General features: G+C 40.9%; 2 protein-coding genes across 13 annotated transcripts; one reads left to right on the forward strand and one right to left on the reverse strand.

Moving 5' to 3' along the window:
• Positions 1 to 3,546: 3,546 nt before the first annotated feature.
• Positions 3,547 to 53,708, forward strand: UBE3A (ubiquitin protein ligase E3A). Of its 8 annotated transcripts, XM_080570502.1 has the most exons (15): positions 3,551 to 3,942; positions 7,388 to 7,477; positions 11,614 to 11,681; positions 18,290 to 18,436; positions 19,029 to 19,148; positions 22,445 to 22,489; positions 31,551 to 31,861; positions 35,473 to 36,728; positions 44,278 to 44,422; positions 47,451 to 47,656; positions 49,767 to 49,931; positions 50,347 to 50,502; positions 50,594 to 50,667; positions 51,690 to 51,833; positions 52,044 to 53,708. In XM_080570502.1, exons 5-15 carry the CDS (start codon positions 19,129 to 19,131, stop codon positions 52,162 to 52,164), a joined length of 2,643 nt encoding a protein of 880 aa, XP_080426628.1. In that variant the 5' UTR covers positions 3,551 to 3,942; positions 7,388 to 7,477; positions 11,614 to 11,681; positions 18,290 to 18,436; positions 19,029 to 19,128; the 3' UTR covers positions 52,165 to 53,708. The 8 variants fall into 8 exon arrangements, with proteins under 8 accessions (XP_080426627.1, XP_080426628.1, XP_080426626.1 ...); XM_080570501.1 differs by lacking the exon at positions 7,388 to 7,477 and having other exon boundaries at positions 3,547 to 3,942; XM_080570500.1 differs by lacking the exon at positions 18,290 to 18,436.
• On the reverse strand, positions 53,398 to 96,619 carry CNGA3 (cyclic nucleotide gated channel subunit alpha 3). Of its 5 annotated transcripts, none has more exons than XM_080570569.1 (10): positions 95,714 to 96,619; positions 91,841 to 91,911; positions 87,673 to 87,804; positions 79,012 to 79,128; positions 76,584 to 76,763; positions 74,907 to 74,960; positions 71,397 to 71,528; positions 69,096 to 69,203; positions 68,140 to 68,246; positions 53,398 to 64,650 (listed from the first exon to the last, which is right to left on the reverse strand). In XM_080570569.1, exons 3-10 carry the CDS (start codon positions 87,771 to 87,773, stop codon positions 63,347 to 63,349), a joined length of 2,103 nt encoding a protein of 700 aa, XP_080426695.1. In that variant the 5' UTR covers positions 87,774 to 87,804; positions 91,841 to 91,911; positions 95,714 to 96,619; the 3' UTR covers positions 53,398 to 63,346. The 5 variants fall into 5 exon arrangements, with proteins under 5 accessions (XP_080426695.1, XP_080426692.1, XP_080426693.1 ...); XM_080570566.1 differs by having other exon boundaries at positions 53,398 to 64,755; positions 95,714 to 96,617; XM_080570567.1 differs by lacking the exon at positions 91,841 to 91,911 and having other exon boundaries at positions 53,398 to 64,755; positions 95,714 to 96,617.
• Between the last annotated feature and the right edge of the window lie 10,443 nt (positions 96,620 to 107,062).

Below are 107,062 nucleotides of genomic sequence, written 5' to 3' on the forward strand. Positions count from 1 at the left end.
CTGAGTCGAGTGTCGTCCCCATCTCCAAATTTCCTCAAGGGAAAAAGAGAGGAACAGATGGGATGACAGACCATCACTTCTTACCTCAGCAACAACCTGTGTTTTCACCACTATCACCCAGTCACTACAGAGATTTTTTTATCTCGCTTTTACCCAGACTAGGCTCTAAGTCACTATTTCTTTATGTTACTGACGATCTTTTCCCCTTCCTTACCTTTAAACTGCAAAGGGAGGCATAAAGTCTTCAGCTATCAGCAAGCTGAAGCATTTGGCTTGGCTCCCAAAGGCTCGTAACACTTCAGTGTATTTTTTCTGTCTAAAGAGGATTAACTAAGTTAGACGGCTCACAAAAGATGCCTATCATCTAAGGTGTTACACTTACAGGGCTTCAAAATCTCATTTTCACTCTGATAATTCTTTGAAATCAACACAAAAAAGAGTATTATTGAGTCCTTTGTACTGGGGTTTTCACATGAAATGAAAAAAGGATACATGCAGCATTCTGCCTATGTTCACTAAGCCATCTCTCAAGGAAACTATTTTCTTCTACAAAGCTCCAAAGTGAGACATCAACCTCACCGAAATTAATATGCAGCAGACCTGGTTCACGATGGCATTTCTCCAGCATCAGACATGAATGGTGAACTGGGCTTGGAATTCTATTTTTAATGAAAATTTTTCCTTTTCCTCCCACTGAAAACCACTGCCTATTCCATACAACCTGTGGACAAGGCAGGTTGTTTCTGTTCTTCTCCAGCAGTTAAGAAAAGACACTTATTTCCAATTGTTCAGATGCTAAAATTAGGTTTTCTAGAGGGCTTCTACATAGCCATCAGGTTATTAGCTGTAATTGTTTTTACATTTTAACCCAGCACTACTTGCATCAGATAACTGAAGCACCTCGCTGCAGCCTGGCTGTGGAGGGGATCACTGGAAGCCAAACCACTTGTTCCCCACAGCTGCACCCCACACCCATGCTGAAAGCTGCAGCCCAGCTTAGTGAGGAGCAGGCAGCAGTGGCTTCTCCACTGGGAATTCCACTCACATTTCTCCAGGTTCAGGCTTTGCTCAGCTGGGAAGATACAGTTGCTTTCCACCAGCTGGCTATACCAGCACTGAAAGCACTCAAGGCAGCAAAAGCATGTCTATGCCCCAATATCCGAGCCCTTTGGAATATTTAAAATACTTAAATGAGGCAGGAAAGTACAATTATCCCCTTCCTAACAGAAATACCTTGGGGACACCAATGGCCATAGTTATCTATGGCAAGTCAAGCTACTTCAGTGTAAAGAAAGTTGCAAATACGTGATATAAAACCTAAACATGATTTAGTACTTCCCCCAAAGTAGCAATTTATCCCTAGCAGAACTGAAGTGAAATCCATCACACAGCTTGGTCATCCGTGCACTACTGCTACAGAGCAATTTGCTCAAAGTATATTCTGTGATGTATTGTCCTTTGCATGTCCACAGCCAACATGATTTGTCCCACATCTCCTCGAACAAGAAACAAGGCTGAGACTTTTTGCATCCATGGTCTGTTCAGAGAAGCTTTTCCCATAACTCTGGATCCAGTCAGTGCAGTACACAAGCACCTCCACCCCCACCATCCACATCAATTGGCTCTATACTGCATGTTTCCTCTGCCTGCTGTCATCTGCCTCTTTCTCACAATTGCATTTGTGGACTAAGATATCTCGCTCTTGTTTCTTCAGAGGAAAACCTGACACTTCTAAGCACTACCTCAGAGCAGTGATGGGCCATGAGATGACCACTGCTAACTTGGGACAAGATCTCAGGACTGCAGTCAATAGTTCCACAGAAAAAAAAAATACACTTGATGATATGAAAGAGGAAAAAAAAAAAAAAAAAGGAAAAAAAAAGTGGCAGAAACTATTTGGAAAGAAAGAGGAATAAAATTATCATTTCATTGTATAAATCCATGGTATCTCTATCCTAGATATTTTGAGCAGTCCTGCTCCTTCCTGCTACAAGGTTGCAAGAAACTACAAAGATGACCAAAGGTCTCCAAAAAGTTACGGAGAAGCATCCATGCAGTGACTGAGTAGGACAGATCCCAGCAAGGACTTTAGGAGCACCACCTAAATGTGCAACAACATTGTGAAGGCCAAAGCCAGGCTGGAATCGAAACTGTTGAAGGTTGTAAAGGACAATAAAGGCATCTACAGGCCCGTCAGCAGCAAAAGGAAATTGTGGCTTTTCTACCTGATGTGGCAGAGCACCTAGAAAAGACTACATCGGCACTGTCGTTACTGGCAAGGTGTGCTATTGGGGCTCCCAGATCTCTCTGGGTAGCAGCGAAGCCTGGGGGAGATAAGGGGCTGCTCACAGCAGAGGAGGATGGAGTTATTCAGGACTTGAAGTGTGAGTATAAAAGCTCAGGGGATCAGATGGGAAGCAACCAAGCAAACTGAGAGGTGGCCAACATCACTGCAAAGGCCAATTTCTACCACCTCTGAACGATTGTGATGCTCACGAGAGACTACCAGGGACCAAAGGCAAGGAGGATCTGGGGGTCTGAGGGCTGACAGGCTTCACCCAAAACTCTGGGAGGTTATTTCCAGGCTGAGCAAGAGCAAGGTGGCTGGGAACAGCTAGCATGGAGTTGCTGAAAATGAATAATGCCTGAGCAGGCTGAGTAGGCCTGTGATGAGAGGACTGGCTCTGTGGGCAAGGGGAGAGCAGACGATGGTGTTTGCTTGGACTTTAGCCCGTGACTTGGCTCCCCGTAGCACTCGTAGAGCCAAGCAGGAGGTAAGGACTGGACACGGGGGCTCTGCAACAGAGCTAAGGGAAAGCAGGAAGAGATTGCATCTCACAGACAATTTTCTCCATATTACTATTTTTGGGGTGATAAGGGAGCTCGTGGCACAATAAACATTATCCTAAATCTGCTATTTTACTAATTAAAATTGGCAGGTTTGGCACAACTGTGTGGGAGAGGGCTTCCAGACACAAAACTCCGTGTTTTAGTGAGCCCTTTTAGATGAGCACTGAGGCACAACACTGGCCTGAGCCCAGCGATGCACCCCGCTTTGGAACCACGCTGAAGTCCAAGGGCATTTCGCTCAGGCTTCATACCCCAGTTACATGTCTGGGGATGTGCAAGGGCCAGGTGTGCTAGTCCAAGCCCCCTGCTCTTGCCCAGAGCCATGTGTGAGGCTTTTAAAATTTGAGTTAAATACGGGAATATTGAGTTAAATACGGCAACATAGCTGTGTTTTATTAAAGCTCTTAAACACACACAGAGAATAAAGATTTGGCTTCGGTTTCACACATTTGAGAAAGCACTTTTATTGCTTCAACAGTTTATTTTAACATTTTAAGAGTTTGTGGCCCCAAATTAGTCTGTTCGTTTTCTTTTTTAACCACCCCGTCTACCGGGGTGTCAGCAAGGAGCTCCACGACCTGCGCATGCGCACGATCGTCTCCGCCCCTTCCCCCCACCCTTCTTGCCCTCTTCCAACATGGCGTCGGCAGCCTCCCTCCCGCGGAGCACGCACGCGCCGCGCCGCCTCCCTGCCTCCTCCCCCCGCGAGCGACACAAGGCAGGGGGGAAAGCGGGGCGGCGACTCTATGGTACCGCCGCGCGGCTAGCGCGGCCCCCTCCTCCCCTCTCCCCCCCTCCTCTCCGCGCGCTGCACGCCGGGACGCGCCGGGTCCTCCTCCCCGCCCGCCGCCGGTCCTCCGAGCGTGCGCCGCGCCGACATCGGCGCTCTCCCAAGATGGCGGCGCGGGGCTCGGGCTGAGAGCGAGGAGCCCGTCGGCGACAGGAGGCGCACCCGCGGCCCGGCACGGCCCGGCACGGCCCGCCTCGGCCTTCCTTCCCGTCACGTCCCGCCAGGCCTCGGCTTCGTCTCCTCGTCGTCGTCGCCCGCAGCCCCCGCATGAGCCCGGCCGGCGGCGGCAGCAGCAGGCCCAGGTCGGTAGCGCCGGGCAGGGCCGCGACGGGGAGGGGAAGGAGCCCGGCCCGGCCCGGCCCTGAGCAGCGGGAGGGCGGCCGGGAGGCCTCGCCGCTGCCCGGCCTCGCTGCTGGGGCCGGCCGGGAGCCGCGGGGGTGAAGGCGGCCGAGGGGAAGCGCAGGTTGTCCCCGTGCCGTTTCCTAAAATCCGGCTGTGAGGGGGCTGCCGGGCGTGGGTTTGGGGCGCCGAGCGCCTCTGGCTGCTGTCCCGCTGAGGGGACGCTGCGGGTCGCCAGGGTTTGTGCGCGGTGCGGGGAGGTGGCGGGCGGTCGGAAGTTGTGCTGCTTAGGGCGCAAAACACGCTCCACAACTCTCCCGTAAGCAACCCATAACCTGTGATCTACAGGCTCGTCCTGCCTTTTTTCTCTCTCTACCTAATGGATTATTTTTTTTATGTGTTCCTCTTTGTGAGAGGTGTTGTTGCAGTGTGGGGACAAAGCTTGTCCCTCGCACGTCACTTCTGAGCTGGTCCCTCCGTCTGTGTTCATACGGAAACTTTCCTACTTCAGTAGGAGGCTGTGCAAACCTGAGGCTTCGTGACAGTCAGCTCGTCAGATTAGTGCTTCCTGCATATCTGCCAAAAAGTTCTTCGATGTGAAACTGTACCTGATTTTTAGCTTTGATTCCCAAGGAAGTAAAACCCTTGTGATCGTGTTGTCAGTGCATCTAATAAATTTTTTTAACTAGTTTGAAAAGGAGATGTCTAAAAGATCAAGTTCCTGAAAGATTCGTGCAAGCAGCATCCACTTAGAGAGGGATTCCCCGTCAAGGAAAAAGCTATAGTGCAAGTCTACCTGTACTGTTAGACTGGGTGGGAGCAGGGTGGAGGTGGCAAGAAAGAAAGAAAGCAAGCAGCTGGAAAATGTACTTTACAGGTCTCCCAAACTACTTGCTTTGGGTGGTGTCAGAGTATTTGAATATTGCAGCAGTAAGCACTCCGTGCACTTTCAGCGTGGAAACAGTTAAAGGCACTTTTTTCCTGTCTGAAAGTGCTGTGAAACTCGGTGTTCAGTGATTGTGTTGAAGTGAAAACGAGAGACGTGCATCACCAAGCTGCTATGGATATTCAATAGTTTTCCTCACATGTGTTTGCCTTTTAAAACAGATGCAGTTTGCAGTGCTTATGACTGTTGTCTTCGTAACAGGGATGTTCTGTCAATTCAGTACAGACAAATCTCAGCAGAAAAAACTGAACTGCTGTTTAGATTTACAGGGCAGAAAAACACTTTTAATTGAAATAATTTTAGTGCGAAATTACAGATGCTGTGTTTCTTGTGACTGTCCCATTTCGCTCTGTTCACTATTTAATGTGGTATCCTTCATAGTGGAATTAATAAGTTCTCTTTCTCTTTACTAGAGCTGTTTGATATTTCTCTTCACTGCAGTAACCCAAGTTTCTCCCAAGTATTTAGAAATAAAAGCACACCAAGCTAGATGGCAAAATAAATGATTTCACTTTTTTTTCACTTTTGTTTGCATCTGTATTAAAAAAAAAAAAAAGCTTGAAATAGTGGAGGTGTTTGTCTTTTTCATAGCAGTGAGTTTCAAAGCCTAATCTCCCAATCCAGGGCTTGTTCAAAACTAATGTGTGGGTTTTGATTGTTTTTTAATAGCAAACAATTTTCAGTCTTTTTTTTAATTACTGCTGCTTCTTAAAGACATGTGAATGATGATCTTGTGTGAATGGAAGTTAAAACTTTGCATGTTAAATATATCTAGGGACTTGCCAGAGTCTTAGAGCACCTTGAGACTGTATCTGCTCTAATCAATTTATGAAAACACAACAGGTTCACTTTGTTTTCATTCAGCTTCACTTTTTGTAAGAGAGAACATGCTTCAGAAATGTGAAATATGTACCTGTACCATGAAATCATGCTTATTTCACTTTAACTGTGTGCTTTGTTGACGTGTTCATTAGTTTTTCCATGAATTCACAGGTTCTGCTTAACTGAATGTATAATTTGGAGGAGGGGCAGGAATATCTTTGAGTCAGGTTTTAATAGTCATAAACATATAAACATGTTTAAGCGTATAACATCTTGTATAAGCAGTACTTAGTGTAGTACATGATATGACACTTTTAATGGAACAAATTAAGTGTTTATATTTTTTAAATATGCATCTTAGTTTTGGCTGTGTAGGAAAGATCTATTTTTTTTTTTGCTTCTACTACTTTTGGTTTCAGTTTACTTAGGGAATGTCCAGAGAGTATTCATTTTTTATAAAAGCAGGAAATGTCTTTTTCCCCTCCCGCCTGCACCAGTGTATTCATCTTCTGGAAGGCAAAACCCACTATTTCTTAAAAATAGAACACGAAATTGAGGGACAAAGGGAGGGAATTCCTAAAGTATGTAGGCGTATATCTCATTTTAAGTGTCAGTCTTCGTTTCTGGTCACTGTAGTCCAGATCTTTGCTTAACTTCAGTTAATGATTGATATTGATTTTATTTATTTTCCTTAAGCTAAATGTTTTTTTCTGAAGTCTCCAGTATATCTGAGGTAGCTACGAGTTTCATAGAGAGCCAGTGTTAAAGGGCTTTCTTTCAGTCATCGAATTCTGACTTGTATGTGGAAGGAGAGGGGCAAGAAGTTTGCTGTCAGGGTCTGTACCAAATAATTCAGAATTTGGTATTTACTTTCATTAACCTCCTACTTTGCCTAACCAGCCGCCCCAAGAGCACTGTACGCACGGCTTAAATATTTGCGTCCCAGAGACGACAGCAATGAGCACATCGCGTGTTTGAAGTGACTTTTGTTCTTGCCACCTTAAACACCTTGACCTTAACTAACATTTACTGCATTAACTTCCTGTATATGTAGCCAGCACCTGACTGCCTCATGAAGCGACGTATGGCGCGTGAACCAAAGCTGGGAGGCTGCTGGCTTGTCTGAGCAGCAGTGTGCATAATATACCTAGCTGGTTAGCTGGAAGTCAGCAAATGCGCTGTGAAGGTAATAGTTTGTAACGAAGCCACGCTTCAGCAGCTGTACCAACTGGTGAGATGCTTTTTCAGGAAAATAACCTCAGAGTAGAAAGATTTGAAAATAACAAAGTAAAATCAAATGGTGTTTAGATCCAGGATTCCTGCCTGGCAATGTAACATACGAACAAGTCAGACTTCAAATCACTAAATTTGAATAGTTCCACCTTTCTGTGGCAGAACACATTGACAAAGTAACTTGTTGTTTGCACAATTACATTGTAAATTAAATATCATCTTCCAAAGACTCCGCTTATGAATGAATCTCTTAAAGGAAGCATTAGCTGCTTTTTACTTTGAATAGGTTGAACCTGCTTCACTGTGTTATGCAGACTGCTGACTGGAGGAAGGGGGGTGGAAATCAGTCTTTACCGATACTCGTTCTGTTACCGCCTCGCATGGAATTTTGTACCCGTGTTTTACAGGGTGGTGAAGAATTAGGAGAAGCTGCAGTTGTTCAGATGAGTGGATCTAAATGGGTGGCTTCCTTTTGGACCCTCACTCCTCTGTCTTAGGTAAGAGGGGTGACCTGCTGCTTTTGAAGCAACCTGCGTTTCCCTAGAGCAGGCGTGCGTGTGTTTTAAGAGGAACTTCTAGTTAGTGCAGGAGAGGCTTGGACTTCTTTGCAATCTCGTGGTTTGAAAAGGATATTCATATTATGTGGCTTTCCAAGGCTTTTCATCAAAGAGCATTACTGCTTGCATCCATCCAAACGTGCTCTTGTGCTTATGTACTGGAAGAATCACGCTCATCTTGTGCAGGATGCCAAGGGTGGGTTGTACCAGAGGTGAATTAGTGGTAACGTTTCACCACAAACTAAAGTGAGGTACCAGTTGGCTGCTTGACATGCAGGATACTCATTTTTTTCATGTTATATTCATTAGTGTATCAAAGAACATACTTAAGATGTCATTTTGCAGGTCGTGGCCTAAGGAATGAAATAAGACAAGTTAAGTGTGTTAAAAAAACTATAAGGTACAGCGTCTCTGTTTCAGACCTGCTGGATACTTTGGTCGTGGTGGCTCTTAACGTTAACCAGTGGGCTCACAAGCAGGAAATCATGAAGCCGGTGTTTAGGTTTGGTGGTGGCGTACGTTGGGCTGGTGCTGATGAGTCCACGTGGTTTTCTCCTCGTTCTGGTAGTAGCGTGGCAGGACTGCCACTGTCCTGACTGAGCTCGAACTGTAGGGGCGAGGCCAGGTGTTCACATCTCCCGCACAGAGATGACCACGTTCTTCCTCCCTTTGGAAGACAGACCCCTGTTGGGACTTCTTGGTCCTTCCGCGATGCCAGGGAAATGGGTAACTGAGTGATGGGGGTGGAAAGCAGACGCCCCTCTTCCATACCTTCTGGAGCTGAGCGTGGGGGAGGCCCAAGAGCTACCTGTAACGAGGTGCTGGGCCTGCCTGGGCAGTCGGGCCCCAGCATCACTTGTGTCCCCCTGCTCCGGTGTGCTCTGTGGGGCCAGGCGGGAGCAGCTGCAGGGCGGTGGAGTGGCTCTTCAAGGAGCTGAGCTCCTGGAACAGGCTGCAGCTCAAAGTGCTTCAGGAAATGCTGCCATGCTTGTGGGCAGATTTTTCTTCGGCTTTGGTCAGAGACTGTGGTTCGTTGTGTGTTTGAGCTGATGACTTCGATGTTTGTAACATTTCAGTTTTACAGCGTGGTATTTTTCACTTTTGTAAAAGGTATCAAAAACTTCTACCGAGCTAGATAATACTTACGATGTCTATCACTACTTCAGAATTTCCATTTCCAATATGATGCTTTCATCTTCATCTGAATATGGCTATACAAATGACGATTACTTTCTAAATCATAGTGAAATCTAATGCCCAGAGTCTTGCTGACCACTGTCATGGTTTAACACGCACATGCACCCTATTCTTTGCTTAGAAAGTCCAAGGTACACCAGTGTACGCTGGCAGCTGTAGCAGCACCTAGATGCTCGCTCAAACTGTTGTAGCAAAATTTGCCTATTGTGGGTCGTGGAAGTACATTCTTGCTGTCCACACAAACTGTAAATTCTTCCAGTTCAAAGGTCAGGGGAGTTGTTAGGGGGGCGTAGTGCTTCACTTGAAATAGCCAATGGTTCTCGATTGCAAAGGTCGAGCCCTTTCCTTTGTAAGATGGTGATTAAATACTCCGTTTGCATGGTTCTTCTGACCTGAGTATCTGCCCCCAAACATCCTCCTTTCAATAATGTTTTATTTCACTAACATGCTAAGAATGTCTCTGGTGGAAGAAGAAATTCTTATTTCAACTTACGTATTTGAAATTGTGTGAGAGAATCTATACTACTAGGCACAACACCTACCATTTTCTTTAGGATAGCGTGCTTAAATTCTTTTCTTCTGTTCCTGTCTTGTGACAGCTGATGTGTGCGGTGTGTTTTAAAAGGTAGAAATGATCATTCAAGCTCCTGATAGATGTGACACCGTTACATCTTTCATCAGGCAAGAAACAAGAGTTGTAAAGTGTTTTTCGTAACTTATAATTAGTTTCTTAAATATTTTTGCAGTTCTGTACACTACAGTTGGTGAATTCAGTAGCTTGCCATCTCTGCTAATGTGCAGTGCGACTCGAAGTCTTTTCTTACTGAAAATGTATGACGACAGTCACAAAAAAGCAGCACTCTTGGCTCTGGTCATGAGACAGATCGAGGGTTCCTTATGTGGAGTGGAAGCAGCAGCGTTAGCCTTGCTTTTAGCCACACGTGCCCATTTGCATCTTTTTTAAGCAGCTGTGGCTTAGTGCTACTTAGTAAATAGACTGGAGGTAAATGTTGAAGTGCATCTGGTTTTATGAAGTTACTTTCATTCCCGTTAGAGAAGCGTTGCAGATCCCACGTTCCCTTTTGTTGGTGTTCATGGAGCCTTTCCGCAGGCTGCTGACTTCCTCAGGGGCTGGCGCTTGCCTTGGTGGTAAGCTGGTGGTGGGAGGGCTGAGGAAGGAGAGCTGGGAGTCCAGGCGCTTCGCTTTCGTGCTCTTGGAGTTACTCTTTGCTGCTGCCAGCCACATGTGCAAGTCTTCTGTCTCCATCTCCTCTGCTCTGGTCTTGCTCCTGCCATAACCTGTACCGTCTTCAACTACGTGGCTTCAGTTACGTTGGGACCCTTTGCTTCCCGGTCTCCTTTTGTGGGCGGTAATGGTAAGATCCCAGGTAAATGTATTTGTGCTTGTTCTCCAAGCTGTTCTTTGCTTGTACGCGGTGCACGCTGTAAGTTGGTGCCTTTGTACCTTAGGGGATGCTGAGTAAATTGCGTGTAGATGGCGTTGCTCTGGGTGGGTACAAGAACGCGTGCGTGAACAAATACACATACATTACAGTGAAGTCCTGTGGTATGAGATGTGAAAATACTGTTCGTGTTTGTAAGAAACCTTCTAGCTGAGCTTGCCTAATGGCTTCGCTGTGAAAGAAGAATTCTTCTTGGTGCTGGTGCTGAAATACAGTATAAAACAGCTGGATTTCTGCTCATGGTATGGAGCGTCAGCACCACCTCCAAACAGGAAAATCGTGTTACTGTCTGTCACTGTTCAGATAAATTTATAGTTCTGAATATTAGTAATGTTTTTTTGACACACTGATGAACATGATATTATTAACCCTAATTATATATAAATCCACATAATTCTCATAATTGTGTGTTGAAATAGGAATCTTGTTTCGTTGAACGCTTAGGCTGCCCTGTTTTATTATTTTCTTTAAATATAGAAGTTGTGTACTAACTGTTAGCACTGTAGAGCTGAACTGGCACAAGCGTGCCTCTCCGGGGTCGTTCCTTTTCGTATCCCTGGCATGGAATTGGGCCTTCCGTACTGCATGGGTCCTCTGTTGTTTGACATCTGCAAGACAAAGTTGACTGTTCTCTTAAGGTAACCAGATCAGGTTTTCTTTCCTGGGGACGCTCCGATCTGTGTCAGAAATCAGACTGAATCAGCTACATTGAATTTGTTGTTCTTAAGAGTTTTAGAGCCAAGAAATTTAGTATTACATTTCGTGGCACTGAAAATGTGATACCTTGCACCAAATAAGTAACTTTCCAAACAGTAATCAGTAGGGTTCTTTAATTATATGCCTATTTCTATGTTACTTAGGTTCTACTGTGCTCATTAGTTGCTTGTTTAAAAAAAAAAAAGTTTGGAGTTTAGGCATAAGTCCCTTGTTTATTTTAGCTTTTCTAAAAATGAACTTTTTATAGAAATGCTTATCAAACTTAAGCAGTAAAGACAAAGATGTGGTTCTCTCCATGAATTGTTTTGATTTTTTTTTCATGGTGTAATTACTGATGTCTTTAATACAAAAATTTAAAAATAAAAGGGGGAGGGCAGAGGAGAAAACTTGCCAGAATCTTCGAGAAGGAAATGGATATTTGTAATGAACTGGATAAACAGAATTATAAAACTGGATTGCATCACTGGAGAGGAAAGAATAAGGAACGCTCTGTGTATGGGCTTTCTGCTTTTGCAGTTTTCCTGACATACTGAGTATTTTATCTGTTGTACTTTATATTGAAAGTATGTGTTTCCTTTAGTTGTGAACTTGTGAGCAATGGGATGGCTGTTCTTGAATATGGTGTCTTGAAGCAACAATGAGTTTTGTGTTAGTATGGAGCATACTGCAAAAACTGAAATATAATTTTTTGCATTATAGGTACAAGAACTGTAGAAGTCCATTGTAGAATTTGGAAGAACAAGTTTCTGCAGCTCTGGAAAGATATGGTATGTTGTTTTAACTTATATTGTGTGCATGCTAGTAATTAGAGCAACTGATGATTATACTTTTTCCCTGATTTAAAAAACAGTTGAAAATAAATTCAGGTAAACATGTTCATTTTTCCCATATTCTTATTTTTTTGACAGACTGTGATGTCTGTTACTTGTAGGCGTAGTTTTTTGGAAAGCTGAGTTATTTGATATTCCTGGAGAAAATAAATACTGATGCTGCAACATTGATGAATTACCTTTTAGTCTGTTTTACAAGCTCAACGTTATGCTACTATCATTTGTCTATTTCTCCATGGATTGGATAAGAAGTGGTGCTGTTCCTCTGAAGGCTTTTTCCTTGCTGTTGTACGTAGTTATAGTCAAGCTTGCACAGTTTTTAGGTATAACTTGCAAAATAAGCTCAGAACTACAAAACAATTTAACCAAACGTCACTGTAAGCAAAATTTGCAAACAGGACTGTTAGGAAACACAGAAATGTAACCTCCATCAACAGTGTTAATGTCAGGCTGTGGTACCTTGTATCTCTTTTTGTCTACACTCTTAAGTGTCCAACAAGCTCAAAAATATTACATGCGTTATAGCAAAACTGGAATGTTAACTTGTAGCTATTCTCATTCCCATTTTCTAACTTTTTACTGGCACATTCCAATGGAGATACCTGGTAGTACAGAATAACTGCTCCACTCTGTAGTGGCTCAAGTTCTGTAGAATTCTGCAACTTGAGACAGTGATTTTTTTGGAAACTTTCTGAATTCAGAAAAAAATATTATAAAGTTCAGACTTTCCTAGGTTATTGAACAGGTCTGTTAATGCATGTAAAATCGTATGGGGCTACTTCAGCAGCTATGTCTAAGATATGCAGGTACCTTATTTTTTTAAGCAGTTTAAATGTGGGGAAGAACTCCGTAACTGCTGATACAATTTTTATACCTGTGTGTTTGTCTGGACCCTTCTTCTGAAAACACCTAACATAAAAACACATTTGAAGTTCTGAAACCTCAACGTTACAGAAGGGTTGTTGAGTGTCTCTTTTTTTTTATAAAGTTCTACTTCATAGGAAGCTACAGACAAGAGCTAAAAACAATTCTAAACTGAAAATTTAACTATAGCATGTGCTAATTAAAACCAGTAAGTTTTTTTTAAAACAAAAAAATGTTGCGTTATCACAATCCAGATGTTCCTGAGAGAATGCTATAGATTGGTCCTTTACTCCAGCAGTCATCTGTCAGGTAGTCTGTATTCATTTTTGCACCCACAGCACCACTGGGACCACCCACCTGCTTCTTGCTCTCCAGTTTCAATACCAGTTGTGTGTATGACAGCTCTTCAAACCTAGCCATTATTGCTTTACTGCCATTACTTCTGCTGGCTGCTTTTTTTTCTGGATGCTTAACTACTTGGAACTGTGTGTATGCACATAGTCTTTGTAATGGTATGCACTTCATAAACTGATGAACAAGAATCCCCTTCTAATCTGCTACAATGTGCAAGTAATGAATACTAACAATACCAGAAAAACTAAAGGTTGTGCTACAGAACTGCATGATTGTTTGTTTTAATACGAACGAAACATAAACAAACATGCTGGTGATACTAAAGAACGTGGTGAACAGGAAGGTACTTTCCGTGGAGGAGGGAGGATGGAAAAAGAAAGCAAAATAACCAAGCTTGAGCAAAAGGATAGGTGGAATAGAAGTTTAAATATTAAAGCTGGAATGTAGCTGTAAAAATTGTTTGGAAGAGAACTTAGGCTGATACCAGCCCAGTAAACAGAGGTCTGCTAAAACAAATTTAAGTAGACAATTGTATTTCACCTTTTGAGGTAGGAGGGCCTTTCCTTTCAAAACTACGTATAATTTTGGAGGGAGCCTGAAGTAGCATACATCAGTGAGATAGAAACAAATAGTTCTTCCAGGAAAAAAAAAAGAAAGGGTTTGTGTGGTGGAAGAAGCATCAGCTATGGCCTAAGCAAAAAAAAATGTAGGAGCTAAAGATAATTGTAGTTCTTTCCCTCTTTTACAAAGGTGAATAAAGTGTATCTGTTATCTTACAAAAATATAAAATGAAGAACAAATGCTGGCTGTAAATTGTGTAAAATTTTTTGTGTAAACAAAGTGTAAATTCCAAAATGGCACCAGCCTTAATTTGAAGATAATAGCAAATTCAGATCCCCATTCCAAATAACTTATTCCTCACTATCCTGCATGCTTGTGTTGCTACACTAATTTGAATTTTTCAACCTGCAGTTTCTAGTCGTGTGTTTTTAATAAGCTTTCTTTTAATTGGAGGATTTTCTGTGCTGTGAGAGACTTAGTTTCTTCCAATAGTCTCATTGATTAGCTTGGTTAACTTTATAAACTCTTTCCGTTACTTCATCACAAGGAACTTTCTCCTGTTTTCATGCTTGCTTTGTGGCTCTTTTCTGCTGCTTCTGGAATGCTTTGGAAGAATACTGAGCAATTGGAGAATAGGCTCAAGCTTTTAATGTGTCTAAAGTACTTTGGGCAGATGAACAAACACCTTTCCAGGAACTGTTCATGAATTGTATGTCTTTGGCTGTTAATACTGGGAGCATATGTGTGTTTGATTATCAGCTGTCACTTTTGGTTGGCATTTTCCATGATAGAATCCCATTCTTTTGGGCTTCTAACCACATGGTTTTCTATTTGTTTGTCGTTATTACAATTGAATGGGTTTAGCTTATGAAGTAGTGAAGAAAACTTCATACAAATGCCCTACTGCTCGTTTTTGCAGCTCCACTGGGTTTTATATAATCAGATTTTATTACTGGTTGTTTTATTTTACTTTAAGGTAGCTGTTAATTTGACCTACTAGAAGTTTCATGAAGAAAATGTCTGGAATCTTATGTCTGTCCATGCTTTCTGTGTCGGTAGCAGTACACAAGCAATTCTTTCCAACCTTATTGAGAAGTTACAAGTCTCATGCACACCTATTTAATTCTTTTCTGCAAGCTACAGTTAAGATTGAACTTAGATACGGAGAATATTCTGCAATTTTATCCAAGCCACTTGATGAATCAATCTCAAGTCCTAAATGGCCAGCATTCCCATTAGCTGTCAGCTCCCTTTCTGAAGGACTATTAAGGTAGCTATGGCAGTTAGGAGGACACCTTTTGGTTGATGACTGTCCATTTCATCATGCTACTCAGAATCCTTCTGGAAATATCAGATTGGAGAAGGGGATTCAGAGGGATCCTTCAGTAAATGTATGAAAGCTGTCTTTCATGGTATCTTCCTGAGAGAGAACCAGAGAGCTGGATATTTTTAAATAAACAAGTCAAATTCCAGCACTGGGAGTTAAGAAAGGTCATGACACATTTTGTATTGGTGGATCAACCCCTTTCTCATTAGATCATCCGTCAAAAAGATGGTCTTAAAAATTGGATAGAAGCTTACTCGGGTGGAAACTTAAATTATTTTCTAAAGGAAACTTATGTTCTTAACAATGCCACCTCTCAGGGCATCCATCCTCCTAGCTGTCAATCAGAATTGTTCCTCTGCTCAAGGGTTTTCCTAGACCTCTGATACTGTGTCAGCTACCACGCAGCTGTACTGTCACAGCTAATGGACACCTGGAAGTCAAATAACACAGGGAAACAGTAGGTGTAGGAAATCCATGCAGGTGACAACTCTTTGATTACTGATGAATGGGTGCTTGTGTTCTCCGTGGTGGGGCTTTGGATTATGTTTGTTGAAGCTGCGTGCCTCTTCTTGACCCATGTTTGTGATTACAGACTCTTAAGATTCAGGGAAATGTGTAAGGAGAAGGTCTCATCATGCTATGCAACAAAGTTGCTTTTAGCTGCTTTTGAAGTATCTGAACATGGCTTGACTGCTTGCTTTCACCGATTTATTATTTATTTCCTCCCTCTTCTTCGGCTGACAGGAGCATTCTTTTCAGAAAACCTGCACCTTAGAGAAAGGAGTGTCATCTCCAAGTACTGCATAAATGTTACTTATCCTGCTCACTCTTGATGAGTGCCACTCTGTGCCATACAAGGCTCTTCAGATATGTGGTTTGAGGGCATAGTTCTTGTGTATTGTCTTGCTAATTGTAATATCGGTCGCTACAGTCCTGCTTCAGTCTTCGTCTTTGAAATAGTCACTCAGCAGATATAGATGTGCCTGTCCTGGAGCATGCCCAGTCCCGAAGAGCCTCTAGCAGCCATCTCAGGTTTCTCGGATATATTCCACAGGCGTAAACTATGCTCGATACCTTCAGCTGCCCTGTGTGTTTGTAAAAGGCTAAACTGTAACCGTGCTCATTATGACAGTGAAGACTGGAGAAATCTTTTTGAGTAACTCAGCTCTGAGAATAAATATTTGCTCTGGAGCTGCTTTAGGATGAGAAGGTAAGCTACATCCAGAGTTTTTTTTGTAAAGGAATACCTGTGACAGAAAAGCAGGTGTCCTAGGTCAAGTTCCTAGTCATTCTTAACAATGCATTTTTCCAATACGCTAGTCTGTTTTTCAGTGTGGTTTCCCTTTCCTAGTCAAGTTGTCCTCTGACTCTTTTAACATTTTTTTCTGCCTTGTTTGGTTCCAGCAGTCAGGATGTGCTGTGTTTGAACAGATACTCAGCATAAGGGATCTCTGGTAGTCTCTTTCACGCCCACCCCATGTTTCAACATGCCGGTCTCTTAACGCCAGCAGACAGTACTCTGCTGATGGGCGAAAGAGAAAGGTTTTAGTAAAATGAATTTTCATCCATGCTGTCATGTGGCCAGTCATATTCTGTCCCACAGGACTGAATAATAGCGAGTATAAGTGGGGAAGGGAGGATGAGAAGGAGATAGGAGGGAAAATGATTCACTAAGGTTTCTTGCTGCTGGCATCTGGATTGTTGAAAGGGAGCATGAGGTTTTTAGACCTCAGTACAGTAAATCCAGTCTTAAGGTACCATATAGCAGCTTTGAAATGCTGCAGCTCCATGATTCAGAGTCCTGATCATGATAAGATCAATTTGTAGATACAAATTTCATTACAAAGCTTGGATGAGTTAACGTCAACTTGGTGAGGTTCATGCCGGTTCAGATACTGTCTGTTTTAACGTGGGTGCTGTAAATTTGGTTTGGTGCTTTGGTAAGGCTGACTAACAGAGCTGGGTCTGTGTCAGGCATGGGCACAAACTCGCCTTGGCCATGACTGTGCAGCCATCACCTCAGACTATGCTCTTTAATGTTCCAAACTCGGATGGTTTTGAATCCAGCACCAGCACTTGATGTGTTCCTTCACTGTTGACGATTGAGTTCATGACTTCTTCCATATGAAATGGCCTCAGGAAAATCCAGTTTGCTAAGGCTCCTGTCGGCCTGTTACCCTGATGTGCTTTTACTCGAATGGAAGACAGCTGCAGTTAACTTCTGCTGGTGGCCAGGGTGATGCAGGACACTGGTCTTGACAGGGAGTGATTGACTGAGCCCTCCTCAGAACAGAACCTGGTGCTTAGAGCAGACAGACAAAATGCAGGTTTCCCAACTGATGAGGCATTAGAGCTTACACCACTGTCCTCTTTCACCAGAGTACAAAAAGTTACTTGGGCAAAGAGCTTAGTTTTTCATTTCTAAGTGCATCTTTACAGAGCCATTTCACATCGGTTCTTAAGAAAGCAGCAAGAAATAAGATTTGACTACAGAAGAAAACACTGCCTTACAAATAGGCTTCGGTTTCTTTAGGGCTTTCCTAAAAGCAGATGTTGTCAACCTGCTAGAATGCCATAAAGCAGTGCTTTCGGGCTTCTCAATTTTGCATCAGTTTCTTGTTTTTTTTGTTTTGTTTTGGTTTTTGGTATTGGTCAACAACTGTTAATTTGAAAATCTTTACACTGTCTGTCATTTGATGTTGACAGATGAGGAACCGATCCCATTGACTTTCTCCCTTTGCACTGTGCTCCTAGCATTGACTCAGTCCAACTTCCACCATTTACACCTGTAAATTTTAGGTACTAGAGAACCTCCCTTTTGTTTAGGAGGTTTTCAGTTCCTTGCTTCTTTGCTTTCCTTAAACCAACTGCACTTGTGAAGACTCCAGTATTACTGACTTGAAAATTAAATGGCACTTTACCTGTGTCAAGAAATGTACCTGACAAAACTAAAAAGCATTATTTCCAAACTAATATAAATTTCACTCCCTTTTAAGGATGCGGTTTGTAGCGGAGTGGCAAATCATAGTATAATGGCAAAAGTCAGCAGCTCTGACAGACTTCAGAAAATTGTAGGACTTGGTCAGCAATTTCATATCTCAGATGAGTCAACAGGTACAAATTAGTGTTGAGAGTTCTTGATTGCTCATCAAACCTAAGACCTTACTGAAAGATTCTCATGGTATTTTGGACTGAAGCACAAAAGCGTTGTTTGATGAAACCTTTAATGCTGTGGGATGTACTCCTGGTGTTTGCACCAGATGGTGATGACTGCAGGTGTTGCCAAGCTGTGTGTTGGTCCTCAGTAGCTCCTTAGCTTGGGTGGGAGAGAGAATGGGGTGATATTGAGTGTTGAGGGTTATGTTTGGAGATATTTTATCAGTTAATCTTGGTTTAGAGTAGATAACAGTAGGTAAGAGACTAATTGGTTCCTTTTCAGCCATGGAAGTAATCAGCTGGGGTGGTCCCAGGGCGCCCTGGGCACGTGTATTGCTGAGTGATCATTGGCTGCCACCTGCGTGACAAAGTAAAGGACCAACCCTTCAATTTAAGCCGGTGGAGCCAGATCACGGGAAACAATTGACAGGTAAAAGACCCTTCTGAAAACGTAAGGGAGAGGAGAGGGTCCGAGCGGCATAAACAGAGCAACTAACCTGAAAGACTGGCCACCAGCAGCAAAACTTGCTCCTCTGAAACTTTCACGCAGCTTTAGCTCGCTTCATTTTGGGGAGAGGCATACAGCAGAGTGTAGGTTACGTGTTCTTCCCTTTGAAACGCAGAGCCTTTTTAAGGAACTAGTATTAATTGAGTTGTAGCAGGGAAACAATTTATCAAATTTTATTGTAGTTAGAACCTAAAGTTCATGTTTACACACATCCTTCCAAATCTTTAAATGCTTCTTTATATCAAGTGCTTTCTGCTGATCCAAGAGATGTTTTTTATTGTTTTTTTTAAGAGACTAAAAATAAGTTGATGAATTTTCAAGTTCACCAGTTGTGTGTACTGTAGTAAAGCATTCTAGCAGTCATAGAATGCTATCCAAAAATGAACAAGTTTTTGCGCAGTAAGTCTTAATTTTGTGAGTAAACTAATTCTTAACATCTTTTGCATTTTTATGTGGCAGATTGGCTGAAAATAGATTATAAGGACGTTTAACTAAATTATTTTTACTTATTTAGAGTTGTTAAGCTTATGCTTAGCCCACCGTGACACAGGACTGGTGTGACAACTTGGTTTTTAATCAGTGACTCAAAATTGTGATCACCCTGATGTCACCGAATGGCCACAGCTTGTAAAAGGTAAGAATGAAGAATATTGTGTTTTTTCTAAGGGTCATTATTAGAATAATATTTATTTTGTATGTTTAATTTTGTATGACTTGAAGTTAATTCTATAAATAATACTCAAGTATATTGTTTATTTAAGATAAGTCAGCTGGCAAAGTTGACCTACACTTTTTTACTTAGAGTAATTTCAAAGCTCACTTGGTTTCTTCCTCCCTGCTTTTTAAATTGCAAGCGTGGTGGTGCTCCATCGTGCTCCTCTTAAGAGCAAAACCATCACTTAAAAGTCTCTAGTGACTTTTACCATCACATTAAAATTCTGTATAAATTGTTTAACGTATTTACCTAAGCAATTTGTTCTGTTGTTTTTAAGTCGTCCAGGAGGATTGATGAAAAATTTGTAGACTTGCATACCTTTACTTTTCTCTCCTAGGGAGTTACAGTGGAGGTAAAAGGAGGGGCTTGCAGAATGGAGAAGTTGCTCCCTGTGTTGTTGGAAGTGAGCCACCATTTGAATTCGCTAGCTCATACTGCAGTATTCAGATTAGATGGTGTCTCGTGATCGGTTTCTACCATCTAAGTCAAAGCTGAAATTTGTAAGAGCATTTGCTCTGAGATTTTTCTCTGGAGAGAACTTTTTTCAGATTTTAAGCGTGATGAAAGGACATCTTGTACTATATAGTTGTTTTACAGTACTGTTGCCTGCTTAGAGGAATAACAAGGTATCTTGTTTGTAAATAATTACTACAAAACAGCTTCTCAACAGATGAGTACAATTCCTGTAATTAGATTGATCTTCCATGTTGTTTTAATGAATATTGAAAGATCATCTTATTTGGTGCTTACATTGTCATTTGAAACCTCTTAAAATCCAGTTACTGCGTGGATTAATATTTCTGCAACTCATTTTTACAGTAATCTGCTCGTGTTAAAGAAAATGAGAATCTGAAGGAATTTGAGCCTTTTTTTTTTGTAGAACCACTTATTTCAGAGGACAAAACCTTTTTTTTTTTTTTAAGTCAACTATGTTTTGTTTTTTTTTTTTCCTGAACTTCCCTGGAACTTTTTCTCATAGATTATACATAAATCATAAGGGTAGGAAAGGATCTTAAATATACTGATAGCTGTGTTTACATGTCTGTACTGCAGACTACCAGCTACTTTTTTGTATATTTAGATGTCAAATTGATCTTTATCTGTAATTTTTCATATTGCTATGTTTTTTAAAGTCAGAGTGACTAATACTCGACTTCGTTAACACCACTATTTCACTTGTACTTTCATAGCAATTTAAAGCATTGCTCTTATCCAAAGCTTTACTGCGTTGCATTCCGTGTGAGTAAAACAAAGGTAGCAGCTGCCTCAAACTTCCAAGGTGTTTCTGTGCCAAGATTTCTGACGCCATGGATGTCAATAGAGGAGTTAGCCAGTATGAATATAAAGACTTTCTGTCAATCCTCAGGTTGTATGGCTTCAAGCACTTACATGTATAGGTGAATAATTAGGAAAAAAACCTGAGGTTCTTTCCTCTCTGTTAAGTATTTGGGGACCTGATTTGTTCACTGGAGTCAAAGGGGAAACGCAACTTCCATTTGTTTTCCCGTTGAGCATTATTTTTTCCAGCAGCTGTTTTGTCAGTCCTGAACTTCAATGAGTAAGGTAAAGATCACTTGGAGGCAATAAGCAGATCATGTTTTGAGACTGGGTAGCTTTTGTTATTTTTTTTGAGCTAGAAGGTATTTGCATTTTAAGCACGAACGTAAACCTAGTTGGATAGTAAGTTCGGAGTTCCATCCCTAGGGTCAGTTGAATTTTATAACTTAGTGAAATGTAAACAAATAACTTCCTGTGTTCTGCATCATCTGTCACTGCACAGTATCCAGTCAGCCTAGGAATTTTAATTCGTTTACCAGGAATGCTTTCTAGGCACCCAGTCTGTTAGTATAGTACAGTTTGGTAAAATCTAGGAAGTTACTGAGATCTGGTAAAGGAGCTACAGTTTCAGTAGAAAACTGCGAGAACGTTCCAGGCTTTGATAGCATGTCATGAGGTAATGCAATGAAATTTAGGATCAGCAGAAGTGCTTCAAGCTATGGCAGAATAGCATTTAAAATAGCATGGGTGGCCATGTAGTAAATCTAGCAAAACTAAATTGCTGTGAACAAAGGCTATTCTAGTAAAACTATGGGAAAGCCTGCTTAGCTGTGCTAACCAGAGTCCCCTAACAAACTTGGTCAAAACCTCCAAAGTGAGCTCTATTTGCAGATGTTAGCTCATTTCTGTTTAGAGAAAGCTCTGTAGTGGAAGACACTTTAGTTCATGTAAGCTTCAGAGTTTTGCTGTGATGGCTGTGCTGTGTTTCTGCTCTCACACAATATGTTCAATTTAACAGTTCTGGTCAACTGTACCAAAGTCTGTATCACAGTGAAAGTTGGGTACGGTTCACGATACAACTTCAAGGCAGCTTAAGGTGATTGAAGTTAAAAACTGCTGCTTTTGTACTGCCTTATTTCTTGGCTAAGAAGTCTCATCTGGCTTCAAACTCGCTGGGTAGGGGGAAGCCCAGAAGACAGGAAAAAATTAATGTCTAAAAAATAAATTAACTTCCTGAATCAGTGCTGGCATAATGAAGAAGATGGGAATAAGAAGGAGCCAAGCAGCTGTAATTTAGCCGACTTAAGTTAATATAGAACTGTACCCTTTAAATAACTCTCTAAATTAAGTTAAAGCGATAGGCAAGCTGCACAGAACTGCTGCTTGTGTTCAAAAACGTCAGGCAATAACACCTAATTCTCAGTATTACCGGTGGATCCATTGGTTGGAATAAATAGAAAACTGGCTGTAGCTCTTCTGCTCTGTGAAATTATGTGCATAAATCTGAGTAATGAGACATGAAATTTGTTTAGAGATTGTTGAGACCTACTTCTGACCTGCTGTAGCTGTATCCTAGAATCCAACTGTTGGTCACTGATAAACTTTGAGTATACACTTGGCTTACAGAAATGGTTATGAAGAATTACCCCAGCACTGGTGCACCATGCAGCCTGAATAGAGAGATACTGCCGGCAGAAGTCTCCTCTTGCTGCTGTTGCATAAGCTGTGGGGAAAAACACTGTCCTTTGGCTTAATTGTGTTCTCAGATTTATGTTAAAAACTGTCTTCTAGAGTTTGGTCACGAGTTAAATGTACAAGTGCACAAAAGCTGATGCTTTTTAATTACAAAATAATTATCACTTTGCATTTCTAACTCTTTGTACTGTAACGATTTAAAGTAACAAAGGGTGCTTAAGACTTTGTATCTGTATTTGCAGATCACCAGGAGAACCTCACTCTGAAAACATTGAAACTAGCCGAATGTAAGTACATGAGTAGATGAGTTTGGTGTATCTCGTGTGAAAATGTTTTGAACATGTAGCAGTTACTCTTGCACCTGCATAAAAAAAAAGGCAGAAGCTAAGTAGAACTATGGAATCACCTTAGAAAATTTCAAACTAATATTTTGCTATAAAAAAAAAACTCAAGTCTCTGTAGAAACTGATTGTTTTTTTTGAGTGAATAGGTTGAAGGGAAAGTGCGGAGGTTTAATTTAATGTGAACCAGTAGATGGTAGCATAATACAGTGTCAATAATCTTCAGGCCTATATTCAGATTTGACAGTAGGGGTGTGATTTCTACCTGCTACTTGCTAACATCATGCATGGGTTTGAAGACAGCTCAGTACTAAAAGCATAATACCTGCTAGTATCTATTTTGGCAGATGGATTGCTGAACTAAGAAAAAAAAAGTCTGATGTGATTTGGCAAATTTATAAAATAGGTATTCCTAGAAACAGCAAACTAACTTCCTTTCACTAAGCGGTATTCATATAGCATCATGCTAGCAGTTTGGAACCTTGTTTTGATCTGTCTTCATTAGTCCAAAGGCCAAGATTAACTAGAAGGAAGATTATATTAGGCTGAAATGTTCATTTCTATTTCAAATTAAAAAGAGTTGTGGGAATGAGGAGACCATTTTTTAAAAAAAAAGTTACTTGAGGCTTTATTCTTATGTAAGTTAGCAAATGAAGATTCTTTTCTAGCTATTCAAACCATCCTGTCCTAGAATTCAAATAGAAAAACCGCAAGCTTTGCTCTTGTGGCTTAGAACAGAAGTTCCAAAATAATAGAGGGAGTGTATCCCAGTTGCTAGGGTACTGTCCTAGACTTCAAAAGATCTGGGTTCGTTTGTCTTCTGTGACCATAAACAAATTGACTGTTTCCTTCCCTCCCTCACCTCAGGAGGTCTAGTATTTTACACACCACGGGCTGGATGCCAGTTTCAGGAGTTGTCTTGCAGGCTAGGGATGTGGTCTGAATGGCTCAAGGACTCCCCTGCTGCAGCTGCCCAACTTGTGGAGGGGCAAAGCTGAGGTGAGCAGCTCCACGTTGGACTGCATGCCTAACAGCTGAAGAGGAAGCAAGGAACACTTCCCCGTGGGTTTTTAGGGATTCACTGGAGCAAAGTATCTTCTTGTGTTAGGAGTATTTCTCCTGGGATGGCGAGTTTGCTCACTCACTCATGCCATCAGCACCAGAAGTGCTCTCAGGTGATTTCTTAAGGGTACAGGTTGCAGAGATTCTGTCCTGAGAGGTGCCTGGCTACCACTACATGGCACATGTTAGAGGTTGCAGGGTAAAAACCCTGCCATGCTCTCTCCTGCGTAGCAGCCTATTTTACTCTTCCTGGAGCAAGCTCAGTTATGTTTCTCTGTAGTCAATTGTGTGGAATCAGGCTGTACTCTGGCTGTAATCTGCTCTGGATATTGTAAATTGGACTGCTGCTTTTCACCCTTTGTAAGGACAGATACATCAGGTAACAAGGACCTTGACAGGTGTGAAGTGAAGACTGCTTAAAGACCTATGATAAATCAGAAGGAAAAGCCAATACAACTGTTTTCCCTTCTAGCAGTTTGACAATTTATGCGTGTTCTCCTTAAAACTGAAGCTGAAAAATTAGCATCTGCAGTAGCAGGCTTTTCTGTGAAAGCTGATTTGTTTTTTGATGCTGACTGATGATAGGAGTTGCTCTACATAGGTTTTATGTATCTCTCTAAAATATATGCTAGCCAGTCAAACTGTAGGGATCGTGTGTTTTGACTGGTAGTTACATGGTATTAATACATGGTATGCTTGCAAAAGGAAATTTTGTAAAACTGTAGGACAATGTGATGTGTACATCACCAATGAAGAATTTCTGCAATCCCGCTGCATAGTTGCTCTCACCACATAAGGTGAAATAGCATGCTGGGTAACAGAGTTTGACCTGCAAGCCTCCTGTGCAGCTAAAATACTGGCTATGTTATTAACGTTCATATAATTCATTAGTAAACTCGGGGACTTACGCAAGTGTTTTGTTATTTGCACAATGAATGTTTAAGTTGTTTTGCTCTGGTTGGCTGATATAATTGCTTTATTTGTTCCTGTCTTGCATTGCAAAGCTCCATACCAAGAGCATAGTCACATGTTTCACATGTTAATTAAAGGACAATAAAATTTGACTCTTTTGGACTCCGCAACATTCTTCCATGGATAAGAGTCTTAGTTATCCCAAGCTTTTCAAGTTCTGCCTCTATTCCTGATGAACAAAAATCATAGTGCAAGCTCAGTTAGGAGTGTTTTTTTTCCTTAAGCATTCATTCAAGTCCTTGAATTTTCAAGATGAGCACCTTCTCCTGTCTGCTCCTGCCACAGGACTGCAATAATTTCTGGCATTGATTGGTGCAGCTTTCTAAAAACCCGTTTAGAACTAATTTACAGAATTTGCCATCAAAAACTTGAAGACCCTTATAAGTTCATGTACTTTCCCTCTGCTTATTGTGTTTTGTCACATATCATATTGTTTAACCCCACCCATCCCCATTTAGAGTGTTGCTACAGTTCCATTTGGTGCGTAGCTATCTCACTTTGGAGTAGATTTCATAGCTGGTTTGTTTCCCTTCAAAGAATGGCAACAGGAAAATTCTGCAGCAGCCTTCAAAAATATGCCAGAAAAATAATTTACAGCCATTGCAAATATATACAGTGACTATGTAAGTATTAGTGATTCATCATACCTAGTGCCTAATGTCTGAAATTATTTTCCTCGTAGCTGAAACCACAGGTGGATTTGCATAAACTGGAGCTTTCTAATCCAGAGATGCTGGACTGTTCTTAAACTGGAAGTTAGGGTCTTTAGGTCTTCTGATCCCGTGTTATTTGCAGCCAGTGTCTGCGTGACCACAGGCACTGTTTTAGGACAGTGTGGGATGGAATGAACACACAGTAAAAGAATGCTACCATGGGAACCGAACTCACTGCAAACTCTAGAACTTTTTTTTTTTTTAACTTGAAAACAGAGTTGTGGGATTGTCCCTTTCCTGTACTAGGCCTCTTTCCTTCAAGCTGTACAAGGGGAGTCCATGGTGATCACAGTTTAGGTCCCTTCTCTGCTGGTTGGTCTTAGATGTCAGTCAGTCCTCTTCTTATATCAATACTTCCGTCTAAAATTGTTTGTCTCGTGTATCAGGCAGGCTTGCTACGGGAACGCAGCAGTGGCCCAGAAGGAGACAATGAGAACCAGTGTCACCAAGTTACTGTCTTTATATGTTTTATTAGCAGCACTGCAATGAGATCCAACCTCTTTTGTTTGTTAGGGCTGAAGAATACAGTGTGTAAACTCCATAACTGACAAATTTCAGTACAATTCAACATGAAGTTTAATCTGTTTAGCTTGAGTGTCGGGACTTCTTTAATCAAGGGAGATCAACACAAAACATAGTAAATATGTGTCTTGCTTAATATTTAATAAAATATTACTTGTTGGTTTTTGTCCTGAACATTACACAGACTGAAGGGTTCTTGCAAGTATGTGAAGTTACTGTTGTCTCAGTTCTTTCCAATAAAGACAAAGCTGGCCTTTTTGTGACCTCACAGCCAGTGCAGAGTATTAGTGCTTGGGACTCCTTAACTTAAAATAGAATTTGGAGAACTGCAGAAATGTTCTGTGCAGTTAGACGTGATTAGTCCTTAGGAGTTTAACAGCTGATAACAAGTCTGTACTTTTAGCTTCAATAACAAATCTGTTCAAAGAGAGTAAAACGTTGTAAGCTTATAGTTAGTCATAAACTTAACTATAAAAAAAAAAAGTAACTTGAATTACTGCTGGAATATAGTTGAGTATGTTTATGGGCTTTTATATGAAAGCTGCATTCCTCCCTGCCTTTTCAAAAGACATTAATTCTGTAAACCTGAGCATAGCATTTTAAACACAGTAAAGTGTCGTGATATGCCTGTAGTTGTTACTTACATATGTTGATTGATTACAATAATCGTTTAATAACTGATTTGGAGGGAAAGGATTATTACCTTCTGGTCTGAAATGTTTAGCAAAAAATAAATAAAAATCAGGCACTTCTCCTGATATTGCTTGGGTTGAAAAGCCAGGATGCAACTGATACATTACTCATCTCTAAATTTATTGACTAATTGAATGTTGGAATGCTTTTTTAAGAAGGACAGATAGGAACCAGGATATGAAACCAGTTAGTCTGTGGCATGATGTTATCTCTGTAGAGTCCTAGAGCTAATACTCAGCAGAGGAAAGGGCAGTAATGAAGGGTGCTTTCCTAATAGGACTGCAACAGGGTAATTTGTCTGTGAGACAAGATTAAGAGATACATGCTGACCACATTCTTGACTCCATCTCTCTAGCTGTCTTTCTGCATTGCTCCATGAAGCCAGGATGACTTCTGTTCTCAGGCTCGCCCTTCTTGAGGGAGTGCTGTATCAGACTGCCAGCATACAACGTTTATGGAGGCACAGTGGAACCAGAAGGCGTGGTGGGGAGGGAGGACCCTTGGTTGACCAGTATGGTCCCAGGGGAGTCATTGTCTGCACCTAGTCACTGGGGTTTGCTGCCTGAGGCACGCCACACTGGAATGATCAAGGTTTGGAAACGTGAGCTCCGTGTGTGTGTTTGCAGGCCTACATTAGCTGGGATGGCAGTGGCTGAGGCAGACAAAAGGTGTTATAACATCGGTGGAGCCAAGGGGCATTGCGCTGCTCCAGCTCTGGGTAGAACATCAGGCACTTCAGTGTGCACGGCCCCATCAAAGGGGGCTTTGTGGGCAGTGCTCTTACTAGAAACTTCCCTCCAAGCGTCGCCATTATTATGCTTATGAAACAGAGGAAGGAAAACAGCATTCAAAGTTTAAAACAAAATCTCAAAAAGCAATATTTAAATTCGCATGTAGGTGAGTTTGTTGTGTTGTTTTTTTGACTGCTTTTCATCTGATGGTGATCTTATTTCCAAAGTGTAGTATAATTGTTGCAGCTAAGTAAGTTTGCTTATGCTTCTGTCTGTTTAAGCATACACTGAAAGTTGTTTTGCTATTAGTATCAAAAAGAATTGTTTGTCTTCCAGGTAGAAAAATGTCTTAACAAATTTGTCTCTGGTTTTCGTGCGTTAGTTTATTTTTCTTTTTTTCTTTCCCATCAAGGAAGACAACAGTTTATGAATACTTTGGTACTTCTGAATTCTTAATTGTTTTGTTAAGACAAGCTGTTGTAGATTCCCATTTATTAATATTGGACATATTAGAGCAATTTGAGGCTTTGGTGTATTAATAAACTTAAAATTGTGTTCCAGGCAATAGCTGTTTGGAAACAACATTCCATGGTGATATTTCCAGAGAAATATAAAACCTTCATAGCTGTTTATTAAATGTAGGTAAGCTTGAAGCGAAGATTATTTTATGCAGATATCTTTAACGTCAGGCAAGTTTTAAAACTTGGGTGGAAATTCTTTGCTTTGTAGGCAGACTTTAAAATAAGTTCTTCACATTTTTGTAAAATTCCTTAAATGTTTAAACTCCTGACTTTCTCTGTTGCAAGTGTTTTTTTTTTAATGTAATATTTTTCTTTATTATTTTGATAGTTGAAAAAGGCAAATCAGGTTCTGTGGTGTTGAAGCTTTTGAAGCAGCACATTCGATTCCTTGTTTTGTATATGCTTTAGGCATCCGAAAGAAGGGACTAGAAAATGAGACTTAAGGGGGGTGTCTGAGGGAATTGGGGTTGTTTAGTCTGGAGAAAAGGAGGCTGAGGGGAGGGGAGAGCTCCTTGCTGAAAGGAGCTACCTGAAAGGAGGTTGCCCCAAGGAGGGTGTCAGTCTCTTTTCTCAGGTGACAGGTGATAGCACACAAGGAAATGGTCTCAAGTTGCTCCAGGGGAGGTTTAGACTGGACATTAGGAAGAAATTCTTCACGGAAAGGGTGGTTAGGTATTGGAACAGGCAGGGAAGTTGTGCAGTCTCCATCTGTGGGGACATTTAAGAGACGTGTGGATATGGCACTAAGGGACACTAGTTAGTTACAGGACTCAGTAGGTCAGATTAATGGCTGGATTTGGTGATCTTTTTCAGCCTAAATGATTCTGTAATTCATAGTGTGCTTTCGCCTATGTATCCAGAAAGTCCAGTGGTGCAAGTCTCTAGTGCTAGCTACTCCACAGATTCTGCAGCATTCCAATTACAAATGCAAAGTAACTTATCTGGCTGTTTATTAAAGAACAATTAAAAAGCCTAGGGCATTCTTCTTTTTTTTTTTTTTGAGTACTGTAAAGGTAAGTCAGGGAACACTAATTTTTAAAATGGGAAATGAGCTTGTGGAAATGTCGGGCTTTGGGGAAGGAAGAAGAGAGAGAATAGTGGGCTCCTCTTGCCCTCGCTTAAGTCGTGTCTTGCTTAAGAAGGCCCGCTGTTCAGGAAGTTATCCTTAAGTCAATTTATGAAATCCTTTTTTGTCACGATGTATGTGGAAACAAAAAATTGAATCCATTAGGAGTTAGCTGTTAGAGACAACTCTAAGCTTAGCTTTGTCTCTTAACATCTTGGATATGACCTGATTAAAGTGCAGTGTTTAATATTATTGCTATTAATGTAATCAGTGTTTATACACTGAAAATAACTTCATTCAAACTGGATGTTACATGACTAGAAGGGTGTGCATGCTGCTTTAACAACTTGTCCAGCTTGAAAATGTAAGTTCTCTCTTTTTAGGGAATTAGTCAGCTTTTCACAATGTATTTAACCTGAATAACAACTCCAGCTGCATTAGGTAAAAAACATATATGCACACACGTATTATTTCTCATAAGCCTCTCTGTGGCATTCATAGCTGTATTACTCAGGTCAGAAAACAAATTATGGCAAAGAACTTGTAATCTACGTGTAGACTGCAATGGAGAAATAAGACGGAAGGAAACTGTGATGAGGAAGGATAAAGCTTGAAAAGAGGATGTGTGTATGAAATGACTGCCATTCTATATGTGCTGTGGAAAATATGCTCAGTGAGAGAGGAAAATTAGAGCAGTGAGCTTCAACTCGAGTTGGAAGGAATTTTCATGAAGGTGTCATGGTAATGCATAGGAGGGACTGCAAGAGGAGTAAAGAGCATGTTGGTGAGTCAGGTGGCCATATCTCAGGTGTAAGAATTCAATATTAATTAAGAAAGCCTCTCGTGTGTTAACATTCATATGCTTACAAATTATATTTTACCCTTTAAATTTGAAGGTCTGGAATGATTCAAAGTCAAGAATGATCAAAGCATGAAATCTCAGCATTCAATAATAAATGTCTAAAGTTGCATACTGGTCTAAGCTGTATGGAAGACTATTTTTAAAAACTTCTAAAAGCTAAAGTATTAAAGGGAAGATTTTAAAAAAAAAAATCACTTCTCTGTGTGTATGTGTATACCTACATGTACACACACAAGAGGCTGCTGTTCTGAAGACCATGTATATAAAAACTGGAAAAGGCTAGAACTCTTTTCCTTGGATCAAAATACAGCTATTCCCTGTTTGTACAGAAGTGGTTTTGACGGTATTGATGGTGCTGCTTTACTTGTTATGGTCTTCCAACTCTGTCTTGGGGTGTCAGGGAAACCTTTCTGCTTTTTTTGCCTTGGAACTCACTAGGGCATTCAGAAAGTTCTGTAGACGTTAGGGTAATAATTTTCTTTGTAAGAAATATTTTCTTTCTTCTCTTTCACCTTTATGGATCACGTGATTGTAGAGAAGGTACAAGGGTGCTATTGCTGAATAATTTACACCTCAATAGTCTCTTTCAGAACTTGAGGACACTTTTCTTTCTGAAGCCGCTGCATTGAAACTCTGATACTTGACCAGCCCATACTATCAGCTAAGTGCAGCAAATGCTGAGTAGTACCAGTAGGTCTGGTGCTTCAGTTCTGAAGTATATGTTTTATGGAGAATCTGTGTGCATCAACTTGTGGAAGAAAAGCAACTTCAAGTTAATTATCACAATTTCTGATTAATATCTTGCTTCCCATTTTTATAGCACTGTATCGTTAAAGCTGGATAAAAAGCCTATGTATTAGACCTATGTAAAATGTTTGAAATGTTTTTTCATAGCTGAATAACTAGCTTTCTTAAGTGAATTGAAAATTCTGGAGGTTTATTTCAAAAATATGGGGAAACATGTTGTTCTTGGTGCTGCATGCAGCTTTTTCTGTCCTAATTGCCAGCAGCTTTCAGGTGGTTTATTTACCATTTGTATGTTTTTATAGAAGTCTGACTTCAGTAACTGACCAGTTAGATTTTTGTGTGTCTGTGTAGTACTAAGCATATTGAGTGGTATACAGATACAGTTGTAATTTTTCAAAATACGAAGTTGCTGTATGTTACTGTGGGAGAAAGGGGAGGATTTGGCAAATAGCTCTTTGAGAACTGTATACCTTATTAGGCTGAGGTTATTCAGCCCTGAGCTCATCTTTAATAATTGTTTTGTCAGCAGTTTAATTAACCAAGCAACACTTTTCCTACTGATTTAAATAGACTAAATATCAGATAACCCAGTCATCTGGAATCTTGTTTTTAAAAAAAGTCCTAGGTTTTTTTTTTTTTTTAGAGTTTACATCCTATTGGTGTAGTATTAATAAATGCCTGGATCGTTTGTTTGTTGTGCAGCTTCCCTCTCAGTGGCAACTGTACCTCAGTACTATGCATCAAAGACGTGATCACCTGTAGATCTGGTTCTGTTTTACGTGCAGCCTCGCTTTGCATCTACACTGCTCTATTTTTGTTGTCAATTGAGATTGTGTCCACTGTAACACTAGAGTGTAAAGCTGAAAAGTATGCATAAAGAGGATTTACCTTTCGTTTGCATAGGACCTATAAATCAAGTTGTGTGTTAAATATACTTGCGTTTGTCAAGATAAGTCCTACATTTAAAAAACAAAAAAAATCTACTGATGTTCCCTCTGATTCAGAAATCTTGTGTTTCAGTGCCTGACTAATCTCTGCCTTGCTGATGCTTTTTGAATGAGCTTCGTATGTGAAAGCTCTACTAATCCTTGTACTTACTGTTTGAATGTTTGCTACAGGAAGCGAGCAGCTGCAAAGCATCTAATAGAGCGCTACTACCACCAGTTAACTGAGGGCTGTGGAAATGAAGCCTGCACGAATGAATTTTGTGCTTCCTGTCCAACTTTTCTCCGTATGGATAACAATGCAGCAGCCATTAAGGCCCTCGAGCTTTATAAGATTAATGCAAAACTCTGTGATCCTCATCCCTCCAAGAAAGGAACGAGCTCAGCTTACCTAGAAAACAATTCCAAAGGTGCCCATAACAATTCCTGCACTGACAGAAAAATGAACAAGAAGGAAATGCAAGGCCCAAGAGATGACTTTAAAGGTAAGATGTCGTTTTAGATTCTTCCTAAAATAGAACACATTTAATATGTGCAAGTATAAGTCTTCAGATGTCAGCATGGTGGTGTTCTTTTGATTCCTTAAATAAAATATAGTGTTTGGCTTTCAAATATTTTACTATAGATTCTATAAAGTGGCTGGGTTACTGCTGAACACTGATTCCAAATCTGGATCTTCACTACATCTCTCTTAAAATTCATATGTATTCTGAGATTACTGTTTCTACAAACATGGAGGTTTTTAAGTGCTGTTGTATGCCTATTTTAGCTCAGTTAATTTGCCTAGTTTTGTAACTGCCCTGGAGTTAATGGGTTGTAAAATTTGTTTTTTGACGAATTCCAGTTTCTGTGTTAAGAAACATAAGATGAACAAAATGATACAATGGATAATAAATAGGCTTGAACAGTGGATTTATTTGGAAGAGGAAATAGAACTAATAAAACCTTGTGACTGTCCACTGGAGGTTTGTTTTGGACTATCAGTGGCTTTAACACGTACCCTTCTCATGATCTAAACTTAACCCTTATTGCAAAGCTCTGTCTTTGCCAAATGTCAAACCTTCCAATTATGATGACCAGACATATTTGCAAAGGAAGTTGTTGAAGGAAGCACTAGAGAAAGAGACCACTGCATAAGATGACGTCTTGATTGTTACCCAAAAACAGACATTTAAAAAAAAATGCATCTACCAAGTGAAAAAAGTTAAAATATTTAAGCCAGAGTGGGGAAGAGAAATACAATTCTGTACATCTTTTCAGACTTATTTTTAGGTTTTTTTAAACTCTGCTAGCAGGAGTCTGCAAAAATCAGTTTAATTGTGACTGAAATCTGTGATGCAAAAAGAAATCCCAAGCTAACTGAAATTAGAGCTATTAACTGCTGTGCAGACTTTAAATGTTGTAGTAAATGGTTTGAGCACAGAAGTTTAGATTCATTCATTTTTGCTAAAGAAAGTAAAACCATTTACAGCAAAGAATTAAAAAGGCCTGCAGAATCAGCAGTGAAATGTAGCTCTGTTATAGGAGACCTGAGATGCTCCAGTCAATACTAGCATTAGTTTGTTCTTCAGCTGATGTAAGCATGTGTCCCCAAATTATTTATGATCTGAGTAAGCAAAGAAGCAAACAGTAGGGAGGGGAAAAGGGAGCCAGTGTGGTGTTAGACTGGCCTGAGAGGCATTAGGTCTGTTCTCTGACTTTTAGTTTTGTGTGTTTCTGATGGAGATGTACGCAGGATTTTTGTTCATCTACCCCACCCTGCCATCCTCTCTCCAGATGCAGATATGTAAGAGTCTTTGCGCTCTATTTCCAGAGGCGCTATGTTGTCTAAAGCAATGACTCAGATCTCATGTATTGTAGAGTCACAAGTGTTGACCTGTCTTTGTAGCTGTATGGTCAGAGCATGAATGCGTTGTTAAATACCATATGGGACTCTTATTTACCTGGGGAAAGGAATCACATCTAAGGAATCGAGCACTCTAGATTCCTATTCTAAATTACTGGAATCACTGCTAAAGCTTGATTTCACGTGTGAGGATGTCATGGGGTAGCATTAGAGCAAGGTTGGAGAGGAACCGTTTACTTACTGGATCACTTAGTGTAGTAGAAAGATCAAGAGAAGGTGTGTAAAAGCTCACAGTCAAATGTCAGTTAAAACTGACTTCAGTAGAAAGGAACCTTCAGTTATGTGTGGCTTACTCTGCAGATGATCAGTGTTGGATACAGACATATAAGATGTTGATCACTGCTACAAAGTAAAATGGGACAGGCCCTTAGAGCAGCTCAGTTGGAGTGTGGTCACAGGATATGACTTAAAGCTGTTACAAAACTGCTTATGGTAATACTAAATATTTTAGCAGGAAATAGCAGGTGGTTTCCTATTTAAATATTACGTATCTGTTTAAAAAATTAAAAAAAAAATGGAAAATTGTATTGAAAGCATGGGAATTTAAAATGTGTTATTAAACTGTCAACTTTATTGATAATTTCTGTGCTATAAGTAACTTCCACGCAGTGGAGTCAGTGAACTTGAGAGTGTAGTCCTTGTTTTGAGGAGCTATGGCACAGAACAATCTGTATCAGCAGTTAAATTTATTTTAGGCAGGTTTGCTGCTTGCATACGCATGGCAACAGATAAAAATAGGAGATGTACTAGGACTGAATCCCTTCATAATATTTTCAGTGCTGTTGTTTAGCAGGACAGATTTCAGTTTTGAAGCTTTTCCCACTGTCTTCATATTTGTTGGAAGTCAATCTCAGTAGCATGACATAAGCTTAATCTTTCCCATGTTACATGTGCTCTAAGAATGATTTTGGGTCTCTGCAAAAATCAATAAATTGTCTCTCTGCCTGATTTAGTTTGTATTTTTAACTTAATGATTGCTTGGGATGAATGTTAAGGTAGGTAATCCCATTTCAAAATATTTAAACATATACTGTATATAAGTATATATATTAAGGTGATACAGTTACTACTTTCTTCAGAGGTAGTTATACTGATGGTGTTGATGGATACAGTGATGTGATGCATGTCCTCAGCTCTGCAGAGATGCTATTACACAGATTTGGTTTTCATTTCTATGTGCCAGTTTGGAAGAATCTGAATGTTTAAACTAGATTGGCTTTTCAGTACCTGATCATGTTTGGCGGTTATCCTACTGTAAGTCATCACCTGATGCACATACATTTGTGGGTACTGCTTGAGAAATAGCAGAGAAAACTACATAATGCTTTTTCCTTCTCTTAATAAAGAGGAAGGAAGATTCAGGTTAGCAAACGGATCCCCAAAGGAGCTATTGCACTTGGAGTGGGGGGAACAGGTACTTGGAGCCCATGCTGCTGTTGTGTGTAAACCAGCTTGATCATCTGAATAGCAAGTTGATGAGTGTGCTCCAGTGAAGCCTAGCGTACAGAGAAGTAACTCACCTACCCAACTGTGTGTGTAATTTAGAAGGCAGCATAAATTTCTAAACATGTATTGTGTTTTTTAAATGATTTTCAGGTACGTTTTTTATATATATATATATATACACACGCACATACTGCAGAAAACATTAGAAATAGAAATAAACAAGAAATCATATATACAACAAAACGAATTGGTGAATCTTTTCAAGATTTGTTTTTAAGAAGTGGGGAAGTATGTGGATTAAATAAGTGTTATGAAAAAAAGTTGATAGTTTAGTTCAGATAGTTTAATGACTTGTCTGTTAGCTGTGCAGTATTGTTACTGTCTTAACAGACTTTCAAAGCTTAACATCTTACTGATTGCCCTAGTTGCTCTTGGTTAGACAATATAGCACAATTAAATGTGACCAAATGTAGTCAATCAAAAGACAGCAAAACAATTTTACTGTCATAGTATGTTCTCTGATTCGCATCCACAAATGAAATATTACACAAAAGAATTGTGAAAGAAATCATGATTCTTCATGCTATTGAAATCGAAATATGTTTTGAATTTATCAAGCACTGATGCTGTTTTTTGTAAAGTGTGTTAATAATATGATATACATGTTTCATGAGTAGAGCAAATAAATACCTTATATTTTTAAATTTTATCTTAATACAATTAAAATATTTCATCTCTTTGTAGATGTGACTTTTCTAACAGAAGACAAGATATATGAAATTCTTGAACTATGTCGAGAGAAAGAGGATTATTCCCCTTTAATCCGGGTGATTGGGAGAGTATTTTCTAGTGCTGAAGCATTGGTACAGAGTTTCCGAAAAGCCAAGCAGCACACGAAGGAGGAGCTCAAGTCCCTTCAAGGAAAGGATGAAGACAAAGATGAAGACGAAAAGGAAAAAGCTGCCTGTTCAGCTGCTGCTATGGAAGAAGATTCAGGCGCATCGTCATCTTCATCATCAAGAATAGGTGATAACACACAGGGAGACAATAACCTCCAAAAATTAGGCCCCGATGAAGTGTCTGTAGATATTGAAGCAGTCAGGCGGGTCTATGATAGATTACTTTCTAATGAAAAAATAGAAACTGCCTTTTTAAATGCACTTGTGTACTTGTCACCTAATGTGGAATGTGACTTGACTTACCATAATGTGTACTCTCGGGATCCTAACTATCTGAATTTGTTTATAATCGTTATGGAGAATGGCAATCTTCATAGCCCTGAATACCTGGAAATGGCTCTGCCGTTGTTTTGCAAAGCAATGAGCAAGCTACCCCTTGCAGCTCAAGCAAAACTGGTCAGATTGTGGTCTAAGTATAGAGCAGACCAAATTCGGAGAATGATGGAGACATTTCAGCAGCTTATTACTTACAAAGTCATAAGCAACGAGTTCAATAGTCGTAACCTAGTGAATGACGATGATGCTGTTGTTGCTGCTTCAAAGTGCTTGAAAATGGTTTACTATGCAAATGTAGTAGGAGGGGATGTGGATACAGATCATAATGAAGAGGAAGATGAAGAACCCATCCCAGAATCAAGTGAACTAACTCTTCAAGAGCTGTTGGGTGAGGAAAGAAGAAATAAAAAAGGTCCTCGAGTGGACCCTCTGGAAACTGAACTGGGTGTTAAAACTATAGATTGCAGAAAACCACTTATTCCTTTTGAAGAATTTATTAACGAACCACTGAATGATGTTCTAGAAATGGACAAAGACTACACTTTCTTCAAAGTAGAAACGGAAAACAAATTCTCTTTTATGACTTGTCCCTTCATATTGAATGCTGTTACCAAGAACCTGGGATTGTATTATGACAATAGAATCCGGATGTACAGTGAACGACGCATAACTGTGCTCTACAGCTTAGTTCAAGGACAGCAGCTCAACCCGTACTTGCGACTTAAAGTGAGACGTGATCACATCATCGACGATGCACTTGTCCGGGTAAGTCCTGCGGCAGCAACATGGAGCTTTGGTTGGTTGGGTTTGGCTAGCACAAACTGCGCAGGCTTCGACTAACTGGAAAGGACCGTGTGTGGATCCGGTGTTTTACGTACTAGATTTCCTCTGCAAGAATCTCATATGGCTTTACTATATTAAGTTTGAATTCTGAGCGTGTTGCTGGAGACTTACGTGGTCAGCAGAACCAGTTTTGCTCAGAGCACTTGCATCAAAGAGTTCTTGACCCTCATTAACAGGTTCTGTGCTGTTACACATCTTAACGCAGAGGGTGGCCAAATTCTGTTTCAGTGCCTTATTTTCTGTGTCCTCTGCGCTGGATCATCTTTTGATGATATTTTTTTTTTTCAGATGGAAGTTTGAATTAAAGCCTTTCCTTTCAGTTGTGTACTGTTCTTGTGACTTGTGATCTTCTAGGTGTAAAGCGTGTGGAGTGACTACTTGATAAGTAGAACTTCGCTTCCCTAAGCCTTGTTGGTATTTGGTGCAAATAATGACTGAGAAAGGGGGAAGTAAGACCTCTTAGTACTTGAGAACTGTGAGAGCAGCCTGTTTCTGAATATGCTGGCTTCTTAAGGTAAAACTTAAAAATCCTTGTTCACACCTTTTTTGAAGATGGGAGTTGTGCAGAATACAAACTATGAAGAATATTTCACACAAACTTCTTTTTTCATAAATAGGTCCCTTAATTTCAGGACTTTTCTTCCTTTTTTTTTGCTTAAAGCTGTTATTTTTCAGAAGCTCATTTTTCTGTGTTCTGTTAAAAGCACAACAGTCCTTGCAAACTTTTAAACTTTGATTTTAAAGCATGTCGCTAAAGAGCCAGACAAGGATGTGTATTTGGAGAGAGTCTGGGGACAGTATGATTTCTTGCTTCTCAACCCAATAGCTGCTTCTGTTTAACTGCTATTGAAGGTCAGTTTTGAGAACCCTAAATAAGCTTCCACACTGATTTTTCAGTGTACATCTGCATTTTCTGATGAGTTAGCTGATTCATGCAAATTGCTAATATTATCAGTTAGCATGCAAAACTTCTGTCTCAAGTACCAACAGGTGTGTTAGGGATTTGCAGTGCAGAAGTGGCTTGTCTGTAAGCCCAGTTATTGTATCAGGCAATTGAAAAAATACTGTTGTAAGATTAAGCCTTCCTGTGTACCAGTTTTCTGATTTAAAAATGCTCTTTGTAGTTTCACTCTCTCTGGAGCTTACAGTTGTGCCCTGTTAGGTTTTGTCACCTTGAAGTAATGAGGTTTTTCATTGATGCTCTTCAGCTTTGAGATAGGTAAATATTGGAGAAGAGGGAATACTGTCTCTTCAGGAGAGGATGGACTGAAACAGGATGAGAGCTAGTTTTGGGGAGATGTTCTCTTAAAGTCAGTTTGAGGAGAGAGGAAGCAGACCCTCCTCATGCTGATGATGGGAAAGAAAATCTGTAAACATGTAAAGGTATCCATCTACATACTGCTCCCTGCTTTAGGGAGTTGAAACCTTTGAGGACAAAAGATGCTTAGTGTTGATTAGAAAGCTCGTGGGCAACATCAAGTTGGTGCAGTTGCTACATCTCAGCGGGGCCACAGCAGACATCACTGCACACTCTTGGTCTGCTGGAAACTTAGGTAATTTAAATCACTTGAAACTCAAGCAAATGAATTTAAATTGCAATGCATGTGCAGCAGCCCTGGCACAGCCCAGCAGTCTACAAATACATGCCTGGGCAGTTGCCATGGATCCTCTTACGGATGTTAATTTCAGCTGTCAGAACATGTTAAATTATGGTAATCTGACTCTGTCAAAAACCAAAGGAGAGTAAGAATTTTCGACTGTTTATTCTGAGATGAAGAAATAGAGAAAAATACAGTGGTTCTAAATTCAAGCCATCTGAGCTGTGGTGTTAGTGAAAGCAAGTGGAGCCCAGGCACTTCTCAAAAGCGGAAAATGGATTATCCTCAAGATGAAGGAAGACTCGCCCTCCTAGTTGGAGGAAGGGAGAAATGCATGCCATTCAAACACGTGCATCAAGGTACCCATTGTGAAATGATGTGGACTGAGGAAAAAATGTGTTGATAAAACTACCAATTGATACAGAAGTCACCTTTTATCTATTAATGTGTTTTAGTTGACAATAAGGTATTAGTGCTCAAGGAAGAGATTTAAAATGTTTCTGAGGAAGCATTGAGAAAGGAGGGAATGAAACAATACAATGTCTCTGTTTACCATGTGCTTATATCTCTTCTGCATTTTTTTCCTATTTTAATATCAAAGGATATAATGGAAATTCGGTAATTTGTGGTCTCTTCAGAGAGATGATGAAGTCCTCTTAAAGGAAGAAAGATGACAGGACATAAAAGAATGATGTAAATCTGCTGGTAGCAGGACAAGTGTAGTCAGGGAAATACATCCACACTGCTGTCTTTGCACTTAATTCGGCAGCTGCCTGACTGATCACTTTCAGAATTGCATGCTGCTGTTATAAGCACTTCCTATAATAAATTCAGAACACAAATCTGTTTCCACTTCCGAATTGGCATGAAATGGGTTAGGACAGTCCTCAGTATTACGTCCCAATCATAAGTGACTTCCTCTGCCTCTGATTGCAGTCGCAGTTGGAACTGTAGGTCAAAGACAGGCTTGATGCTGTTAGCGATGGCTGCAGTTTTGGGTATGATGTCGATGATGACCCCCTTCGGAAGGGTCTCACTGAAAAATATTAGAAAAAAATTGTCAAGATAAGTCTTCAATCATAAAAGCATAGTCTTAAACCTGTTCAGTGACAAAACGGTTTCTAATCATGCTTAAATTACAGGTAAGAAATACAATTTCTGGTATTTTACCCTTGCATTGCTTTTTTTGCTTATGGGGTTTTTATTTAGTGAAATTGTTCGTATGAATTCTTATAGACCTGTTTAAATTGTAAGTAATTTTATGCTCATGTCAGTAGACTGGTGTTTTTAGAGAATATTTACTGCAGACTTTGTTTGGCTATATGTGGAATTCCTTGGACAATTTCACGATGAAGGCGTTCTCAGAAATATTGATTAAAGTGAGGTTGAGATGATCTTACTCATGTTTTCTTTATCAGTACTGGATATTTTTAAAGCAAATACATCAGTCAGCTTTCATAATTCATATTAGCAAATGGACTGAGTGCAGGTCTTTGCTAATTAGTCAGGCTGGTTTTGCCTTCATATTTAATATTTAAACTTCTGGAGTTCATTGTGTACATCTTGCTTTTTGGGCTTCATTAAAACAAATACGAACATTGAACGTTTTTAATCATGGTAGGGTTATTTTCCTAGAATTTGAAGTAATGCCTTTTAAGTACTTGTTTAAAGCTGCTTTTTTAATAAGAAAGCTGTAGTTCTCCCTGGAATTAATACATGTAAGCAAAAACTTCATTTATAAATTCAATGTTCAATTTCTTTGCACGTATGAAACTTATTTTTCTGATTTTTTTTATTGAAATGGACTCAATGAAACAGTAAGTATATAATACAAAGAAAGGCTGTATGCTTAGCTGTATGTACGTTATTCTGAAAAGTCCTCAGAGGGGAAATGGTGAAGTGTTAGTCCTCACTTTTATTACAGGGCTCTTACACTTGGGAGTTGGCAGCTCAGTTTGCAGTGCTAGAAAGCAGCTGACATGTCCTCTTGTGTCTAATGGGTTTCTTTCAAGAGGTTTTCTGGACTACAACCGAGCCACATTAGGTGGATGTGGTGGTAATGAAAGGTTTGGTTTATCCTTAAATCCCCTCTTCTGCCTTTTCATCCCCAAGCAGCTCTTTCTTTCATCCCCTTCCTCTGAGTTGACTCTCTTATTTTGCACAGATTACGTGGATTTATCCTCAGGTAGCAGTAATGGAAAGGGTGTGAGTTACGACATGTGAGTTCCCTAAGTGGAAAATGTGATGGGTTCCTCCAGCAGGATCTGGCTGGTACGTGCTTGCAAACTAGAAATTCACTCTGACAAATTTGGTGTTGAATTCAGGCAGCTGGCAGGCAGCCAGCCTCTTCTAGGTGCAAATGACTCTGCTAAATGCATCCATGAGCGAAAGCTCCTATGTGACAACTCAAGCCAGTGTGCAGATTCTCACGGGATGCTAAAACCAAGCACTCCGGGAGCTTTAACATGTTCTTTGAGACTAAGCTGGTTTTTGTATGTGTTCAGCTGAAAGTCTCAGCCCTTAGCGTGCCCTGGTTGCGTGCAGACTGCGTACATCAGTACAGCCAGATGTAAGCTCCGCTGGCAAGCATATGTATGAACCATGAAATGCAGCTTGAGAGGCTGCTCCTTTGTCACTTCTTAAGTATTACTCGCATGCAGTTCTGCACGTGCACAAAGTGTACTGACTGACATATGTCATGATGTGCCTCTGGTGCTTTGAACCTTAGAGTAGTTGTAGTCACTTTTACCATCTAGCATGAAAAGTATTCCTGCCACTGTTTCTGAACTCGTGTGTTACATGCTGGAGCTTCAGGCTTTCTGATTTTTCACTGAACAGATTATTTCAGTTACTGTCAGTTTTAAGATGATGCCCGAACTCTGGCATTACATTAGGGTTTTAAATACTGTCTTCTGTCTTCTGGTGGACTGTTTCCTATCTTTCAGGGAAACACAGTGCTGTTCTGTAAACAACGTAAATCATATGGTCTGCTATGTTGTGGCACACTAACATATATAAGCCAACAAAATACATTTATTTGTATAACATCATGTGTCAACTTTTTAGCCTTTCAGTTTGTAGATACTCGGTTTTTGATGGTTATGCTTCAGACAGTTACACAGATACTTTCTAGGAAATTGCTGGAAAATACAGTGACTTTATCTGCGTGGCCAAACCACCATGACAGAAGACATCAGCTTCTAAAACTTCGGGAATTCCCATGCACGCAGATTGGGTTTATCCAGCTGTATCTGTGTTGGCATGGCCGAGAGAGCTCTGTTTGTTTAAAAAAATATTTTAAGCTGAAGTTCATACTTGCTTGCTATGGAAGCACTGCAGTTCTACTAAATTACAGTGCCTCTACTATTGTGACAGTGTTTTCTAACGAGTTTCATTTATTTTCTTGTTAAGTGTCAGTTGAGAGAGGTGGATATTCAAAGGAGCAGCTAAATCTGTAACTTTCAGTTGAGCAGCTTAGCAACGTTGTCCTCATAAAATCTACTTCAAGGAACATTATTAGGCTTTGACTCAAAATACGGGCCTTTTGGTAATCCTTTATCTGACTTCCTTGCAGATGTTCAGCATGGTGTTCCAACCAGTGTTGCTCAACTCAGCATTTCCTTCCCCCTTTTTTTAATACTGCTTTTCTTTTATGTTGCTCATTACAGCCTAGTTCTGAGCCAAAAACAATTTCTAAATGTTTTTTGATTGCTACATATATGTAAACATGAGCATTCTCTTTAATGTAAACGCATTTTTATGATGTGAAAATTTTTATACCATGACAAGGTTGTTGTCCCCCCAAAAATACATAGGCAATACCTGCCTTCTCAGAACTCATCAACATTTGTAAAACTTTCACAAGAGTAAATTGGTGGTGGTAGGTACTGCAAAGCCAATGAACTCATGACTGGGAAGAAAAAAGTATTAGTGTACTTGTAAGAACAAATTCAAATAGGAGAGCATCTCTCTATCTAATGTATAACTGGTATTTAAGGTCTGTAAATCACTACTACTGTTTTTAAAACAATCTGCTGTATTTACGACGTGGCTTGTGCTCTGTCCTATTCAGGAGCAAAGTTCTTTTTACACGTTTGTAAGATGCTAAATGTAAAGATTTACTTCAAAGGCAAGATGCAAAACTACATTAGTGTGGGAAGAGTATGATGAGAATATCAAGTTGGGGGGAACTGCAACATGGTCTTGCAGCAGAAGCATTGTTGATTTAAAAAATACAGTGAACTTCAGTGAAAAAGTTATTTTGGTCTCCTTTGGGGCTAAAATGGTTCCTTGCAAGTGATATACAATAGAATACCAAATGGATTGACTGCTCGATGTAGTATACAACTGTTTTTCCAGAGACTCTTGTAATTTAACGTGCATCTCAATCTAGTAATCTGACCTCACTTGCTTTCATTTGTGGGGTCTTCATGGCTAACCTCTGTTTCTTTAACTGAGACATATTCGAAGTGGTTACCCTCTGTTTAGCCCATCTAGGTTATAGATACCCTGTATCTGCCCTTCCTGATACTAGTTTTCAATAGCAGTTGGTACCATTCTTTCCCCGCGTGCTGCTTTTGCATGAGGAGCTTCAAAGCCTTCAGCCCCGTTATGCTCCCCACCTTCAGCTCAGTCACTCGCCTGCCCTGCTGTGCCGCTTGTAACGCAGCAGGCCCGCTGCCTTGGCAGATGTCAGCGGGAGAAAATGGCTCAGGAGAAAGTATCTTGCTGGTGGCATCGCTTCCTTCTTTGTCCTCTTTGTTCCTGTTTTCCTTTACACTCCTGTAGTCTGATTCTGGGGCATAAGGGGTGTGTTGGCGTATGTGTGGATAAGGTAGGGTAGTGAAATAAAAAGAGGTTCAGCATGTTAAGAACACGTACCGGTAAGTACAGTTAGCACCATCCTGGATTGTAGGCAGATCTTGCCAGTAATATGGTCTTCGCAGAGGAGTGTACAGGTCCTTCTGTGCTTTACAGTACTGCTGTTGAATTTTCTTCTGCACATGGGTATGTTTAATGTAATAATGCTGCACGGGTTTGACCAACATGTTTGTGCTGCTAAGCAGCGCATTTCTTGGCAGATAAAAAATATTCTTTAATAACTTGTAATTTAATGAAAGGATACATTTCTGTTGGGGGGAAAAGGTGTTACAGACCTGTAATGGCCTGCATATAGGAATGAAACCCTTTCCTATGAAGCATCATAACTTTTGTGTGACTTTACCTGAATTTTCACTTCCAAGGAAACAATGCAGTAGTTCTGTGTGAAGGCACTGAAATTAAAAGGACAAGATATTTCTGAGACTTTTTCAAAAGGGTCAGGAGGAAAGGGAATTCATTTGACTGTAACATTCATGTATTTTTGGTTTTTTCCTAGCTCTGTTAGTGAGATGTGACTACTTTTCAAAGGCACGTCTTCTGTCTTCCACTCTAAGTTATCACACAAAGACTCCAAAAACATATCTGTGTAGTCCCTTTGCAAAACCTTTTGTTGTCAGCTGCATAGATCAAACTGCAGTCTCTTATAGTCAGATGAATTTAGTTAACCCAGCAATGCACCTTGTTTTCATATGGTTTTCTGTGAATTTTGCTCAACACATTGCTAACTTGAAGTAAGTGCTTAGAAGAATGGAAATGGAGAACGCTAACAGGCTTAACTGGCTAACAGATAAGATCTTTGGTAAGTTTCTTGCTGCGTTAATCCCCAAATGCTAATACCTGCTTAAAGTGATTTAGCATTACTGTTGTTTTCTGATGTTTTACAGTTGTGATTTATGCTTGCTTTCTTCTTAGGTTTGGAGGGTAGATTTTAATGTAGTTACTTGATACACCGTTGAGATGTACTAATGAAATTTCATCTGTTCACTCAATAGCTAGAGATGATTGCCATGGAAAATCCTGCAGACTTGAAGAAGCAGTTGTATGTTGAATTTGAAGGAGAGCAAGGGGTAGATGAAGGAGGTGTTTCCAAAGAATTTTTTCAACTGGTTGTGGAAGAAATCTTCAATCCAGATATTGGTATGTTACCTTTGCTTCTGAGTAATTAGTAAGCTCTTTGCAGTGCCTTTCTACATTTGCTGCTGCTTTTCCCTGAAGTTCCCCAGATTCCTTGGTGACTAAGAGTACTTGACCCATTAAGGCTCAGTGTTTTGCCATCAGTCATCCTCCTATGGAGCAATGATGAAAGGCATAACTGTGTGTAGTTAGAGAAAGCTGCCGTTGTTTGCTTAAATATAAGTCAGTAGTGCAGGGTTCCTTTGCAGGGTTCCTTTGTTTGTTCTCTCACTTTTCTCCTCGCTTTGCTTTGTGATTAGCTTCTAGAATTAGTAAGCAAACCAGAGAGGAAGAACTTCTGCAATAAAACCAGAGTAGGACTATGGTGAGTTTTTGAGTTATTTCCTCCCCTTCCCCCAGCTTAAGAAAATACATACATATATATATATTTAAGAGTTTCAGTTCTTCTAATGGTTTAATTTAAAATGTCTCCAGTTTGACAGTAGTGTCAAACCTGATTGACTAAGATGTATCAAACTATTCCTAGTTCTTCTGTACCAACTACAAGGTTTTTATATTTGTTTTAAGTTACATTTCCATTTTATTATTTTTCCCTCGCTCCCTGCACCAGCCTTTTACACTTCTGTTTTTATTCATGCGACTATATGCACATATATGCTTTTAATATGCAGCTTGTCTGCAGTTGTGAAAGAATTTAAATGGTTACAATATTGTGAATACTCTGTCGGGACAGAAATCAGACCTACCAGGATCCTATCCTAATCTCATAATTACGTGGAATGTGATGTCATGTTTTAGTTCCTGTAACCTAACTTCCATTAAAGCTCAACAGCTTGTGGCCATTAGTTAATTGTTCATCAAACTTTTTTTTAAGAGCTGTTGCTCGTAGTTTTGTAGCTTAGAAAATTAACTAGGAAACAGGTATTTGTTTTGACCAGATGAAGGAGGAAGTCCCCAGATGTGGTAACAGAATATGGATCTTGGGACTTGCCCTTTACAATACCCAAGCTGGTTCTTGTAACAAGTGACACAGACTCATAAACGAGTCTTACTCACTCCAAAAACTGCTGTTGGAGAGATTTGGCATCTGAGTAAAAGGCTATTTCGAATATGGTAGATTGTGGCACAATAAGATCTCGGTACTTTGTCAAAGTACTGTTTCCAATGTGGAATATGTTTGTTTGTTTTAACCTGAGTTTATCTAAAGAGAATTTGTGTGGGTTTCTTCGTTGTGCTATATATTGAGTAGTCCTGTGTAATAACTGAAGTCTGGTTCAGCTAAGATTTTGCTAGTGTGTGTACGTTCCCACTAGATAAAGATGGATAACAGATTAGGTGTGTGTGCATGGTTTAATTTTTTGAATTCAAAATACAAACAATTACAAGCATTTTTGTATTTATATCTACTTTGCCAACAAAAAATAGCTTTCTTCTATTTTTGGTATAAATCTGTAAAAGCAGAAAACGTAGCTTGCTTTCACATTTTTTTCTTTTGCACATATATTGATACGCACTGGTATATGCAGTGTATAAGCTGTTGTACTGTGACTTCTGCTGACCCGTGAATGCTTCATTTACCAGCGAATGAAATCCTTTAAATAGAATTTAAAATATTGCCTGATAGGTGTGTGTGGAGTCATGTTTATTGTGATAGTTCCTTGCTAGTACATTTCAAATATTTTCATATTAAACTACCTTAAAGTTTTTGTCAAAAAAAAAAAAAAAACCACAAAATCACAAAGTAGTAGATTTATGACCAACAATTCTCATGGTAAGAGAAGGAATAGCTTCATCTAATATTCTTAGCAGCTTTACAAAATTGTTTTCCCCTTATTGCAGCTTCTCTTTCTTCTGGTGTTATATTGTAATTTCAATGTACAATAGTTTCAATTTGGGTCAGTGAATAAAATATTGCATTTCATTTTAGTCTTTCCAGATGTGAGTATGGGTAAACAGTTAGTCCTTCATTATTATACATCTTCTGGAATTGTTTGTTTTCACTGTTTAACTCTTTCATCATCTTCCAGAAAGTACAAGTCACTGCTTTTATTATGCCAGTAATCCAGAAGCTACCTAAACTTCAGCCAATTCAGAAAATGGAATGCAGGCTTCTGTTTAATGTTTCTCCTTCGTATGCTTGTGTTGCTCATCCATCTCTGATTTCCAGTTTTCTTGCCTCATGTGTTAGTCTGCTGTTTGTGTTCCCATTGGTAGCTGACCCCATCCTAGTACCTTGCTGAGATAAATAATATTCTGTTTTTGGGAATAGCCACCATCTTTCAATGAGTTTGTAGTTCATCCACTTAGGCTCAATTGAATGAGAATTCAGGCTTCTTATCTTGTTTGAAGGTGGCATCTTATTTTCAGTCTAAGGAGGCATTTGGTGACTCTGTGTGTCCTATGCTACGTTTCTTCCATGAGTTAGGATGTATGTGGTAGCTGCACTAACTCAGTTACCAAAATACATCTTTGCGTGTGTGTGTTAGGTATCTAACTTGTTTCAGGTTCATGTGTAATGGTTAATCCCAGCTCATCACCATAGCTTCTAGTTCAGTGAGAGGTCTGCATCTATTCCTGTCCCTTTGCTGGAATTGGCATGCAAAAGCCTTTGAGGAAAGGCTATCCCTCTATAGTAATTAGAGGTTTTCAGGGTGATTTCATCCACATGGCTATTGATTGTTCTTTTCTAGCCCCGTTGTATTTATCAAAGTTAAAATCTATGTAGACAATGTGCTGCTGCTTCCTCAGTAATGGAAGGGGTTGGAAAAGGTTTATATGTATGACTTCAGCGGGCATTTTAGGAGGTTGTATTGCAGGCCTCATGCATGCTTGTAGTCTTAAAGTGACTACTAACATCTTGAGCAGCCTCAGTTACCCTAAAGGTAAGTAGCTCTCTTTTTTTGCCATTACATCCAGTATAACTTCTAGTACACCTCTAAAATGTATTTATACAAATAGGTTTATAAAAGTATGTTTTACATGTCTTTTTTATTGAAATGTAACCATAATTGTTCAAAATCATTTTTTGCAGGTATGTTCACATATGATGAATCTACAAAACTGTTTTGGTTTAATCCGTCCTCTTTTGAAACCGAGGGTCAGTTTACGCTGATCGGCATAGTGCTGGGTCTCGCTATTTACAATAACTGTATACTGGATGTACATTTTCCCATGGTTGTCTACAGGAAGCTGATGGGCAAAAAAGGAACTTTCCGTGATCTGGCAGACTCTCATCCTGTAAGTTCATTATGTTCTTCGAGTTTGTTACTGCGTTTTCTAGGCAATACTTTAATTGAGATTTAACTTAAACACAAGATCACTGTTAGAGGTGGAAGTGAATTAGCCAGTGATTTGTGTGAAGTCTGTATTTGTTAAAACAAATTCATAAGGAATAAAACTTACATATGATTTGGAGGAGGCAATGAACATATAGGACTGGGTATTAATAAAGCTTTGCTCTGTTTTTTGCATGCTGCCAAAGTTGCTTAATGTCGTCATTAACAGTTGCTTAGTGTCTTCCCAAGGAGATTTCTAAAACGAGGCATTTATCTGTATTTGTAGAAATAAATTTCTACACAATACGTAACAATAGCAGTTGACATGCAAAGACACGATGCTTGTTTCATGTTTTCTAAGCAAAGGACAGATGCAGCGGTTCATAAATACTCCTTTAGTTTGCAAGCAGTGATCAATGTCTATTTTACCTCACCTGTTCCCAGCCAATGGCTATGTAAAAGCACCAAGCTGCAAGCACGCGTTACTGAAGCATGCATAGAAGCGTGTCTGTGGGATGTCTTGGCCCTGCACCAGTAGCTTTCTCTTATGCTAATGAGTAGGGCTTGTTGTTATGCTTCATTTCATTTCAAAATGGTGGGACACTTCCCTTTTCAGAAGCAGTTATGCAAAATCTTCAGGTATTCAAAAAAAGAGTAAGATGATAATTTAAAAAGCTTGTCTTTTGTTCTGATATAATCAGGAATTGAGGCATGTGTAATCAAAAAATAGGTTATCCAGTCTGCTTTGGATGACTATACTTACCAGCATGTCAGCTGTGACCAGTTTCTCTGTCAAATGATGTTGAGAAATACAGTGCTCCCAAATTCCCGTAGTTAGAATTATAAACTCAACATTTTTGACTGGAAAAATGTAGATTTACTTCTGTTGAACAAGGCAGTCAGGGTAGTTGTTTTTTCTTGCTACTCTTCTTTCTCTGTTCTGACACCTATGTTGACCTTTAAAATCATCATTTTTTTTTTAATCCTGGTATTCTAATGTGACTGAAACTTGCTTCAGAAGCCAGAGATGAAGTTCAGAGTAGTCAAACAATGCAATCCTCTCTAATGCTATCGTGTGGAGCATGGGGTGCTCCCCAGCCCTCATGACCCAGAGTTCAAGTCCAGTTGTTTTCAGTGCAAGGTATTTTAAGAGATGCTGTAGAAGTACTAAAAAGATAAAGCTAGTGAGAGGGCAAAGCTTACACGTAAACTTTCAGTAATTAAAATATTGAGGCAAAACTTAATTACTCTACTTCACTATAAAAATATAGTTGAATTCAGTTTCTCTACCACCTTCAATTTGTATTCTTGAGTCTTACATCTCTGAGCCAAAGAATTGTTCCTAGACCTAGGTTTCTAGGTAGACCCAAGTTTCCAAGAGTTTTAAGCTTTTCCTAAGGAATAGCAAGGAGGAAGGCTGACTGTCCCTTTGAGCAGAGCAAATTGTCAAAAGTCACTACAGTTTCCACTTGGCAAGTTCTGACTTAAGTTGTGCTTATCATACAAAGTGAGACCTTGAGACTTAGTAACCTCTTTCCTTCTCTTTTTGTGCGTAGACACTTCCTTTTTTTAATGATTGTCCCATCCATGTTGCTTCTACATTACTTCCTAGTTTGTTTTTAAATCAAGGTATAGGAGATACCAGCCTTCTGCCCGAATTTTTTCTCATATAAAAATACAGCAATTACAGATTTTTAACACACATGTTGAACTTGCTGGTGTAACAAGTTCTGGATGCCAGAAGTAAATATGGGTTCAAAAGAACTGAAGATGGGAGAGTTGATCACTGGCTTTTAAGTGACAGGTCAGACCACTGTATTTAGGAAGGCTCCTGGGTACTGGTAAGCTCTCCTAAGAGCATTATCATTGTTGCCTTGTTCCTTTTTCTTCCTTAATATCTGCTGTTGATTAATTTTATAGACACTGAGGTTAATATTTTAATTTGTCTGGACTACATGGGAATTAAGTGACTTCTCACGACTCTGAGACAGATAACTTCATGTCTTCTGCTTTTACTCAGTGAAACGTATTGAAACTTATTGATGACAGATGTTTATTTCTTTCTCCATTAGGTTCTTTACCAGAGTCTGAGAGACTTGCTAGAGTATGAAGGAAGTGTGGAAGATGATATGATGATAACTTTTCAAATATCTCATACGGATCTCTTTGGCAATCCAATGATGCACGATTTAAAGGAAAACGGTGATAAAATTCCTATTACAAATGAAAATAGAAAGGTACGCTTTATCCTCAAATACATATTCTTAACATAATGTGTAATTTTTAGATGCTCTGTGCAGAATTACATAGGACTCTGTAGAGGTTGGTCTCACTTTTATAATGTAAGTTTTAAAAGTTTTAAACCATGGCAGTTCTTTGGTGTCGTTTTTTTTGGGGGGGGTGGGGAGGGTTGCTCTTTTTTGTTAGAGAGCATTGGTATGTACGTGCATAGCTTCTGGGTGTGATGTTTTGGCCTGTTTGAGGAATATTTGTGACTTGTTCTTCACCACTGCTGAAGAGAAGCTGAGCCCAGATTATCGGGGCAGAATCATAGAATTAAATGTATTTTTGGAGTTTTATGTTGTTAGGAGATACTTTGAGTGGAGTATGTCTTGAAGTACTAAGAATTTCTTGGGGGCTGTTTCCTTACAGGAATTTGTCAATCTGTATGCTGACTATATACTCAATAAATCAGTAGAAAAGCAGTTCAAGGCCTTTCGGAGAGGATTCCACATGGTGACCAATGAATCTCCTTTGAAATATTTATTTAGACCAGAGGAAATTGAATTACTAATTTGTGGAAGTAGGGTAAGAATCCTGAATGTACACCAGAAAAAGTGGAGCTTTTTTGATCCTAATATAATTAGTGGTCGTTTTTTAAAATGTCATCTTCTTACAGAATTTAGATTTTCAAGCACTAGAAGAAACTACAGAGTATGATGGTGGCTATACAAGAGACTCTCTTATTATTAGGTAATCTTTTATAATTTCTGAAGGAGTACAAGCACTTTACATGCCTGTTTCTTCATAGTGAATTTAATACTGTCAGATTTAGTATTTTTGTAGTGTCGGAAACAAGACTTATCTATAACTTCACTTTACTCAAGTACTGTCATTAGAGCTGATAGCATAAGCAACATTTTTAGCTTCCAGTGAACTTTTATAAAGCTTAGGTGGTATTTTCGTTGGGATTTTTGTATTTCTCTTAAACCATATAAATAGGACTATAATAAATAGTTTCAGGGCCAGGTTAGATGGAGCTTTGAGCCTCTTGGTCTAGTTGAAGGTGTCCATGCCTATGGCAGAAGGACTGGAACTAGATGATCCTTCGGGGTCCCTTCCAACCCAAACCATTTTGTCATTCCAGAAATAAATTAGCACTGCTCGTGGTTTTGTTGGGAGGGGGGAGGATTGCAAACACTGAATTGTTTGAGTAGGTACAATGTGTGTTGAACTTCGTTTCTAATTAGAAATTAAGTAAACTCAACATTAAAAACAGTTTTCCTCTTAAAAATGTTTTTCCCCTTACTGTCCCCTTTGACTGGAGAACTCTGTGTAGGCAAGAGTCAGAGAAACATACCTTTAGTCTTCTGGATTTTTGCCTTAAAACTATAGTTCATGTTAGGGTTGAAAAACTGTGACAGCAGTTGCGTTTGTTTACTGTGGTGTTTGAGAAAAAAGATAGTTCAGTTGAACTGTAGAGTGGAACCAATGTAACATCATAGGGCACAGGAATAATAAAATAATGTTTGCAGATCATTTATCAGCAGAATTAAGATTTAAAATAGTTAAACTGCAATATTTTGGTAATATTTCTGGTTTCTATTTTAGTGTCTCGGTGACTGGTAAATATGTTGATGCTTTCTTATGAATGCAACTTGTAAATTGATAAGATCAATGAGAGTACTAAAACTTCGAAGTCCAATTACTTTTGAAAGTCTCATTTATACCAAAACAGTTGTCAGTTTACTTATTTTTGTTTTCTTTCTTACTAGGGAATTCTGGGAGATAGTCCATTCATTTACAGATGAACAGAAAAGACTATTCTTGCAGTTTACAACAGGCACAGACAGAGCCCCTGTGGGAGGACTTGGGAAGTTAAAGATGATCATAGCCAAAAATGGCCCAGATACAGAGAGGTAAAATTCTACATTTCACTTGCTTGTTTATAAATGGAAGCAAATTCTCTGCTTTAATTTATTAAGCTTTCACATTTAATTAAGCTAATCTTTGAGCAGAGTAGGTTCTCTTTGAATCCATTGTTATGTATTTAGAATACGGTGATGTATTTGTTAGCATGTAGTACATGTTCCTCAATCTGAATTCTTCTTTTTTGTGTTTTTCCACAGGTTACCTACATCTCACACATGCTTTAATGTACTTTTGCTTCCGGAGTACTCAAGCAAAGAAAAGCTTAAAGAAAGATTATTGAAGGCCATCACATATGCCAAAGGATTTGGCATGCTGTAATAAATATAACAAAAGGGATTAAATAAATGATGGTGGTGATGTCCCTGTCCAAAAAGGCCATAAGATAGTGAGCTACAGTAGTCACCTGTGTTTGTGCCTCCCTTCTTTACTGGGGACATTGGGCTGGAACAGCAGATTTCAGCTGCTTATATGAACAAAATCTTTATTTTTTCTTTTAGCGTGAAAGTGTTACATATTCTTTCACTTGTATGTACAGAGAGGTTTTCCTGAATATTTATTTTAAGGGTTAAATCACTTTTGCTTGTGTTTATTACTGCTTGAAGTTGAGCCTTTTTGAGTATTTACAAGAAAAACTGTACTCTCCCAAGGAAAATATTGCCATCATTTGTAGACCATGTAACCTTCAAGTATGTGCTATATTTTTGTCCCTGTATCTAATCAAATCAAGAACTGTACTTTTTGAAGAGTTTGCTTTTGAAACTTGAAGTCTTGGAAAACAGTGTGATGCAATTACTGCTGTTCTAGCCCCCAAAGAGTTTCTGTGCAAAACCTTAAGAATCAATAAAGATGGAAGGGAGAACTTGGAATGTTAAATTGCAGCCTTGAGAACTTTACTTTAGTCACAGCACAACAATTAAAATTCATTTCACTATATGTTGTCTTCACATGTCTTGTAATAAATTGTGGTTTTAATTAGAAAAACATTTCTTAGCATATGAAAGGGTAGAAATTTTAGTTACTTTTTTTAAAAAAGTTTACTGGGGAAAGTGCATTTTCAACTGAACAGCTTTAGAGTAGGGAGTGAAGTGTTTGAGGAAAAAAGATAGGAAGTTTTTGCTATATTATAAACAAAGCATGTGGAAGTGCACTTAAAATGAAGTTTTATTCTTAATTGCCTATTATGTTGACATTTTAAATAGACAATCCAAAGTCTTCCCTACATGTTATGTCATCACCATTTATTTAATGAATCGTTGTTCCTACTTATCAAGGCACATGATCAGTGTTGCAACATAATCTAAAGGGATGGCTACTGTATTTTAATCTAATCTAACAATAAGCAAAATTGAAAAATATTAAACAAGGCCTACTTCATGTTGTACACTTCCAACCATTAAATAAACTGTTAGAAAGTAAAATACTACAGTTATGCTCATCTACTACATAAAGTATTCAGTAGGTTTTTAATTTAACTTTACAAATCATATCAGAAATAAATCCTTTACCTTTTGTAGTCTGTGTTTAACGTTAATTTCTCCTGTTGCAATATATGATAAAGGGATTATGCATTTTTAAGTGAAGACATAACTGGCATATCTCTTTCGTAATACAAGCTACAGCTGATGTGCAGAGCTGAGCTTGTGCCTTGACAATTGCTATAACTGACTACTACAGATCAAATCAGTGACTGTGTGGAATTGGCATTAAAAGGCGTAGTTTTGAAATCATTGGAGAAAGAAAAGATGTCTTTCAGGATTATTTTAATAAATTCTTTCTAGTAATAGAAACAGACAACTGTTATGTAACTATGATGCTGAATAAAACAGTGACCTTTTTTCACCATGGTTCAGTGAAAAAGAAAACAAGTGATTTCCTTACTTTGATAAACTGCATATTAAATTATTTGTTTAGAAAATGTTGTAGTATAGCATAATTTGAGGGTTACAGATGCGTAAAAACTCTCCAGAAGTGAACTGTAGTGCCGTGGGGTCCAGCGATGGTCTGCTCTTGAATCCAGGCTGACACAAGAAGGCTGCCTTGATGTGAGGACTGAATGATGTGAGGACTGAAACTTGCTGGGGAGAGAAGGGCACTTTCTGTCTTCTGGTCTTTGATCTCTAGGTGGCACTTGAGGTATGCCTTCAGCATTTTCACCTCATAGCATGTCAGATTTAAGAGGAAAATGCAAGGTAATCTAACAATGGTTCTTGCTGACTCATTTGGGTTTGGGGCATCTTTTACTGTAGATAGTGAGAATGGTTTCTGCTGAGCTGTTTTGTTGCAGGTATGAACTACGTGATGATACTACCATCTAGTATGTACTACCATCAGTAGTCTAATACTGTTCAAACGATATTCCTGTAATACTTTCTATTCTGATGTAGCTATGGATCGTTGTTATATCTAACTGATAGGCATGTAAGTCACATTTTTTTATATAGATCCAAAAGCTGGGCAGTCCATGTGATTGAATAGGCATACAAAGTTCTCACAGAAGTGCTATCATCTTAAATATGTTTTTTCTATCTTCCTTTAGCATTAAGATTAAAATAATACATAATTGTATTAGCCTTTTTTAAAACTGTAGGCTTTTTTTTTGAGGAATCATTTTCAGGTAAGATATAAGGACTTTTACGATTGACAAATTTTCCACTTAAAATTTCTACTTAATTTACTCCAAAATGCCACAGTATTGAAACCTTTCCTCTTTAGCAGTGTTACAAATGTGCTAAACCTCCAGCAGGAGCAGCTGATAGTTTCAAATAAACAACTCTTGAAATGTTGTAGCTGCAAGCTGCTTTTCTGCCCTACAGGATTTCCAGTTTTTGTTGCTTGAAAGGCTTGTCAAGGCATGGAAGATGCCATTTCAGTTTTCTTCTTCTGGGCTCTGGGAACAACCTGAATGTCTTTCATCTTCACTCAGCCTTTCAGTGGGGTTTAGCAAATTTTAGGTTTACAGAATTCACCATGGATCTAGTTGTGCTTACCAATCACTTGAGTACCTCTCAAGTGACCCAGAACGCAAGGCAGTGGTGTGATGCCAGGATGCTTGTGTTCTGCCCTCAGCATGTCCTTAATGTGTTAACAAGAAAATATTTTGGGCATCTCAGCATTGTCACATTTGACAAGTGACAAATGTATCTGAGTGTTTCCCTCTGCACCCTAATAAATTGCCAAGATGCTTCCAGCCTTGGTGTGAAGGGGATATCAGGCTTTCATTTATATTTTGTAGTATTGTATGTCTCAAAAATGATAGTAATGCAAGATGCATTGAAAGGAATCATTGTAAATACTGAACAAATATGGGATTCTTTCAGATTTCCTTAGGAGTAAAGGAATAGTTTTGTTTAAACCTAGAGGTATGTTAGGACTTGAATCTGAAAGGAGCATGGAAACTTTAGGTGAAGGCTTTTGTTAGTTGCTGAAAAGATTTCAGGAGCAGCCATCGGAGGTGTGAACATAGTTCAGGTGACGAAGGAATACTGTTTGGTGAATTCCTGACTGGGCTTATCTTCTGTTCAGCAGGCACTAACATGAGCCTGGACTGTGACAGCCAAGGAGGCTGCCTCGCACCCTGTGCTTTGAGGAAAGCTGACAGGAGAATGGGCTGGCGATGAGCCAGGCTCTCCATGCAGCTCTGCTGGGTTAGTCAGTCACACCTCTCGTCTAACAGCTGAAGCAGGAGCTTCAGACCATGTGTTAAACCACACGGGAGTGGCGGAGCTGATATGCTGAGCCTACATGTAGGCTCTCGTATGGGCTCCTGCCTGCCCGTGTGGGTTTGCTCTGTGGAGCACGGGCCTACGCACTGCCAATGTTTGGTGGGAGGACAGCCCCCCCCCCAGTGTCAGTTTTAAAGGGCTTCCCTGGCACTATTGTAGCTGATTACCTCCAGGTAAATTTTTAATATACTTTTTGTCACTGGGGGATTAAAAAACTTCCTGGTTGTTTTGAGTGCCTTCATCCTGAGGTTTTGGTGTGTGCCTTGTACATCGTGCAGAACAACTGCAGTGTTTCTCTCAGTGTTTCTTAGTTGAAAAGATGCAGGAGAAACTTCTTCCAAGTTTAGCTACACAAAATCAAGCCTTTTCTGATGAAAGTTCAGCTTAATGTTATTCACAAGTGTCTATAACAAATTACCTACTGCTCCCATTTGTACTTGTGCACAACTTCATTAATAATGGCTGAGCCTCTTAGAGTTCCTGAAGTGACCGAAGTCGTTGAAGCCTACAGTAAGCCAGCTGGATCCAGGCCGTGTGCAGAAAGACCTACCTGTTTTTTTTTCTTGTTCCTGCACTGCAGTGGTGCCTTGGGTAGTTCTCTGACTGTGCAAGTGTCATGACAGCAGCATTTGTGTTCTGGCCTCTTGACGCAGCTCCAGCAAATGTTGAAGCACCAGTGGAAACAAGTGTTACAGCTGCTAGGTGTAGTCAGCTGAAGAGAAGGCAACCTCTGACCTTCTGATCTTGCACCATTTCAGGTTTGAATGTTTCAGAAGATAAGCTTAAAATTGGATGTTGATGGCTGTTTTATTTAAAAAAAAAAAAAAGTCTGCAATAGCTATCACTTATTTTCACTGTAAATTGTTTTATTAGGTAGTTATAGCCATTGTTGGTTTGTGTCAGTATTAGTGAAGACTGCTCTAAAAAGCAGCATGATTTTCCTGGCCAATGCAAGGATTGACAGCCTGCATTTTTGTCACCAAGTTCATAGTACCACCAGGGGCCTGATAAAAAATTTTATTAAGAAAAACCACTTTTATACTGGCCATTATAGAAGGAATACCGCTTTATAAATAGAGCTGATATTGGCTTTTGCTTTTAGACATGTCAGTTCTTACCCTGATGAGAAGTTGACTTGACAACTCCATGAAAACAGCTCCATGAAATAACGGCATTTATTTTTCTCCAGTACTTAATCTAAAGATGTCTTCTACTGTTGCCTTTTTTCTTCTGACATCATTGAAAAAGGTGTTGTATTGCTAGATTTCTCTAAGTGTTATTTTTTAGAAGTCATTTGGCAGGTGACTTGTGCTGTACGCAGTACAGCTGAGGTCTGCGTCACCGTACCTTTGCCAAGTGAGCTGCTGACCTCCGGGAAGGTTTTCCTGCCACTGCCTGCCATCAGACACACCGCCTTGCTGCTGGATGTGGGGCTGTCCCTCCCATCACTGACCCAGCATTTTTTGGTGCTGCTTTGGTTAAGTTTCTGACAGCAAAGTGTGAAGACCAGGTAATCTAATGATACAATTAAGCTCTTTTTTTTTACTAGTGTAATTGCTTTTAATGTAATACAGGAAATTTGTCAGGGAAACAAACCCTAATGCTGAAAGCATGCTTTCTGAAGAATCTCTATGGTGCTACTGACACTGATTTTCTTTCTTTTTTAAATCAATCTCCATCTGCATGTGAAGAATCCTATGAACTTTGTGGAGTCACCCAAAATAAAGCAGGTGACCTTTTGGCATCACCACCACTGAAGCTTACTCCTCAAACCATAACACAGGCTTCTTTATCTCTTTTGGGACGATCTCTTATTCCTGAACTAAGATCTCCAAAGGGCATAGCCTAACACAGTTCTCGTCTGGCTTCATTTTAATGATGCTCCAGCAGCTGGGCTCTGCCCTTGCCCGGTCTCTCTTTGCTGCATGCCCTGCAGTGAGCCCAGCTGAGAGCATCCTGCTTGTACCTGGCTGCTGGGTGAGCCCTTTGTACCAACTGGTCCTGGCAGCAGAAGGGGGCTCTGCTTTCCTGGGGGCCCAGGTGGTGCTGTGTGGCTCTGCCCTTGCTGCTCTTGCTCCTCTTCACCCTCCTTCAGCTGCTGGTGCTCGTGGCTGCTGCAGTTCGGTGCTGGGAGACCTCAAAGCCTTGAAACCCTGTCCTTGGGAGCAAGCCTGCTGCTTGGATCCCAAGTTGGAAAGGAGGTGAAAACCAAAGCTGGGGAGAAGCTTCCACCCTCATCCCAAAGTGGTTTTGTTTTCCTAGAAAAGCTCCACGGCTTTTTGTTGCTAGACATAAAGCTTTTGTCTGAGCTTTGCATGAGTGCAGTTTGAGACAGCTGTGTTATTGCAAGGAGATGAGGCGTTGCACTTTCAACAGTCAGGATCCATTATAAAAAATAATAATAATGGATTGTTTCCTTCGCTGTGGAGTGCCCCAGGCCCCTGCTGGGAGAGGCTTTGTTGTGCTGGGCGTTGGTCTGGTGCAGAGGAACGAGCAGCCCCGAGGACTTGCTGTAAGTGGCCTCAATCCATGCATAATGTGAAAGTAGTGGGGATCCCACTGAAGCTTGTTGGATAAACTGAACTCTTCTGCAAGTACAGTGTTCGCACTTCAGTGGGGAACTGGCAACTGCTTCTCCTAAAAAGAGTGGATCTCTGCAGCACGGCCTGTTTGATTCAGTTCTGGAGGTGAAGCAGTGCTTAAAAAGAAAAAAAAAATCCTTTAGTGCTTCTCTATCTCCTGTGGACAGTCAGTGACTGGCCACTGGTTCTTCGAGGCACCTGCCCAGCGCCTGTGAGGCTCTGGTGACCTTGGTGGGGCCGCGTCTCCAGAAGGAAGGTGGGGAAACAGCCCTTGCCGATAAGAACAGAAAGCTTTATTTTTCTAGCCTGGAAGATAAAGAAATGATGCATCAAAGGAGGCAAAAAGCTGAGAAATTAGGAACTACAAATAGGTCTCTGTTAGAGCTGGACGGTGGCAACCTCCTCGGCCTCCTGTGAGGACAACAATCGGCACAGCCATGGCGTCGCTTCCTGCCATCGCCCTCCAGGAGCCAGGCAGAAGTGGCAGAGCTGATGAAGAAAGCCTTTGTGAGAGCTGCTGCTGCTCCTGCAGCAAAGTCTGTGCTCGTCCCTGAAGAGGAGGACACCCCACGGCCTTGCCCCTGAGGCTGTGGAGACTGCCCGCTCCTCCTCGGGCGCGGCGGCAACAGCTCCTCAGCAGTGAAGCTGTGAGGGGGGTTTAGCAGCAGCAGGCCCCGGCCTTTGCTTCTGTGAGCCCAGTGAGTAAATTCGAGCTGGAAACGATTGCAAAATCTGAATTTTGGGAACAAAAGGCCAGACCGCTTCTAGACCTGGAGGTTGTTCCTCAGGGCTTGTACGCATTTCCCTCCCCTTCCACCTCCGGCCCAGCCGAGGGAGCGGGGCTTTCCTGGCCCCCCACAGCATCCTCCTTTCTTCTCCTCTCTGCTGTGAAATCAGCCGCAGGGGGAAATGGGGATTCCCGGGTTGATGGCTTCCCTCAGGAAAGCTGCCACAGCTGAAATCCTGCACTTCGGCTGCCTGTACAGTTGCCAGACCCATCTAGTGCATGGTTCACTTTGCTCTCGCAGAAGTACACAAAGGGTTTTTAATGGATGCTGAATTATGTAAACACAGGTTTGATTCTCTTTGTCTGTTCCAGGGTGGAAACATCAATAGAAGAGCCAGGGGACTCCGAAGCCAAGTGTAAGTGCTGTCATGTCACCAGCCGGTGTGTAAGGATGAAGAGCTGCTCTCCTTTACTCGGCCTCCCTGCCCTATCTCCTTGGACAGCCGGGGCTGGCTCTGGCTGACGAAATCCTTACTCATCCTGGCCAGCGGCAGCAGTACGAGAACAAATCTGCTTTGCGGACCAGCAGGCAGCAGTGCTGCTCTTCAGAGGGAAAGGAAAATGAACAGTTTGTTTCTTAATGTGAAGTACAGCCCTCTGTGCTCGTTGGTTAATAAATATTTGGCAGGAACAGAATTGTAAACCAGATGTCTAAGAGGGAGAATTAAGTGCAGGGGTTGCTCCTTCCCTTGGCGCTTCCTGCAGGAAGATCTGCACAGTCGGGCTGCCCGCAAGCAGCGGCTCTAGCTGCGGGCATGTGCACACACCCTGCGCTGTTTCCCTATCACTGCCCTTTCTCTTGTCCCATTCACTGGTGTGAATTTTCCAGAGCAGCTGTTTTTACTGTAGCAACTGTTAAACTAGTAGGGGAGGGATGTGGGCAAAAGGATGGGGTGCTAGTGCATTATTTGCTGCTCTGGAGCCAGACCGTGACTTGGGGCCCTGTCCCTAGGGAAGATCTCTGCAAGCAGGACCTGGCGGATGGTGGTGTTGCTCCATCAGTTTTACCCTCCTGCACCTGCAGCAGATGTTAAAATGGTCTGCATCTCTCGGATGCCTCAGGTTGGAGCAACACTACCACCCCATGGCCACCTGCTTCAGCAGGGTTGTCTACTGCACAAGCGTGGCACCTGGGCACTGTGTCCATTAAAACCCCCTTTGCGGAGGAAACACAGCACTCGGGCACTGGTGCCTGCATCCCACCTGCGAGCGCTGCACCAGCATCAAAGCTGGGCATGGAAAGCAGGCGCTGGGCCAGGTGCCCTGCAGCAAGGGGAAAACGCGGTGATTCCCACCTGGATTTCCCTCACTTCAGATCTCTGCTCCAAGTATTGATTTTCTGGGCCCTGTGCTATCAGTAGTATCAAAGTCTGTGATAAAACACTAAAAACCAGGGGCAGAGGGATAAGAGAAAGCGCAGAGTTGCTCACGTGTTATTCAAAATGTTTTAATGTACATGCTGTATCCACATGAAAGGGGAAAAACATCTTACAGAGATGAAAGACAACAAAGGACGTGATTTTATAATGCCAAAAGCTATACATTTCAAAGTGACTGAAGCCAGTAGCAGTAAAAGATCTTTTTGTGGCATGTGTTAACCGGTCCAAGAGGCAAGGAAAAGGGAAGAGCAGCTATGCTCTACCTGATGGCTCAAGCTGTTGGACTCATCAGGTAGACAAGCACTATTGTTTTTGGGGGGGTGGCTTTAACAGGTATAAATTTGGCCTAAGTAGTACTTGGAGTGGTTCTATTTGTGCATCTCCAGCAGGCTGGAGCAGCTGCAGTATGGTGGGTGAATAGTGAGGTTTCTACAGAGAATTGGCTTATGTAGAATATGACAACAAATACGGAGCCCCTCTGGAGCAGCAGGCAGCAGTAGTTATGGGAGGTGCAGTCCCCACCTCTGTTATGAAGCGGGAGGTGCAGGTTCAGAGCCCGCGTCCCCCCCCTCCTGTGCTGTAAGCGGTGTGTGACCACCCAGCCCCACCTCTGGGCAGGTGGGCATGGGACCCCTGCAAAAGCAGCCTCTCCTGGCCCCCACGCTTGTCGCAAGCCCTGGGAGAAACTGAGGACAAGGCTCTGATCAAGGACCAAGGCTCCGGCTGCTGCTGTCCACACACAGCTCTCAGTTGTAGTCAGTGGAAATCTGGATCCAGGGGTTAAGCCCAGCTGTACTGAGGTCTGTCCGGCTTCTGGACTGACAACAACACTTCACCATCACCGCCCCTGGGGGTATTCAAGAAAAGGTTGGATGTGGTGCTGAGGGACGTGGTTTAGTGGGTGACATTGGTGGTAGGGGGATGGTTGGACCCCCCCATCTTGGAGGTTTTTTTTCCAACCTTAGTGATTCTGTGATTATTACTATTCAGCCAAGCCACGTGTGGCTGTCTGGCCATAACGCTGTAAACCGGGCGGCGCAGCAGCCCTGCACCAGCCGGTCAGCTGCGCTGAGCAGGCTGGAAGGCGCCTGGCCCCGTGCTGCCCAGGTGAAGCCGCTGTGCCTGGTACAGCTCTGCTCGGGCAGGTGAGGCTGGCCCAGGGTGGAGATGGGGACAGAGGATGGCTGGGTTTCTCTGCCTTCAAACTGCATGGGTGAACCTCCTCCTGCTCGAGAAACGGAGCTTGTAACGTTGCAGCCAGCTCTCACCGATGTTAGTTGGCACTGTGTATTTTCCACCGTTTCCAGCCTCAATTAAGTGAGTGAATGGTTAATTTGATGGCAGGAAGATTGGATGTTAACGTATGTGCTCTTGCCAGCAGGCTGCTGGCCTGCAGCTACCCTCTGTGAAGCCTCAGGACAAGGCAGAGAGGCCGAGCTCTGCTCTCCAAAGCACCCCTTGGCTGCCACTGGTTGCGCCACAGCCTGGTTTCACCAGCGGATCCCTGCAAAGCTAGCCCTGTGCTGGGGACAACTTGCAGCCCTTGCTCAAGTCCAGGAGCCTTCGCCTGGTGGCCCCTGTGCCAGTACTGCAAGCCAAGCCCCGCTCCCTACTTGCTGGCAGATTTTTCTCTCACCAGGCTCAAAACTGTTCACAGGAGGGGAAAAGTTGCTTGCCCTGAGACGAGCATTTACTCAGCTAAATCCAGAGGGAGAATATTAGAGAAATCTCTTCAGAAGCCTGGAAAGAAACTGGAAGCAGTGGGGCTAGAAGAGGAGGGTGGAGGAGGTGACCCCTGAGGCCACAGTTTGACAGAGCGAGGAACCATCTCAGTGCTGTGCTGCCCTGGATGTGAGAGCAGGCTGAGCGGGCCCGGCCTGGGCACTCACCTCAGAGCCAGGCCCTGGCAGTCACTAGGAGGTGACCACCCTCCGTCTGGCAGGAAAGCAACCAGTACAGTCAGGCTCCTATCCACAGGACCCAAGTAAAATTTGAGAGCAGACGTGGCCTTCGTTTTCCCTAACCAGTGGAAATGTGGTAGTGTGACAGCTACACAGGAGAAAAGCTGACACTGAACAGCAGAGAAAGGTGGTGTAGGAATCATTAAATGAAATAAAAAGGAAGAAAACACAGGTCTAATAGCTGGAAAGACTGCAACGAAGGACTTGTCCCCCCCGAAGCCTGTGGGGAGAGAAGGCTGGCTGGCAGACAGGGACAGCCCGTCCTGCTGGCCCTCATAGTTTCCTAGTAGAGATCCTCCTGGACTGACCACTCGCCCCCACTAGATCCTACGTACAGGAGCTGCACGCACCAAGACCCTCTTCTCTCTTCCCAGGTTTAGTGAAGCTGTGTTGCCACAGACATCTTCCACCAGCGAGCTTCTGGGGACTCCCTTCCAAGTGCGCAGCGACCCTGCCAGCACGATCCTTCCTGCGGGTCCCAGCTCAGGAGGAAAGACTCAGACACGAGCATCCGGATGCGTGGCCGTGCCATACGCACATGGGGCTTCACTGCACAGGCCAGGTGCCAGCTTCTCCTGAGCTGTAGTCCTACAGTTTGTGCAGACTGCTTCACTGTGAAAGAAGAGATTTTGAGAAGCCCACCTGTGCATCCACGCATTTAATAGGCTAGCAAGGTAGAGCATGTACCCTACAAATATTGTTAAGCCCTTTAAAAAACAATCCCTCTAAGTTTAAGCACAATGCCTTCGTAACACAACATGCACATGAAGAGACGATGTGTCAAGGTGTACACATGCCGTACACAGAAGACGTTCTGAGCATGACCTGTAAGAAACCCACTCCCAGTACCAAAAAGTACCCAAATGACAGACCAGAATCCCCCCCTATGAAGAAGATGACAATATCCTATTTACAAGAAAATACCGCTTCAGTTAAAAATGCTAAAAACCGTTCTCTTGAGTCCATATAAAAATAATCATGGCTATGTATGCACACACGTATTTATGTACATTTATGGCTTTCACAGGTTTCAAACTTCTCCATTAAGTAAGGAAATATGAATACTCCATCAGTTATTTTTCTGCTCCTCAGGCTTTTCAGCCTCTGCTTCTCCAACTGATAAGGTGCCGCTGCCGTATTTTTTCACTCTGGTTTCTACTCTGGCAAGTCTCTGCTTCACTTTTTGTTGAGAAGAGCTGTATTCTGCCAAGAGCCTAGCAAACCTAGTCTGCAGCGTGTCCAGAGCTGTTTCAAGTCTTTCTACTTTTTCTTCCAAGTCTTTTGGGTCAGCTCCTGCTTTTGCTGCTTCCTCATCTATTAAATTGTCTTTCATGAGAATTTGTCGCCCTTTCTCTTCCAAAGCCTTTTTGGCTTCTGGATATTCTGTGAGAGCCTCCATTAAATCATCTTTAGACAAGCAGAACAAATCAGAATAACCAATACTCCTTATGTTGGCTGTCCTCCTGTTGCCAGATTTGCTACCTTTGATGTTCAGGATGCTGATTTCACCAAAGTAGCTGCCATCGCTTAGGACTACGAATTGGGTTATGCCATCATCTGCCACCACAGCCAACTTTCCCTCTTTAATAATGTACATTTCTCTCCCAATATCTCCCTTTTTGCAAATGTAGTCCCCAGGACTGAAGACCGTAGGTTTCAGTTTCAGCACCAGCTCAATGAGAAGTCCAGCTTCACAGTCCTGGAATATGCGCACTTTCTTCAGCGTGTCCAAGTGGACATTGATGGCAATTTCAGCCTTCAACTTGTCGGGCAGATTTTTGAGGACCTCCTTCTCATCCACCGTTTTCTTGTTGGTCCAGAGGTAATCAAACCACTTAATAACCCTGGCTTCCAAGTCCTTAGTCACTTTTCGGAAGTGCATGTACTGCTTAATAGAATCGACTTTGGCCTGGAACTCTGCCCTGGAGGCATTCATGTTGGAAATCATGGAGCCCACGTTACCGACAATGGTAGCGAAGATCAGCACGCCCACCAGGAAGTCGATGACCACAAAGAGATACTCTTCGTCCTTCACCGGGGGCGGTGTTTCTCCAATGGTGGTCAGCGTGAGCGTTGACCAGTACAGGCTGTAAATGTACTTCCTGGACAGGCGCCCGTACTCCGGAATGGACACGTTGGGGTAGACCCACGAGTCGGTTCCAAAGCCGATGAGCTTCGAAATGGCGAAGTATATGCACGCGTTCCAGTGGATGATGATAAGGATGTACAAGACAAGATTTCCAATGCGAAACATGTTTGGATAATTTGTCCGGGTTTCCGTGCGGTCAAAAAACTCAAACAGTCGGGAAATCCTCAGCAAGCGGTTAAATCGCAGCTCGGGGTAGTTCAAACCAAGCTTCAGGTATGCCAGGTCTGTTGGCAGAAGAGACACCACATCCAGTTTGAACTGCACAGTTTTGGTATAATGGTCTCGCAATTTCTTTTCATCTTGAACTAGCAAGCCTTGTTCAAGGAAGCCTTTAAAGAATAAACAAATATATATATTTTACTTGTTAGAATAGAAGGGCAGTTCAGAATTACCACAAACAGTACCGAGTGACCTACATTTCAGATACCTGAAAATATTAAAACTCGTACTGCTACGCATACTGACACGAATAGACTGTGAGATCATTAAATGAAAAACACTTCACTGTAAATTGAAATATTTCAATTGAAATATTGAAAGTTTCTAAACTGGTAAATAACAATGTAGAGCATTGACTCCATTACACCACAGTGCTCCCCGCAGCTTTCTGCTCTGTTCTGGGACAGCTGACTCTTTGTCGTTTAGCTATCTTTGCAAAAAGAACAGGGAAATTTGTATGCCTAATTTTTCACGAATCGTTGGCATGACAAATAACCGAAGCTAAGTATGCATTGAAGCAATTGTGTATAAAATCAGAGTTGAATATTTTTAAATAAATACCAAGAATAAGTAGGTTTAATGGATTACCAGAAACTTTTTCAGAACAATATAAATACCCCTGAGATCATGAAATCCATTTTTTCCCCGGAGCCAGGCTTTTTCTCTTGTACCCACTGTTAAAGCTGACAGGAGTTTCTTTTTCATTCGGAGAAAATGGTTTGCTTTTCTTTGTGAGCTTCCAGAGAGAGAGCTACTAAGCAGAATTCTGTACATTAGTGTTTTTTTCATTCAAAAGATTTTGGAGTGTATTAGATTTTAAGAGTTATGAGAAGACTTAAACCGCATCTGTGTGAGACTACTCAGACAGGCTGCCTGAGCAGTAGAGCTGCAATGCTGGTTTTTACCTCAGAAAGCTCAAGGCATTAAATATATTCCACGGGTGAAGTTATTCACTGCAAAACACTCGCTGCAATGACAAGTGGAGATGCTCAAGTGCCTGTGCAGTAGGCAAGGCAGGAGGGAAAGTGCACTGAGCAAAAAGCAAAACATTCCCTGTTTATCAGGGATTATCACATTTTGCTAATCTTTTGGCAATCTACAAGCAGCGACTTTCGCAGAGAAACATCTGCTGAGGAAGAGCAAGCTGCACAGCAGCTGTACAGCATCGCTGTATTTCTGGAGTGTCTCCAGATCTGTACGTCTGCCTCGTGTATGTGTGGATCAGTCTTCACGTGTCTGTAAATTGATGGTGAGTATAAAGGGAAACAGTTCTTTCGCCATGGATGTGTTACCTCCCAGGAAACTACTGAAAGAGCTGGTCAAATGTGCCCTTATTAACAATACCTAAGCAGAAAATCAGGCCAACTGCGTTTCCGACTCACCATTATAAAAACTACCATTGAAAACACCTTCCTCCTGAAAGGAGATAACAGCTCCTTTGCTCTTTTTTGTCCCCTCACAGACCTGGATTCCTGCAGGAAAACCTTCTGAAAGCATCAAAACACAGTGTATGCTAGTTTTGACCAGCTGCTGAGAGGTGAGTGCTTTCTGCCTCACAGTACACTGTCACCAGGTAGGTGAAATACGGTGAAACTGCTCCTGTAGCCGCCCCACAGAGAGGCTGCCATGGATCACGGTAGCTGTGGCGCTGCCCAAATCCTGGTTTGAAGTCACCCCTACCCTTAGGCAGCCAGGAGCCACACTCTTCCCCAAACCAGCACCTTTGTCCCCAGGGCAGGTGGACCTCACAGAGTTAGCGGAGAAGGCAGCAGGCGCAGGCAGAGCCAGGAGGGGTTGTTAAGTGAGTTGTCGAAGATTTCAGCACCTCGAAGAACTGACTCCTGTATTTGAGTGCCTGAAACTGCAGCACACACCTGCACCAAAGCGTTCAGACCTCTGAGGCATTTCTGCAGCTCCAACCCAGGCCTGCGGAGCCAACCTTCTCACCACGCTTTGGCAGCCATGCAGTCATCATCAGGACAGACCACGGAATTTTTGTAACTTGTATTGCCCAATTTCTGCTCCAGTAATTCCCTTCACAGTAACAGATAAAACTGCAGAAGAGGAACTCGGAGGACAGAGTTGGCTTTTTAACAGACGTTGGCTTATACAAAGTTGAAGCCCACCTACCCCCCAAAATGAGAGTCTCGAGATTTAGGCCGCTATCTGAAACAGACTTTTCTGTTGAATGAGGTATTTGCTAGGTTTAAGAATTTAGCTTGCTGCAATGGGTTGTGTGTCTCCCAAAGTGACAGCATTTTTAGCTTGTCTTGTAATTATGTTTACAGCTTGTCACAAGCCGTAATTACTGTCAAGCTGTCAGCATTATTCAAAAAAAAAAAAAAAAAGTAAAAATCAAAAAGATTTCAGAAGAACTCTCGTTTTTATAATGATCTGTGCAGTTCTGAACCTTTTCAAGGTGCATTTGGGTCTGTGGCTGTACCGGTAAACAGAACGAGCCAGGACATATTTTCTGTCCCTGAGAGCAGCTACCATGACAGCTTCTATTCATACACTGAAATTCTCCCAGCCCCCTCCAGACATAATACCACGAACAACTCCCAGCTCTGCTGTACCCCCAGCTGTGCCCAGATACTGCTTGAGGGAGTGCTAGCTGGAATAGATCAAATTGCATCAAGGACTACTCTAGCAATTTAATGGTATGGATCAGTGCGTGTCATTTGTTAGGCCTATACCATGACCTTGTTTAGTTTAAAACAGATGCTGCCTTTAAGGCTAGAATCAGTATCAGTTGGGCACACTCAATTGTGAGATCTCAGCCTGTCTAGACTACAGAAACAGGCAGAAGAAGCTGAAGAGAAACACATCATTAAAGATATGGCAGGGTCCTCACAAATCCTTTAGCATCACACTTCCTTCAGGACTGCAGAAGAGGTGCCTGGGCTAACCCCACACCACCACCTTGCCGGATCAGCCATATCCTACACACAGCCAGGACCTCTCAGAGCCTACAGCTGCCAGCTGAGCAGTGCTACTGTTGTCTAGCAGAGGGCTGCAGACTGGAGCCCGAGGAAGGTGCCAGGTCTTGCACTTAAACTCAATTGTCACTTCTGAGCAGGCTGCTGCACAGCTTGGCTAAGAAATCAGTACTTGTGGGATGCAGCTGGCTTCTTGCTCAATAATATGCATGAACAATATATCATGCACAGAGTGGTAGCAGCATTGGAAGTGCCTTATTCTTCCCCTCTCCACACAGCCTGTTAGTGTAGCTTTGGAGAACGCTATTCAGTCAGCATGTGGCATGCCTACTAAGCACTGATAGGACTGAATTTGGAGACAAGTGAAATTCAGGTGTTGGTAAGTCCAGCCTGAAAACAATCCATGACACTTCATCTTCCCAAAGCCTCCGTTGCTGGACTCTGCTCAAGACAGGATATTACACTGCTCAGATCTCACAAGGGAATTTGTTTCTAGCTTTTACATCCACATTTCTTCTGAAAACACTGCAAAACCACAACCACAGAAGGACTCACCTGTCCTGAATCTAACAAACATGTCAAAAACGTAGATTACATCAGAGCAATAGTCCAAGAACAGCCATACTTTAATATGGTCAATTTGTAGCTCATCAAAGCAGGCCCTAAAGAAAGAAAGAAAAAAGATGCAAAAAACATTACACCAACTATACAGGCAGAGTGTGTTCTAACAGCATGTTAGTGCACGTTACTGGCACTGAGCAAGTTAAGGGCAGCTTATCTCCATGCCTAGACATCTGTACACTGAAGCTATGTATAAATGGACACTAGGATCTTCCAGAATTCAAAGTCCAGGAGCAGAACTCAATCACATACTTGCCACACATGCAGATATGGAGGGATACACATATCCCTACATATAAACATGCAGCAGATTTCATGTGAGAGATCCCCAGGCATCCCAGTCTCACTTCGATACACATCTTAATTAAGATGACTCCCAAATAAAAGATTTGCTTCTGAGTGGTAAACTATCTCCACCTCTCCCTGCCATTTGGCACAAAGTGAACCACTTCCATAGCACTCCCTTAGTTTGACTCCAGTTGTTTTTTCACATTTTAAAAGGGAAAAATCTCGAATAAAATCCTCCTGCCCTTCAAGCACCTATAGATACCTCATGTTAATTTAAGATGACCCTTCATTGCCCACACCTTCATTACTGTTCCTTACTGGAGGATCAGCACGGGTTACCGTGCCAGTGGCCAAGGCACATCACCGCATCTAGCCAGTAGGTGGCACGCAAAGGCCACAGCCAGCGCTCGTTGCAATTTACATTTTTTTTTTTTTTAAGGCAGATGAAAAGAAACACTGGCCATATACTCACAGTGAACTGTACGTGAACTGTAAATCTCCTACCCCAAAAAACTACAGGGAGGGAGGAGGAGGATGTATACAGGAAATGTAACGAGACTTTAAATTTGAAACCTAAAATTGTTATTGACTTCAATCCGTACCTGCACACTAGCATACACCAGTTATAGAACACAGGTGCTGCAATTATGGTCAGCCAGTTGTAGTACATATTGCTTGAAGGATCTATCACAAAGATCTCTTTTTTCTTCCTGGAAAGTAAAACACGTAGCTTTATAGTGGAAATGTACTGAAGCAGCCTTCTGGAACTCCCTCTTCCGGAGGCTGCTCATCTCATGATTAACTCACAGCTGCCTAAGAAGAGAAGGTATCCACACCAGCATCCCAGATGAGATACCAAGTACTAGCTTCATCCTGTCTGGCACACTCTATTTCTGCTTGACCCAGCTTTGGAAAAAATAAGTGAGAGTGGAAAGAAAAACAGCTATTCAAATTGCTGAAAATAACATCCTTTCTGCATACGACCCCCAGTAAAGACAAAATAAAACATTAAATCTTTCATATCATCATTCCAGCTAGAAGAATATGGCCCACTGCTAGAGGAACAGCCTTCCTGTGCAGATTAATTTTGATGGTTTTGGCAAATCCTTCTATTACAGAAATGACTGCATGAACACGCATTTCAACAAGTAAAACACAAATATACTCAGATACATGTTTACACAAGTAAGGCTCTGTGTGCACACACAACATGCACGCACATACACGTACACCCCCCCCACACACTGCGTGACCAGAACTAAAACATGTATTATGTAGTAAAAGCAAATTTCACACATTTGTAGCCCAGGCTCCCTTGGCCTCACCACAGAGCGATGCTAAATGAAGCACAGAGGCCTGGAACTTAGAGAAGTTTTAAAGAACAGCCTGGTGAAGTGGCACATGTACAGTATGCTCCAAAGTGCCTTTCTCCAGCAAGAAAAAGCTTGATATTCAATAGATAGCAAGTAGGCATACTGTAGATAATAAGAGGAAAAACGTATTAGTGGATTGTGAGGTCCACAGCTGTAGAAGTTATTCCAATAGTGACAGGTGATAGCGTGAACTGTATAATAGTGCAGGCAATGCTTGGATATGTATTAGTGTGACTTTTCCAAATCTCCAAGAATGAAAAAAATATATAAATGTCATGAGAATTTATTTCATATTTGTATATATGTCTGGCATTATACATGCTATCAGCTGAATGTACAGATTATAATGTTAGTAAAGGAAGCAGCTTTAATCTAAAAAGTATTTTCTTTGCCATCTTCTGGCACATTTGACCGATTTCTTCAACAACACTGGTCATCATCTCAAAACTGGTGACCACAAAATCGGGTCTTCGCATGATAGAGTGCACTACCTTTTAGACACTGAAACATTTATTACCTTTGCTGAAATGTTTTTAAATGTTTTAGGGTACCGTGAAGCTCAGGCTGTCATTATACAGTAACTGAAGCTGAGGAGAATTGAAGACAATCCTTAGACCAAAGGCTTTCAAATCAAATAAAGCTTTGATTAAAAAAGTCAAGATCTTGAGATTAATTAAATTCCATTTGGAAGCTATTCCTAACAACATGTCCTGATGCCTACATAGCACAACATGCCACCATATATATATATGTTAGATTCATATATTTCAAGTTTATATATTTATATAAAGTTTTTATATATATATAAACTTGAAATATATGAATCTAACATACTACTTAACTGTGAAGTCCACCGAAATGCATTTTATTCTTATCTGCTACCATTCTTATTTTGTATGACTGGTAATACTAAACAGTGCTGTGTTTGGATATGTTTTCGGGGAACAAAATAAGACTGGCATCCATTTCCATCAAAAGCATTCAAATGACCTCATTTTATTGCAGAAATACAGTGGTACCTCCTAACCAGCAGGAGCAAACTTTAGTAATTCTAGTAAAGACCTGTAATGTGTTTTAAGTAATTGAATATGTTAGTCAGTGTAATAACTATACTTCTTAGTAAAACTGTAATATTCTACATGTAAAATTTTTGCTTTTCATCTGAAATAGACTTCTGGTGTGTCAGCTCTGAATCATTGCAGATATTCTGGAACCACAAAAAGCAGGTTTGCAAAGAAGGCTGCTATCCTAAAACGGCCCGATAGGAATAAAGTGATCTTGAACAGCAAACCAAATTGACCAGAGGCAGTCAAACTCTTTTACTGCTTATGACAGGTGTAAAGACAGGCACTAAAGACAAAAGTTTGTTGAGCACTTGCACCTTTTCAAAGGGGAAAATGCATTTAAGATTTGACAGGATAAAATTCTGCAGCCTACAGAATAATAATTGTAGTGCGAGTATTACAATGAAATGCCATAACATGCTCTGGAGTGCAGGAGGTACGTTACAAGCACATTCTTTATACTTACTCTTCTTTTTTTTTGTCATCTTTTTTGTCATCTTTTTTGTCATCTTTCTTTTCCTCTTTCTTTTCCTCCTTCTTTTCCTCCTTCTTTTCCTCTTTCTTTTCCTCTTTAACCTCTTTCTTTTCTTCCTTTTTGCTGTACAACATATTGTAAGTCTTATCAATAGTTTTCTAGCAGGTAGGGGAGAGGATGGATGTTGAGGTACAGGAAGCTATTGATCTGGACTCTGGACGGAGTAGGACAGGATTTCTCAAAGGAACCATTCATCCAAATGGTATAAATGGTTTACAGGCTGAGGCCTTTCAAACCAACACAACCACATTACACAATCAGGTATCCAGCTGGCTGATTCTGTGCATTAGGCACCCATGCCTTCTTGACCTTTTCACACATTAATGTACCAGGTTGGTTTTAATTAAATGCTTCCAGTTCATTTCTTCCTTTAGAATTCAGGTATTTAGAAAGAAATCTATTTAATGATAATAGACCTTGAAATGGCTTAACAAACTGCCAATTTTCGCTGCATATCCAAAACCTCACAGTGACTTGTCTGAATCTTTAATGATGATTAAATGCACTGAGGCTGAATCTCTACTCACAGTTCTATAAAACCAACATAGCTATAATTAATTGATTACCTCTGGCTTCAACAATTGCCTGGGAGAAGAATCCCAATCAATGTTTGAACAAAAGCAGCAAATGTAGAGAAAAGAGATGCATCTCATTGCACTTAATCTCAGACATCTACAGACGAGGTAGTCACCTAATAAATGTTTTATAGTCAATGCAATTAATTTGACCTATTTTAGCAGTAGGATGAGATGACTTGTGCCTGGAAGAAGACAGCAGTCACCAATTTTAAGATGAATACGATAGGTCTAAGAATAGCTTTCACCTATCAGCAATGAGGTGAAATTCTCGTTCAATTCTCCTGTTCCAATTTTTACCCTTAGACATTTCCATAGTGATGCAGTATCGCAATGTAATTTGGAAAATCTCAGACTCATTTGCTAGAAGAAACCTGAAATCCTGCACTCCTTTACGTTCAGGGAAGTATCCCTCAAATTAATCAACTCCACTGAAACCTTTAAAGTTACACACCTCAATGGAACAAAACTGGAGAAGAAAAGAATTTTTGTGTTGACTGACTTATTTACGCATGTATCTCAAATCAAAGAAACAGTTTTTCATTTACCAAGGCTGACTTCTACACATCAGCAGGAACCACTACTCAAATATTTTTTTCTCTGCCATTGGCCCCTTGGACTTGTATTGCTTCTCCTTCAAATCTGCCCCCCAGACTCCTTCCTATTTAGAAAACATGCCAGGATTTCAGTGTGCATTACTATGCATGGTGCCTGACCTAAAGGCCAATTCACAGTTGCTGTTGTTAGCATTACCATGCAGCTCCTCCGTACTTCAAATGTCTGGCATTCTTACCGGAAAGAAAGAACTATGAGTAAACAATTTTCAAAGGGAAGTGTCTCTGTACATTTGTGGCTGTTGTTATGCAAGGAAAAGTAGATTGAGACAGAGAATCAATCAAAAAGTTTCAGTGGTGGTGAAGTTCAGAGGGAATATTTTGACAAGTCCATCTTTCTCCTACATGTTGTTTTAAAAGAGAGAGAAAAAAAAACATTATTTCACCAAGCAGCTGGTGCCGACACTTTTTCTCTGGCCTGAGAAAGAATACCTGTCAAACACAGATACCTCTCCTAAGCGAGACTCTTTCTTTTCTGTGGCCCCTGTGCGTCTCTCTCTTGAGGTAACTTCTAATTTATCATAATCCCAACAATCCGTAGCCTGGCAGTCAAAGTTGCTCAGAGGAAAAGGCTGGCCATTATCGAAGTGCTGAAAATATCAGCTACGGTTCCCAAAGGGCAGGAACTCTTACGTCTTCTACACAATGATAAAAACTAAGCTTCAAAAAGACCTGCATCTTTTTTCTTCATCAGTGCTACTGAGTAATGTGGAATCCAGTAACTAATATAACAGCTGTTTGTGCTGTCCTCCTGGCCAGCACTACAGTGGCATCTCTTCTGTCTCCAGCATGTCAAAAGGAGGATGCACCTTCAGACTTAAAAAACGTTTTCATCAGCCCCTATAAAAACAATGTTAAAGTCTTTGAATTGGTTGAATATTTGCATTTCTCATCTGTCAAATACTCTGCAAATCAAGTAATTTTCAGACTGTCACACAGGTAGATAGACAGGTGTTGGCTTCATTTAGAAATAATGAAACACTGAAAGGATGAAAGTTTTGCCCGAAGTACATGAGTCATTGTCAGAAACAGGGTAAGAAAGCAGTATTTCCATTCTAATTGGTCCTTTGGGACATGACTCAGGCTCCAGGTTTCTAGTGTCAGGTAGGTCAGGCTCCAGGTTTCTAGTGTTTTTCTTTTGTTTTTTTTATCCCAATCTAAATAAAATGCTATACATCTCTGACACTCTTCTCTGTATTCCCATTTCAGTTTTAATAAAAGCTATGCAAACAAAACAAAACAAAAATGCTTCAGGAGCAGGAAAATATGTTCAGATATGTGCATTGAGTTCAGATATGTGCAGCAACATTTTAAATGACGCTTGCTGCTCAACCATGATATATTTGGAGAAAAAAAAAAAAAAGAATTTCCTGAAAGTGTGTCTGACATAATCAGAAACCATCCTGGTGATTTTTTTTTTTTGTTGTTTCTTTTCATATGGAAAGCAACAAAAGAAATTAACTATTGGCATGCACAAGAGCAGAATTGCTGCTGTATGCTGCAGAGCAGATATGTCCTCAAGTAGTTGTGGTTTAAGACATGTAACAAACATTGGTGTTGGGTGATTTTACATTATAGAAGTTCTTCAACTTTTCAAGAGATTTCTCTTTGGTCCAAAACTGTGAAATATCTTGTCAAATACAAAAATAGAATGGCTTTTGTCAAAACTTGTTGCAATGCAAGCCTTATTATGCTCCCTGTCACTCTCTCTACATTTACACCAACCACACCTGGCAGAACTAAAACACACATTTTAGAAAGAAGGCTAGTTTTCATTTAGACTGCCCACATAACGGTTTTCTTGGTACCCTGCTCCGTATCTACTTCTCATGTGACAGCAAGAAATTTCTGGGGCACTTGGATTTCCAAAAGGGAACTGGTATGTCAAAAGAGACAAAGTACTGTTAGAAAACGAATACATGAATCTCAATTAAAAACTGAAGCATTAATATAGCCATTGGTAATGCAGTAAAATCAGCCAGTTGAACTATAGGAGGTAGGGACTAAATGTCTAATTAATCCAATTCACTCCTTGGAAGGTAAGGGTAACTTCAGACAAAAAGAAGCTGACAGGAGTCATGAAGGATGCTTCTAGTACTAAGAAAACTAGATCTTTCATATAATTAAACTATATTCTTAGAAAGGGCTTAAGGAGACATAAGGAGTTTATACTTCAAATGTTACTAGGCTGGAAAGGGGGAAAAAAGAAGGAGCTAGTTGTAGGAAGGTATATGGAGGTTATCGGTACTTACTCTTCATTGGTGTTGTTGCTATAGTTGACATTAAACCTGGCCAGGGGCCATTGACTGCAGTAAGTTAAATAAAACACATTTAAGAGCGTAAAGACTTCTGGCATTTCATACACGTGTTTACCAACATGACAGACTGACTTACTAGCCTCTCGCATATACACTGATAAGATTAGGAAGGTCAACTTTGACTGCAGCGATAAGCCCCTTTGCATAACTATTTCAAGGCACCAGTTTCTCTTTGTCATGTGTTAGACATACACGTTTGTGACCACATCTGATGTCTGAAGCTTGCTCTCAGGCGTATTAGTGCACGGTAACATGTAACTCACTATTTTTAGCCCTGTACACATTTGGCTGCTATTTTAAACGTTCTTCAATCCTTTCAAGTCTTCTTCAGGGATGCACTGCCAAGGCTTCTGTAACAAGCACACCTACCATTGCTGCAGAATTAAGCTTTCACAATAGAACAACTGAGGGTTACTGTAATGTGGCAACAATATAAAACTGAGAAAGCAAGGATGGATACGTCCAACTTCATTTCTTCTAATAGTCTTTCATAGAGGTTTGTTGGACCAGGATCAATGTTCTCTCTAACAACTTGGAACCTTCAGTTGCTGCTGATCCAGGCATCCAAAAAACCTCTCGCCTGCTGACTTGACTGACATGAGGATAGCAGTCTGGCTAATTCAACAAAATGTGCTTTTGAGTTGAATTTCTAGGAAGCAGATCAAGTGAAGATGATATGGCTGGGCTGACTCACAACAAATCAAGGTCACCTGTACTACTGTGCAGAGCCCTTCAATGCTTGTTGGTTTAATATGAATTACTAGGTGAGAACTTGAAAAAAATCAACTGATTACTTGCTTGCCCACCTAACAAAGTGAAAAAACATGGGAGTCTGTACTTCAAAACATAATGCAAAACAGAAGGTGAACTTTTGCCTTTGAGCTTCATTTTCCCAACTTAGCTGGAGTTAAATTTAAAACACCAAGTCCTATGTTCATAAATAACAATTAACCAAGTCAAAACATTGTAAACAGATAGAGCTTTTTCTTGCAGGCCTCTGTTGTTTTCCTGGAAAAAAATTAAGGTAAGACTGAACCTGCCTCCCATACCAAAGACCGAGTATATTCTAATCAGTTAAGATATCAGCCAAAAGATTTTCTCATTTCTGCATCAGAAGCCTTCTGCAATGTTCACAGCTGAACTTCTGAGTAGGTGTAACTAAGCAATGATACATTCACACAGCTGTTGTTTGGAGTTTCCTAACACTTGCAGCTAATGTGCATAACATGATTGTCCTGAAAAGCCACAACTAGCAGCATCCCAGGTCCTTGAAATAGGAACTGCATCCATCCTCTGTGGAGAGGAGTTCAGCACCAGCAAGTTACACAGGTAGCACACGATAAAATTTCAGTGCTGAGAAGCCATTCTGCCTGAAGCAGCACGATCAGAATCCTTTATTTCAAAATCTTTGCCAAGGTGCGTTTTGTGAAGAAAGTCTGCTGAAAGCCATAACACTTTGCTTATGTGAAGATTCCTGAACAGCATTAGATACTCTTCATCTCTCATACTAACCTCCTTATGCTGTTCTGAAAATAAAACTGATGTCCTTATCACCAAGAAAATACCATACCCTCAGTCTTCTTTCCTTAAAACATAAATACTCCTTCTTACCTGTTCACTCCCCCAGGACGTTCACGGATGCCCAGAAAGGAACGGATGTTACTTTGCCTACTGGACACCTCTATGAGCTCTGGCCCTCGGATTCGCTCCAGGAAAGAATCAGGTCTTTGGTCTTCGTGGTGCAAATGTCTTGTGGCCCATGACCTCAGAGATACGACAAATCGTGACAGCCTGCACAGGACAGACATACAACATTGACCGAACCAGACAAAAATGTCAGATGGCTTAAATCATTCCCACAAAGAGCAGCTCAGGAGGACTTTTCTCTGCTTTGCCACCTGCCACAGAAATTAGACTTGATGGACTGTGTGAAGCTAGACACTTTCCACAATTTCATACGTCACCCTCTGCAGTGGATCAGGAAAGTATCTCACACATCAGTCTCTAGTCCACTGTACCAGCATTGCAGTAGCAACAGAATATTGATTAAGGGTAAGTTTGCTAAATTGTTGTGGTGCAGACAAGAACTTCTGATTTACGTGATAATGAGGGAACCCTGGCCTGACAGAATCAGAGACATAAAATACTCACAAGATCACACATTCAAGGTACAAACAATAGAAACAAAAGCTGAATAGTTGGTGAGGGAGGATGAACTTTGAAATAAGGAACAGTAAGAATTCAGTCACTTTGCCTTTGATTTTAAAGGGTCTGTCTGCAGATGTATTAATTGCATGTAAACCTGCCTGCTGCATAGAAAGCACTATTTCTTCATCCTAAATTTCTAGCAGAGCACTGAAATAAGATGATCCAAACATTATGACAACATAATCCATTTAACACTGTATCACCGTTTCTTTTTATGTACCCACTACTTCACGTTACAAATCCTTATAATGTCTTCTGTCAAAGTTCAGATGGAAAGATGTTTCTGAAAAATTGAAAACAATGGAGACTGAAATCTACAAAGGAGATTTTATTTCTTATTCACACAATATTCTGTATTATTTCCTACAAGCAGTCCACTTGGACATAAGTGGTGTTAATTCAGATTTCCCAAACTTGTCCCTGAAAACACCATAATGAAATCCTGAACAATCTATAACTTCTTACAAAGGCCTTGGGCTACTCAGTGAAAGCTCTTCGTGTTCCCTCTGCATCACCTAGTATTATATATGCTCAGAATCTACAAAGACTCTGATGTGAACAAGTTAAATCTTATGGTAAAATACACCTGCCTTGAACTGCATTGCATTTATCAAGGGCCTAACTCATAGATTTTGCCCAGAAGCTCTTACACAGAAAGAAAAAGGACAAAAAAAGGCAGGAATAATATTAGGTATCAGAAATTAGAAAAAGTTATTTTTAGCTCTTTATCCCTATACCAGCATAGCAGCATATAAACCACCTACAATTTCCAACAATTAAGAGAATTCAAAATCTACCAGGAAGGCAAAAGAAAAGCAAAGGTGCACATAGAAGACTGAGATTAGTAGATTCATCACCCTATTGAAAAAAACACCATATAAAATTAAACAATAAAAACAAATATTAAAAAATGAGGCTTTCAATATTAATTTATACATTTAGATGCTTTCTGTTTTTATAAAACATACACCTATAAACATGTCTTCCACCTAAAATCAACTTCTTGCAGACTTTGCAATCTCCACATAGTGGTGTCACTATCTGACAACCAAACGGGGAAACACAAGTTTGTTCTCTACCATCTAAAAGGCTGAAATGTAAACTATACTCCAAATGACTCTAGTTTTATAGCATTTTTTCTTTGCTCTTTAAAATACATGATGCTTAAACTGAATATGCTCTGTAGCACGTATAACAGTGGTATCAGAAGACAGTTCTGTTGTCTCAGCTGGAAATCTTTAAAGCAGACATAACAAGTTTTTTAAGTTCTATTTCAGGCTTATGTTTTAAGATCAGTAAATGACTTAAACAAATGGTTGACTTGAACTTTGCTGACTCAGCCTCGCAACCCAGTATAAACATAACTGGATTCTAAAAACAGAAACCCTAACTCCTCCCTTGCCACAGCTACCTACCAACACGGGAAACATCATTATGTCTTACTTAATACGAAATTACCATTGTATCAGTTATCAAGCAGAGCCAAACACTTATCCATTTACTTTACAGTCTGGCGTCACTTCATGCATTTCCTCAGTATTCAACATATTCTCAGTTCTGGTTGTGTAAAAACAATTTTTTTTTTTAATCAGACTAATTTGTGTGATCTCATTTAGCATCTCTAGTATTCTATGTTTTTTATTAGAAATGAGTGAGTGATGAGTGCAGAATCAAGATCAAAAGCACCTTCTGTTACTTTTTATAGACTTTCTTCAGCTGCACTCCATCCATTTTCTTTGGAAAGTGATAGTTCTTCTTACTTCACCTTGAAATAGTGATCAGTCTCTTCCCAACCTGTTAATATTGGAAATGGTATTAACCAGCATGTTACCTTGCCATTGCTCCCCTGCCTGTGAATGAGCTCGTCTGGGATCCAGATAAATGTCCTCCCTCGACAGAAATGACTCTCTGCAGTTCTGAAGACGTATCCTCGCACAGCGAATGGGTTCTGCAAAAGCAATTTTTTTTTTAATTATATATAGCCTACTGCAAATCTTCCCCCAACCAGTTCTTAACTCTACTGCATCAGAAAACTGTGCAGCAAATTGTCCTCTTTCTAGTAATATGGCATGCATTTGATGAATATAAAGCTAAGCCTATATTCCCACTTTTCTGGAGCCATCCAATACCAAACGAAGTCAGTGGAGGCTCTGCCACCTGAGCCAGCAAGCTCAGAAGCAGATTCCTGACTGGTCAATATGACTCTGGTGTACAGATACACAACTAGGGGAAGCACATTTGCTACTCTGTCAGCTCATGAAAGCACATGAGCAGCTTTCCTTTAACATGGAGAACATCTCCAGGGGGCTTTGAAGTGACTGCCCACTGCTTTTTTCAGTCTTGTTCTCCCAAACATTGTTTCAGTTTAACAGTCTGAAATTTCTATCACTATTGTTCCTTCACATGGCTCAATGGAAATAGGCACCCCTTTTCATTTCACTGTTGCTTGGATCGAAAGACTGTGATTTTACTGTAGTTTATGCTGAGCAGCATCACTGTTCTTACCAGCCTACTGCCACCAGCTGCATAACTGAAGCCGTAATGCTGCCCGCTTCCTCAGTGAAACTCCACCTATTGTTTAGGAAAAGAGGCTACAGATGTTCAAAGCTACTCTGGTAATGATGAGATGAGGCACCTCAGGACACTGGCATATGCAAAAAATAATACAGCATCACAGTTGCGTGAAACTGCAGACAGTGATTATACTGCTGTGTGCAGTGTCTACCAACTTGCATGAGTTCCTGTAATTGTAAGACTGCTTATTAGCAATGAAATAATTAGAATTTAAAAAAAAAAAAAAAGGATGAAAAAGGATGAAAATTTAGTTTTATCTTTCAGTAATAGAGTTTTGGAACTGTCTTCACTGGAACCAGGACTTCATCAAAACTTCTCTGTGTTTTTCATTCTTTAGGATTCGTTTTAGAAGACTTTAACACATCAAAGATCACATTTTTCCCCTTTCGTAATGCAAACAAGAATTCTCACTGTTAATCTGCATTGCCAGAAAAACACTGAATATGATACTTGCAGGAACTTCATAAGAACTGGCAATAGCATTTTGAGTGCCCACAACAGGATAATTAGCAACTCAGTTTTACATGTACTCACAGCAGAGAAGCTGACAAACAAAGAATTTAAACTTTAAAATTTCTACTCCAACAACCAAGCTACCAGAGATAGGAACTCATGGTATCACAGAATCACAGAGTCATTAAGTCAAAAGCCCTCCAAGACCATCTGGTCCAACCATCCCCCTAAAACCAATGTCACCCACTAAACCATGTCCCTAAGCACCACGTCCAACCTTTCCTTGAACACCCCCAGGGACGGTGACTCCACCACCTCCCTGGGCAACCTGTCCCAATGCCTGACTGCTCTTTCTGAGAAGAAATATCTCCTCATTTCCAGCCTGAACCTCCCCTGGCACAACTTGAGGCCCTTCCCTCTAGTCCTATCACCAGTTACCTGGGAGAAGAGGCTGACCCCCAGCTCCCCACACCTTCCTTTCAGGTAGCTGTAGAGAGCAATGAGGTCTCCCCTGAGCCTCCTCTTCCCCAGACTAAACAACCCCAGCTCCCTCAGCCGCTCCTCACAGGACTTGTGCTCCAGGCCCTTCACCAGCTTCGTAGCCCTTCTCTGGACACGCTCCAGGGCCTCGATGTCCTTCTTGTAGTGAGGGGCCCAAAGCTGAGCACAGTACTCGAGGTGCGGCCTCACCAGAGCAGAGTACAGGGGGACGATCACCTCCCTGGTCCTGCTGGCTGCACTATTCCTGATACAAGCCAGGATGCCGTTGGCCTTCTTGGCCACCTGGGCACACTGCTGGCTCATGTTCAGGAGAGCATCAGTCAGCACCCCCAGATCCTTTTCCTCTGCACAGCTTTCCAGCCACCCTGCCCCAAGCCTGTAGCACTGCATGGGGTTGTTGTGGCCAAAGTGCAGGACCTGGCACTTAGCCATGTTGAATCTCATCCCATTGGCCTCTGCCCATCGATCCAACCTGTCCAGGTCCCTCTGCAGGGCCTTCCTACCCTCCGACAGACCGACACTACCCCCCAACTTGGTGTCGTCTGCAAACTTACTGAGGGTGCACTCAATTCCCCCATCCAAATCATCAATAAAGATATTAAAGAAGATGGGACCCAACACCGACCCCTGGGGAACACCACTGGTGACCCGTCACCAGCTGGATTTCATTCTGTTCACCACCACTCTCTGGGCCTGGCTGTCCAGCCAGGTTTTAACACAGCAAAGAGTGTACTTGTCCAAGCCATGGGCTGCCTGATTCTCCAGCAGAATACTGTGGGAGTCTAGGTAGACCTTGTCTGGTAGACCACATCAACAGCCTTTCCCTCATCCACCAGGCGGTTCACCCAGTCACAGAGGGAGATGAGGTTGGTCAGGCAGGACTTGCCTTTCATGAACCCATGATGACTGGGCCAGATCCCCCACCCAGTAGTCCCGCATCCATTGTGTGATTGCATTCAAGATGACCTGTTCCATCACTTTTCCTGGCACCAAGGTCAGGCTGACAGGCCTGTGGTTCCCTGGGTCCTCCTTATGACCATTCTTATAGATGGGTGTCACATTAGCAAGTCTCCAGTCATCTGGGACTTCTCTGGATGACCATGACTGCTGATAGATGGTAGAAAGCAGCTTGGCAATCACATCTGCCAGTCCCTCAGCACCCTTGGGTGGATCCCATCTGGCCCCATAGACTTGTGACAGTCCAGGTGGAGCAGCAGGTCTCTAACTGTTTCCACCTGAACCCTGAAATTCTTAACCGTTTTATTCTCCTCTTCTAATACAAAGCACCAAAAGATGCTGGTTAGTATTGAAAAAGTTTTATAACCTAGTTTATGTGGTGGGTGCTACGAGTATCATGGATGCCAACGTTAACATGTCTTGCAGGGGAGGATGAGCAAACTCATAGGACAGAAATACATTAAGGACAACAAGATACACTGAGCCCACATTCAGAAAATTCTGCTGAGCTGGATGCTGGGAGAGTATTAAAGGTGAGTATTTTGTAGATACCTGCAATTTGCACACACACACACAAAATTTTTATGTATTTATTTATTTATTTATTTTCCTGGAGCATCTGCCTACATTCCTGTCAAGGAGATGATACTACTCAAGACAGTCTTTTAGATGGCACTGCTATGCCTGTTTTAAAGACTTTATATTCCTCTTTAGAGGAAAATATAATTTTTGTGTGATCTTAGACAGCAATGGATTCTAACATTGCTACTGTTCTTATTTATTTGAGTCCTGAAAATACATTTTTAAAGGAGACAGAAAGAGTTCTTAGAAAATAACTTTTTTTTCTTTTTCTTTTTCTTTTTCTTTTTCTTTTTCTTTTTCTTTTTCTTTTTCTTTTTCTTTTTCTTTTTCTTTTTCTTTTTCTTTTTCTTTTTCTTTTTCCTCAGCCAGTTGAAGAAAACTTGACACAGAAGTCAGGCCCAGGAAATCAGGTCAAACAGATTTTTGCTGAAGTTTCAGAGGAAGATCTATTTCAATTTCATTAGCCTCCATGAGCACAGTGAAACAAATTTAACACCATGCAATGTTCTATTTTGATGTAACTCTGCTGGTTTATTAGTGGGAACAAGAGCCAAGCAGGAGGTGAGAACTGCTATCCAAAAGGCACTGTTAACTAGCCTTATTTCTTTTTTTGTACACTTCTTTATTTACGTTCTCCTTTATTGCTGATATTATTCCATTTGGGCATCTGCTGACAATATGCAAGAGGCTAAGAATGCAGGTACCAAAAGCAATACTGTCCCTCTAGCTCCATTCATCAGCACAGAGTCATGCTTGTTAATTACATCATCTGTTAAGTGCTTCGTGTGCAGGGTCATCAACTCTATATTCCTCAGCAATGTGGAAAGGTGTGCTCCACTGTCCCTACACAGGCTCATCATACTTTGTATTTCTGTAACATGAAGTTTTACCAACTTCCTATCCTCCTGCAAGCAGTAACTACAGAGGATTTACTGACATTCTTAAAAAAATAATAAAAAATTTGCTTTGATTCTGGAAAAAATTCAGGGTATGGCTTTTGGTGTCTAGAGCCAGAGGTATGTTGAATAAATAATGTTTAAATCTAGGTGAAAAAAAAAATCAACATGCTTAACAGACCTTCAAATCTGATTCACAGTCCCATAAAACCAGTTAAAACTTTTCAGTGATTTAATTACTCTCCGGTCAGATTCTTACCAAGGAGTGATCAGACGTACTCTGTGAAAAATTTGTATCTGGTGCTCCAAAAAAGCCTGCTAAATTGTAGGGAAAAAAAAGGCAAAACTCTCAGACACAACTACTGGAATCACATTTGATTATGGACTCAACTAGTGAAAATTTGAATTCCTTATTTTCGTTTGATTGCTTGATTGTATTATTCTATATGTGCATCAAGATTTTCTATAACTAGGTTTATGTTATATTTAAATATAAAAATTGATATGTAAATTCAGGTTTACCTTGCAAAAAAGTTATAACATACAGACAACTCATGAAAATTAAAATAATTTTGTGGGCAACACTAAAGGGCTTGCATTTTACTTTTACAAGTAATACACAAAAGGCTCTGCCAGGTAAACCTTAAGAAAGCACCTGTCCAACATTATAGAGCAATCATAAACACATTCCACTTTCATTCACCCAAATGCAAATTGAAAAGTAAACCTAAAATAATCTCTTTCTTCCATTATTATAAATCCCTCTTATACAACTCATGTGCTCATTTCTGATTTTTCTTAACCATGTGCAGATAACACAAGAGGCCTCATTTGTCAACTGGCTTTACGTTGAGTCACCATCCCTGGAGGTCTTTAAAAGATGCTTAAATGTAGAGCTTAGTGGTATGGTTTAGTGGAGGGCTTGTTAGTGTTAGGTCAGAGGTTGGACTAGCTGATCTTGGAGGTCTCTTCCAACCTAGATGATTCTGTGATTCTGTGAAAGAGACAGTTACAGATTGGGCTTTTGATGCAACATGTTCAACACACATGGCCTAGTTTTTACTTTATTTTTACAAACATAAACTCATTCCTGTCTGGACTCCGTGAGCTTGTCCGGTATCTGCAGCAAAACAGTAACCACTGCCATTACTGTCCAAGTAATCCATTACTGTGTTACACAGCCAGAAATCAACATGAGAAGAGAATACATAGTGTGCCAAGAAACAGAGAGCAGGCTACAAAGTAGAAACACCAGCAGATGACAGTGCCCCTCAACTTATGCTGAAAAATACTTTTTGCTCCATTTCTCACGGAGGGAAACATACACTTTTCTCTTTAGCTTTCTAAGGACCAATTTATTCCCATGCTTTCGAGCTATCTATCAGAGTAAACTCTAGGAAGGATAGTTACATTAGCACCTGCTCTGTACCCTTCCCTTGCCTTAATTTGGGTCTATGTTTGCACAAAGTTCATGAAGTAAACCCTAGAAGACTATTTTCACCGAAAATGCATGGAAATAACCCAGAACTTTCATTTAGTGGAGACTGTTCTGATGTTCTGATCAGTTCAAGAGGAATGGGCAAAGCCCTTTGGGGTAATAACTGGGAGCCAGACTTCAAGAGCAAGATTTAGCTCCAGATGGCAGTCACCTAAATTCAGGTGTCTAATATAAGCTATCTACATTCCCATTATAGTCAATTGAGATCTTAGGATACGATTCACTTGCTTCAATAGAGGAGTCTAGTATAGAGGTCTCACTTTAGTGCCAGCTAGATGTTTCAAATACTCTTATGATATTTCAAATAGCTTTAGATGCCTGTGTTTATGCAACCAAATACCTCTCATAATAAACACAGTCAAAGGAGCCTGAAAAGCCATTCAAATTCAGGGTAAGCTGAACAGCTCCCTAGGCTCCACTGACTATTATTGACTAGGTCTCCACTGACGCTAGTACAAACAGACACCTACTCACATAAAGACACAGAAATCCAGATGTCTACAGGGCACACCTGAATCCCATTTCCAAAATTTAGATAGCAAAACCACATCTGTAAGCTATTGTGCTCTCTCCTATGCGAGCCATTTCTACAGAGAGGCTGGATTTTAAAAATCAAGACCCATTTATTATTTTTTGTTTTGCTGATTTTTGTTTTACAAAATGAACTGGGTTTACAGCACTACACTATAAGAATATGGGCATATGTATCACTATCTCTGGTATAACAGAGAACGACAGTTTAAAGACCACCAGCAGCTTCCTGTTAATTGTTTCAGTAAGTGCTTTTCCTTGATAGTACCACATTCCACAGCAGAAAAGCACTTAAGCACATCCTTAGCATTAAGCATAAATTTAACACTCACTGACTTTAATGGGAACTAAGTAATGTGCTTAATTGCTTTGTTGAACTACAGCCAACAGGAGTCAGAGGAAGATAAGAAGTTTCACTAGTCTAGAAAACCCGTGGTTTGTTTTGTTTTGTTTTCCTATTGTCTATAGTTTTAGAACATGCTAACCTGAATTTGAAAAATGCGTATCAGAATTCTTCCTTGGATGAGGTTAAGGACCAATGTCCCACAACCATCTCCAACATGAAGATCTGAAAGTGGAAGCCTCTGTTTGACAATGACTGAAGCTGTAAGTATGGAACTGGAAACAGAAACCATCTTTGATGTTTGTGACAGATAATAAATGAAACGTGTTTTACTATCTTCAAGCTCCCAGCCTTCCAGATGCATTTACAATCTCTCCCTTGGCTTTAATTCACATTTTCTTTCCATGGAAAAAAGGATTAACTTTTGCCAAATTAAACAGAGTGAAAGAGTTCTGTCTTATAAAAAGCTAAAAATTTGTCTTCTGGCAAATAATAATCATATTCTTATAGATTGAACAGTCTAAAATACATTTGTGTTCTAATGAATACAATCATACGTAGTTTTGCCCATATACATACAATTTTTTTTCAGCAGCATTACAAAGGTATTATATATACTCACTGGCAATCACTTCAGTGAGCCAAAAACCTTAAACCTCCCTTTAAAAAGAAAAAACAAAACACTTAAACCGTGATCTCTTTTACAGAGTGAGATTGTATCTTTTTACTCACCTATGTACTCCTGTAATTAATGCTGACCACAACAAACTTCATTTTAAATAAATGTCTCTTCAAGACCACACTTATCATGATAAAGTGCAATTCATATTTCAGTCCCTTTATCTGTCATAAGTCATTGCCTCTGAAACTGCAGGTGACTGCAGTGATTTAATTCTACATTTAAATCTTTATAACCACACTCACATCCCTGCTAGCAGGACCGTTTTGTGAGTGAGCTGCCAATCACTAATATTCTCTACCCTACTTCCCGCCCCCCCCCCCCCCCCAAAAAAAAATTACATAAGGAAGGAAAGGCTCATTTCAATCTGTGTTTTCCCTGTTTCTGAGGTATGACTGTAAATGGAGACAAAGTGACATGGCCCTTCCAAATCTCCCCAACACCACAAGGTAGTATAACTAAGTCAAGCAAGCCATACTGCACAGAATAAAAGCAGCTCCATTTTTACACCTACATGCCAGAAGGTATCATGTAAGCAAAGCAGGAAGGAAAAAAAAAAAAAAAAAAAAGACTAATCTGAAGAGGACAGGGATCATATCCATACTACATGCTAGGAACATGCAATCCAAAATTATCATAACCCAGGCAGTCCTATTATACCTACAGGCTTTTGAATACTCTGGTCTGGGTACACAGTTGATCAGCAAGAGACCACCTGAAAAGGCCCCCATAGCTGAGGTGGTTAACCACAAGCCAAAAGCAGGCCACTTTTTCAGGCCTGTACAGGTGCTGTGGATCATCAGACACTTTCCAGCAGGCCCAGCAGCATTTGCCCAGACTAAAGAAATGACTGGTGCTGTGTGAAAAATAAGTCCTAAGCACACTGGGCTTTTTAAGCAGTTCTATTTTAAGCAGTTACTTCAAAACTATTGAAACAGAGGAAAGTGGATGTAAAGAAACCATTACAGTTCAACTGTACAGTGAGAGGCTCTGAAAAGACACTACAAAAATGTTGATACCTTAACATGCTATATATGTTCCCTATCACAGGAGCCAGGCAGTTTGAAGAGGTTGCTTTTAAAAACCTTCCTAAGGCTTTTCACCGCATGGCACTGGGAGGATCCTTTTTTCTCCAAATCCCAAGCACACTCCAAACACAGGTTCTTGCAAGCTGCATGGTGACTCAAGAAAGATGTTTCTCCTTATTGAGCTGTTATAATTACCACTAAAGTGAATATGATTTATTCCTGAGGTAATACAGGTTCTAGATCCAAAACTACAAGCCATGATAACCTTCTTATCGCTGTCTCTTCTGTACTTTGGATATACACTGCTAAGTCAGTTAAATACACTGGGTCAACAGTGATGTGGTATAACACTTCCAAAATGCAGAGCCAGAGGACTGTCACAATATATGCAGCAATCTGTCCTCTTGCAAATTATGCAGCAATGTGACTGTGATGAAATGAACGCATTACCTGATAAAGCCATTTTCAATCCTTTCAATATCTTCATCAGTAGTTCTGACAGACAGTCTGTGCATACCAGGGTAGGAGTGCTGGGTGTTGATTTTTGCCATTTTGCTTTACATATTAACATCTAAATGATAGCTGAAAAAGAAGAAAAAACACGTTTTATGAAGGCTGCTAGAGTAATGTGATGAGTTCTTAAAAACAGTGATTTACTAAACCAACACAACAGTAAAAAGCAAATTCAACCATTTAAAGAATAGCCATTGTTATTTACACACACAATATGACAGCCAGACATAATGAAATGAGTCTAGAAATAGTCCCCATTTACCTTATTTAACTCTTGGAAACCTGGTTAGTGTTTCAAATTTCTCATTTTTCTTCAGTAAATACAAAACTGTCTGTTTTTAAATACATATCAGCTAACTTAAGCTTTTCTAGGGAAAAAACAAGCGTTTCTATGACATATTGATATAAAAAAATAAAGAGGTCTTTGAACCCACTCTCAGATTTCAATGTTCACTCCGAAGAACTGATTCCTGAAGCAAAGATAATTTATGCTAAAAATATAACTACATATAAAAATGTTAATTGAAACATTCTTACAAAATGAGTCAATTTTGTATGTTCAAAAAACATTTTTGTAACTGTAATTTGTAACTGTAACTGTATATCCATTATAAATATCAATGAATATGATTTGTTTTCAAACAATTCAGCCTTTGAGAGAGAAATATTTTAATAAATTAACCAGCCAAATGAATCTGTTTCAAAGTAAATATAGTACCAAAAATCTCTTATCTCCAGGAAAAATTTTCATTAATCATTTCTGAGTTATAATTATTGCTCCTATTACATACCTTGTACCACAGAAATAGATAGGTTATGCACAATGGCGATTTGGTGATTTGAATGTTTATTTTGCCCCAGCAGTGAGCTTAAATTTAACTGCCATTTCTCAAATATTAATTTGAACATAATTTGAGATAAGATTAAAATGTGGTTTTCCTTTAGTCATTACTGATTTCTTTCAAGTTCAGCATACCAAAACCTGCAAAAGTAGCCTACCATTTACGCTCTCACTGCCCAGGTCCCAAAACTCGATGTTATAATGGGAGGCTACAATGCAGTGGGCAGGGAGTTATGAGCACTTCATTTAAAAACAGAGCAGCATGCTTCCTGATGGCAAATTATTGTGCGCAGACAAAAGGCACAGCGGCAAATTGCTTCTTCCTACTAATAGTTGCTCTTGCTGCCTGTTGCATTTCCACTGCTTGGAGCTACGCTAAGTCTAACGAAAAGGAGCTTTGGAGTAAGGTGGCATGAGTTGCTTGAATTTTACTGCGCTGTATAGTCACTACTCTCCTTTAAAGCTCAGCCAAATCAATTTTTTCTTAAACTGAAATAGAATTCTCCGTCACACTGCAGGAGAGTTGTCACTCTTCCACTCAACAGCATAATGTATTCCCCAGGTACCTCATTAGACTTCCACTTTATACTACTTCAAAGTTTTAAAAACCTGATGGTGAGAAAAGCAGAACAATTCATAAGTAACAAAGCACTAACTTTGTTCTAAGGATGCATTTCCAACACAACATTAGCACTGAGTTAAGATCTTCACTAGTTCTGCCAGCTAACACAACAATAACCCCGTCATTAGTTGTGACGATTCACAATCAGATTGATGTCTATCTACAGCAGTTCTTAAACTAAAGTCACCTGGCTTATGATATCCAACAAAATGAGTATCTCTGGTAAGACAATAGGAGTATGAGATAATAATAAACTTCTGAAATCCAGGGATGAAGTAAGTAATTTTCTACCAGCAACAGGTAGTCCCTCACTAAAAAGAAACATTGCCTCTGTAAGTATATCTGTAAGCTTGAAACCGGCATGGCTTCTCCAGATGTTACTAATCTCCTGGAATTAGATATTACTAATCTGGAATTAGACACCACTAATAGATGCTGGATATTGCTAATCTCCTGCAATGCTTTGAATACGCCCGTGGAGTAGTGAGTACAGCAAACAGTTGCACGCTTTATTTAGACTTTCAAAAGCTGGACTACTGAAGAAACAAAACAAGCTGCAGGATATAAAACCAACACTACTTTGGATGAAAAGCTAGCTAAGAAGACAGAAAGCAGCAACAGGACTGAACAGTCAACCTTCACCACTGCAGAAGTTTAAGAACAATATTCCTCAGGCTTCCATGTGAATACCTGACATTAATGGTGTGGATGTAAAGAACGAGCAGTGAGACAAGATCTCAGGATGGCAAAAAGTACTGCAGAAACAAGAGGAGTGCAGGGAACTTCGGTGACCCACATCAACTAGATCAATTTCTCGACTTGATGGCAAGTGACATGCAATGTAGGGAAATGCAAATCAATGCATGCCGGTAAAAAGCGTGTAAACTACAACCTTATCGGCTCCCAAACTAACCGTGTGCTCTCACAAAGGGAACCTGAACATTATATACGTACAGCTCGGCGAAATGCCCTGCTCAGTGCCAAGCAGGCCTGCTGACACAATAGCTAACAAGATGAGGGAAGATGTATACATGGGTAGTGTTAATAACACAAAGAATATTAAAACTGCTCCATGAAACAACAGTGCAGACCCATCTGGAATACTCTTAGTCCTGCCCTTAAACAAAATATACCGCAGAACAATACCACGGCAAGAATGACCAAGAAAGGCAATGAATAAGAAGCCTTTTATTGTTAATTATTGTTATATTTTATTGGAGATATTTTATTAAAAATTTTAGATTTTATTATAAAATAAAAATATGTGGGCAAACAGAGCTCACTTCAGAGCCCTTACAGTGATTTCAGCTGTAAAATCTCAATTCAATGTACACTGCAATCTGAACCCCTGTTCTGCACTAGAATGGAAGAAAGGCGGAGGGAAAAAATCACAGAAGCACAAGCCCACCATTAAGCAGTAAAGCACATTGATATATTTTTGGAAGAAGTGCCATGCAAGCCCAGCTGTGGTAGAGGGAGATGTAGCACAGGACTGGCAGAAATAACCAACGCAGGGATTTGGGTACAGGGAAGGTGGTGAGACCCGAATAAACTAGTCGGCCTTGCATGAAGCACATGAAATTCTGACAAATTACAGGCCGATAAAGAAGTATTTGTTCCTTCTAGACCTCCAAGGTTCCTAACAATAAGTGTGTTTTGAAATGCTTCTCTCTTCCAAATTCCATGAAATTGCATCCAAACCCAGCCAGAGTCTGTCTAGGCAGCAGCTCACAGTGAGCTTGGTGCTGCCAGGAGTCAGCCAGCAGGAGAACACTGCAGTGGCGTGAGGCTCCTCACAAACCTTTTGGAGAGCTCTTCAGACAGCGCCAGCTGGGGTCCGCGAGCCTAAACCTTTCACAAAAAGTGGATGCTTACAAGACAGTTTTAAGAACAGCACGGAGCTCATCTTTGTATTTTAAGACAGTTGTTGCAGTGAGTTGCCCTTGGTTGGCTGCCAGCTGCTTTCTCACTCCGTCTCCTCAACAATCCAGGGGAGAAAGTAAGATGACAAAGCTCGTGGGTTGACAAAGACAGGGAGATCACTTACCGATTACTGTCACAGGCCAAACAGACTTGACTTGAGGAAAATTATTGTAATTTATTGCCAATTAATACAATAGAGTTGGATGGTAACAGACAAAAACAGCTTTCCCCTCCACCCCTCCTGCTTTTTTCCCCAAGCTCGTAGGTACCCTGGCTGCTCTGAATATTTAATGCTGGAAATTACACTGAGGGTAAAACTTGACTGCCTAAAGGCTGACATGTCTGATAAGTCCATGGTGGGCACTCAAAACAGGTATCTAGCTCACAAGAAAGTTACCTAGATAAAGAGGTAGGTAAGCAAATATGTAGGTAGGCAGGTAAGCAGGTAGGCAGACAGACAGACATAGTCATGTGAGCCTAAGCCTAGTTATCCAGTTTGGGGCAAGAAATTTGAAGAACTGGATCCTTAAACTATCCTCATGATTTTTAATTTTCCAGAACTCAGTGACTTCTGTTTAAGCACGCTGAGTCACACCACAGAAAACAGAAACTACCACAGGTTGCCACAGTTTTTCAGAAGTGAAGAATTGTCTAGTGTTGGAAAGCAAAATAAAACCTATCTGAAATAATCCAAGTTCTTGAAAGAATGACATCTTTACCTGTGACTTACGCAGAGTTCTCACATGCTTCCTCAGTCAGTATTTCTTTCCTTGTTACCAATTACACTAACCTGAAAGAGATTAATAATAATTCCACACTCCATAATATTGCTTTTTGGTGCGTAAATCACTGAGACTGAAATAAGAGACAAGTGAGAAGTATGTGTTATCCTACTAAAAATATAATAAATTACAAATTAGTGATAGCTCTCCCTATTCCAGATGCAAGTAGTCCAAGTACTGTTTAGTACTCTTCCTTCTAGATTAAGCTGCAACTGATGTTTTATGTAAAATTCACTTATATGCACTGTTTGGTATAGAAGACCCATTTCATCAAGACAGCCAGTTGTCTAACAGCAACCATGAGTTCAAGAGACAAATGAAAGCTTCAGATTCACATAAGCATTTCCTAATTTTGAAAACTAGGTCCTACTGATTTCTTCATAATATTAAAGACTTAGGACTAAAGGTACGAAGGCTGTAGGATGTATCTGTTAGGAAAGCCACCATCCAGTGGCTTTCCCAAGTTGAGCACCCAGGCTCCCTACAGAAGGCATGCAGAAAATCGGGTACCCGAGAATATGATGCTGAGAAGGAACACCAGCCAAGAGGAAATGACTGAAGCTAAAATAGGAGACTGAAAATCAGTAGGCGTCTAACTCCTGGCCAAAAGTGACTGCCTAAACAGACTGCAGGACACACTCACATGTACTTTCTCATGGGTTTGCTGTACTCTGACAATACACACTAGGGCAGCTGCAGGGATGGCCTCTGAGCAGCTTCACAGGTTAGGAATTTGACAATTCTGCACATGCCCAGCAGAAACAAACAAACAAATGAATAAAAACACACAGGTATACATTTAAATGTTACAAATTACATCAAATTTAGGAAGTTGCTGGCTATCAGCTAAGCCACCAAAACCAACTGGGTAGGTAGCCTGTCAAAACTGTGTAATACATATGAGCTGAAACATCCGTGAAAGAGGCTGGATTTAATATATTCTCCCTCCATCAAGATGCCACGTTTGAGCTACTCTAACAGTTCCACTTCTGGACAGAATATGTTAACTCCCTATAACTCAATTCCAAAATACCAACCAAGCAAATGCCTATTAAAACTTCTGATGTGAAACAAACATCATTGTTTATCAAATAATGATGCCAGATCAAGCTGTTTACACCACCACTTAATATTCTTAAAGCTTATTTGTTCAGATGAAAAGGGCTACAAACAGGTAATACGGCAGAATTCAAAAACAGCTTTTCAAGGTGAATTATTTATCACTGCCACAGAGTAAAGGTGACTTTACTTCTGACTTTATAATGGATCTTACGTGTTTGTGTAGTTGGTAATACACCGTTGTTCTTAAGACTTTGACAAATGTTTTACTTATTGCTTTGGAAGCAGTGATAAGCTGCATCAGATCACTTACATCATTTTAGTTAAAACACTTTCCAAATCCTCACACAGCCTCTCGGGTTCAACCCTGGTAAATCCTTGGAATTTATTTTGGGATTTGACCTCCACCTACATAATCCTTGTTACATCACTTTGCAGTAGTTCTAGTTCAGCTGTACATGAGTGGTGTATGTTATTCATGACAGTCAGCAGTTCAACCAGTACAGGCAAAAATGGATTTCTAGGACTGGAGAACTGGACCCTGAGATAACTCTATGATTTGAAGACGTGGTGCAACTTGTTCTTTCAGTGTCTTAGAGCTTTCTAAATTAACCTGCAGATTTGACTCTGGCAAACTCTCATGGAAATGAGCTTTGTACAAAGGCTACTGGAACAAGTCCAAGGGGTTGAAAAAATAATAAGCAGGCTGCACCGCCATGCCCTCATCAACCATGATACCTAACAGCTTAAAACACCAGTTCTTAAACCCTGTGAGCTCTTTCAAAATTACCATTTTTATGATTACCTGCTAAGACATGTTGCATTTTCAATAGTCCATGGGCACTAGCTCCTGGAAGTACATGTCATTTATATGCACAGCCTAGTAACCCCAGCACTGAAGATCTGTCCAACAAACACTTTTCCTCAAAGGTACTCCAGGATGCGCATGGATTATGACATTGCTTATTCGTATAATTTATAGTTTTAGAATGAAATGAATATGATTATCCTTGATCCATTTGATGGCTAGGTCCTTGATGCCTTGAAATAGCAAAACAATATTTTAAATAAATGGAATTATTTGGTTTGGGCTTCCCTCTATACCTGTGAATTATTAGTAATATATGTCAATTTTCTAAGATTTACTCTTTTTTTTTTTTCCAGAACATTTCCTGTGAATTTGTTATTCTTAGAGTGGAAACTGTTGCACAGAAAATAGCTGTGTATATTGAGCATAGTATTGTAAATTACAGCACAGTAAGTTACAAATTACAGTTGACTGGACAGCCAAGGCACATTGCATTCTTTCTGTTGCCAGTAATGATGCAGGTATCCATGTTTATGTATGGAAAATAAGCTCGGCAAGGCTTCTCCAACTGCTAGCTAAAACTTAGCAGTTCTGCCAACATCTTTGTCGGTGCAGTTAGTGTTAAAAGTGAACATAAGAGGGGAATGAATGTTGCTAAAACATATCAGATTCACTGTAACGGTATTTACAAAATACATCGATATGTATACATGTGTATGAATGCTACCCATTCTAACTCGCTCCCTTCCCACTTTACGTAAACTACCACAGCCATCCCACTCGGCTAGGAAAGGAAAGCATGAGAGGCAATTTGTGTCATGTCTCACATGCAGTAGCAAGGCTTTCAGCAGAAGGGGATTTAACAGATGCTAATGCAAAGAGATGGCAACATTGGAGAAGCCTGCAGGATAACGTGCTGAACTGAAATGACAGAGCTTGGGTGCAAACTGGATGACAAAGGCTGGGATGAGCAGAGGCACACAGGAGGCAAAGCTGAGAGACGCTGACATGGAAGCATGGTGTATAATTTCGTAAAGCTGATGTGCTCTTCTCTCGTACCGTTCACTGCTTGTTTACCACTGATTACCTTTGCTGCTTAGACATCCTGACAGTCCCATTATCACGTGAACTGTGAATTTTTCTAATCGGGTGGTTTTAGCATGCACACTCAAAGAAGATGATATATTAAAAAAAAAAAAAAAAGAAGAAGAAAAAATAACTGTGCAGAATAAAGGCAAAATTATGCTATTGCAAAAACTAACATCTGAAACTCAAATTTACTCAATTATAACAATATAAATTACAGGTTTTTAAATATAATAGTTCTCTTACTCCTTGCTTTGATTGAAACAACTCCGGATGTAGGAAATACAGTAAGAATAGTTCATTATTAAACAGCACCAACATTTGCATTGAATATCATTTTTCCAGGGATCTGAAGCAGTGTTCAAGTCATTTTTCCTTGTATTCCCTTTGGCTTTTAGCAAGTGAGTAGAGTATGCTTCAGATAAAGTCACTGTTTATACTAATTATTGTATCTTGCACACTCGCAGGCACGCCGTGGACTGGTTTACACCTCACACGTTTTGCAAGAGATGTCATACCGATCAAAACAAGACCAGTTTAGCGGGAGCTCCAGGAACCCCAAGAAAGGAGCTTGCCCTGTGCCATCTGCTACCATTTTCTTGGCAGCGTGTGGGGCAACTTCAGGCTCACCCCACAGGCACCAGGCAGCAGGGAGGTTAGGGGCGCTGACCAGACAGGTGCCTTAGGCACTGAGAGTGGGGCGATTCCCCTCGACCCCACAGATCTTTGTGTGAATTAACGTAATTAACGCTTAAAATAAAAAGAGCATGAAAGTTACGCTTCCCCGGCAAACTTGTGAGCCCAGCGGAGGGCAGGCGGAGAGGTGCCGCAGCCCCACACCGCCTCCTCCAACTCACCCTTGGCGCTCTCCGTGCCGCTGTCGGCGCTCACAAACTCCCTCCCTCCGCCCGACCGGCTCCGGGGGCGAGCGATATAGCGATATATCGATATCCGCGGCGATATCCGCGGCTCCGACTCCTCTCCGGCTCCGGAGCTCCCCGGCGGGGCCGGGCCCGGCGCGGCCGCCCCCGGGCGGATTAGGGCCAAAGCCCGCCCGCCTGAGCCCGGCTCAGCGGGAAAAGCCGCTCCGAGGGCTCGGCGATCCTGTTAAGTTCTCGGAAGGGATCAAAACGTCAGAGCGGCCCGCCGGGCGCTCGTGCCCTCCTCCTCTTCCTCCTCCTCCTCCTCCTCCTCCTCCTCTTCCTCCGGCGGCCGGGCGCCTCAGCCCCTCGCTGCCCGCCGCCGCCATCCCGCCGCCGGCCATGCTGAGGGGAGAGGGCGGGCGGGGAGGCTCCGCGGGCTCCCCCGGCTCTTTCGCTCCCCTCTCGCCTTCCTCCTCCTCATATTCCTCTTCCTCATCTTCCTCCCCCTCTTCATCTTCCTCCTCCTCGGCCTCGGCGGCTGGCAGCGTGAGGGAGCGGGTGGGGCCCCACGCGAGGGCGGCCGTGAGGAGCAGGTGTCCCCGAGGGATTTCTCCTCGGGGTACCGCTGGATAAGTTTCTTCCCCCGTATTTTGCCACCCCACGCCTGCAGCAGGCAGGCAGTTCCCCTCGTTTTGTCACGTTTGAGGTCCGTGAAGGCTTTCACACTCCCCTGAACTTCTTCCCCTGACTCTGATGCTGCTTTTCGTAGGGTCCTGAAAAGCTGGAAACGAAGTGCTGTGTGCGAAAGCGCCATAAAATGACCACTCGGCTGGAAAAAGAGCCAGCATAGCCATGTCGTTTGTAGCTGAGAGGCTGTTGCACCTTGCTGCACAACGTCAGTTCAGCTAGACTGAACAAAACATGACTAGAAATGCATGTAAGTGCTCGGGTCTGGGGAGAGGGAACGAATTACTCACTGCTTTCCCCACTCTAAAAAAATATTTTATATATGAAAGATTAAGCACATCACGCACTACTCAGAGGAAAACTCTTAAAACTCTTAAAACACAATGAGAAATTCAAGGTCTACTTTCTCAAGCAACTATCACGTCAGTCTTCAGAGCAACACAGTGTTTGTTTGTTGATCAAAATAGAAATGTCCAGGAAGGCAGCAAGCATTTGAAGAGCATGTTTTTGCTTTCCCTTTGCTGCTCTATTGTTCCCTAGAGACCTCCAGGCGGTATTTTGGAAGCACAGGCGTGGGAGCTAGCCTACCAGGGGTGCACGACCTGCCAGGCTGCTGTCTTCCCTCGTGAAGCTCAGACACTGGTAGAACTTTATAGGTCTTACGTCTAGATACACACTGTCTGCGTATCCTGGCTTCCTATTACAAGGCCTAGTCATGCACATTGCCCCCATGTTATGGTTGCTATATGAAAGGAGCCTGGGCAGGGAATACACGAAAAACCTGTGGAATTTTTCCAAAGGTCCCAGATCTGGATAGCAAGAGGGCTAGGACTTGTGGTTGCATTGCAACTTGTTTCATCACCAAACTCTGGGATACAGTTTAAAGGCTAGTGCTGATGAATGCAAAGAAAGGAAGTCTATAGAGTCTGCAATTTTAGGGAGGATAAGTTCTCATCTAACCCATATTACTGCTTTTTGGTAGGGAGATGCTACTTCCTTGGTTTTGACACAATTGGCTTCAGCTTGGTATTTGGCCCAGAAATGTGTAAATTTGCAACTTAACTGTTATTTTTGGCACCTAACCTTGGTAAAAATTACCCCATGTATATATTAACCATTTAAGGGAGGCAACCAAAAGTAAATTATACATGCATACACAAAAAGACAGTTCTGCCCAGTGACTCGTGTCCCTCCCAGACGCAAGCAAAGCATTTCTAAAGGACATGGGATAAGATTGTTACTTCCCAAGCAAGCCTGTTCAGGGGAATGATTGTAAGAGCTAATAATGGAAAGTAGTAATGGAGGCTGTTTGTCTTTAATATGCGCCAATGAGACCTCCGTGTATTGGGCTTCATATCTGACTGGAAAGAAGCAATGTTCTTGTAGTGATAATGATGAAATCTGACAAACTGTATCACAGATTTATGAAAAGTGCTTACATTTATGAGAGAGCTAAGCAGTGTCTTAATCAAAGTATTCAGAAAAAACCTTCAACCCTCAATCTTTCAGTGACATTCCGGTTCTATGAAACATTCCTGGATGATTCAACAGCTGATTCAAGGGCCTCATAACATAAGATTCATATTTGAGTATCGTCAAATGAAGAACAGAAACTGAGGAAATCTCTGCTCTGCTTGTCTTCTCCCATCATTAGTTAAATATAGAATCATGGAATAGTTTGGGTTGGAAGGCCCCAGAGCTGAACACAATAAAATGAGGTTAAAGAAGAAAAAATACAAACACATAACAGAGCATAGTATAAATGGTCTTCTTTTTGTTAAACTGGATGTGTTTCCTAATACTCTACGTCTGTTCAAGCATTTCATCTATCAGACGAAGTTTTTCTCCAGAAAAAAATATTCAGGGGCAGTCAGTCATACTAGCCATCTGCCACTGCAGACCTTGACTTTAGGTTCAAACACAATTTTGCAAATAAAATAAGGAGAGTTCTGAAAAGTGGTTAACTATTTGGAAGAGCCTCAAGGGAAAAAATGTGTGGATGTTTTTGACCAATGGAAATCAATGAAATGTCTTCTCAGAGAACAACACAAAAGGGATGATATTTCAGATATCTGAGCAAATACTCTCTCCCCATGAACACACAATAATTGACCCAAAATAGAAAAACTCAGTAGATAATTCAGTTTTGCCTTAACATAAAGGTCCGGTTCCATTTTATATACCCCAGTGCACTCTGCTTAGCTTCTAGTTGCATTTCCAAGAGGGCAAAAGTCTCCCATAGATCCTGTGTCATGTATACAAATTCCACTCAGCTGCCCCCCTTACTTCAGTGCATCTCAAACAGCATAACATCTGTATTTATGCAACTGAAACCCGTCCCCAAGTCACAAGTCCCTTAAAAATTTTAACCAAAAAATCCATCTTTTATATTAAAGAATTAAATCTCTGAGAGAAAAAATGTTTCATAGAGGAAAAAAAAATGTTTTATGAAAATTTCCAAGCACTTACCATAACATGTGTGTTTGCTTAAAAATGCTATTTTCATTTCTAGGAATTAATGCATTGCCAATATAACTACTTTTTAAAAATATATATATAAGATTATTTTTCAATTTTTAGTTGAAGCTGAATTACATAAGTTTTAGAATAGGTAATTGATTTCTCAAAATGAAAATGGAGCATACTAGAAATGTATAAAAGTTACAGCATGCACTGATTGTTTTCCTTTCGCTCTCTTGGGTTCTTCCTGGAATAGTCTGTATAGTTTAAGAGAGAAGTCATCGTTCACTGTAGAAATGCCAGTCCTACATTTACAGTTCTCTAGAGGGGTCAAAGCCTTAATTAAAGCCTAAAATTCCAACTACAATATTCTTTATGTAGGCTGTTAAAATAAACACCAAAGTTACAAGCAATATTAAGCATTCTCCATTAAGTGTGCCACCTTATTTGCAGCTTTCCTGTTGCATTAGAGACACTACATGTTTCTCCCTTGAAACAGGGCCCGTCCTGGAACAACAGAGATTTTACTGGTGCCAAATCAAAACCAAGCTAGGAGAGTGCAGCCACTCTCGCACAGAAGTAGCAATCTGGGATGAGAAGCCATTCAGAGCAATGACTGTTGCTAGCACAGGATACCTGGGACAAGGTGCTCCACGCTACCCACCAGGCAGGGGGGATGATCCCTGCCACTGCAGAAAAATATGTGATTAAACCATCTGTTGTCCAAATAGCAAGGCATGCATCACTAAAGCAGCGCAACAGTAACAGTGAACATGGAGCAAAGGGAGGACCAAGGTTTTGGAGACAGTAAGAAAGAGAGAGGAATAGAAAGGGAAGAAAATCAGGAAAAAGTGGGATTAGTTGAAAGGTGATGAAGAGAAGACAAAGTGGTAGCAGAGCTCCTTACACCAAGAAATAGAACCACTGTTATAAAGGATGCGGGAATCAGGGATTGAAAAGCCCAAGAAAAGGGCAACAGAAAGCTTAAACTTGCTGCAAGTTTATGAGGGTTTGTATATATGCTCACAATACAGGCCAAGTCACACACACACACGAAAAAAAGAGCTACTTTGCACCACAGATACAAAGTATGTGCTCGAGATATACACAAGGTGAGGGGAGGCTGATGGTAGGGAGCTGCTGATCCACCTCTACCTCCTTCTGGTCCTCTTGCACCATTTGCTTATGAGATACAGGGACTGCTGAGGGCATTGCACCACCACAGTGTTCTGCTAGTTACCTAAAAATGCTGGGACAGGCTCTTTTTAACACGTTTACCCAAATGAAAATCTGGTTAGCTAAATATGCTGCTTTTCTAAATATTGGTGCATATTCCAGACATTGATATTGGGGCTATCCCTCTCCAAAGGCAGCCTCAGTGTCTGTGGCTGGTAATTATATCTGAAACCATGTCCAAAATTAAATGTAACTAGTTGCAAAGCTCACAAATATAATTCTGCTAAACGATCTCCAGAGGAGATTGAACAAGCATATTGAAAATGTAGAGCTGCACAGACAAAACACAGAGAAGCGTTGGTATGGAGCCACTAGTGCTCTAAACATACTTGGCAGGTCGCATGGAGCACACACAGAAAACTGACAAAAAGGCTCAATTGCAGTTTATATTCATCAGTCATTGTCAAAGTAGCAGGCACTAGCAGGCAGAAAAACATCCTGAGTGGTATTAAATTTGGCAACATTCTTCAGTTCTGACATTTATCCCTATGTGACAATTGTGTTTGTATTCAAACCTATTTACTAGTAGGTTTCAACCTGCTAGTGTCAGAGTTTGGCCAGTTGTTTAGGTGCTGATGATGACAGAAAAAATAAAAAACTAAAAAATAAAAGTAAAAAATAAACCTTTTCACTTTTCAATTTCCTGAGTTGTTAGATATAAGAGAAAATGTGCCAGTACAGGAAATAAGTATTCCTTCTTTCCAGCATTCTCCTGATTTCCATGATATTTTCTTTCCATGTCTGGCCTATGCTTCATTTGTATTCATTAAAGCAGCCCTCTGAGAGCTATCAACAAGCAGGTTCGACCTGCTGACAGCTGCAAGGCATCACGCATCGAAACAGATTTGTTCAGCACGGTGATGCAGATGATGTAACTCGCTGACCTAAAATTATTGGTCTCTGACGGTGGAAAACGTAACCATGAATTACCATGTCTGATTTCAACAAAGTATCTTGCAATTCTATATGCAAATTAAGGATCCACATCGTCCACAATTAAGCAAAGCATCAGTGATAGCTTGCAGCTGGAAATTGTAATCAATAGGGAAGGGAACATCTCTGGGTTCTGGCTCTTCAAAATAAAAGAAAAGAAAAAAAAAGAAAAAAGAAAAATCAACCCCTTATGTTCCAATCTTCCATGCCTTCATCTTTGGCTACCTGGTTATTAAACACAGTCTTCTCTGTCATACCTTTCTTTCTCATTTTATTCTTCTCCAGCCTTTTTAGAGCTTGCAAGTGAAATTCCCCAACTGTCAGTCCACTCTGAATTCTTCCTCTTGTTTTCTTTCATCTTTCACGTCATGAACTTCTCACACTTACCCTCAAGGCCCTGTTTAACTGCGTCCATCTACTTCTCTCTTTCATGTTTTCTTGCTTTGCTGTTGTGCCAAGAATTTCATTTTGTAGATTTTTATTCTGGCTTCACTGTGTGTTTAGTTTAATTTTCCTTTTAATAAAACTAGAACATAGCTGCCAATACCCGCATAAAGGCTTTCATAGCTTATTTTGTAGTCTAGAAAAATGCTAATATTGAAGTCGTATTTAATAACTGCCTTTCTGTCTAGAAACTTCACAGAATCACAGCACCACAGAGGGGCTGAGGCTGTCAGGGCCCTCTGGAGGCCACCAGGCCCAAGCCCTGCCCCAGCAGGGCCACTCAGCGCAGGCTGCCCAGGCCCATCTCCAGGAGGCTTTTAAAGACCCCACAGCCTCTTTGGACAACCTAGCTTCTTGTCCTGGCACTGGGCACAACTGGAAAGAGCCTGTCCCCGTCCTCTCTGCACCCTCCCTTCAGGTATTTACAGACATGGATGAGATCCCCGTGAGTCTCCTCGCCTCCGTGCTGAACAGCCCCAGCTCTCTCAGCCTGCTCATAGGAGAGGGGCTCCAGTCCCTCGCTCATCTTCGTGGCTCTCTGCTGGACTCCTTCCAGTATGTCCATGTCTCTCTTGTACTGGGGGTCCCAGAGCTGGACACAGTGCTCCACAGTGCTCCTCACCGATGCTGAGCAGAGGTGTAGGATCACCTCTGTTGACCTGCTGGTGACGCTTTGCCTGCAGATCAAGAGAAGCTGTTGCATTATATTACTAATCCTCTGCTGCTGATGCCTGCCACCATGCAGGATTTGCTTCCTCGGTACCTTGGAGGAAAAAAAGACTTCTTAGTAAGGCGCCAACAAGACTACAGAAGATCTGGACTTCGGCTCTCAGCTTTTTAACAAATCTTTCTGTGCATCAGTTGCCATTTTTCAACTGAGAGTCATTTTCTGGCTTACAAATATTACCAGAATAGCTCTAGTAATGTCTATTAGTTGTTAGGTGTAATACTTCACCTACTGAGCATAGGCGGCAACATAGACCAGTGGTTAGGTACACACTTTGCTCCCTAGAAAAATGGCTTTAGTTTTATCCTCTGTGAGAAAACTCTTGGGACCTGAGGCAAATCTCTGCGTTCTGCTTCCTCAATCAAGTACATGGGCATTAAACTCCTGAGGAAATCAAATCTCTGTGGTGCTAAACTTCAGATATCCTATTACACCTTTTTTGTCAATCTATAAAATGTGAGAGGTATACTTTAACAGACACTGTTTAAATAACTGAGCAAATATGAAGTCTTTTGTAAATTTTTGACTCACACACATGCTTCTCCTTCAGTCCCATTCAGCAGTGCATTGCCTGCTCCAACTTCTTTTCCTACACTGTTACAGCTATGAAAGGCATCAGCTAAAAAGGGCATTCCTTCCTAGAAGCTACTAATTTCTACCACACTGCCAAGTTGTCCCTCCTTCCCTTCCCTTCATTTCAAGTCTCTGCTCCATTCGCAGTTACAGCCTCCAGCCACAGGACTTCTGAGATTGACTTTCTAAATGTAGCTGGGCAGAAGAAGAAATGAGCAGAATCGGGCTAGGCGTGAACGTTGTAAAGCATCCCCCTACCGGCCTGCACTGGTACGGTGAGCATACAGGATGGGAAAGATCCACATCTATAATTAGAGTCTAGGAGTTCAATTAAATGGTAGCATATCTGCCAGCAGAAGAAATAAGAGGCAGAGAAAATATAGGACATGGATTGTTGTGGGGAAAAAAAAAAAAACATAGCTGAGGTAATGAATAGGTGAGGTAATGATCTTGCTGCACCAGAAAAAAAAAAAAAAAATATCTGAGAGTTAAATGGCCAGGTTAGTAAAATAAAGAGAAATAGTTGAGGAGTTGAGGTGCATTCATGCATAAGATTAATTTCCACAGGGATCCACAAATTATTGAACACAGATGTAGCAGATCAAGAAGAAAGGATCAGGCATCCAGCTGTCACCATGAAGACAGCGTCAGACACCTGCTTCCTACCAAACCTGACTGGAATACGAGAGTTTTTTCAAGAGTTTTGAGTGGTCCACCTCAAAACCTTGCACACCGAGAAAAGCATCTCTCAGTCTCACCTAGCAATCTTAAGGAGCACAGGCCTAGCAATGGCTCCATCAAGAGTGGTGGGTATCCTGTGTCCCTGAGGAATATATCGGCAGTGAAATCCAGTAACTTCTTAATTATTCCACACACTTTTCAGACCAGTTGGCTGTTGGGTTGGAGAACCATGAAAATTTTCCTGTCAGTGCACATACGTTTCTACAAATAACTGCAGTATCTGCCCATGTGTCCAGAAGACAGGGCATCTCCTCACTAGCAACCCCTGGTGAAAAGACCTTGTCAAGGTGCAATGTTTATCTGCTTGCCAATCAGCAAAGCAGGCGAAGTAGGAACATGCCGCACCAGCCCAAAGGATATGATGAAGGGTGCACTTCCCTTTTGCTCTTTCCTGAAATGAATTGCTTCTTAGAGCTCTCCCGTTCTAGATTTGCAACATCCCTTTCATCCTCCGGAGCATAATACACAAAGTATAATCTCACCAGAGTGAATATTGGTGCTTTAAAAATCCTGTAGCTCTCAGAAATATGCACTAGAAATCTTATAGCTGGTGAGCTGAGGTGTTATGACACTTATTTTTTTTCTCAAAGAAAAAGTTTTAAGAAATCTTTGTCTTCAGTGAGTTGGTTATAATGCATGGCCCATGCTCTATTTTCAGGAGAGGGAATTTCCTTGTCTGAAAGCAGCACTGGGAAAGCAGCCTTTCAATTTCTCTGTGTTTTGTGACACTGCCTGTCCAGAGCAGTTATTTGCCTTTACTTACATGTACTGAAAGTGCCTTTTGTATCATGCTGTGTTCTTTAACTAAATCCATTTTATTGCTTTCATTACACCCCTGTGAGTTAAAGGAACACTGCCAACAACACAATGGCTAAACAACCATAAAAATTAAACATTATCTTGAGCTATTTTCTTTTAAATGGAAAAAACAGGCAGAACTGGAAAGAAAATCACAGTTGTTGAGTGCAGTAAATTGGATATTTTTTTACATATACTTTGACAGTCTTTGAGAAAGAAAGAATTTCACACGGATATATCTTCCCCAGCTGCTTTCCATCTCTCCAGAGTTAGTCTATTGAGATGAAGTTCCCTTTAACTCCAGGACAAGCTGGCTTGAGAGTTTTGGGGTTAATCATCAGTAGCCTCTGAGAAATAAAGAAGAAAAAAGCAGCAACAACTTTCCACAAATGCACCAGAAAGATAGGAGTTCATTGCAATAGTTTTCAGTGCCTTGACTTAGTTTGTGGTAAAATTAAATCCTGAGCCCATTGTGGCCTGGAAACATTCGGGACTCACCAGTTGCTAGCAGATGCTGCAGTGCCCTGCATCCAGCAGCAGGGCAGCGTTTTGAGGGATGTCTGACCTGTGAGGCAAAGGGTAGGTCTGACAAGAGGACTGAGCCAGCTGAGACTGTGGCTTCAGTTCTTTACAGATGCCCTGCTCTGCTAGCTCAGGCTCAGAGCATCTATGCAGTGTTCAGGCTGGGTAATAACAGAGCTTTGCCCTGCTCACATCTTCATGAAGAGGCGATGGGGTTTGCTGTGCCATGAGCACCTGTCCGCTGGCTTCCCTCTGGGGAGCTGCAGAGCTTGGGACAAGTTCGCACCAAGTGCATGGCACCAAGCCATGAGGAGCTTCAATATATGAGCATGCTTCAACTCATGATTAATTCGCAGTGTATACACATCCTGGTCACATTCGTCTACATTTCTGTGGGGAAAAAAAAAAAAAAATAAAGTCTTAAAATTGGGAAACTGTCTATATCAGCATTTCATATGAGCACACTGCCATTTTCCAGGGATGGGGAACGGGAAGAAGTAACAACATATGTGGACATTTTAACATCTGTATTGTGAGACGCTCACACTTGTGCTCCTTAACATCATGTGCAGTCCATATGCAAAGAGAGGCATTTTTATCAGCCCCATACAGGAGCTGCTGGCAGGAAGAAGTGCAACTTCATAAAAAATTATGGTAATGAACTGCAATACCCTGACAGCTGCTAATGAGAGCTAATTTTCCAGAACTGTTTGTACCACAGTCCTGCATGTACTGGTTTACATGCTTTGCGGTTCCCTGCCAGATGAAAGTTTAAAATCTTGAACTCTATCTAAAGATAACACAAAGTAAAGTAATTTAGTGCAAGAAGTGAATGACATTGGCTTTGTATGGAAAGAATGCACAGAAATCCTTTTTGCAATAGAAAATATGCGTAGAATTACTGACGGCTCTTGTCTTTTTAAGGGGAACAGACAAAACTGCCAAGGGCACAAGCTGCAGGTTGGCACCCAGTGCTCCTCTGGGGTACAAGGAGGGCTGTGCTGTATGAACGAATTGCATGGTTGCACCTGACTGCTGAGAGCACGTTGCTCTGTCTTTGCACTGTGAAATGTTATCAGTAAAAGGTAATTCCTGAACTCACTTGTACAAATCCACCACCATCAAGCCCCCATCCTACGTTAGCTAAGCTCAGCACTGTAAAACACCATCACGCCCAGGAACTTCCAGGGGCTTCACTGAGCTGCACCAGGCCCCGAGCTGGAAGCAGGCAGTGCGACAGAGCTGTCCTTCCACACCTGGAGGCCAGTTGTCAATATCCAAAACCGAAACAACCACCCTTTGTTGCCAAAAACAAGTGATTAGTGGCAATTAGTGCTGCTAGAAGCCTCCTTCTGAACCTGTTGGGCTATTAATGATATCAGACGTAATGATGCTATCCAGGAAGCGAATCCTCATCCTTTTATGACAGCCTTGTAACCTACTCACTGAACTGCAAGTACTCAGCTGCTCTAAACTGGTGCAGGTCCAGGGAAACCAGCAGAGCTGAGCTTATTTACCTTATCTGAGGCTTTGGCTATGGGGTTCTGCCATGAGGGCCATTGTCATTACGCTAATATTTCTCTCAAGACTGCTGTGGTCTGCAGTAAAGCACCACCAGGATGCCTGACAGACGAACAAAGCTTTTTAAAATCTCATTTTCTCTAAGTTTAGAAATCATCATTTCCTGTTTGCGCTGTAGTTCTGACCCATTTCTTCTGATTGTTCTGCTTCAGAGGAGTTAAATGAACGAAGATCTGTGCAATAATTGGACGGAATTGCAAACCTGAGGAGAGCTCATTTGGTTTCATTCCCAAGAGAAACACTGATTAGATTTGCTTCAAAAAGCCACTTGCATTTAAACAGCTTGGGTTATGATTTCGAGCCCAGTTACAGAGCGGGAGCTCACTTGAAGAAAACCATGCAGATCACACGTGCAAATATAAAACAAAAGGATTCAAAAGACAGCAGAACCAGAAACAAGGAATAGAAACCTTCAAATGGTATGTGTGAAGTGAGGTGTAGTAAGGGGGAAGGACAGAGCTGCGTGCAATACTTTTTAACCCAAAGTAAGTGAGCTTTTCCTTGGCTTGCATAAAAATAAATGCAGAATCCACAGCAGCAGGCACTGCATCCAACTGAAATCAATGGGGAGCACCCTATACATTTTTGTACAGCAGGTTTGGATCCTTGATATATAAATGAAAGCCTTGGCAGCCACCTAA

Source organism: Anser brachyrhynchus, assembly GCF_964034855.1.
Source record: "Anser brachyrhynchus genome assembly, chromosome: 1".
Classification (NCBI taxonomy): Eukaryota; Metazoa; Chordata; class Aves; order Anseriformes; family Anatidae; genus Anser; species Anser brachyrhynchus.

Excerpts from the sequence above, each read along its gene's own strand:
- UBE3A (XM_080570501.1), top strand. The coding sequence starts at position 19,129 with ATGGCCACAGCTTGTAAAAG. Across the intron at positions 19,149-22,444 it reads ATGGCCACAGCTTGTAAAAG|ATCACCAGGAGAACCTCACT; the intron begins GTAAGAATGAAG and ends CTGTATTTGCAG. Across the intron at positions 44,423-47,450 it reads AATCTTCAATCCAGATATTG|GTATGTTCACATATGATGAA; the intron begins GTATGTTACCTT and ends CATTTTTTGCAG.
- CNGA3 (XM_080570567.1), bottom strand. The coding sequence starts at position 87,773 with ATGGCAAAAATCAACACCCAGCACTCCTACCCTGGTATGCACAGACTG. Across the intron at positions 76,764-79,011 it reads GGCAGGGGAGCAATGGCAAG|GCTGTCACGATTTGTCGTAT; the intron begins GTAACATGCTGG and ends TGTCCTGTGCAG. Across the intron at positions 64,756-68,139 it reads GTTTGTTAGATTCAGGACAG|GCTTCCTTGAACAAGGCTTG; the intron begins GTGAGTCCTTCT and ends TATTCTTTAAAG.